This window comes from Phyllobates terribilis, unplaced genomic scaffold (assembly GCF_046119375.1).
Source record: "Phyllobates terribilis strain yellow unplaced genomic scaffold, ASM4611937v1 Scaffold_2__4_contigs__length_985480577, whole genome shotgun sequence".
Lineage (NCBI taxonomy): Eukaryota > Metazoa > Chordata > Amphibia > Anura > Dendrobatidae > Phyllobates > Phyllobates terribilis.
The window spans coordinates 135620891-135765069 of NW_027362762.1; the positions used below are offsets into that span (position 1 = coordinate 135620891).

At 44.9% G+C, this 144179-nt stretch overlaps 2 protein-coding genes across 4 annotated transcripts; one reads left to right on the top strand and one right to left on the bottom strand.

Moving 5' to 3' along the window:
• Positions 1 to 13572: 13572 nt before the first annotated feature.
• CERS5 (ceramide synthase 5) lies at positions 13573 to 85848 on the top strand. 2 transcript variants are annotated; one of them, XM_073662805.1, is made up of 10 exons: positions 13573 to 13931; positions 48865 to 48970; positions 56840 to 56970; positions 62859 to 62916; positions 64602 to 64652; positions 68784 to 68876; positions 73164 to 73292; positions 73756 to 73862; positions 75923 to 76079; positions 85155 to 85848. In XM_073662805.1, the coding sequence occupies exons 1-10, from the start codon at positions 13759 to 13761 to the stop codon at positions 85302 to 85304; spliced, it is 1155 nt and encodes a 384-aa protein (XP_073518906.1). In that variant the 5' UTR covers positions 13573 to 13758; the 3' UTR covers positions 85305 to 85848. The 2 variants fall into 2 exon arrangements, with proteins under 2 accessions (XP_073518906.1, XP_073518912.1); XM_073662811.1 differs by lacking the exon at positions 13573 to 13931 and adding an exon at positions 46776 to 46850.
• Positions 85849 to 113413: 27565 nt separating this feature from the next.
• On the bottom strand, positions 113414 to 118186 carry COX14 (cytochrome c oxidase assembly factor COX14). Of its 2 annotated transcripts, XM_073669869.1 has the most exons (3): positions 118077 to 118115; positions 117298 to 117379; positions 113414 to 113796 (listed from the first exon to the last, which is right to left on the bottom strand). In XM_073669869.1, exon 3 carries the CDS (start codon positions 113787 to 113789, stop codon positions 113613 to 113615), a length of 177 nt encoding a protein of 58 aa, XP_073525970.1. In that variant the 5' UTR covers positions 113790 to 113796; positions 117298 to 117379; positions 118077 to 118115; the 3' UTR covers positions 113414 to 113612. The 2 variants fall into 2 exon arrangements, with proteins under 2 accessions (XP_073525970.1, XP_073525969.1); XM_073669868.1 differs by lacking the exon at positions 117298 to 117379 and having other exon boundaries at positions 118077 to 118186.
• Between the last annotated feature and the right edge of the window lie 25993 nt (positions 118187 to 144179).

Below are 144179 nucleotides of genomic sequence, written 5' to 3' on the forward strand. Positions count from 1 at the left end.
CTAGGTAGGCTGTCAGGTGGTCACGGCAAGTGACAGGCAGGAGCCTCCAGGTAGGCAGACAGGTGGCCACGGCAAGTGACAGGCAGGGGCCTCCAGGTAGGCTGACAGGTAACAGGCAGATGCTTCCAGGTAAGCAGGCGGGCAAAGCCCATAGACAGACTGGCGGACTGAACGAAAGACAGACTGTCGGGCTGGAGAGTAGTCAGGCTGGCGGACTGATAGTCAGGCAGGCGGGCAGGACTAGTAGTCAGGCTAGCAGCGGGACCTGAAGGCTGAAGCAGAGGTAAGTACACTGTGCATCAACTATTGCTCGGGCACCTCCATATTGGAGGAGGTGCTTTAAATATGGGAGGACCTCCGGCAATTGGCCGGGGACTCCTTAGGGCGGTGCGCGTGGCCCCTTTAAGAGGGAGGGAGCGCGTGCCCTAAGCACAGTGCCCGGGAAGCTGCACGCGCCGGCAGAAGCAGGAAGAGGAGCGCTGGAGGATGCCGGGCAGGGAGCGCGGCGGTGAGAGGGACGGCGTTTCTGCCTGGCAGGGGGCAGAGACGCCGATGCTACAGTAACCCCCCCTTTACGCCCCCTATTTTTTAGGCCAGAAAGAAATTTTTCAAGGAGAAGCGGGGCATGAATGTTCTCCCTGGGTTCCCAAGTTCCCTCCTCTGGGCCAGACCCCTTCCAATCCACCAGAAAAAAAGGTTTTCCCTCTTACGCTCTTGGTGGCCAGAATGTTCTCTACCTCAAAAACGTCCTCAGCGGAAACCGGAGCAGGGGGAGTACCTGGATTGTTGGAAAAAGAATTAAACACAACTGGTTTGAGGAGAGATACGTGGAAGGAGTTGGGAATCCATAAAGTGGCCGGGAGTTTTAACTTGTAGACCACTGGGTTGATTTGTTTGAGGACTTCAAATGGACCGATGAACCGAGGACCCAACTTGTAGGAGGGTATTTTGAGCCGAACATGTTTGGAGGAGAGCCAAACCTTGTCTCCCGGACGGAATTGAGGCGGATCTAGACATCTCTTGTCAGCATATCTCTTCATCCGCTCGGAGGACTGAAGAAGTGCGGACCTAGTATTTTCCCAAATGGTGGAAAATTCGCTGACTCCGCGGCAGGGTTGTCCACAGAAGCGGAGACGGGAAACGGAATCCGGGGATGTTGACCATAGACTACAAAGAACGGGGACTTGGAAGTTGATTCGCTCTCATGGTTGTTGTAGGAGAATTCGGCCCATGGTAGGAGGTCCACCCAATCGGTATGGTGAGCATTAACAAAGTGCCGGAGGTAGCTGGTAAGGATCTGGTTGATACGCTCCACTTGGCCATTGGACTGTGGATGGTAAGCGGAGGAGAAATCCAGGGTGACATCCAGCAGCTTACACGTAGCTCTCCAGAAGCGTGAGGTGAACTGAACCCCTCGATCCGACACAATGTGGAGGGGTAGGTCATGGAGACAGAAAATGTGAAGGAAGAAGTCCTTAGCCAGCTCTGATGCAGACGGGAGACCAGGCAGAGGGATGAAGTGGGCCATTTTAGAAAAGCGGTCGGCGACCACCCAAATGACTGTACAGCCGGCAGAAACAGGGAGATCTGTAATAAAGTCCATAGCAATGTGTAGCCAAGGGGCAGCAGGTATGGGAAGAGGCAGGAAGTAACCGGCTGGAAGATGTCTGGGAACTTTGTTGCGGGCACAAGACGAACAGGCCAAGACAAAGTCTACCACATCCTTGCGCAGGGTGGGCCACCAGTAATGCCGGGTAATGAGCAGGAAAGTTTTCTTCTGACCGGCATGGCCGGCTAGTTTAGATGAATGACCCCAGGGAAGAATCTTCTCCCGATCTGGAACTGCTACAAACGTCTTACCGGGTGGGAGACGAGTCAGATCTAAGGGGGCCATACTCATCACTTTGGAGGGGTCGATGATGTGCATAGGCTCCTCCTCTAGATCAGAGGACAGGAAGGATCGGGACAAGGCGTCAGCTTTAACATTCTTGTCCGCCGGGCGGAAATGTAGGATAAAGTCGAAGCGAGCGAAGAACAAAGACCACTGGGCCTGACGCGGATTGAGTCTTTGGGCATTCTGGAGATATGCAAGGTTTTTGTGATCAGTATAGATGATCACTGGGTATAGAACCCCTTCAAGCAGGTAACGCCACTCCTCCAGCGCCAATTTGATGGCTAGCAGTTCTTGGTCTCCTATGGAGTAGTTGCGCTCAGACGAGAAGAGTTTGGAGAAGAAGCCGCAGGTTACCATTCTCCCGGATGAAGATTTTTGGGTGAGCACCGCTCTGGCTTCGCAGGAGGAAGCATCAACCTCCAGGAAGAACTGTTTGTTGCAGTCCGGACGGTGCAGCACTGGGGCAGAGGAGAAGGCTTGCTTTAAGGAAAGGAAGGCCTCCTCAGCTTCGGGCGGCAATACCTTGGGATTTGCTCCCTTACGGGTGAGCGCAGAGATGGGAGTAGTGCGGGAAGAGAAGTGCGGGATGAAGAGACGGTAGTAGTTGGCGAAGCCCAGGAATCGCTGAATCGCCTTCAACCCCTCCCGACGGGGCCATTTTAAGACAGCAGAGAGCTTCTCGGGGTCCATTTGTAGACCTGTCTGGGAGATAATATAACCCAGGAACGGAAGGGAGGTCTTCTCGAAGAGGCATTTCTCAAATTTGGCATAGAGGTGATTCGGCCTGAGCCTAAGCAGGACCTGACGAACATCCCTCCGCTGTGTGGGAAGGTCCGGAGAGAAGACCAAGATGTCATCCAGGTACACCACCACGCAGGAATATAGAAGATCATGGAAGATGTCATTGACTAATTCTTGGAAGACGGCGGGAGCATTGCAGAGACCGACGGGCATTACACGGTATTCATAGTGACCGTCCCGGGTATTGAATGCCGTCTTCCACTCGTCTCCTTGACGGATCCAGACCAGGTTATACGCCCCACGTAGATCCAGCTTGGAAAAGATCCTAGCGCCCTTAAGGCGGTCAAACAACTCGGAGATGAGTGGCAGGGGGTATTTGTTTTTGACCGTGATTTGGTTGAGTCCTCGATAGTCTATACAGGGGCGTAGTGAACCATCCTTCTTCTTGACGAAGAAGAATCCGGCTCCAGCCGGGGAGGTAGATTTCCGGATGAATCCCCTAGCCAGATTCTCCTTTATGTATTCCGACATGGCCCGGGTTTCGGCCGATGACAACGGGTAAATCCGCCCACGGGGTGGAGTGGCACCAGGTACCAGGTCGATCGGGCAATCATATGGCCTATGAGGTGGCAGTGTCTCTGCTTCCTTTTTGTCGAAGACATCTGCATAGGACCAGTAAGGTGCGGGTAAACCGGGTAGATTAGCCGGGGTGAGGGGCGGACGAACCGGGCGGACCGGGACCAGGCAGGTCTTATGGCAATCCTGCCCCCAACGGAGAACTTCACCGGATTGTCAATTCAGCACGGGTTCATGTCTCTGAAGGCAGGGTCGACCTAGCAATAGGGAGTGAGAGAGACCGGAAAGCACATGGAAGGAGATCCTCTCAGAGTGCAGCATTCCCACCTGCAGGGTTATAGGTTCTGTGACGAGCAGGATGGTCACCGGAAGGAGTCCTCCATCCACGGAGGCGACTGCCAATGGTTCAGCCAGAGGTTTGGTGGGAATGTGATATTTCTCTACCAGGGACTGGGAAATGAGCTTCCCAGCAGCTCCGGAATCTAGGTGTGCAATTTCAAAGTATCGGTTCTCTCCCCAGGAGATGGAGACAGACAAAGTCAGGAAAGGAGAGAGTTTACTTTTGCCTAGGACGACCTCTCCGAGCAGTCCTAGATGCTGGCGTTTCCCGGCTTCACCGGGCAGGAACGGATGAAGTGCTCCTTACTGCCACAATAGAAACAGCTCCCCTCGACTCGGCGTGACTCTTGGCGAGATTTGACCATCTTGGTCTGGTCGACCGGCACAGGTTCGGGCGAGCGTGCCCGGGGAGTTGCTAATTGAGAGACAGGTCCCTGGAAAGTAGGAGCAAGACGAGGAAATCTTCGCTCCCGGGTAGTCTCTTTAGCCTGTTCCAGGAAACGGATGTCGATCCGGGTAGCTAGCGACACCAGGTCATCCAGGGTGGTAGGAATGTCCTGGCCGGCTAACTCGTCCTTAATCCGACCGGAAAGGCCCTCGCAAAAGATGGACACCAGGGCCTCGTTGTCCCAGGCAAGCTCAGAAGCGAGGGTACGGAACTGTATGGCATATTGGCCCACGGTGAGACTCCCTTGGCGGATACGAAGCAAAGAGGAGGCAGTGGAGGATTTTCGTCCTGGTTCATCGAAGACTTTCCGGAAAGCAGCGAGGAAAGACAATGGATCGGACACCAGGGGATCCCCTCTCTCCCACAGGGGATTTAGCCATGCCAGTGTTTCTCCAGTGAGGTGAGACATGATGAACACCACCTTAGCCCGGTCGGAGGGAAACTGATGTGCCAAAAGTTCAAAGTGTAGGGTGCACTGGTTTATGAAACCCCGAGCTAGAGCGGGGTTGCTTCCAAAACGAGGAGGTGCAGAAAGCCGGGGACCTGGGTTGGATGCCATGGTATTGGTGGGCAGCGGCGCTGCCGGAGCGGGAGTCGCACGACTCGAGGCGGACACAGGTGGAACAGTCAGTGTGTCCAGGCGGGAGTTGACACTTCGCAGGAAGTTCAAGATGGTTTCCTGTTGGGATCTCTGACGATAAACCTCCTGGTACAGGTCAGAGAGCAAAGGGGCTTGGGGGCCACCGGGTTCCATGGCCCGAGCAAACTGTTACGGATCCGGGTGGTGGAACCTCTGTGCTGAGGTGCAAGGAGGGACCCAGAGGGGCTTAACTAAGTATCAACTCGGATCGACCTAGGTTGTACGGCGGCTAACGACTCCGTGACCAGGGAGGGACCGAGCAGAGAGACCAGGTGCTACTCTGGGGACGACCTTGTAAGAGAGCAGGTGACTCCCACGGGTCAGATGGCTGAGACTGACCGATACTGCAGATGGGCACAGCAGGCAGGCTGACGAGAGATCAGGGTAGATGAACTGGCAGAGACAGCAGGCGACAGGTGGGAGCCTCTAGGTGGGCTGTCAGGTGGTCACGGCAAGTGACGGGTAGGAGCCTCCAGGTAGGCTGACAGGTGGTTACGGCAAGTGACAGGCAGGAGCCTCTAGGTAGGCTGTCAGGTGGTCACGGCAAGTGACGGGCAGAAGCCTTCAGGTAGGCAGACAGGTGGTCATGGCATTTGAGAGGCGGGAGCCTCTAGGTAGGCTGTCAGGTGGTCACGGCAATTGACGGGCAGGAGCCTCCAGGTAGGCAGACAGGTGGTCACGGCAAGTGACAGGCAGGAGCCTCCAGGTAGGCTGACAGGTTGCAGGCAAGTGCTTCCAGGTAAGCAGGCGGGCAAAGCCCATAGACAGACTGGCGGAGTGAACGAAAGACAGACTGTCGAGCTGGAGAGTAATCAGGCTGGCGGACTGATAGTCAGGCAGGTGGGCAGGGCTAGTAGTCAGGCTAGCAGCGGGACCTGAAGGCTGAAGCAGAGGTAAGTACACTGTGCATCAACTATTGCTCGGGCACCTCCATATTGGAGGAGGTGCTTTAAATATGGGAGGACCTCCGACAATTGGCTGGGGACTCCTTAGGGTGGCAGAAGCAGGAAGAGGAGCGCTGGAGGACGCCGGGCAGGGAGCGCGGCGGTGAGAGGGACGGTGTCTCTGCCTGGCAGGGGGCAGAGACGCCGATGCTACATAAGCCTTCTGTCAGTGTATGTCACGCAAGGTGTGGGAAAGACTAAGTGCAACACAAAGGAAAGAGGGGAACCCCAAACACTAGGGAAAGGGGGGGGTGAAGACCCCTAGGCAGATCTAATATCAACCTGCCTACCATATCATCCCTATATAGGTTCCACACCTATTGCAGAGCAGGAACCTAAGCCCTGAATTTCCCTACAGTTTGGCCCTAGATAGGGAGGGGACAGGGTGAGCACTAGTCAAGCCCCACTACAAACTAGAGACAACAAGGTAAACACACAAAGGGGATACACTTAGCTTGAGCAGACACCAGAGAGATAACACCAACTCTTCTCCAAGGGCACTAGAGAACAAACTAGCTGACTGCTAGTGCTCCAAGTGTACACAGAGGTACATAGAACTATCACCGGCGACTTTCTGGAGTTACTGAAACTTTTTAACTACCCAGCAAGGGTGTGTCAATCAGCAGCAGAAGGTGGAGATCGCTGCTGGGTCCTAAAGGACGGGTATAACTATAGAACAGAGATGAGGAAATCAAGAAGGTGTCTGCAATGCCAAGCGCAGTGACCTTCTACAGCCAGCTCCAGAGCGACTGTCTGTCACACCTGACACACCCGTGACAGTGTAACACTAACAGGTCTAATACCCTTTATTACATAAATTTTGCAGGGTATTAAACCAACGATTAGATTATTCAATGTTCACGTTCCACAGAAGGACTAAGTAAAAAAGTAAAAAAAAAAGTTTAAAATAATTGGTAAAAATGTAAGAAAGAAATCATAAACTAAAAAGAAAACAAAAAAGTAATGAAAACATGTTTTACCAATAAAAAGTTAAAATATTTTTATGTAAAAACAAAAATAAGCAAAATAAAGTACTTTGTAATTTGGCATTGCCATATCGAGAACGACCTGAGCTATAAAACTATCACTCTATTTAACCATTACAGTGAACACTGTAAAAAATAAATAAAAAACTCTGCAAAAAAACTGCTGTTTTTTCATCACATTGCCACACAAAAAGTGGAAAAAACAGCCCTCACTTAGCTGTTTATGGAAAAATCAAAAACGTATATCAGAATATGGCGATGCATAAAGAGAAATACTATATAAATGGGGTGTCATTATAATCATACAGACCCAAAGAATAAAGTTGTCTTATCAGTTTTACTGTAATGTGAACATAGTAAAAATATTCACCCCTTTACCACAAGGACTTGTTTTTTGCAGGATGAGTTGTACTTTTTAACGACACCATTGGTTTTACCATATCGTGTACTGGAAAATGGTAAAAAAATTCAAAGTGCGGTGAAATTGCAAAAAAAGTGCAATTCCACAATTGCTTTTTGTTTTGTTTTTTTCACTATATGGTGGAACGTAACTGCCATTATGATTTTTCAGGTCCTTACGAGTTTGCAGGTACCAAACATGTATAGGTTCTTTTTTATTTAAGTGGTGAAAAAAAAATCCAAAGTTTGCAAAAAAAAAAAAGTCGCCATTTTCCGAGACCCGTAGCGTCTCGATTTTTGGGGATCTGGAGTTGGTGAGGGCTTATTCTTTGCGTGCCAAGCTGACGTTTTTATTGATACAATTTTGGTGTAGATACCATGTTTTGATCGCCCGTTATTGCATTTTATTGCAATGTTGCAGTGACCAAAAAAATGTAATTCTGCCGGTTTGATTTTTTTTCTCGCTACGTCGTTTACCAATCGAATTAATTATTTTATATATTGATAGATCGGGCGATTCTGAATGCGGTGATACCAAATATGTGTACAATTGATTTTTTTTATTGTTTTATTTTGAATGGGGCAAAAGGTGGGTGATTTGAAGTTTTATATTTTTGAAAATATTTTAAATATTTTTAAAAACATTTTTTTAAACTTTTTACATGCTTCAATAGTTTCCATGGGAAACTAGTAGCTGCGATCATTCGCTATGAGTGCTGACTGCTGGGCGGTGCTCATAGTATTCCAGCAATGACAACCGCAGGGGTCTCCTGCAGTCCCCGGTTTAACATGCCAACCCATCGGCGACCCGCGATCATGTGACACTTGCACCGATGGGCGGGATTAGTGACACGCTTCCGGCACGTGCATGTTTAACATGTTGACAGCTGCAGGTGGATCGCGATTCCACCTGCGGCTGTTAGGGGCACATGTCAGCTGTACAGATCAGCTGTCATGTGCCCGAAAACAAGCGGGCTCAGCGCCGGAGCCCGCATGGAGTGCAGGGATTCGACCTTGGGCGTACACATACGTCAAAAGGTTGTAGAGGGGTTAAAGTAAAAACAATTTGTGAATTATTTTTTGTTCATTCTGCCTTTCAAAAACTGAGATAGAAAACCATCAAAAAATGTTGATTACAAAATGGTACCAATAAAAACTTGAATTCATCCTGCAAAAAACAGTACCTTTGTTGCTGCTTTAAAATAATCAATAAATACTGTAGCGATGCAAAAAAAAATTTCTTTGTTTTTAGTGCGTAAAATTAACAAAACATAAAAACCTACATATATCTGGCATTGCTGTTATCATATTGATCAGTGGAATAAAGTTGTCTTATCACTTATACCTCACGATAAATAGTGTATAAAATAAAAACAATTATTGAACTTCTGTTGATTTGTTTATTCTGCTTCCCAAAATTTGCAATAAGGCTGAGCATTTCCATTGGTGTACCCCAATGTAAGGTACCTCAAAATTGTACCACTAAACACTTCAACTCAATCCACAAAAAACAAGCACCCACTCAGCTTCGTCATCTTTTAGCGCAAATATATGGGGTTTCCATGATACTAGTAACACAAAGGCTCTGGAAAAGCAACATGGTTCCCTCCCCTCAAAAAATCCAGTTAAATCTGCACTCTCAACCAAATGCCTCCATTCCTGTTCCAAGTTTTGCATTACTGAAGGAATGAGAGCCCAAATAATTTATAGGGTGCATGTCTCTAGAAACCAAAGCTGGGCACAAATAATTGGGCATTAAGCTGACAAAATGGGGTCACTAGAAGGGGGTCTCTGCTGTTCAGGTACCTCAGGGGCTCTGCAAAGGGCTTAAGCAAACTATTTAACTATATCTCTAGATGACTTTATTGGGGGGTGTAGTTTGTAAAATGTGTCAATTTTTGCAGGACCCGCCATGGATCTCTTGACCTGAACTAACAGCCTCAGGTCTCGTGCAGACGATCGTATTTTCAGTCTGAGAGCAGTCCGACAAAACATCGGATCAATGTTATTCTACGGGGCCGCGCACACGACCGATCTTTGACTCGCAGCATGCCCGAGTTTGATCTGGTATTCAGATCGCACTTGGCCGTGTAAATCAATGAGCTATTAGAAACCATCGGACTGCACTTGGATGACTTCTGAGTTCAGTCCAATTTCCGGGCACTGCCGGAATGGAAGAGAAACTTTTTTCTCCATCTTCGCCTCATCCGTGAGAATCAGAGCCAACTATGATGGTATTCTGATCAGAGTTTGATTTGCAAAATTGCCACGATTCTCTTTGATAAGAGAATACCTGGTCGTCTTCCCCTGCCCTTATAGATGCCTATGAGACCGATAGTTTGGGTCAGGAGTTTCGCGACCAGTCTGTGTCTGACCGTTCGTATACGAAGTGTGAAATTCGCACGTCTGAAAGCAGCAACCTTGCATCATCGTTTAGGATGGAAATATTTTGATATTTTATTTTATTTTTCTTGGTGCAGGAACACTTTTTCGTTTGTTTTTTGTGGTCTTCTACACCGGGGAGGTTGGCCCCGTTTTTTCCGTGCATCAGCATATGGATTCCCCATTGCTGCAGTCTACAATGGTGAGCAGATAATTTTTCTATTTTTTTCGTGATGCCAATAATGTCATAAATTGTAGCACTTTTATTTGCACACCGTACCACACAAACATATAAAAATCATCAAGAAATGAAAGAGCCAAAAGTGTTGCCTATAGGCACTAGGACTGAAAATAATTTTAGGTAATAAAACATAATTATGTGCTGTGCCTGAGTCACACCATTTTCTGTCTTATAAGTCCCAGCTACTGCTGATCCCATAGAACACAGCTGTGACATGGAGAGAGCAGCCCTGATTTTCAGGGGCTTGATAAATCCTTATTTTTCATGTTTTCTTTGTTAATGTTTTGAAATGTAATAAAGATACGGATGTAGATGACTTGTATATACAAAATGTGAACACATATATCGGCATCTTGTGTGCGGTCTACACAACGTATAAGACATATTTATCTTTGCCACAGTTTCTAGCGTACAAGCTTTGGTAGAAGTCATCTAGTCCATGACTTGAAAAGTTTGTCCAACTTTTTTTGCTTTTTCAAATGGCCACAAACCAGAGAATGCAATACAATAAGGCTGTGTGTCCACGATGCGTTTTTTAAGCGTTTCCGCAGCGGCAAAAACGCTGCAGAAACGCTTAATAAACACATTGTAGACCTGCCATGTTCCCCAATGATAATCCACATGTGCTGTGCACATGCTGCGGAAATTTCCGCTCTGGATTAACATTGCGGAAAAAAATGCAGCACTACCAATTATTTTGCGGAAGTGCTGCGTTTTCGCCGCCATTGACTTTCATTGGAACGCATGGATTATGCATCACTGCATATGTAGATGCGGAATCCAAACGTTTCAATGTGCGGATGGTACCCGGGTGTGGAGGACAGGAGACTCTCCTCCGGACTCGGGTACCATAGAACCTGTAAAAAAAAGAATAAAATAAAAAATAAATATCATATTTACCTTCTGATGGCCCGCGGTGCGCTTGTCTTCACTTGCCGGCAACTCGCGGTGGACTGAAGGACGTGCGCTGACGTCTAGTCATGTGACGGCAGGTCCTTCAGTGTAGTGTACCGCGAGCTGCCGGCAAGCCAGGACGGAGCGAAGCAAGACACCAGGGGCCGTCAGAAGGTAAGTATAGATTTATTTTTGACCATTCTTTTGGTCACACTATATAAATCCATGCCGTTTGCATGGATTTATATAGTGTGACCAAGTTGTCAAGCACTTTCCAAGTGATGCTAAAATTGCTTGGAAAGCGCTTGACAACCCGCATGCGGAAATGCATGTGAAGAACGCTTCACTTCCGCATGTCCCTGGCAGGAAAATGCATGTACAATCCGCATGCGTTTTTTTCTGCCAGGGAGATGCAGAAACGCTCAGGAAAAAATCCTGAGCATTTCTGCATCGTGGGCACATAGCCTAATAAAACCTACCCACCTTGTAACTCGGTGCCAGTCTGAGCTGAGGCTAATGTCAGAACATCACAACTACAGTATAATTCATAACCACCTGCATGACCACTGGTGAGGTGACAGCGTGGTGGGAAACGTACCATTTATGAATTATTTCAATACAAATATATGTACAAAATATGGATAAAAGTATTGGGACACACATCTTAATCAGTGAATTCAGGTTTCTCATTGAGTCCCATTACCACAAGTGTAAAAAAATCCAGCTCCTTGCTTATATTAACAATTGTGAAAGAATGGTTTGTTCTAGAGATCTCACCGAATTTGAGCGTAGTACTGTAATAGGATGCCACCATTGTAAGTAGTCAGTTCATAAAATTTCTCCTCTCCTAAATATTCCACTATATTCAAATATTAGTGATACTACTGAAAAGTGGAAGTGATTAGGAACTACAGCAACTCAACTACAAAGTGGAGACCAAGTGTTCTTGCTGACTCAATAAGTTCGTAATTCCAAACCTCCTCTGGCATCAACTCTAGCACAAAAACTGTGCACCAGAAGCTTCATGACATGGATTTTCATGGCCGATCCGCTGCGTGAAAGCCTTACATTATCAAGTATAATGCAAAACATCTGATGGGGTGACGTCAAGCTTCCACCACTGGACTCTGGAGTAGTGCAAATATGTTCTGTGGAGTGACGGATCACAATTCTCTATCTGGAGGTCTGATGGATGAGTCTGGATTTGGTGAACATCAGAACATTACTTGTCTGACTGCATTGTGCCTAGGGTTGTTTTCCAGGAGTTGGCCTAGGTCCTTAGTTCCAGTGAATGTAAATTGTAATGCTTTAGCATAATAAGACAGTTTGGACAATTATAGCTTCCATCTTTGTGTGGACAGTTTGGGGAAGGCCCTTTTCTGTTTCAGCATGACTGTGCCCCAGTGCTAAAAAGCAAGGTCCATAAAAGTATGGTTGGGGGAGTTTGGTGTAGTAGAACTTGACTGGCCACAGAGCATAGTCTCAACTGCATCGAACATCTTTGGGATGATCTACAACAGAGATTGTGAGTCCGGCCCTGTCATACAATATTATTGTCTGACCTCACAAATGCCCTTCTTGATGAAAGGGCAAAAATTGCCACAGACAACTACAAAAGCTTGTAGAAAGTCTTTGCAGAACAGTGGAAGCTGTTATAGATGCAAAGGGGAAATCAACTCCACATTAATACCTATGGTATGTGAATGACCTTTCAAAATTGTCAAAAGTTCCTGTAGGTGTAATGTGTAGATGTGCCAATACTTTGGTCCACATAAAGTATATACTGTAGTTACATAGTTTGATAAAAGACATAGGTCCATCGAGTTCAATCTTTTTTAATAAATTATACATTGTCCTATGGTAGATTATTTGTATCCCACATTGCTATTGGTTATTAGAAAAGCATTTACCCTATTATAGGATCTGCTATTACTATTTCTTGCAATAATGCATCCAAAGTCTGGTTGATCTATCTTTAAAGAACCCTTTCCTGTTTATCCCGGATTCACCTTTCCTCCACATGTAAATAATGTCTCCTAGTCCTTTGTTTGGATTGTCTGAGGAGTCTTTTTTTTCTAAGCTAAACAAGCCCGATTATTTTAACCTCCCATTATAAAAGAGACCTTCCATCCCACGTCATAATCTTGTTGCTCGCCTTTCCAATTCCCTATTACAGCTTTCCATTATCCTATTTAGGGCTCGCTCACATGAGCGTATAACACAGCCGAGTGCCCTCTGATGATTTATTGGATAGCAAAAACATGGCCCAATGTTATAGTATGGGGCAGAGCAGATCAGCGATTATTTTCTCATGGTGTGAGGGCTGTGGGCATCCAATATTCAGATCATGCACACCCATACAAGTCTATGGGTGCCTGTGCGAAATCAGAGTGTCATTAGCATATTCTCTCCCATGAAAGAACGTATGCCAGCATGAGCGAGCCCTTAGGCCACGTTCAGGACTTGTTCAGTATTTCACATCAGTATTTGTAATCCAAAACCAGGAGTGGGTGATAAATACAGAAGTGGTGGCGGGTTTCTATTATACTTTTCCTCTGATCGTTGCTCTTCTGATTTTGGCTTACAAATACTGATGAGAAATACTGACTAAATACTGAACGTGTGTATGGGGCCGTAGAATGTTGAGGCCAAAACTAGGAACCATATGCTAGATGTGGCCTTCAAACAATTTATAGAGGGGTAACATTACATTAGTAGTAGGGGTATTTATCTCTCTTTCAAAAGTCGACTATGGTCGCAATGGGCAACATCTTTCTTTTTATCTCCTTTCTAGCAGTTTTGATACATTTATCCAAAAATATACTAAAATGTCATAAATAGTATGGTTACAACATGTTAAAATATGAGATATTAAGAGGTTAAAACAGAAAGAACTATATAGCTGTTTTCCACAATCAGGAGTCTGCCATTACAAATGACAGGGCTGGGGTCTGGGATCGGTCGCTATGGGCAACAGCAGGTTTTCTTTTAGCGGCGTCTATACGTCTCCCAGGCTGTCGCACAAGAAGGACGTCACCCGAGGGAGCACTTTTGGGTGAAGCAATATGGCGGACCATATCCGAGTGTAGCAAAATGCCTCCTGCGGCCATTTGGTGTAGCAAGAGGGCGGCTCCTGTGAGCAGCAGATATTCCGGGCGCGGTCTGCTCGGGGGGCGGGCTCTCGGCGGCAGCATTGTCAGTCCCGCCTGGCAGCACGTCATCCCCGGAGCTGCTGCCTCGGTCCCGTGTGTCTCGGCGGCGGAGCTGCTGGAAGATGTGTGCGCTCTCGGCCTGGTTCTGGAATGAGCGCTTCTGGCTCCCGCAGAACGTCACCTGGGCGGACCTGGCGGACACGGAGAGCGGCGAGCAGTACCCGCGGGCTGGACACCTCCTGTACGCCTTCCCCACGGCGCTGGGGATCTTCGCATTCAGGCTGCTGTTCGAGAGGTGAGAGATGCCGGCACCGGGCACTACAGCTGCCAGCTCCTCCACTAATGACAGCTCCTCCACTGGTGGAAGCTCCACTGGTGTCAGTTCCTCTAGTGACAGCTCCTCCACTGGTGGAAGCTACACTGGTGTCAGCTCCTCTAGTGACAGCTCCTCCACTGGTGTCAGTTCCTCTAGTGACAGCTCCTCCACTGGTGTCAGTTCCTCTGGTGACCGCTCCTCCACTGGTGGAAGCTCCACTGGTGTCAGTTCCTCTGGTGACAGCTCCTCCACTGGTGGAAGCTACACTGGTGTCAGTTCCTCTGGTGACAGCTCCTCCACTGGTGGAAGCTACACTGGTGTCAGTTCCTCTGGTGACAGCTCCTCCACTGGTGGAAGCTACACTGGTGTCAGTTCCTCTGGTGACAGCTCCTCCACTGGTGGAAGCTACACTGGTGTCAGCTCCTCTAGTGACAGCTCCTCCACTGGTGGAAGCTCCACTGTTGTCAGTTCCTCTGGTGACAGTTCCTCTAGTGACAGCTCCTCCACTGGTGGAAGCTACACTGGTGTCAGCTCCTCTAGTGACAGCTCCTCCACTGGTGTCAGTTCCTCTAGTGACAGCTCCTCCACTGGTGTCAGTTCCTCTGGTGACCGCTCCTCCACTGGTGGAAGCTCCACTGGTGTCAGTTCCTCTGGTGACAGCTCCTCCACTGGTGGAAGCTCCACTGTTGTCAGTTCCTCTGGTGACAGCTACTCCACTGGTGTCAGTTCCTCTGGTGACAGCTCCTCCACTGGTGGAAGCTACACTGGTGTCAGCTCCTCTAGTGACAGCTCCTCCACTGGTGGAAGCTCCACTGTTGTCAGTTCCTCTGGTGACAGTTCCTCTGGTGACAGCTCCTCCACTGGTGTCAGTTCCCCTGGTGACAGCTCCTCCACTGGTGGAAGCTCCTCTGGTGACAGCTCCTCCACTGGTGTCAGTTCCTCTGGTGACAGCTCCTCCACTGGTGGAAGCTACACTGGTGTCAGCTCCTCTAGTGACAGCTCCTCCACTGGTGTCAGCTCCTCTAGTGACAGCTCCTCCACTGGTGTCAGCTCCTCTAGTGACAGCTCCTCCACTGGTGTCAGTTCCTCTAGTGACCGCTCCTCCACTGGTGGAAGCTCCACTGGTGTCAGTTCCTCTGGTGACAGCTCCTCCACTGGTGGAAGCTCCACTGGTGACAGCTCCTCCACTGGTGTCAGTTCCTCTGGTGACAGCTCCTCCACTGGTGGAAGCTCCACTGGTGTCAGGTCCTCTGGTGGAAGCTCCACTGGTGTCAGCTCCTCCACTTCTGGAAGCTCCACTGGTGTCAGTTCCTCTGGTGGAAGCTCCACTGGTGTCAGTTCCTCTAGTGACAGCTCCTCCACTGGTGTCAGTTCCTCTAGTGACAGCTCCTCCACTGGTGGAAGCTCCACTGGTGTCAGTTCCTCTAGTGACAGCTCCTCCACTGGTGGAAGCTCCACTGGTGTCAGTTCCTCTAGTGACAGCTGCTCCACTGGTGTCAGTTCCTCTAGTGACAGCTCCTCCACTGGTGGAAGCTCCACTGGTGTCAGTTCCTCTAGTGACAGCTCCTCCACTGGTGTCAGCTCCTCTAGTGTCAGCTCCTCTAGTGTCAGCTCCTGCACTGGTGTCAGCTCCTGCACTGGTGTCAGCTCCTTTAGTGACAGCTCCTCCACTGGTGTCAGTTCCTCTAGTGACAGCTCCTCCACTGGTGTCAGTTCCTCTAGTGACAGCTCCTCCACTGGTGGAAGCTCCACTGGTGTCAGTACCTCTGGTGGCAGCTCCACTGGTGGCAGCTTGTCCACTGGTGGCAGCTCCTTTAGTGACAGCTCCACTAATGGCAGCTCGTCTATTGGTGGCAGCGCCTCCTACCTGATCATTAAAGGGGTGCTCCACTCCTGAGCACATCACTGAGCAGTGCGAGGCTCAGCTGACAGCAGGGCTGTGAGGTCATGGCAGCCGACCTCCTGCCAGCAGCCTCACCTTAGGGCCTCCATTGTCTCCTGCCTGGAGTTGGCCTCACATCTGTCATTCACCTGTGGTCAGAGAGGGTTTGTGTCCTGATGACCATCACTTATCAGGGTCTTCTCTCTGCAGCCATTATTTGACCTCAGGTCTGTACTTCAGCACCAACTGTTGTACAACTACAGCACCCAACGTCTGAAGTAATCTGCCATCTGTCACTCCGTCCTTTGGTGCGGGAGGGTCTTTTCTCTCTAATTGCTGATCCACATCAGTCCTATGATCCCCCGGAGATTCGCCCCCAACGGTGTCTGACGGCAGCTGTTCCTGGTGTACGGCGCAGTGTCCAGGTCTTGTGCTGCACACTACAGGGGAAGTACACGCCATATACCCGTCCTACTAGCAGGACCCCACCTGTACATGTGTCTGGAGCTTGCCCTGAAAAACAAACCCTCCACCATGGAGACTGTTATTACTGCTCCTTCTTTAGGGTAATGGGAGCTGCTGCTTCACAGAGAAGGTTCTCACTAAACCCATCAAGCAGTTGTTCAGTAAAATATTTTATCATCCCAAGGATAGGTGATAGGCTAACTTGTTGATCGGCGGGGGTCTGTCCTTTGGGGCACTTTTATGCCAGCTAGAAGGAGCAGCAGTGCGCATGCACGATCTCCACTCTCTTTATTCCCTGTGGGGCTGCGAGCGCTGCACTCAGCTCTTACTAGCAGCCTTATACAGAATGAATGGAGCGGTCGTGCCTCCGACCTTTTATGCCATCTCATAACATGGATAAATGTTTTTTGCTCTGTTGGTCCCTGCTGAGGGGGCGCCCACCAATTAGTTCTTGCCTTTCCTGCAGATAGGTGATAACTTGTTTTAATTGGACAAACCCTTTAAATGGAGCCTGTCCGCAGGGTTTCCCCATATAAAGTACGGCCACCACCATTAAAGGGATATTCCTGTGTCCAAGATCCTATCCTAATATGTAGTAGGTGTAATAATAATAATAATAATAATTAATAATATAATATTAGCAAATACCTCCAATTAGAAATGTAGTATAGTATTTCTCATTCGCTATGTCTCTTTCCTCATGTGCAGACATCGCAGGACCTTAGGTATCCATGGTTACGACCACTGATAAAGTGACAGCTAGCTAGCTGCTAGTGGTCATAACCGTGGATACCTAAGGTCTTGTATTGCCTGCACATGAAGAAAGAGACATATTAAATCAAAAATACTACACTACATCTACATTTCTAATTGGAGATATTTGCTAATATTATTTTTATTACACCTACTACATATTGGGATATGATCTTGGAGATGAGAATACCCCTTTGAGGCTTCTTTTACAGCATATTAGTAAGCTGTATGTAAGTCCCCAATCCCCTCTGCATAGTATGACAAAGACCTTTTCATTATACTCGCATACGGTGCGGTCCAGTGGGCGTCTGTGGTCTAATTGCCATCCTGCATCATCCAGATAGTGTCCCCCAATTGCGCTCCTGCGCAGGTGCGCTTTGCTCTGCTGAGGACAGACATAGTCCTGAAGTGCGCATGCGTCGGATTTACTTTCAGGTTATCGGCGCTCTTTGACCTTTCCCGGCGTATGCGCACTACGTCACTTTGCTCTGCTCTCGGCAGGATAGCGAAGTACACCTGCACAGGAGTGCCATGGGGCACACTGTGTAGATGATGTAGGATGCGTCATCCACCTGAAGCAGGGAAGGACTACGGTGATCGTAAGAAGTGAGTAGGTGCTGGATCAAGGCCAGAGACACCCCTCAGACCGGACCGCCCCGTAGGGGGTTATAATAAAAGGTATTTTTTGTGCTATGCAGGGGGGATTGGGGGCTTATATTCAGCTTACCAGAATACTGTAAAAAGGCATTAAAGATGGTGGCCATACTTTTATTTTAGGGAAAACCTGGTCCCTTGAAACTGGTTTTTCACCTGAGAGAACTGTTGTCACGGGTGTGTCAGAAGTGACAGACAGTTGTCCTGCAGTTGGTTGCAGGAGATCTTTGTTTGGCATTAGACACCTTCTTAGAGGCTGTCTCTCTAGGACCCAGCGGCTACCTTTCTCTTGCTAATTAATATCCTGGCCTGGGTGTATAAATACCCGCTGTTTGCTAGAGGGAGGTGCCGGCGGTACTCACATTACCTTTTGTGAAGGCTTGGAGCTAGTGCAGTACTTCTTCCTCTCCGGTGCTAAGAGGACGTGTGTTCATCTCCTGAAGTCGACTAAAAGCTAAGCGATCTTCCCTTGTTTGTTCCCCCTTGTTGTCTTTAGTTGTCAGTGGGGATTGACTAGCCCTCATCCCCTCCCTTCCCTAGCCAGGGAAAGACAGAGTGAGGTTCCTGTGCGGTGATTGGTGCAGAACCAACATAGGGACGTTAGAGGAGACAGGGTGATATAGATCAGCTTAGGAGATCTCCACTCCCCCCGTTCCCTAGAGTCTGGGCCCCCTTTTCCCTTCATGTTGCACTTAGTCTTTCCTACACCTTGCGTGACATTTATTCACTCAGCCAAGCATTCATGTGCTCTCTATGGGGAGAGTGGAGTAATTGCATGTCCACAGTCCTACGTCAGACCATTAATATACCACTGATGCACTGTATACAAGTCGTTCGGCGCTTGTTTACTGACCTGTTTTTCATAGACTGACAAACGATGATGTGGAAAGGGATCAGTAATCCGATCGTCCTGTCCCCCTACAACCACACGGTATCGGCAGCACATTCCTTGTTTACACAGAGCTATGTGCTGCCGACAACGATGAATTTTTTGCCAGTATTAATGATCCGATCATCTGATGAGAGGGTGTGTTGCTTGTCTGCCTGATTGCTGGCATGTTTCCCCAATATTCCTGCATAATCGGGAAGGAGCGTTCCCACTATGCGCTCGTCTAAAGCGCCATAAGCTGCTGCCCTGCCTTATTTGCTCGCAGAACAAAAAGATGGGGTGATAGAATTACAGCTGCTTGATCCTAATGGTGTAGGACGCCCATTAGTAGCCTAAACAGCTAATATAAAGGGAGTGTGCCCTGTGCAGGTTACATGGGCGTCAGTGGGTCTCTTCTTCCTTGTCTAATGACTGATGGAAAGGTCACCACTAGAAGCGCCCACACATCGATGAGCGACCTCTGTAAGCTGGTAGCTGTGTCCAGAGCGTGAAACCCCTTGTAAAATATAATTGCTAAAAAATCTAATATATTAGTCATCAGTACTTCCTTGTGTTATGTAACACACAGCCCACATTAGTCAGTTGTGGCTGAAAAATCCACACACAAAAAAGCTTACTTTTGTTTTTTTTTTCATTTATTTATGATGCGGTTGTGTAAAATGCATTTCTTTCTGCCTCTTTTTTTCAGTGTCTTAAGAATTGAGACTTTTGCTTCTTTACCACATGGAAAAACCAGTACCATATCCGGCCTTAGGGCTCTCACACTGCGTATAACACGGCGGCGTGCTGTGTGATGATTTATCGGATAGCACTCAGCCCAATGTTGTTCTATGGGGCAGTGCAGATCTGCGATCATTTTCTCATTCTGATTCGGCATGAGGAAACAATGTCAGCATGCTGCGAATGGCTCCGATATTAGGATCATGCACGCCCATACAAGTCTATGGGTGCGTGTGAAACATCGGACTGCACTCAGATGTCATCTGAGTGCAGTCCGATTACCGCAGGCACAGAGAATATGGAGAAATTAAGTTCTCCATCTTCTTCTCACCTGTGTTGCGATTCTCTCATGCGAGAGATTCGGATCAATCTCTGACCGAATTTGATCCGAGTGTCATTAGAATAATCTGCCCCATTCTCTCGCAATAATCGTCGCTGGTGTGCGCAAACCTTTAGTGTTTTTCCCACTGTAATCAATAGGAAGCTTAATCAGAGAGTATTTGAAATGGATTTTCATCTGCATGCATGTGTATGTTTTCACCACGTGTGGGCATATCTCAGTGTCTACTCCAAAATCCCTCTCCCCATGAAAAAAACTCCACATGACCATACATTTAGTTTATACATCTGTTTCATCAGATTCCAGGACATCGAGAGTCTCTCTCCCCATAGAAGTAAATGGAGCCTTAAATAAAGGATCCGTACAGACTCGACACATCTGTGTTCAGGATCATTATAATAGAGAAAACCTCTTTACACCTTCCCTCATTTACAAACTTATATTTTCCTAAGAGCATTTATTACCTATCCACAGGTTAGGCTATAAATCTCTGAATGGTGCTGATCTTACTGCTGGGGTTATTGAGAGAATGGGGATCCCAGAGACCCTTGTGTGAATGGAGTTGTTTGCATGCTTGATCACCACATTATTCACTTTTTTATGGGACTGATGGAGACAGCAGACTTGTCAGACTCCTGTGAGTGATGGGAGCTGTTGTCCTATATGTGCACAACAGCTTGACTCACATAGGGGTCTTTGGGACCCCTGTTCTAGTAATCATGGACTTCCTAGTGGTCTGACCCCCAGCGATCATACATGGATCACTTACCTGTGCATAGGCAAATGTTTTTTGCCTATAATAATAATAATAATAATAGTTTATTTTTATAGCGCCAACATATTCCGCAGCACTTTACAAATTTTAGGGGGGACTTATACAGAATAAGCATATCTCATATCGAACGGAGTGAGGGCCCTGCTCGCGAGCTTACAGTCTATGAGGAAGTGGGGGAGACACAAAAGGTAAAAAGGACATATATTGTATAATGCAGCCTTGATATACTGAATAGGATAAATAATAATACATGGACTGGTCGCCAGCCAGTATGTGTGCAGTCCTGACAGAGGCTTTTATGTGCATGGTTGGTTTGAACCCGAAGTTGAAGAAGATTTTAATATGGGGGAAAGCTGGGATGGACAGAGTGTGTTTAGGCGATACGCCAGTCTAAAGAAATGTGTTTTTAGGGTTCGCTTGAAACTGTGGGTATTGGGAATTAATCGAACTGTCCTGGGTAGTGCATTCCAGAGAATTGGCGCAGCACGCGAGAAATCTTGGAGACGGGAGTGGGAAGTTCGGATTATGGAGGATTTTAGTTTCAAGTCATTTGCAGAACGGAGGGCACGTGTAGGGTGGTAGACTGAGACAAGGGAGGAGATGTAGGGGGGTACTGAAGCATGGAGCGCTTTGTGGGTAAGCGTGATAAGTTTAAAACGAACTCTATATTGGATGGGCAACCAATGCAATGACTGGCACAGGGAAGAGGCATCTGAGTAGCGGTTGGCGAGGAATATGATCCTGGCTGCTGCGTTCAGGACGGATTGGAGAGGGGAGAGTTTAGTAAGAGGGAGACCGATTAGTAGAGCGTTGCAATAGTCAAGACGAGAATGAATAAGAGCGACAGTAAGAGTTTTTGCCGAGTCAAATGTGAGAAAAGTCCTGATTCTTGAGATGTTTTTGAGGTGTAGATGACATGAACGAGCGAGTGATTTGATGTGAGGAGTGAAAGAAAGATCTGAATCAAAAATGACCCCAAGACAGCGGGCTTGTAGCTGGGGAGTAATGGTTGAGCCACAAACGGAGATGGCAATATCGGGCACAGGTAGATTAATGGAGGGAGGAAAGACGAGTAGTTCAGTTTTTGACAGATTCAGTTTTAGGTAGAGGGAGGACATAATGTTAGACACAGCAGAAAGACAATCACTGGTCTTTTGTAATAATGCAGGGGTGATGTCCGGAGCAGAGGTGTATAATTGGGTGTCATCAGCATAGAGATGGTACTGAAAACCGAATCTACTGATTGTTTGTCCAATAGGAGCGGTGTATAAGGAGAAAAGAAGGGGGCCTAGGACTGATCCTTGAGGAACCCCGACAGTAAGAGGAAGTAGGGAGGAGGAGGAGCCGGCAAAAGACACAGAGAAGGAGCGGTCAGAGAGATAAGAGGAGAACCAGGAGAGAACCGTGTCCTTGAGGCCAATAGTGCGGAGCATAGTGAGGAGGAGCTGGTGATCCACAGTGTCAAATGCTGCAGAGAGATCCAGGAGAATCAGCAGGGAGTAGTGACCATTAGATTTAGCTGTTAGTAGATCATTAGAGACTTTAGTGAGGGCAGTTTCAGTAGAATGTAAAGAGCGGAAACCAGATTGTAAAGGGTCAAGAAGAGAGTTGTCTGAGAGATAGCGGATTAGACGGGAGTGGACCAGGCGTTCCAGGAGTTTAGAGATAAAGGGAAGATTGGAAACAGGTCTGTAGTTGGCCGTGCAGTTCTGGTCGAGGGATGGTTTTTTTAAGTAATGGTTGTATGCTGGCGTGTTTAAAAGAAGAGGGAAAGATACCAGATGAGAGGGAAAGGTTGAAAATTTTAGTTAGGTGAGAGGTGACAGCTGGAGCAAGGGACTGAAGGAGATGTGAGGGAATAGGGTCGCTGGTGCAGGTGGTAGGGCGAGAAGATGCAAGGAGCCTGATCACTTCATCTTCCGTGACTGGTTCGAAGTCAGAAAATGAGCAAGATACAATGTGGCGGGGGGGAGCATGCATAACATTTGGGGATTGGGAGAAAATTTCCTGTCGGATATGGTCAATTTTTTCTTTGAAATAGTTAGCCAGATCGTCAGCGCTGAGGTCGGTGGTCGGGGCCTGTGCTGTTTGATTGAGGAGAGAATGAAACGTGTCAAAGAGTCGTTTAGGATTATTGGAAAGTGAGATGATGAGGTTGTTAAAGTAGGTTTGTTTGGAGAGGTGAAGGGCAGAGTTATATGTTTTCAGCATAAATTTATAGTGGAGGAAATCTTCGGGCAGATTTGATTTTCTCCACCTTTAATGGAATCTGTCACCAGGTCTTTGCCACCTAATCTGAGAGCAGCATAACATAGCGGCAGAGATCCGGATTCCAGTGATGTAACTTTGTGGACTGCTTGCTGTAGTTTTGATAAAATCACAGCTTTATCAGCAGGAGATTATCACTAGAGGACTAGTAAATCTGCTGCCATTTAGTCCTCTGTATTCATGAGCTCTGTATAACCCAAACACACCAAGGATTGGCATCTTTCTGCCTATGTACACTGGTGTGGGCGGGGTTATACAGAGCTCAGCATTCAGAGAGCTGCTAGATCTGCAGCAGAGAAAACAGGGATTTTATCAAACAGATGATGTAGCAAAACCTAGTGATAGATTCCCTTTAAGCAGGTGCCCCCCACTATAAGTTATCAGTATCACATTGCTGAAGGCCCAACACCTGGCAGCCCACCAGCTCCAGCCACTGTCATAGCTGGTAACAGCTGAACCATGGATATGCTTTGTGTCGCCCCACTACTAATTTATCCTAAGAATAGGGTCTCAATCTCATAATGGAAACCCCTTTAATAAACACAACTGCTGAAGTAGATGCAGACAAAACCTCTTGTTTCTCGGCACCTATTTGTCAGCCATTGTTACAGTGTACTAGACTCTGTGAGTTCATGCACCCTTCTATTGCTGTGTCTGTATGGGGACGGGGGTTTAAACCCCTGTTTTGCCCTGAAGTTGCGTCTGGAATCGCCTATACCCATGCTCTGTGCTCCCTGCTCGCCTCCGGTTATTGCACTGGCAGCTGCTGTTACCATAGTGTCTGTGGACGGTACAAAGGTTGGCTTCTTAGACATAAATGTTGTTGTCTTCGTTTGGTTAGTCCAGATTTATTTTTTGGCAATAGAGCGCAGACCTCTTACTACGAAGTCTTGTGACCTGAGGAACGTTACCACTAAAAATCTTCTTGGTCTTGTTTGTACGTGGAGTATGATGGCGTAACAGAATGACAGGCAGGACGCAGAGAACGTGTAGTGAATTATCAGTGTAGAATCCTCCCCAAATATTCCCCACAGAAGTATGGTAATGTGAGGCCATTAAGTCCCCATACACTTTCTGCAGACAAGCCGTGGACACAATGGCATCCTGCTAATTAAAAAAAAAAGGCAGCAAGCTCCATGCAACATGTGCAGATTTTGGAGTGGGTATCTGGTCGCTCCACACACCGCATGGCCCCGGCATTAGGTAAAATCTAGTGCTAGTAGTCCTACGTCCCCTGTATATATGAAGGTAGTGCTCTCCTCACCCCTGATGGTGGTAATGAGCCGGCTGCTGTGTATATTTGCGTACATGGCAGCCTGTCAGTCATCATGGGCAGGGAGCGCCCTCATTACAGCTACATTTCCACTGTTTTCTTTTCTCTCAATATTTGTGCCGTTTTGGGTAATAACGAGAAGCCATGTGTAGCTTTATATCCTGCTCATAGTAAAGGCAGCGAATTCAGCTGACAGATCCACTTATCGTAAATGGCGTACACCGGTGATTATTGTGGGGAAAGCGCCACCGGCTATGACATAAAGGCCTACATACGCTTCCACCATTTTCAAACAATGGTGGTCTCCTGACCCTGTTCTGCCCGGTGAGGCTCTTGCAGCGTCCAGGCAATGATCGAATTGAAAGGTGGCATTAATTTCACCAAACTATAGCAGTTTCCATTCAATTCTATGAAAATCAAACAGCCAAAGATGAATGTAGTGCTTACTGCACCCGGCTTGGGTTGGGATTGGGGAATCGGAGGTGGACCCCACCTATTATACAGTTGTGACACACCCTGTGGATGTACCCTGTCCACTTGGACTGGCCTACAGGAGAATCCTCCGGTGGGCCCCTATGCAAGAGTGGCCACCACCCTCTTATAAGAGCAGTATTTTACTTGGCACTATGTACAGACAAAGGCAGCATCTTATTCATGTAACAATCTACCCGGGTCATTGTTATATACATTTGTGATTGATGATAATGTTACATTTGCATGTAGCTGAACAGTGGGGCCCTGGAGTTGGTTACTGGTGGGCCCTTGGCACCCCAGCCTGACACTGTGTGAGACCATTCAGGGGACGCTTCTGACTTGGCAGCCGGTGTGCTGTGTGTTGCTAACCGCATTGGGTTGCTTGGCATTGATCCATCCTGATCATGGTCATAAAAGAGACTTTGTTTCATAAGCAACCTTCAGGCACTCCCTCCACAAAAAGTGATACAGAAAGTGTCCAAGGTTAAATGCCTAATACATGTTAAAGGAGTTTTCCACTCTTGATTTAACCTCTCCCCCCACCCATCCCCAATGCAGTTTGCGGTCAGTGTCCCCCGCTGGTCTTGGCACTTTTTGGTACAGATGTGACTGCTGCAGCCTCGGTGCTGATGATTGGTGTGTGACCCAGGCAGTCCTGGAGGAGGTGCATCAGGAGGACCGGTTATGTAATTGCATTTTATTTTAGTGCATTCTGCTTGTTTCTTAAAGGGGAGAGTAAAATAATTGGTGGTGGAAAGCCCCATTTAAAGAAAAAAAATGCCTATTTACACTTCTAGCTGAACTTAGAATTCTAAGTATTTTTTGTCACTATTTTTAATCTCCTAAATGATCTGTTACAGGAAACTGATATAAATGACGTCCACATATTTTAGGTCCTAAGTTTTGTGGATAAAACGTATCAGCAAAGTGCTAATTTTACCAGTGTGCCATGCAATGTTTCAAAATGGCTTTTGCAATATGACATTTGTCAAGAAATGGAGGTTTTAGATTTGTGTGTATGTGTATATATATATATATATATATATATATATATATATATATATATATATATATATATATATATATAATATCTCCTAGTACTTCAAGACCTTGGTAAATGTAGTATTGTGGAGGGTATCTGATGGCTGGGTCAATCACTGGATGTCCAGAGTATGGGACTTGGGAGACCCCTATTTGAATGGAGCGGTGGTGTTATATGTGAGCTGCCGCTTAATTGTTACTCTGTGCTGGAGATGGCTGAGCGCTGTACTTGGCTAACTCCAGCAGTCCTATAAGCAATCAATGAAGTGGTAGCATGCTTGCTCAGTCATTATTCCATTTAAATAGACCTTTTTATTAAACTTTTCATGTTGAACTGGACACACAGTATAGTTGTGGTTGCAGAGCAGAATAATGTATAATATATATATATATATATATATATATATATATATATTTTAGAATTCACCTCTATGCGGAGGTATTAACAAAATATTTGGCACTTAGTAAGTTAATTTTCTTTAAATCCAAGTGGGCGTTTTCATTGGAAGTGTACTTCTTCCCCCTGTATGACATTGACCAATCATAAGCAGGCAGCAGCACTCCGGGAAACAACACACATCCACCATAGCTTAGAACAGGCTACTCTTGTGTGAGATGTAATGACAGCCCTGATCTCGCTGCAGAGCGATTTACAAGTTGCTGTGCATTGTCATTACGAAAACCTTTTGGAGTTTTCATCGCCTGACAGTCCCTGTAGGGGTGTGGGCAGTACAGCTGAGTTTCACTGTGTCACAGTACAAACTCTTCCATTAACTCTGCTTTCATAGTGCTGCCACCTCTGCTGTACCGTTTCCCCCTCCCCAATTGGACAGCCAGAAGATGAAAGATTATAGGTGTCATGACAATCAGGTCTGCTGTGCTCACAGCAACTTGTATTCACTCTGCAGAGAAATCAAAGATCGGATTATATGTCTCACAGTGAGAAACCTGCTCTAAGCTATTGTTCCTCTTCCTTTTGTGTTGCTGCTTGCTTATGATTGGTCAACATCATTCAGGGAGAAATACAGGACCCCAGTGAAAAAATGTCTGGTAACACCCATTAGGACCTAATGAAAATTAACTCATTAGCGTCCAAATACTTTAATAGCCCCACAACGGGGAGGCAAAATTAAAATAACAAAAACAAAAAAATACCATGTTTTATTCTGCTCTGCAACTTCTATTACATTGTCCAGTTTATGAAAAATTTGGTAAGTCCTCAAAGTGGGGCCCTTCAAAGCTCAATACTTGGGAGCAACGGGACCCTCAGCGATAAGGTGTCCTGTAAATGTGATAAGTTATCTTTATGGTAACTCCTTTATGCCTTGTAGTCCTAGCATAGGCCTTTTCCAGTTCAGAACTGGTTTCATTGGTGTTTTGTTAAAGCATTTCAAGACAAGGATCCATTTTGGTCTTTCGCCTCACCCCATGTGCTTCACTTTTCAGTCCGTCCCAATAATCTGTAGGTGTGAATGCACCTTTAGACCTGAATTGTGTCTTGGATTATTTACTTTGCTGCACTGATAAGCGGAGTGCTCTCTTCAGGTCCTGTTCACATAACATAACTTTACACTACAATCTCTGCAATGCAGGGAAATGGAGCATGTAAACACCTTTGTGTCTCTCGTCTGCTCAGGATTTACTGATAAGCCATGTCATAAGACTGAAGTTACATAAGGCAACATTTACAGGTGATCAACGAAATCCCTCGCTGGGCTACATGTAACGCACAGGTACTACAGTCCTTAAGATGGACATTTATATACGGTTTTACTGTTCTTCTCACATTTTGGATTTTAATGATGGCCACTATATTGTCAGTCAGGTCTATGGGGGCTGCCATAATTTCTCAATGTTGGAGAAACGTGCACCAAACTTGTAAGTGACGTTGCCCATACATATGCTATAGCTGACTCCTATCGGCTATGACCTAACCCAGCCTAGTCAATAGCAGTCTACCCTGAGAGGGGCAGGGAAAGGCACTACTGCTGGCTTTTAAGGCTCTACTCACAAGAGTTTTTACCACTGTGAGTTAAAATGGTAGCGAAAACAGAGATTTTTGTAATTACTTACGACCTGAGCCTACGTGGGCACGGCTTCTATCAAGATGGTGGTTCGTATTTGCTGGTGTTATTGTGCCGGCTGGAGCTTTCTTTGATTGTGTATCCTTTGATGACACGAGCAATCATTAGCACTGATGGATTAGTTACCGTGAGATATTCTTGTCAGGGATTTGGTTGCAATCCCTGGGCTTAAATTGCATCCTCTGCCTCCGAGAGACCTCTTGTCATCCAACACAAACCCCAATTAAAATCAGCGGTGATAAGCTATGGCCAGAAAACGCCGATCAGGGTGTTGAATTCATCTACTGAGCATGTGTGGTGCCGAATGTCCAACATTAGGGAGGGGTACGGCCCTAAAGACGAAAATGGCACGATAAAAAATTCCAAGCGTTTCCATGTTCTATCAAGTTTGGTTACTTATATACACACAAACTTGTTTAACCCTTTTCTGATGGGGCCTATTTTTATTTTATTGCTCATGAAATAGCCACTTTGGGGCTTGTTTTTAGTTGGGTGCAAAGGTGACAAAAATTGCAATATCAGTGTTTTATGGGTTTCGTTTTAAAGGAAACCTGTCATCAGGATTTAGCCCTATAAAGTAAAGGCATGGCCATAGTGGCGCTGTGATGCTGATTAATCCCATACCTGATGTGAAGGGATCCGCTCAGTGGTTATTTAATACTCACCTTATGAAGTTTACAGAAGATGACGTCTGCTGTGCTTTGGGGCGTGACGTGACGTGGGGGCAGAGTTGTTTTTTTTTTTCTCCTCCCCACCCCCACCTGTCTCGTCTGTTTCTTCTGCAGGTCACTAGGCTGAGATCTCAAACTGTGCATGCGCTGCCTCCGGCGCCATTTTATTGAAGTCCTGCACACAGGACGCCGACTCCCACGGCGCACGAGGCGCCCACACGATGATGGCGGTGGTGGTGCTGAATTTTTATAAGGAAACAGGTCAGTGAATAATCGGTGACCTGCAGAAGAAGCAGGAGGCTGGTGAGGGGGCAGAGAAGGAGAAGAAGACCCTGCCCCCACGTACGGCCCCGAAACACACAAGACGTCATCTTCTGAAAACTTCATAAGGTGAGTATTAAACAACTACAGATCGGATCCCTTCACATCAGGTATCAGATTAATCAGCATCACGGCGCCGTTTTAGCCATGGCTTTACTTTATAGGGCTAAATTCTGATGACAGGTTTCCTTTAACTGCGTCCATTATTCGGAAGCAATGACTTGGTAACATGAATTTTCAAAAAAAAAAAAAAAGTTTCAGTTTATTGTTTTCTGAAATGAAGAACTGCATTTTAAGAAATCTCATGTTGATCCCGCTATACATATTTGTGGCATAAATTGGCCAATGTTGTAGATTTCTGTATGTCAGTTTATCCTGTGTATTTCACCCTTTTACAGTGCCCCCTATTTTCACAACAATATCTTTGCTGTGGGCGGTCCGCAGTAGATACGCTCTGTGAGAACATGCATTTCGGTTTCCCCCTCCAGCTAGACTGGCAGGCCCTCCAGTAATGACTAGGCAGGTGACAAAGACAAATGGCGCATGACTTGTAAGTGTTAACTGTATTTATTATAATAATTTAATATTATTGTGATCGGTTTTTGGCTCTGCTCAATGGTTGGGCCGACTCCGGACCATTATCTGGCTATTAGTCAGGGTGCGAATGGCTGGTTACCGGAGACCAGCTTGATAAGCCGGAGCAGGCAGTGCCGGCCGGCCGCTTGTTATGTCATCACCCTGTGAATTTGCATGTACTAGACTTACCGATGGGTAATTGATACGCTGCCATGTGCAAGCGGAGACTCTGCTGTCTGTGTGAAAGGTTTCCTGTCTGTCAATCAGCCAGACGACCTGGTTCTTCACATAAGTCCTCCATATTTTCGTCTATAAAGCGGTCCGTGTGTGCAATGGACGGCACACTGACTAATATTAACGCTAATACCATGGTTCATTTTACGGACCAGAATAGTGCATGTAATAAAAGGCAGCTACTACACCCGCTCTCGTTGCAAACAGAGGGTCGTCCCCTCCCCCACTCCTCTCAGGTGTAATTCCAGCTGTTTGTTTTTTTGCCTTTTGATTTTTCTCTACCTGTAGAACTATTTTTGTGTATGTATAGATATAGATATTATACATACTCACACTTTACAAATTTTAGGGGGGACTTATACAGACAATACAGAATAGGCATATCAAAAGGAGTGAGGGCCCTGCTCGCAAGCTTACAGTCTATGAGGAAATGGGGGAGACACAAAAGGTTGAATGTACATATACACTGTGTGCAGAATTATTAGGCAAATGAGTATTTTGATCACATGATACTTTTTATACATGTTGTCCTACTCCAAGCTGCATAGACTTGAGAGCCAACTACCAATTAAGTAAATCTGGTGATGTGCATCTCTGTAATGAGGAGGGGTGCTGACTAATGACATCAACGCCCTATATAAGGTGTGCTTAATTATTAGGCAACTTCCTTTCCTTTGGCAAAATGGGTCAGAAGAGATATTTGACGGGCTCTGAAAAGTCCAAAATTGTGAGATGTCTTGCAGAGGGATGCAGCAGTCTTGAAATTTCCAAACTTTTGAAGCGTGATCACTGAACAATCAAGCGTTTCATGGCAAATAGCCAACAGGGTCGCAAGAAGCGTGTTGGCCAAAAAAGGCGCAAAATAACTGCCCATGAATTGAGGAAAATCAAGCGTGAAGCTGCCAAGATGCCATTCGCCACCAGTTTTGCCATATTTCAGAGCTGCAATGTTACTGGAGTATCAAAAAACACAAGGTGTGCGATACTCAGGGACATGGCCAAGGTAAGGAAGGCTGAAAAACGACCACCTTTGAACAAGAAACAGAAGATAAAACGTCAAGAATGGGCCAAGAAATATCTTAAGACTGATTTTTCAAAGGTTTTATGGACTGATGAAATGAGAGTGACTCTTGATGGGCCAGAGGCTGGATCAGTAAAGGGCAGAGAGCTCCACTTCGACTCAAACGCCAGCAAGGTGGAGGTGGGGTACTGGTATGGGCTGGTATCATCAAAGATGAACTTGTGGGACCTTTTCGGGTTGAGGGTGGAGTGAAGCTCAACTCCCAGACCTACTGCCAGTTTCTGGAAGACAACTTCTTCAAGCAGTGGTACAGGAACAAGTTGGAATCGTTCAAGAAAAACATGATTTTCATGCTGGACAATGCTCCATCACATGCATCCAACTACTCCACAGCGTGGCTGGCCAGTAAAGGTCTAAAAGAGGATAAAATAATGACATGGCCCCCTTGTTCACCTGATCTGAACCCCATAGAGAACCTGTGGTCCATCATAAAATGTGAGATCTACAGGGAGGGAAAACAGTACACCTCTGGGAACAGTGTCTGGGAGGCTGTGGTGGCTGCTGCACGCAATGTTGATCGAAAACAGATCAAGCAACTGACAGAATCTATGGATGGAAGGCTGTTGAGTGTCATCATAAAGAAAGGTGGCTATATTGATCGCTAATTTTTTTTGTTTTTGGTTTTTGCATGTCAGAAATGTTTATTTCTAAATTTTGTGCACTGATATTGGTGTACCTGGTGAAAATAAACAAGTGAGATGGGATTATATTTGGTTTTTATTAAGTTGCCTAATAATTCGGCACAGTAATAGTTACCTGCACAAACAGATATCCTCCTAAGATAGCCAAATCTAAAAAAAAAAAACCACTCCAACTTCCAAAAATATTAAGCTTGGATATTTGAGTCTTTTGGGTTGATTGAGAACATAGTTGTTGATCAATAATAAAAATAATCCTCTAAAATACAACTTGCCTAATAATTCTGCACACAGTGTATTGTATAATGCAGCCTTGATATACTAAATAGGATAAATAATATTACATGGACTGGTCGCCTGCCAGTATGTGTACAGTCCAGACCGAGGCTATTAAGTGCATGGTTGGTATGAACCTGAAATTGAAGAAGATTTTAATATGAGGGAAAACTGGGATGGACAGATAGTGTGTGGAGGCGATACGCCAGTTTAAAGAAATGGGTTTTTAGGGTCCGCTTGAAACTGTGGGTATTGGGAATTAATTGAACTGTCCTGGGTAGTGCATTCCAAAGAATTGGCGCAGCACGCGAGAATTCTTGGAGACGGTAGTGGGAAGTTCGGATTATGGAGGATTTTAGTTTTAAGTCATTGGCAGAACGGAGGGCACGTGTAGGGTGGTAGACTGAGACAAGGGAGGAGATGTAGGGGGGTACTGAAGCATGGAGCGCTTTGTGGGTAAGCGTGATAAGTTTAAAACGAACTCTATATTGGATGGGCAACCAATGCAATGACTGGCACAGGGAAGAGGCATCGGTGTAGCGGTTGGCGAGGAATATGATCCTGGCTGCTGCTTTAAGGATGGATTGGAGAGGGGAGAGTTTAGTAAGAGGGAGCCCGATAAGTAGAGAGTTGCAGTAGTCCAGACGAGAATGAATAAGAGCTACAGTAAGCGTTTTTGCCGAGTCAAAGGTTAGAAAAGTCTTGATTCTTGAGATGTTTTTGAGGTGTAGATGACATGAGCGAGTGATTTGATGTGAGGAGTGAAGGAAAGATCTGAATCAAAAATGACACCAAGACAACGGACTTGTTGCTGGGGAGTAATGGTTGAGCCACAAATGGAAATGGCAATATCTGGCACAGGTAGGTTAGTGGAGGGAGGAAAGACGAGTAGTTCAGTTTTAGACAGAGGGAGGACATAATGTTAGACACAGCAGAAAGACAATCACTGGTCTTTTGTAGTAATGCAGGGGTTATCTTTGGAGCAGAGGTGTATAATTGGGTGTCATCAGCATAGAGATTGTACTGAAAACCGAATCTGCTGATTGTTTGTCCAATGGGAAGTGGTGTATAAGGAGAAAAGAAGGGGGCCTAGGACTGATCCTTGAGGAATCCCTACAGTAAGGGGAAGAAGAGAGGAGGAGGAGCCGGCGAAAGTCAGAGAGATAGGAGGAGAGAACAGTGTCCTTGAGGCCAATAGAGCGGAGCATAGTGAGGAGGAGCTGGGGATCCACAGTGTCGATTTACACCCATCGATTTAGACCTTTTAACTAAGTATTTTTGTAAATACCTTCTGCTGCCATATGTGCCTGGGAGCGGCGCTATCGCTGACCAGTCAGTCTGCGTTACGTAACCCCAGCTGCAGCCGCCGCTGATGTCACATCAACTTCCGGATTTCCTTGATTTCCCCCAGACATGACCCAATTGCACGCACCCCCGACTGACTGGTCAGTGAGCAGCGTTTCATTTTGGTGCGTTTTTGATGCGTTTTCTCAATGTTTTTTTTTCACCACCCATTACTTCCTATAGGTGAAAGAAGTGACATGTTCTATTTTCCAAAAACCCAACCAAGGCGCAAAATACGCAAAAAAAAAAACAAACCTTGATGTGTAAAAAGAGAATTCTGGTTTCTCATAGACTTTGCTGGTACTGCAAACAGTAGCTGAAAATTTGCATAAAAATCTGCATCAAAAAACGCTGAAAAACACAATGTGTGTGAACATAGCCTAAAAGTACAAAACCAAACATAAAGCTAGGAAATGAAAGGGATGTGCACAGAAGATGCAAATATCCACCAAGCGCATTGGTATTTTGGTAGGTTGGTCAGAGCAGACAGTGTGTGCTGTTTGTTGCACTCCATCAGGAATGATTCCCGGAGGCTTTTAACACAAGGCTTTCACTATGGCTCAAAGACGGACACATGGATGTGAAATTTCATCTTCTGACGCTGAGAGCGAGGTGAGGCTTACAGGAAATGCAGTGAAATATTAAGGAAAGGTTTCCGTGTGCGTCTGTTCTGATTTAGTAGTGGTTACGGGCTGTGGTTAGATAATGACATCTCAATGAAATGCGTGTAGGTGGTCTTGTATCCGAGCCAGGTTACCTGCGATACTGGCTTGTAATAAATAGGTTGATATTCAGCCTTGTTTAGTGTGTAGCTTCTAATGAAATCTTCATTTAGGGTATGTTCACACGTTGCATTTTTTTCAACAAAACAGGATTTTTATTGCATCAGCAAAGTGAATGAAGTTTCTGAAATATTAATAATTATTATTATAGAGCCATTTATTCCATGGCGCTTTACATGTGAAAAGGGGTATATATGATAAAAACAAATACAATAATCATGAATAGTGATGAGTGAGCACTAAAATGCTTGGGTTGAGCACATTGGAATACTTGGGTGCTCGACCCGAGCAATGAGCCCAATGTAAGTCTATGGGAAACTCGAGCATTTTTCAGGCGGCTCCCCCCCCCCCCCCCCCCCCCGGAGGTCTGCAGAGGGACTAAAAATTGCCCAAATTGATGGGAACAGTGCTCAAATGACATGGGAACAGCATGGGGAAGACCCCTGGAAGCATTTCTGACTCACAGGTCACTGCTTTCAGCAATGTTGTCAGAGTATTTTGCCACTTTTACGGACTCACAATAAAACATACAAAAACGAAACCAAATTGGATTTTCCTGGGAAATATGTTAAGGATCATCCTTTCCAGGATAATGACTTGTATATAAGGCAAAATAAATAGCCAAAAACAAAAATACTCCTCCACGCCTTGGGCTGTGTTCACACGTAGCGTTTTGATGCGTTTTTGCATTGCTTTCAACCAAGGCAAATGCATTCACTGGGAAATGTCATTTTAACATTTTACAACCTTATCTGGGCATGTGGTGTGGGACACATCATCAGACACATGCATACAGTGCTGAAAAGACATGGGAACAGCATTGGGGAAGACCTCTGGAAGCATTTATGACTCCCAGGTCACTGCCTAAAAGTGTGCCCATCATAAGTGATCCTTGGCACATGCTTTGCAGACTTGCAACAATCACTGTCCTTGTCCCAGTGCAGCGTTCAGTTGTCCCTACCCCATTCCTTGAAATGCAAGCGCAAGTATGCTGGCAGCCCGTCTCACATCAACTCGCACTTGTCGGTGGTGCTTTGACACAAACACATCTTTCTTTGTGCATTTAATTTCATGACTACAGAGTTCGGCAATGGCCTGATCTGCAATGCGGTTTGAGAAATAACATGCATAAGCACGTCCGATCCACATTAAAAAAGCGGCCATAGAGTGTCCGGGAACCTTCCTCCACACTTTTCTTAGCCAGGGCTGCTTCTTGGCAGGGTTGGACGGACTCGCCAGAAAACCGGAGACCCCTCCGGTTGGCCCTTGCTTCTCCTTCAGGAGAGTTTATAGTGCCAAGGTGAGGCCATGATGATGATGATGATAGAGACCAACATCTGCTTAGTTTTCTGTTACTTGGAATGCAAGCGCAAGTATGCAGCCAGCCAGCCACCCACCCACCCACAGGCCGCAATACTAAACTGCCAGATTTCTGGGCAGCTGCTTGCACTTGAAATGTGGCCTTTTAGGCTCGTGGAGGCAGAATCTTTTCACAACCTCATGCCTCGTGTTCATACTCTGTCCCCAGCTGTCACTATTTCTCCCGATGTCTCAGTCTTCTACAAGCGCGGGTCCCTGAACATTAGTGCTGGTACTTTTCTGTGGGAATTTGCTTGCCTCCTACCAGCCTGGAATATTTCCAGTAAACTATGGTACGATGCCATGGTATTAGCACTGCCCCCAGTACCCGTAGCGAAGCCATCCCCAATTTCCTTCTCAGGAATTTAATTTGGTAGACTGGCTGCCCAAATACATTTTCTCACAAAGGAGCTGAAGATAGGGTGGCAGTAGGTGCAAGTTTCTCCAGCCTGTTAGATATTAGAGGGTGAACGGCAGCACATTGGATCAGTGGTTAGCACTGAAGGCTTGCAGCGCTGGGATCCTGGGTTCAAATCCCAGCAAGGACAACATCTGCAAGGATTTTGTATGCTCTCCCCATGATTGCGTGGGTTTCTACCTCAGTAAAAAAGCAGCCATAGAGTGTCCGGGAACCTTCCCACACACTTTTCTTAGCCAGGACTGCTTCTCGGCAGGGTTGGACGGTCCCACCAGAGAGTCCTCTGGTGTGCCCTGGCTTCCTGGAGAGTTCATGATAGCTCTAACTTTGCTGCTGCAATGGGGCTCTTGAGCGGGGAGGGATAAAGGTGAGCCCTCAGAATCAAATCCTCTGGTGGGCACAATGTCTTTCAATCTGAAACAGCTTCTCAGTGGGAGTTGTATTTCGCCACAGCCATATTCTTTAGCTCAGTAAAAGGACTGGCATAGAGGGAAACCGTATCTACTCCAGCTGTCATTTATCTGTCACCAGGTTCCTCCCATTGTCACACATGACCATGATTGGCTGTATGTTCAGCGGTGAGAGCCACAGATCAGGTTGCTGTGTTACAGCTTTCAACAACTGTGCAGCGCTGGGCGGTTTGTTACCTAAGCATTAAGCATGTTATCTTCAGCACAGCCTGTTGCCGCTTGGCCTAGGCAGTGCTGCAGTGCTGTCAGCTTGTGACTGATGTGGTCATTTCGGAGATGGAGGAGGAGGTGCAGGAGCTGAACAATGTGATTACATTGAGGTTAAATTGGTGAAGCTGTTTTTTATACTAAAGAATGATCCTATTGTTTTTGGGTTTTTTTTACGTTATTTTTTTAAGACTAACGCATTCACCGGGAGATGTCATTTTAACATTTTAGTACCTTATCTGGCTATGTGGTGTAGGACACATCATCAGACACATCCTGTTTCATTTATGATGGAGGGACTCTGAAAGTCACAAAGCCTATTTTTATAGGGCCATCAGGCGGCCCTTGCTATTGTTAGAGAGCCATCAGCCGGCTATGCTTTGTTGTTCCCATTATTAACAAGTGGGTCTCCTATACGGTTATTGCGTATGCAGTGACTGCAAGGGCTGCCAAAAATTTGAACGCAATCCAATACCCTTTTGAAGAGACATAGAGGAGGGTCTCAGTGAAAAAAATGTTCCCATTATAAAGGAGCCGGTCTCCTATAGTGGTAATGCCCATGCTGTGACTGCAAGGGCTACCAAAATTTGGGAAAAACCCCAGTAAGAATTTAGTGACACATAGAGCAGGGCCACAGTAACGACAAATTCCCATTAGAAAGAGGGTCTCCCATAGTGTTGGCCTATGTAGTGATTGCAAGGGCTGCCAAAAATTGGGAGGCACTCCAATGCCCCTTGGAAGAGACTTAGAGGGTCTCATAAAAAAAATGTTCCCATTAGAAAGGAGCTGGTCTCCTGGGTCTCCTATACTTGTTATGCCCATGCACTAAGTATATGGGCTGACCATGTATACCCCCCAGGGGTAAATGTTTAACATACTGTATAATTATTATTATTTTTTTTTTTACGGGCATCATAAACACCCTTTTAAAAAAATTATGTGGGTGTTGCATCACGGACCGCGGTCACCCTGGTGATATGGTGGTGGAGGAGGACAAGAGCAAATAGCCAAAATCAGGTAACGTATACGCATGTGTGGGTGTGAAGAGGTGCATTGGAATACACTGGATTTGAGTTTGTTGCGCTGCTATCATTCGGTGGTGTTGAGAAGTCTGGCCCAATCCAGCCCTGTTCATTTTTATAAGAGTCAGCCTGTCAGCATTTTCAGTTGACAGGCGGATGTGCTTATCCGTTATAATTCCACCAGCGGCACTAAAAACCCGCTCTGATAAAACGCTGGCAGCAGGGCAGCCCAGGACCTCCAAGGCATAGAGAGCCAGTTCATTCCACGTATCCAGCTTGGATACCCAATAATTATAAGGCACAGAAGAATCACGGAGGACGTTGGTACGGTCAGCAAGGTACTCTCCCAGTATCTTCCCAAACTTTGCACTCCTTGTGAGAGTACCCCACACCTCAGGGCCTGTGCGATGGCAGGGTCTGAGAAAACTGTCCCAGATCTTTGACAGTGTTCCCCTGCCTCTGCTGGATTGCATTTGTGTCTCTCTCGCCTGTACTCCTTGGTTGTCCAACGAACTGTGACCTCTGCCGCCAGCGTTTTCAGATGGGAATTTTTTTTAATAGTTCTGCAACAAGGGCCTTCTGGTACTGCCCCATATTTGTAGACCTGTCTGCCTCATGAATAAGAGATACATAAAGTTCTCCTTGTAGCGTGGGTCTAGAAGTGTCACCAACCAGTAATAACTGTCACCCAAAATTGAGAACGCGAGGGTCATGGGTAGTGTTGAGTGATACCTTCCGATATCGGGAAATATCGGATCGGATTGGATCGGACCGATACCCAAAAAGTATCGGATATCGCCGATTCCGATACCGGAAACCAATGCAAGTCAATGGGACACAAATATCGGAATAAAAATAAGCCCTTTCTTTCCTTGTAGGTTAATTCTACATGAAGGAAAACGGCGCCATTTCTGGGGCGGCTGACGGCTGGTGTTTCTAGCCTGGGAGGGGGCCAATATTCATGGCACCCTTCCTGGGCTATTAATATCAGCCCCCAGCTGTCTGCCTAGCCTTTGCTAGCTATTAAAATAGGGGGGACCCAACGTCATTTTTTGGTGGGGGTCCCCCATTTTAATAGCTAGTAAAGGCTAGGTATTCAGCTGGGGGCTGATATTAGTAGCCTGGGAAGCTCCGTGGGTATTACCCCCTTCCCAGGCTTCAAACATCTGCCCCAGCCGTCTGCTTAACCTTTGCTAGAGCCTAAAATTACGGGGAACCCCACGCCAATTTTTTTTTTAAATAAATCCTTTATTTTAACACTAAATGACAAGTACAGTAATCAACACTGTCACTGTACTTATTATATATGTGACTGACCTGTTTCTATCTATCTAATCTATGTGTGATGCTCTATTCTTTCTGTTATAAATTGTCGGGTACAGATGCTGAATTGCCGGACGGCTTTTTTAAAGAGACGGTGCATGAAAACACTATTATTTTTTTTTTAATAAATCCTTTAACACTAAATGACAAGTACAGTAAGCTGAGCGCTGCCATCCAGCTTGTCATCCTTCAGAGACATTGCAGAGCGCAGGCATTATGGGAACTTCTGATTCCGGTATTCGATATTCTAAAAGTATCGGAACTCCGATACCCCGAATATCGGTCGATACCCGATATTTCAGTATCGGAATGCTCAACACTAGTCATGGGAAAGGTAGCTTAACATACACTCAGCCATGCGTGCCAGACTACTAACAGGTAAGACTTCCGTGTCCTCACCAAGAGGATGACTGACCATGCTCTCCTCCTCCTCCTCCTCTGTCCTCTGGCCATCCACTCTGAACAAAGGGTATGACAGTTGTGTGCAGGTAGTACCGTCTATAGCGCATGAAACTAGCTCCTGTTCTTCCTCCTCCTCTTCCTCATTGTCACCCAATCCACGTTGGGATGAGATGAGGCTGGGCTGTGTGTAATCACCCTGTATGGTTCCTTGCTCCATCTCATCGTGCTCTGCCTGCAATGCATCCTCTTTGATTGTGAGCAGAGAGCGTTTCAGAAGACAGAGAAGCGGGATGGTGACGCTAATTATGATGTCATCGCCGCTCACCATCTTGGTGGAGTCCTCAAAGTTTTGGAGGATGGTACAGATGTCTGACATCCATGTCCACTCCTGAGGTCTTATATGTGGAGTCTGAACTGAATACCGACTGCCTTGTTGATGCTGGTAGTCAACAACTGCCCTCTTCTGCTCACAAATCCTTCCCAACATCTGCAGTGTAGAGTTCCAACGCGTGGGCACAGTGTAGAGTTCCAACGCGTGGGCACAGTGTAGAGTTCCAACGCGTGGGCAAGTTCAGTGTAGAGTTCCAAAGCGTGGGCACATCAGCCGGAAGCTGCAAACTCTGAAACACGGCAAGGGCGGCGGAAGCTGTAGGTGACTTTCTAAAATGGGCACACAGGTGGTGTACTTTAACAAGCAGATCCGGCAGCTCCTGGTAGGATTTGAGAAACCGCTGAACCACGAGGTTGAGCACATGGGCCAGGCATGGTACGTGTGTGAGCTCGCCTTGCCTCAGAGCCGCCACCAGGTTCCGGCCAATGTCACACACGACCATGCCTGGCTATAGGTTCAGCGGTGTGAGCCACAGATCTGCCTGCTCTTTCAGAGCTGTCCACAACTCTTCAGCATTGTGCGGTTTGTCATCTAGGCATATTAGCTTCAGCACAGCCTGTTGCTGCTTGGCCGAGGCAGTGCTTCCAGCTTGTGACTGATGTGGTCATTTCAGAGATGGAAGCTGAAGAGTAGGAGGTGGTGCAGGAGCTGTAGTCTGTGGGGACAACCCTGATTGACCTAGGGCCTGCAATCCTTGGTGTCGGGAGGACGTGTTCCGTCCCAAGGTCCGACTGGGTCCTGGCTTCCACTGTGTTAACCCAGTGTGCCGTCAGCAAGATGTACTGTCCCTGCCCACAAGCACTTTTCCACGTGTCCGTGGTTAGGTGGACTTTCCCGGTAACTGCGTTGTTGAGGGCACGGCTAATGTTTTGGGACACGTGCTTGTGTAATGCGGGGACTGCCCACCGGGAGAAATAGTGGCAGCTGGGGACCGAGTACCGAGGGACGGCCTCCACCATCAGTTTGCGGAATGCTTCCGTCTCCACCAGCCTAAAAGGCAACATTTCGAGCGCAAGCAGTCGTGAAATGTGGGAATTTTAGTAGTGTGGCCTGTGGGGCGTTGGCTGCGTATTTTCTCTTGCCTTCCAAGGTCTAGGGTATGGACAACTGAACGCTGTGCTGGGACGTGGACGTGCTTCCTGATGCTGCTACTTCAGAGTGTGCAACGACAGGTGCAGGGCAGGAGGCATCTTCGCATGCACCATGGACAGGGGATTGCTTTGCATGCAAAATAGCAGAAAAAGCAATGGTGCCACCCGCAGACACTGTTCCTGGACCCTGGGTTTTGGCCCACAAAGTCGGGTGCTTTGCTGCCATGTGCCTGATCATGCTGGTGGTGGTCAGGCTGGTAGTTTTGCCACCCCTGCTAATGCTGGCCTGGCAGGTGGTACAAATGGCCTTTTTGGGGTTATTGGCAGAGTCTTTAAAAAACAACCAGACTCGGGAAGACCTAACAGTTGTACTGGCAACTTCCTTTGTGTTGGTGTTATGGGGAACGGTTGCCTGCCTTCTTTCTGCGGCCACCACACTGCTTCTTCCTGCCTGTTGGGGTGCTCTGCCTCCCTCCCCCTGTGTTCTGCTGTCCTCGCTCTGCATGTCCTCCTTCCAGGTTGGGTCAGTTACTATATCATCCACCACCTCGTCTTCCACTTCCGCACTCTGGTCCTCCTCCTGACTTTCTGGCAATTGTCTCATCAACGTCCACCTCTTGTGACACTTTCCCACCGTCGCCTTCGTGTGATCGTGGCTGCTCAAATATTTGGGCATGGCTACATGTGATCTCCTTTTGCCCCGCTTCAAGAGGACCGGGCGAGAGGCCCGAATCTATAAATGGAAAAGTGAACAGCTCTTCAGAGTGTCCAAGTGTGGGATCAGTTATTTCTGGGCACTCGGCATGGTGGGAGGAAGGAGGTTCAGGGTGAGGAATATGCGGTTCAGACTCACAGCTACTGAGACTTGAAATGATATCGATGGTCCAGATGGATGGAGTGGAGGATGGCTGGTTGATGGACACCCCATGCAAACACTGCTACGGCGCTAACAAGGAGGAGGTGGAGTAATGTTTTGGGCTGGAATCATGGGGAGAGAGATTGTCGGCCCTTTTAGGATCCCTGAAGGGGTAAAGATGAACTCCATAATGTATGTTGAGTTTCTCAAACAGCACTTCCTTCCATGGTTCAAGAAGAAGAACCGTGTATTCCGCAGCAAGATCATTTTCATGCATGATAATGCCCCGTCTCATGCTGCACATAACACATCTGTATCTCTGGCTGCTATGGGCATAAAAGGGGACAAACTTATGGTGTGGCACCCATGCTCCCCTGACCTCAACCCCATATTTCTGCAGATGGATTAGTCCTCAGAAGGACTGTTTGTTGAGATGGATATGTGTCTCTAATATAGTTTGGTATACCTACACTAACTAGAAACAAGCAAATCTCTCCCTAGCTCAGCAGCAGCTCTCCCTACACTGTCTGATTCCGGAGTGACTGTGACGAGCATGGCGACGCCAGGTCTGATATAGACCTGATGACACCGTGCGGCCAGCCAATCACTGTAATGCCACAACCAACATGGCTTCGGCATTACAGTGAGTGGCAGGCAATCCCTGCATGTTCATTGGCTCTCTAAAGAGCGCCAAACATGCAGAGAGGGGACCCGAGCTCCCGCTGAATAACCCCGGAAATACTCGGCGAGCTCTGAGCATCTCGAGCAGTGAGATGCTCGGGTGAGTACAGAGCAGTAGCGAGCATGCTCGCTCATCACTAATCATGAACAATACTAGTTACTGACTGGTACAGGAGGAGAGAGGACCCTGCCCGTGAGGGCTCACAATCTACAAGAAATCTCATGCAACATGCTTTTTACTTTTTCTTTGTCTGAATGTCAGTCCTTTCAGTATTTTTGCCACTTTTTTCATCCATTCTAATAAATGGGGGGAAAAAAAAGTTTTTTTTTTTTTTTATATAGTGTTTTTTTTTTTTTTTTTTTTTCTTTGCAGCATTTTTCCTGCCAAGAGATGTGTGCGCGTGTGCTGTGCGTATGAGTAGTGTGAAGACTACTCAGACAACACAGGGTGAGGGTAAAACAGCGAGGCAATATTTTATTGAACCGCAAAACAGGACAATAAACACATAGAATAGTCCCAGCATATATCCAAGATGGTACAACATTACAGTCTCACCCTTTCTGCTCCGCCCACCTGGGATAGAACAGCTGCAACTTTGCGACTTCCAGGGCCAACTACCTCAACCAGTGGCCCTCCACTTCTGGCGGGCCCCCACAGAGAATGTAGTGGCAAGCTTAGGAAGCTAGCAGTGCATCAAGGTACAAGGCCAGGAGCCCCGAGGGTTCCACCCTGGCCTCTACAAGAGTTTTCATGGGGCCAGATGACCAGCTGGTCCCAATCTGGCTTCTCCGAATGTCTCCATGGGTTCCAGGAGACCAGAGGGTCCCACCTGGCAACCCCAAACAACATATCCATTGGGCCAGGTGACTTTATCGTCCCAACCTGGTCTCTCCAAATGTATCCATGGGCTCTCTGATGGTCAATGGAGCAGATCCGTATCTTTCCAGTCAGGGCTATCTGTGTCTCTTTGGGTAAAGCCATACTACCAAGCTTATGGTGTGAAGAGACTGATCCTTGACTCTCCCTGTAAAGTCTCTTTCCAATTTCTGTCCCAAGTCTCTCTGCTACAGAAGCACATGTCTTTTTTAAGTACACATCCACAGATTGGGGGGGAAGGGCAGCCTCATGTCTCATTGTTTGAACATTTAATGAATTTGCTTAGTTTGTCCTCCTGTCTTGTGAGTCAATAAGCCACAGGGTCCACAAAGGTTAATCAACATAATTAGCAAACATTCATTGTTCCACAGACCAATAGACATCAACACAAAGACATCTCTTGGATAAAGGTTATAAGCTGTATCGTCACAAGTAACTTTGTAATTTTTCCTTCTATATCCATACCGGAAAAACACTTGTCACACACTGATGGTAAAAACATCACACACGAGTGACACGACATATGCACCGGTTTTTCGCATACGTTTTCTATACGTACGTGTGAAGGGGGTCTTAGATGGTAAATAAAGGAAAGCAGCTTTTGGTAACAGATCCAGTTACACAGGTAAAAGATCAGGAGCCAGACAGAAGAGGCCCTGATGCAAGAACACTATACGGGCCCTTTGCAGTCCACTAACTCATCATTCTGCACAATCCCACCTGCTTTGGAGGTGGACCTGGCCCCTTTAGCTCCTGGGCCCCTCTGTGGCTGCATAGGTTGCACCAGTGGTATGTCTGCTGCAGTAAGAGATGCCTGGTCCTCCCCCTATAAAGTTACTCTCTCCTTTTCTATTTTGCTACTGATCTAAGGGTTACAATTTCTCGTTGTGGAGAGAGACTTATAGGCCATGTAATGCTCCCCTGGGAATTTAAATATGGAAGAACCCTCTTAAGAAAAAGAGAACAGGAGATCTAGCGCCACCTATTGGAATTTGCAGTCCTTAAATTAAATATCGACCCATTAAAGAGCCTTGTTACGTGACTTGGGATAAGAAGCCACATCATAGACTCCATTTGCAGACACGTGTACTGATGAGGGGCTTGGCTTCTAATCTGAAGTCCTGTGGCAAGCCCATTTTTTAAAGATCGATATTGACTTTTAAGATTGCTACATCAATGCTTTGCATATTGAATATTCCTGCAAAGCTTTCCTTGTGAGGTAGACAGTTCTTCATGTGTGTTTTTGTCCTGCAGTTTTGGCATTTGTCCCACCAGACGTGAACTGATGAAAGGATTTTTGGATGAAAGGGCTTTCCATGGCCTATCGTACACATTAGCTGAATGTCGGCCAAACGCACATGTCTCGGCGAGACAGGATGGTGGCGTATTGTGAACGCATGACTCCTTTTGGTTTTTAAGGTGTATGGCCACCTTCTTGTATGTGAGAAGTTTGATGTGGGAGGCCATGGTTTAAAAACCTTATGTAATTATGCACAAAAAAAAAAATAGTTCTTTCAATACAAGAGTCTTCAAAACTGAGACTAATAATGTTCCTTTACCTTTGAAAGTTACTCCTCCTGACCCCCAACCACGCTGCTGCCCCTGGTCTTTGATTGTAACGGTGACATCATGATTTACAGGCATGAACGCTGCAGCCAGTCACAAGGCTCAGCGACGATGCCTATTTAAATGGCACAATTGCTATATATATATACCTAACTTCTACCTATATGGGGTCACACTCTGGCGCAGGGCTCAGATGTGGAGTATCAGTTGGCATTTGGAGTGCAAGGTTTGCTAGATTGATTTTAATTCACAATATTGCATTAGTATAGCGGAAACCCCTCCCTCCAGATATAACCCCATATTGAAAAGTAAGGGCAGTGGTTGTGTACCATTTTTGAACCCAAACGTGTTTTGAAGAAATTAGGCTGTGTGCACACGTTGCAGATTTGTTGTGTTTTTGCTATGCAGATTGGCTAGCAAAACCTGAAGCAATCCTGATGCCAGCAAGGTGAATGAGAAACCTGAAGTCTCATGCACATGTTGGTTATTTTTGACTTGAAGATTTTGTGCAGAAAATAATCTGTCAATTCTCGGTGCATTTTTGTCTACGTTTTTCACCACTGTCTTCACTCAATTCAGCCAAAATGCACCAAAAAAGTGCATTATTGCAGCTCCGTTTTTACTGCCAAGAAATTGAGAAATGATGCAGAAATGTTACTCAATGTGTGCACAGACCTTATGTTGTGCAGATGATCCCAAAATAAGAAAACTTCAAATATTTGTTTTTTTTCCCTCCCTCAAATCTTTTTTCTTTTTTACATTGGTTGTATGGCAGAAGTGACAACTTTATTCTGTGTCAGTACAATTAATGAGATTCCAAGTTTATAGTTGTATTTGTGTTTTCCAATGTTTGCACAATAAAAATGCTTGGTTAAAAAAAAAAAAATCGCCATATTCTGGGAGACCTAACTGGTTTATTTTTCTGATTGTTTTGCCTTATTTTTGGCAGGGCAAGTTTTTAGTTTTCATTTAATTTTGGGGTATATATGACCTGATTAACTATTTTTTTTTTTTTCTTGGTCACTGGATTGCATGAGGGTTTATAAATTTTTTTATTAACTTTGCTGATGATACACACCTGTTCTTACACATGGAGATCACACATAATCACCTGCCACCCTTCCAATGATTAATATCAACTTAAAGGAGTTATTCACTACTCGGACAACCCCTTCCGTCCCTAGGTTTCCCCCTTGTGAAATAACATCTATACTCCACTGCGTTGCCGGCGCCATTCCTGCTGCTCTCACTTCCTCAGGATTTGTGATTCGTCCGTAGGAGAGCTAGAGCTGATTGGCCACAGGGATCACGTGACATTAACAATCAGCTCCGGCTCTCCTACTGACGAATCGCATACATCCTGTATTTGACAACCCCTTTAAGGAACGGGGGCATTTTAGCAAGCTGTTTCTTAGTCTAGATCACAGGGATAGAGGTAATCTAGAGCTCTCATTTTGAAGCTAGTATTCACTGCTGTACTCGCAACCCAGCCTTTGAGATGACGCAGGTTAAAGTGAGTCTGACACCTGCAACTCTCGATTTAACCGGTACTTTGGGCCAAATTGCGACTACAGCCGTGAATCTCTGCTTCAAAGTCAGCCCTTGATCTGCTCTGTAGCTGAGGTATGGCAATTTGTCCCAGATGTATTTCATGTGTTCTTGGCCACAAAAATCCCACCCTGCAAGGACGTATGTGAGAAGTCCTTGGCCGGGGAAGGGTTAAGATTGCAGTAGTATTGCAGTTTTACAGTAAACTACTTGCAAGAATGTTCACCGTGAATCTTTTCTAAACCTATAGAGAAAAGAGAAACTTTGGCACAAATCCATTTTATACTCTTAACCATTTTCAGTATTAACAGTGTGAACTTTTAAAGCACTTAACTTAATTGCAGGAAAACATACATAATTTAGCTGAGTACTTAGCATGTATGCTGATATGTGAAGCTTGTGATTGGAAATGGGTCTGTGCGCCTTATAGTGACCGGGCTAATTGTATAGAAAGGATCTTTCACCAGGTTGTTCCTGTTAAACTGGCCACACCATAGAATAATGGCTGCAGAGCTGAGTAAGACACAGTTTTTAATTTGTCTTCTCCGTTGTGGCGATATTGGGTTATAATTAATGTTAAGTTGAACTAGGTGTTACTGAGATTTGTCTCTGGGGGCGTTTTCTTCTTCCACCTGCATGATGTTGACCAATCATAAGCAGGAAGCATCCTGCAGGGGAGGAAAGAACACGCCCTCCTCTCTGATCTCTGCAGCTATTGTATAGCGATACGGCAAAGCTGACAAAAGTGCCATCCGCTCTCATTCCCTTCCCCACTAACTGCTGTGATTTGAGATCTGAAAGTGTTTGTCATGATGTCATTCTGCATCTACTGTGTAAAGATACAGCAGAGCTGAGTTTGGTATGATTTCAAACCCTTTCTGATCTCAGTGATGCTATCTCCTCTTATCTTTCCTCCTCACTATCTGCAGTTAGATGAGATGTGGAAGTGTTTGTACTAGTGATACATAACTGGCTCAGCTGTATCTCTACACAGCTGCAGAGAGGAGGGCGTGTTCTTTTCTCCCCTACACAATGCTTGCTGCTTATGATTGATCATCCTTATGCAGGGAAGAAGTACATGCCCTCAGAGACAAATCTGACAGAGACCCCTGACGAAGCACCAATAAAACGCACATTGGGTTGTTGGTGAGTGAGCATCAATATACTATGTTTGGAATCTGTCATGTTGATAACATTTATAGATAGAGAGATAGTTACCGTTCAAAAGTTTGGGGTCACCCAGACAATTTTGTGTTTTCCATGAAAACTCATACTTTTATTTATCAAATGAGTTGCAAAATTATTAGAAAATATAGTCCAGACATTGTCAAGGTTAGAAATAATGATTTTTATGTGAAATAATAATTTTCTCCTTCAAACTTTGCTTTTGTCAAAGAATGCCCCCTTTGCAGCAATTACAGCATTGCAGACCTTTGGCATTCTAGCTGTTAATTTGCTGAGGCAATCTTGAGAAATTTCACCCCCATGCCTCCTGAAGCCCCTCCCACAAGTTGGATTGGCTTGATGGGCACTTTTTGCGTACCATACTGTCAAGCTGCTCCCACAACAGCTCAATGGGGTTGAGATCTGGTGACTGCGCTGGCCACTCCATTACAGATAGAATACCAGCTGCCTGCTTCTTCCCTAAATAGTTCATGCATAATTTGGAGGTGTGCTTTGGGTCATTGTCCTGTTGTAAGATGAAATTGGCTCCAATCAAGCGTTGTCCACAGGGTATGGCATGGCGTTGCAAAATGGAGTGATAGCCTTCCTTATTCAAAATCCCATTTACCTTGTACAAATCTCCCACTTTACCAGCACCAAAGCATCCCCAGACCATCACATTACCTCCACCATGCTTGACAGATGGCATCAGGCACACTTCCAGCATCTTTTCAGTTGTTCTGTGTCTCACAAATGTTCTTCTGTGTGATCCAAACACCTCAAACTTTGATTCGTCTGTCCATAAAACTTTTTTCCAATCTTTCTCTGCCCAATGTCTGTGTTCTTATGCCCATATTAATCTTTTCCTTTTATTAGCCAGTCTTAGATATGTCTTTTTCTTTGCCACTTTGCCCTGAAGGCCAGCATCCCGGAGTCGCCTCTTCACTGTAGACGTTGACACTGGCGTTTTGCGTGTACTATTTAATGAAGCTGCCAGTTGAGGAGCTGTGAGGCGTCGATTTCTCAAACTAGAGACTCTAAAGTACTTGTCTTGTTGCTCAGTTGTGCAGCGGGGCCTCCCACTTCTCTTTCTACTCTGGTTAGAGCCTGTTTGTGCTCTCCTCTGAAGGGAGTAGTACACACCGTTGTAGGAAATCTTCAGTTTCTTGGCAAGTTCTCGCATGGAATAGCCTTCATTTCTAAGAACAAGAATAGACTGTCGAGTTTTACATGAAAGTTCTCTTTTTCTGGCCATTTTGCGAGTTTCATAGAACAAACAAATATAATGCTCCAGATTCTCAACTAGCTCAGAGGAAGGTCAATTTTATAGCTTCTCAAATCAGCCAAACCGTTTTCAGCTGGGCTAACATACTTGTGTAAGGGTTTTCTAGGGTTTTCTAAACATCCATTAGCCTTCTTACACAGTTAGCAAACACAATGTACCATTAAAACACTGGAGTGGTGGTTGTTGGAAATGGGCCTCTATACACCTATGTAGATATTGCAATAAAAACAAGATGTTTGCAGCTAGAATAGTCATTTACCACATTAACAATGTATAGTGTATTTCTGATTCATTTAATGTTGGCTTCATTGAAAAAAATGTGCTTTTATTTAAAAAATAATGACCTTTCTATATACCTGGCTATATATCAGGGTGTCTTCTACTTCTTTGCCTCTTCACTATTCCTAGATATTTGACTTTTCAGGATTTTTCTTATTCTTAAATAGCGTCTTGGTGCTCCCCCCTCAATTTTGCCTGTGATGTTGGCTTTTTACCCCCTTTTTATAATCAAATTTTTCAAGTTTTCAAGCTAATATCTCAACAAGGGAGAGGAGACATTAAAAAATAAAAACTGTTTTGTTCAGTTCTGCAGCCTCTATTTCATGATGTGGCCTGTTTGACAAATGTTAAACTGGAGAAGGATCCTTTTTTAAGGATTCATAATTATTATGGTGATATCGGTTTATGACTAGTTATTTATGTCTCTTCCAGGTTTATTGCAAATCCATGTGCACTACGACTGGGTCTCCAGGGCACTGGACCCCGAAAAGCTCAGCCCAATGCCATCCTAGAAAAAGTCTTCATATCCATCACAAAGGTCAGTGACTCCATCTAGCTCCATGACCAGCTTCTTTCAGCATGCTCCATTGCTTTAAGGGGACTGGATATCTCCAAAAAATGATAATTTCTTGCAGATATTGGGTTAATCTGCAGGTAAATATAGTTAAAACCCTGTGTCACCGGCTGACTTGGAGTGCCGGCTACATTGAGAAAACTAATGTTTTAACCAGAATTTAATCTCCATGTTCCGGCTCTTTCTGAGTCACCAGAGCGCTGCAGAGCGACTACGTTGAAGCTGACTTACACTGACCACTTACTGTGCACACAGGCTGTAGGCAGGCGGTCACTCATAGTACCGGGGCATGATTACAGCCACGCTCCCAGTATACTGGACGGTGACATAATCGCTCCCCTGCACTGCCCGGGTGACTTGGAAAGAGCCGCTACACAGAGATTACACCGTGGGTAAAACTTAATTTTCTTTGCTTAGCTGCACTTCAAGTCAGCTGGCTACACAGGATAGTAATGCTATTGCCTGAAGATTAATCCTATATCAGCAGGTAAATGGCAGGTTTGGTGATGTCAGGTTCCTTTTTAATCCTCTCTGATGAGTCAAATGTTGAGATAAAGATAGAGATATAAATGTCAGCACAGAATGACTGTTCAAACGAAGCATAGGCCCTCAGTGGACCCTTGGTGTGGCCAAACAGTTCAGTGCTCCTTCCCACCTAATTATTTTCCATCTTTCTCCACCCTTCTCTGGCTCTTTAAAGCCAGAGCTGTCAATCAAAATAGAGAGAGGTAAAAAAATGTAGATGGGCAGGTGCACTGAACTGTTTGGCAACACCAGGGGTGCACTGAGTTCCTGTGCTTGGTTTGAACAGTCCATCTGTGCAGACAGGCCCCCTTTAAAAGGTTTTCACTTTTTGGCAAGTTATCATCTATCCACAGGATTTGCTGATTGCTGGGGTCTGACCACTAGGACCCCCACTACCACAATAACAAGACTTTGTAATGCCTGGTTAAAATGGAGTGGTGGTTGCATGTGCATGCCACCGCTCCATATATTGTTTGTGGGACTGTCTGATAGATCAGTGCTGATCTCGGCTCTTTCTGGTTGTCTGACAATGAATGTAGACTGTGTTGCAGATCCTAGTTCTTGGTGTTCTGGAGCCAAAATCTCTGTATCTCTGGGTGTCCCAGCAGTTGCAGCATATCTCGTGATTTTGTGAATAAACCTTCAATGTAATGTAGCATATTTTATTTTTCATGTTAAAACACCAACATATTCTGCTGTGCCGTACAGATCATTTCCTTCACCCTGTGGGACTCTTGATATCTTCTCTATCTTGGGCACAAAGATTAGGGCTATTGCGCATATTTCCATTGCTTGGCAGCCCATGCCCTGGCCAGATTCAAACCCATTGTCTCGCTGCTGCAGCTTGATCGCGCCACCCATATGTGTTGTGGGTACAGATTGCATAAGTTGTTTGGAGACTGACTGGAACTTATTCCTTTTATATGAATGAGTTAGAAGATTGCCAAGCTCAAAATCAGCATAAAGGGATGTAGAGAACCTGACTTATAATAAATTACTTACTTCAATAAATTACTCCTGTACATGTCTTTACCCGCAGACTGCTGGGAAGCTGATGCATAGAGTGCCACATGCCATTAATTAATCCTCGTTTTCTAATTATTACACATGTCTAAAAGGTTTGTTTAAAATGTAACTCCTTACAGTAACTACTTTACGAGCAGGAATACCTGTACAGTGCCGCTGCGCTCCCTCTGCAGAGCAAAAGATGGCAACACACGGCCCATCAGGGTTTCCAAAAACTGTTCTCTCCTCTGACTGCTTTATAAACGCTCTGGATCTAGGCACCTTATTGCTGGGTGGGTTAGATGACGGAGGGGTCAGTTGGTCAACGTCTCCAATATGTTCACATGGCGTCTTTTTCCGGCAGTCAAAATCTGTAAACCTGAAGGGTCTAGTGTGTTTTTTTTTTTTTTTTTGCTAACCTCCTGAATATTTTTTTTTTTGTCTTGTGTTTTCCTTTTTTTTTTCTTTTGAAAGCCATAATTTAAGGAAGAAAAAAATAGTGATTTTTGAAGCAAGTGCCTTATGCAAGCCATACACTTTAGACAAAGTTCGACCTTACAATTTTTAAATTTTGACAGTGTTTGATGGTGACATCCAGACTGTCCCCCAATATCTAGTTCAGGGATGATTTGACCACATGTGTTTATTGGAGACGTGGCTAACCCCGCTCTTATGTATATGGCCAGAATTATCCTTGTGACATGGCCACCTTGACTGTAAATCACCTGAGAAGTGAAGACTATAGCCAGCCATATTAGTGAGGTATAAGCAGCTCCCAGACACCTTATTTCTGGTCATGTGGAAAAGCAAATTGGCAGAGACTTGGAACTGCTTCTATGTTGACCACATACATATTAGATCTTGTGTTTAGGGTCTGCGCCAAATTGGTAAGTTGTCACTTTAGGCTACCACCCATAGTACAGGAGCAAAGTTATTGATTGCTGGAGGTTTAACCATTCGGCTTTCACTAAATCTGAGAACAGAGCAAATCTTGAATTGAGCGGAGGTCAAGCTTGTGCACCTTCACCTTCAAGCTTGTGCACCTTCACCTTCAAGCTTGTGCACCCTTCACCTTCAAGCTTGTGCACCCTTCACCTTCAAGCTTGTGCACCCTTCACCTTCAAGCTTGTGCACCCTTCACCTTCAAGCTTGTGCACCCTTCACCTTCAAGCTTGTGCACCCTTCACCTTCAAGCTTGTGCACCCTTCACCTTCAAGCTTGTGCACCCTTCACCTTCAAGCTTGTGCACCCTTCACCTTCAAGCTTGTGCACCCTTCACCTTCAAGCTTGTGCACCCTTCACCTTCAAGCTTGTGCACCCTTCACCTTCAAGCTTGTGCACCCTTCACCTTCAAGCTTGTGCACCCTTCACCTTCAAGCTTGTGCACCCTTCACCTTCAAGCTTGTGCACCCTTCACCTTCAAGCTTGTGCACCCTTCACCTTCAAGCTTGTGCACCCTTCACCTTCAAGCTTGTGCACCCTTCACCTTCAAGCTTGTGCACCCTTCACCTTCAAGCTTGTGCACCCTTCACCTTCAAGCTTGTGCACCCTTCACCTTCAAGCTTGTGCACCCTTCACCTTCAAGCTTGTGCACCCTTCACCTTCAAGCTTGTGCACCCTTCACCTTCAAGCTTGTGCACCCTTCACCTTCAAGCTTGTGCACCCTTCACCTTCAAGCTTGTGCACCCTTCACCTTCAAGCCGGTGCTGGCTGAGCTCTGGTGCTCTGTTGACTCTGAAAGTCCCCTTTAGTCGGACCCCCAGTAATTAATAACTTACCAAACCTCCTAACCTAATGGTGGTATTCTAAGGTGATAGCTTCTCAACGTGGCACAAACCCTTTATGATGGGATTACTGCCCATGTGTGTTCCATAGGTCAGACTGGTTATGAGGACAGAGTTCGCTTTCCTAGATGAGTGTCCTGTGAGACGTTGGCACATGGGTGTGAAATGATAGAAAGGTATCAGGGAGACACTCTCCCACTTGGACCTGTCTGGCAATAAGACTTGTTATCGACTTGCTTTGCACCTTGTACTCTCTCATGTGGGTAAGGGGTGGATGCATTGACTTGTGCTGCTTGTTTTCCTCTCCACTTCTTTCCCCACATTGTTTTTTTCTAGCTCTTTTAAATAGAGCTTTCCATAATCTGTGTTTTATTGATACTGAAATCTAAAGGTACAGTGGTGTTTCTTATTCTTTTGCTTGTGTGTCACACTTCAATGTGTCAGATCACAAAACAAATGTAAATATTAGACAGAGATCACACAAGTAATCACAAAATGCAGGAAGGGGGCAAACACTTTTTCACACCACTGTATGTGCACATAACGTGTTTTTATGATAAAGATGCTTCATGAAAATGCTGGCATGTTTATTATTGTGTCTTCCCCAATGTATTTTTAGCATTTTCTTTCTTTTCTGTTTTTTGTGTGCAATTTTTTTTGACTACTGACTTCTTTTAATCATTTTCTCAGAATTTTTTGTGCTTCCTGAAGCTGTTAAAAGCTCAACAGCAAGTACTTCTTAAATAGAATATGCTCATTCTTTTGAGCTTCTAGTTTGTTTTTTTAAGGCAGTTTTCCGAGTAGATCCACCTGAAAGACGTCCTTGAAGTCTGCAGGTTTTTTTTTTTTTTTTTGCAGCTATAATAGTCAAATAATGCGTAACTATTAGAACAATGATTGGTTTAGACTTCTGTGTTTTTAAAGGTTTTTTTTTCATCATAAATGGGTAAAATTGCAAATGACTTGTATAAACAAACTTTATAATTTACTAATTTAAAATGTCTCTGTTCTTGAATGGATGGATTTTTAATTTTATAGTTCATGGCTCATTGCCTGGGTTATTGGCATCTCCGACAGTCTCGAATGTTTCTGGTTTTCTAGGCATGGATCGCATCGCTTACGTGCTGTTTGCTATGCAGCGTGCAAGCGCAGCTTCTTTGATCCAGCTAACACCTGTTCCCGACGTTGCCGAAAGTTCCCGCTGTCTGTAGCAGTGGAAGGCGCACAGTTGGGACAAGTGGTGTGACCATATCGCTGGTCTGGACCGTCAATCTTTAGGAGCGCACTGCCCCCTGGCAAGCAAGAAGCAGGGGAGCAGTGCGCTCCTGAATAAAGATTAGACAACCCCGTTACAGGTTTAGTGGTGGCCCCATGCAGCAGGAGCGGCGCACATTTGGTAGTTAAATGGCCACATTTTTACTTACGAAACTGTAAATGTTACCGGGAATCTATGGATGACTGATGCGATGCGTCTGTCACCCATAGATTCATCCATGCGATTTGTTGGTATTGCTACCCAGTGTATATGACTGAAGGCTTTACTGAGATGTGAACAAGGCCTTAGTCATTTATCTGACCCCCGTGTCAGTACGTTACCTGTGGATATAGCTTTGCTTACATGAAAACAGCGCTGTAAATGGAATTACCGTGAACAACTCCATTCATCTCTGGATAATTCCCTTCTCATTATACATACGGCCTGTAGACAGAGTAAACACGAGCATTCTGTATACCGCTGCCGTATATTGGAGCAGTCGGTGTCATATTCATAGGTATAGTCAGACGGGCAGATGTGCTCATTGTCATGCATCAGATAAATCCCGAGGCTTTGTCCAGCAGTGAATAGGACTGTGTAACACAATAACAGCGGGATGTGATTGATCTTTCTGGACTGGTTAATACTTCAATAATGGGTTATCCCGTAAGTGTGATCTTCCTGACCAATGTGGACCCCTTACCCTCAGAAGCCCAGGAAGTGAGAAGTTCCCCCATACACATTAGACTGGTGTCTCCTGAACCTGCCGATAGAGAGTTCGGCTGACTGTCTAATATGTACGGGTGCTCAGGACGACTGATTGTTGGGGTTGATGCAATTTGGCCAAGTCCAATTTCGGACTGCTGATGGCATTGTTCTCCCAGAGGTAAGCTGACAGCCGACGTGTCAAATGGCGGCTTTCTCATAGTGCTCAGCCGATCAAGCGCTCCTGTGTATGGAAGTCCATCTAACGTGTATGGCCAGCCTGTGGGATGGCTGTCTGCTAAATAAACGATCACTCCAGACTCTTAATAGCAGAAAGTATAGTAAAACCAAAAACACAAACACGACTCGCCCGCTAATCTTGTCTAATCCAGCAGCAGCAATGCTCTGGTGATCACTGCCGGTCTTTCTTTCCCTTGAGCGATGATCTGCATTGCATGTTGGCATCACCGCTGAGGCCAGTGATTGGTAAGACTGACCACGGTGGCACGTCAGCAGTATAGTATTTTTATTTTATTTTTTTTTCCTTTCCCTCTAGTTTAAAAAAAAAAAAAAAAAAAGAATTAAAAAAAAGAATAAATAAAAATGAAACACTCTATAGAATGTAATCATTTATTGTTTTCTTGGGGACAAATACTTTTTCTGACCCTAGCAGTTCACATGACCTCTGTCCGCTTCGCTATTATTTACATTTTGCGACTCTTTCCCTGGTATGTTTTGAAGCCCACATTATCTTGCATGCTTTATGCTGTATGAATTAATTCAATTGGTTGCATAAGAATTAGTGATGAGCGAGTATGCCTCATTGACCCTTGCAGCGAGCACGCGCGACTGCTCACTGAGTATTTTGGCGTGCTCGGCATTTCATTCATTTTCGATGCACCTGCAAGTGTTCGCCAGGCTGTCGAAAATTAATGAAACGCCGAGCACGCGAAAATACTCGGTGAGCAGCCGAGCGTGCTCGCCGAAAGGGTTAATGAGGCATATTCAATCATCACTAATAAGAATATATGTAATAATGTGTTTTTGTTTTCTTGTTTGTTTGTTTTTAAGGACCTTTCACCAAAGTTTTTTCTTTTTATATAAATTTTGCCACTGTTGTAGAGATATTACAAATAATAGTATTCGGCACCTAATGAGTTAACTTTTTATTTTTTTGAAGTCCAAGTTGGTGTAATCAAACAGTTTTCACCGAATGAGTGTACTACTTCTCACTGTATGATGCTGACCAATCATAAGCAGAAACAACACACACATGAGAGAAAAACACGCCCCCCACCATAGCTCAGAGCAGGTTTCTCGGTGTATGAGATGTAATGATGCAGCCCTGATCTCCTGGTCTAACCTCCTGCAGGAGTCTGCAGTGTGAGCACAGCAGGGTCTCATTACATCTCACACAGGAGTAAGTCCAGAACAGCCTGGTTACTCTTGTGTTAGATGTAATGACTGTCCAGATCTCACTGCAGAGTGATTACAAGTAGCTTGAGCACAGCAGAAATAAGTGTGATGACTGACATTCTGTAATCAGGAGAGCTGATAGGAGGGTTTGCAATGTGACACAGGTAAACTCCGCTACACTGACTCCTGCAGGAGGTTATACCAGGAGATCAGAGCTGAAAAATCTGATCTAAGCTGGAGCCATGTTCTTCCTTCCTTTTGAATGGTTGTCTGATTAATATCTCTGCAACAAAGAGGCAAAGTTGGGGGGAAAAAAATAATTCTGGTCTGCAGCCACAACCACTTACTGTGCTCAGTTCAGCATGAAAAATTTGGTGAAAGATCCTCTTTAATTACTGTTACTTTATAATTAGCATGCTAGTAACATGGTAAAAAAAAGCCTACAAAGGTGTATTGATGCTTAACTTTTAAAAGGTTTGTCCAGCGTTGAAATTTTTCTTGCCAAAGGTCTGAAGGTAGATAAGAAATTGAAATGATATTCGTTTTACTGATCTCCCACCTAACCCCTCCACTCTTCTCAATAATATGCTGCCCCGGTCCCCGCCATTTCACTAAGCGAATCATTGGCAGTTCCGAGACATTTGCCAAAAATTAACAAATTCCCAAGTAAATCCTTTTTAAATGCATTTCCTGGTTTAAAGTAAAAAAAAAAAATACAAAAAAATTTTGTCTTTAAGGTGAGTTTATAGTAAAAAAAAAAAAAAAAAAAAAATTAATAAAATTGTGCTTTCATTACCCTTCCCTGGTTCAGCCCTGAGACTCTTCCAGTGACCCAACCTTTTAGTCTACAGTGCTAACGTCCTGGTGACATCACTGCAGTCAATCACTTGTCATCTACATTGACAGAGCTGCTAAACTTAGTGTCGTCAGCTGCTGCAGCCAAACAGGCCCCTGAGCAGCAGTGGAGACTCTGCCCTGGACCCAGGGAGGGCAGGTAAAATATAAAGTTTTTTTTGTTTTGGGCCTCTGAGGTGGCATGTAATTATACACTGTTGCACAAGCTTTGAATTAAAACATGCTTGAAAAGTATTATAGGAGGTATATAACCCTGTTATTCTAATGCTGCTCTTGAATATTCCCCAGTGTCCCGATGGGAAGCACCTGGAGGGGCTATCAAAACAGCTGGACTGGGACGCACGTAAAATTCAGAGGTGGTTCAGACAGAGGCGGAATCAGGATAAGCCAAGCTTAGTGACCAAATTTTCAGAGAGCATGTAAGTAAAAAATACTGTCAAATCATACATTGTACTGCCACCTATGTCCTTATCTATATTCATCCGTTTTGTAGGCGTACACATGAAAAAAACTAAATTGTGTGTAACTCTAGGAAAAATTGAAAATCTTTCCCAAGGCCTGATTTTAGTCTGTTATTGGCAATATGCAAGAAAACATGTGAATGCATCCTCCCCTTCAGGATATATTTACATGGTGCAGTCAGATCACTGTTTTTGCTACGGTAATACAGGCGCTTTATTGCACGTATGGTACAACCACAATGCTGGACGTCTGGTGGACAACTGAACATGGATTACAGGCCTAAGCAAACTAAATTAAATTGAAGGAAAAAGGTGAAATGTTAATATATAAATATACATTCATGCATTCATAAAATGGGTGGAAGAATATTGGTGATGTATTCAATACTTATAAGTACATTTTTAAAGGATCTATTGACATGAAATTCTCACCAGATATCGGTAACAACCCATCCTATCCACACTGGCAGAGAAATCAAACCATAGATGTCCATCAATTAAGTTGTGTAATGATGAGAATTGACACAGGGAAAAAGTATTAAACACATGAAGAAACAGAGGTGCAAAAAGTCATGGAAAGTCATGTCACCAGCTAAAATGTATCCATAATTAGAAAGCAATGTTGCTACTTAGTGAAAAATATTATCAGTTGGTTCAACTGATGGCCTCTAAAAAAGTGTCTAATTACCAAGGTGCCACACAAGAAACATCTCATGATGGGTAAAACCAGTGAGCTGTCTCAAGACCTTCACAACCTTATTGTTGCAAAATATACTAATGGCATGGACAGAAGAATTTCTAAACTACTGAAGGTTCCAGTGAGCACTGTTTCGGCCACAATCCAGAAGTTGAAAGAACATCTCACCATAAACCAGCCACAACCAGGTGCTCCCTGCAAGATTTCAGACAGAGGAGTGAAAAGAATTATCAAGAGTTGTCCAAGAGCCAAGGACCACCTGTGGAGAGCTACAGAAAGCCCTGGAATCAGCAGGTTCAATTGTTTCAAAGAAAACTATAAGTAATGCACTCATCTTCCATGGCCTGTATGCACGCTCACCACAGAATTCTCCATTGCTGGACATAAACACACTTGAACATGCTTTTTAGTTTGCTCAACAACATTTAGACAGGACTGTGAAATACTGGGAGAATATCAATTGAACTCTTTGGATGCCATAATACACACCATGTTTGGAGGCTAAAAGGCACTGCATATCACCCCAAAAACGCCATACCAACAGTCAAGTTTAGTGGTGGGAACATCATAGTGTGGGGCTGTTTTTTCCGCATACAGCACTGCAAATTTCATATGATTTTGAAGGAAGGATGAATGACAAATGTACCGAGACATTCTTGATAAAAATCTGATGACTTCAACTAGGATGATGAAGATGAAACGAGGCTGGACATTTCAGCAAGACAATGATGCCAAACACACAGCCAATGAAACTCTCAAATGGTTTCAGAGAGCGAAAATAAAGCTGCTAGAATGGTCCAGCCAATCACCTGACCTGAATCCAATAGCTCAGAGTTCATAGAAGGAGCCCACGGGACCTTCAGGTTTTGAAGAGTGTTTGTGTGGATGGATGGGACAAAATCACTCCTGAGCAATGCCTGTGAATAGTTTCTTCATACAGGAGGCGTCATGAAGCTGTCATCACCAGCACATATTTTTGTACGAAGTATTAAATTTCAGCAAGCGTGTTCAGTACTTTTTTCCCTGTCGTTTCTCATTATTATACATAACTTAGAGGTTGTACACTGCTATACAGAATGCCTATATCGATTCTAGCAGTGGAAATACGCTTTTCTTGTAAATGCCATCTGTTGTGATTGTTGCCTGTGAGCGACGTTATTGCTGACAGCTCAGCAGGCATCACGTGACTCCTGGCTGCAGCCGGCTCTGACATCCACTGATGTCACGGCAAGTTCCGGCTGCAGCCGGGCGTGACCCAGTGACGCGCCCCCCCCTTGATTGATGGGCTGTTGGCGGGGTTTCACGGCACGTCACAGCCCAGCATTCAGCGCGCGCCTTCCCAATGAATGCAGAGGAGAGGGAAAGCGGGTGGTGGATGCTGGGCTGTGACATGCCGTGAAACCCTGCCAGCAGCCCATCACTGGGTCACGTGATGCCTGCTGAGCAGTCAGCCATAGCGCCGCTCACAGGCAACAATCACAGGCAACAATCACAACAGAGGGTAATTCCAAAAAAAACCTTATTTCCACCATTTGAATCGATATGGGAATTCTATATAGTAGTGGACAACCTCTTTTAATTTATGGACACCTATGGTTTGATTTCTTTGCCTGTGTGGATTGGATGGATTGTTTACTGTCATCACGTGAGGATTTCCTGTCAATAGCCTCTTTAGAAATATATTTACTTAGAAAATTGGTGACACATTCAATACTTATTTCACCTGCTATATATACAGTGGCATGTAAAAGTTTAGGCACCCTTGATCAAAATTACTGTTATTGTGAACAGTTAAGCAAGTTGAAGATGAAATGATCTAAAAGGCCAAAATTTAAAGATTACACATTTTCTTTTGTGTTTTAGGCAAAAAAAAAAAATTTCATTTATATTTTAAGAATTACAAAAAGGAAAATGGGCCTATGCAAATGTTTGGGCATCCTGCATGGTTAGTACCTGGTAACACCCCCTTCTGAAAGTATCACAGCTTGTAAATACATTTTGTAGCCAGACAAGAGCCTTTCAATTCTTGTATGAGGGGTTTTAATCCATTCTTCCAGTTCTGTGAGATTCCCAGATTGTCTTGTATGCACTGGTATTTTGAGGTCTAGTCACAGATTTTCAATGATGTTCAGATTAGGGGACTATAAGGGCCATTGTAAAACCTTCAGCTTGGGCCTTTTCGGGTAGTCTATTGTGGATTTTGACGTGTTTAGGATCATTGTTCATTTGTGGAACCCATCCTCTTTTCAACTTCAGCTTTTTTTTTTTTTTACAGATAGTGTTATGTTTGTATCAAGAATTTGTTGAAATTTCATTGAATCCTTTCTTCCCTCTACACGTGAAATGTTCCCCATGCCATTGGCTGCAACACAACCTCGAAGCATGATTGATCCAGCTCCATGCTTAATGGTTGGCAAGGTGTTCTTTTCCTGAAATTCTGTGCCCTTTTTTCTCCACACATATCTTTGTGGCCAAAGAGTTTTATTTTAACCTCATCAGTCCACAGGACTTGTTTCCAAAATGCATTAGGCTTGTATAGATGTTCTTTTCATACTTCGGACGCTGAATTTTAAGATAAGGATGCAGGAGAGGTCTTCTTCTGATGACTCTTCCACGAAGGCCATCTTTGTGCAGGTGTCTCTGGTGTACAGTAGAATAAAGAACCACAATTCCAGAGTCTGCTAAATCTTTTTGAAGGTCTTTTGCAGTCAATCGGTGGTTCTGATTTGCCTCTAGCAATCCTATGAGCAGCTCTCACTATTTTGCTTGGTCTTCCAGACCTTATCTTGACCTCCACTGTTCCTGTTAACTGTCATTTCCTAATTACATTTTGAACTGTGGAAACGGCGTCTTGAAAACTCTTTTCTATCCTCTTATAGCCTTCTCCTGCTTTGTGCGCCTCCACCATTTTTCATTTTCAGAGTGCTAGACAGCTGTTTAGAAGAACCCATGGCTGCTGGTTAGAGGGGGCTGGATTTTTATAAAGATGGGAAATTTGCATCACTTGGCCTTTCCTAATGATAGTGAACAAGCCATAACCCTAACAGGCTAATTAAGGTCTGAAACATTGGTCAAAGCTATCTGAGCACACACATATCCAATGGTGCTCAAACTTTTTTGCATCGGCCCATTTTCCTTTTTGTAATTTTTAAAATGTAAAAGATGACTACATATTTTTTTGCCTAAAAGACAAAGGAAATGTGTCATTTTTAATTTTAGGCTTTTTATAGATCATTTAATCTTCAACTTGCTTTACTGTTCACAATAACAGTCATTTTGACCAAAGGTGCCCAAACTTTTACATGCCACTGTAATATATATTCTAAAAAAAAAAAACAATTGGGACTGATGCGCCCATCGTGTCCCTTTTCCACTTCCTTTTTTAGTTGTTTCTGGACACTTGCATTGTGGGGTTGCTAGGTGTGGCGTGTTTTATCACGATCAGGTGTGGCCATTCTTTGCTAAATTTTTCTTTCTAACTGAATAATCTTGGGATATTCTTAGATTATGCAATGCAAACTTCACAAGCACTTAAAGGGGTACTCCAGGGAGACAAAGTTTTTTTAATCGACATGCCTTAATAAACTATAAAGCTAACATCCACCGTATTGCTTGTGTTTCTGACAGTACTTACAATTCATTGTGATGGTGCATCTGCTCCTCGGTGCTCCCCCTCTCTTCTGGGACGTTTCGTGACAGATCAGGGGGCATGACCTGCTCTTGGCTGCTAGTAACAGCCAGGCCCCTGATAACAGCATAATCTTCCATGCAGTCTGAGATCAGGGGTCATAGTCGGACTCTGCCAAGTGGCTTCATTCTATCTGAGCTCTGTCGCCTTCTGCGGATCTATGCCTGCTTATTTCACAGCTTCTTGATTAGTCATTTCTCCTTCCATGTTCCTGGACTTGTCATAAAGATGCTGAAAGTACAGGCAACAATCATTTGCAGAACAAGCCATGATGGTGCATAATGTGTACTGTTATGTGTCAGGCTGGGAGCAGAGGCAGAGCGCTGATCCACACGTCGGTGCAGTGCAGCATAAGCTGTAGCAGTGTATTATGCACTGACGTGTGGATCAGCGCTCTGCCTCTGCTCCCAACCTGACACATGACAGTACACATTATGCACCATCATGGCTTGTTCTGCAGCTGTTTGTAGCCTGTATTTGCTGCTTCTTTATGACATGTTCAGGAGCGTGGCGGATTCTATGACTGTAATAAAGTAGCTGTGAAATTAGCAGGCATGGATCCTGAATGGAGGGGTGAGGAGGACGACAGGCGGAACTCAGACCGACTGCAGCTTTGCAGAGGCTGGCCATGCCCCCTGACCTCGGACAGCATGGAGGGAGATGTTATCAGGGGACTGACTGTTACTAGAAGCCAGGAGCAGGCCATGCCCCCTGACCTCGGACAGCATGGAGGGAGATGTTATCAGGGGACTGACTGTTACTAGAAGCCAGGAGCAGGCCATGCCCCCTGACCTCGGACAGCATGGAGGGAGATGTTATCAGGGGACTGACTGTTACTAGAAGCCAGGAGCAGGCCATGCCCCCTGACCTCGGACAGCATGGAGGGAGATGTTATCAGGGGACTGACTGTTACTAGAAGCCAGGAGCAGGCCATGCCCCCTGACCTCGGACAGCATGGAGGGAGATGTTATCAGGGGACTGACTGTTACTAGAAGCCAGGAGCAGGCCATGCCCCCTGACCTCGGACAGCATGGAGGGAGATGTTATCAGGGGACTGACTGTTACTAGAAGCCAGGAGCAGGCCATGCCCCCTGACCTCGGACAGCATGGAGGGAGATGTTATCAGGGGACTGACTGTTACTAGAAGCCAGGAGCAGGCCATGCCCCCTGATCTGTGATGTTACATCCCAGAAGGGAGGACGAGCACCAGTGAGCAGATCTACTCTCATATTCAATAGTGGGTACAGTCAAGATTACTAACCATACCATTGATGTTATCTTTATGGTTTTATGAAGGCATTTCCATCTCCACGGAGTACCCCTTTAATATACAGTCAATGAATGGGGCAATTAAAAGACTAGAAAACCTGGTGGTGGTTTTCTTTCAGTGTATTTTCACAATGGGATAAGCCATGGAGCCTGGTCTGATTTTTGACCAGCTCGCCTTCTCTCTCTTTCTAGGTGGAGGTTTCTATTTTACCTATATATCTTTTCCTATGGAGTATGGTTTCTCTGGACGGTAAGTAGTCTTCCTGCACATTAGTCACAACTAGTCTCCGAGAACATGGATTATACAATAAACAGTCAGAAAACCGTTGCCAAGTTACAGAAGTACGCTTTCCGAATGTGTCGGCTGACACGAGGTTTCTGAGATCCACACAGTTTTGACAGTGAATGGAAATTGGCAATATTTTCTTGGTTTGATAGAACAAGCTAAACAATGTGTAATCCTCTGCCTGGCACAATCGCCTTCTAACTGGAAGCAATGGACGGTATTTTTTCTGTTCACTCACATTTGCCAAGTTCAAAGTGCAGATGCTTCCTGTCTGCTAATTAAACATTATATTCAGTTGTATGCGGTGTGTCCTCCACCAGCTGTTAACTCTTTACATCCACATGTGGGTGCGTAAAGCAAGGTTTTATGTACTAAGCAAAAGGTTGCTCTAGAATACCATAGTCTATAGTATCACCATATATCAAAGTTGTCATATAAAGTGACCGCTAAGATATGCTATTGCTTTATGATTGGAGAAGGTGGGGGTGTGACACCTGGGAACTTCACCAATACTGATTTTAAAGCACAAAACCTGCTTGTCACCAGAAACCACCCCTCGCTCCGTCTCTGCTGCTCAGACTGTCAGTGTATTATCAATCAATTGGTGACCTTTGTGGTTGGGTCATTGTTGGTCTTGTATTGGGGTGGGGATTGATTTCGGTGGCTTTTAGTTTGAGACAACACAGCAAATTTGTGTCACGCAAGGTGTGGGAAACACTAAGTGCAACACAAAGGGAAGAGGGGGAAGAAGCCCAAACACTAGGGAAAGGGGGAGCGGAGACCCCTAGGCAGATCTAATATCACCCTGCCGTCCCTATACAGGTTTCACACCTATCTCCGAGCAGGACCCGAAACCCTGTATGTCCCTAGAGCTTGGCCCTAGATAGGTAGGGGGGGGGGGGGTGAGCACTGGTCAGGCCCCACTTCAAACTAAAGACAACAAGGTAGACAAACAAAGGGGATAAACTTTGCTTGAGCAGACACCAGATGGGAAACGCCAACTGTCCTCCAAGTTCACCAGAGAAGAAGTCTGCCAACAGCTAGTGCTCCAAGCATGCACAAAGGTACATAGAAGTATCACCAGCAATTGCCTGGAGCAAACAGAGTTTTTAACTCCCATGCAAGGGTGTGTCAAACAGCAGCAGGAGAGAGGTCGCCTCTGGGTCTTAAAGGCAGAAGGATTAAGAAGGTGTTTGCAATGCCAAGCGCAGTGACCTTCTACAGCCAGATCCAGAGCGACAGTCTATTACACCTGACACACCCATGACACTTTGTCCGTGACATGTGCCGTGCATCCAATACATTGCTGGGCTGTGCATCATATCGTGATGTAATGCAGGTGAATGGAGTCTAATTGTGACCTATAGGGTATGCGATAAGCAAATTGCAAAAAGTTGGCATTAATTGGATTTTTTGCAACTTGCGTTTTTTATATTTGTTACTTTGCGGGTCACAATACAGCACCATATGTCTGCAATATGTAGTGGCATAGTGATTTTTAGGCCTGTGTCGCTGCCGAATTCACCATACAGGACACTCCTAAACATTTGTTGCTTTTTTGAGAGAGGAACCACTCTTGTGAATTTATTTTGTACTCATGGCTGTGTGCATCACAATGATTTTGTATATATATTTTTTTCTTTTTGCAGTCACCCTGGTTCTGGGATACTCGACAATGCTGGTACAACTACCCCTATCAGGTAGAGAATGCTGCACCTTTATATGATAGTCAGGTCGTAAGCAAGCAAAGCTGATTTTTATTTTTTCCCATTACTAAAGCAAGACAATGTTCCTGTAGTTATACTGTACACTGCTTGCAATGCAATAAATTCTTTCTTGCTCCCCCTGATGCCCCATTTATTACAATGGAGCATTGTACGACTGATGGCATACCGGTGCCTGCTGCAGTCGGGTTACACAGCGGCAGGTGAATACGGACATGTCTGCTTTCCCATTCCTGCTCTCACCAGTCCTATTAATACTGCAGTGTGACAGATCCGCCATGTCCTTGGAGGCTTCGGATTCTCCTTCATGTGTCCATCAAAAGTTGAAAGAAAAAAAAAAGACCTGGCGTTGTACTGGGTTTATGTAACAAAAGAATAATATTGGAAGACTTTATTTGCATCGGCATCATCATTTCCAATTTTAACCACAGCGGTGTCATACGAACGCCATAGATGCTAATGAGGTCCATCAGGTTCTGTGTAGCGTCTATCATTTTGATTATAGAAGAAATGGCACCGCAGATGCCCACATCGCCCAAAATGTAAAATTCTGTTATAAATTTGTTTCGATTTCATCCAATTTCCAAGATGTCTAACATGAGAATGAGAACCCTCTAATTTGTGTGCAGATTCTGATACAACTTAACCCCTTAAGGACCCTGGGATTTGCCGGATTTGCATTTTCGTTTTTTGCTCCCCTTGTTCCCAGAGCCATAGCGTTTTTATTTTTTTGGTCAATATAGCCGAGAGAGGGCTTATTTTTTGCGGGACGAGTTGTACTTTTGAACAACATTACTGGTTTTACCATATCGTGTGCTGGAAAACAGGAAAAAAAATTCCCAGTGCAGTGAAATTGCAAAAAAAAAAGTGCAATACCACAGTCTTTTTTTTTTTGTTACTTTTTTTTTTTACCACGTTCATTGAATGCTAAAATTGACCTGCTATTATTATTCTCCAGGTCATTACGAGTTCGTAGATACCAAACATGTATAGGTTATTTTTTATTTAAGTGGTGAAAAAAAAATCCAAAGTTTGCTTTAAAAAAAAAAAGAAAACAAAAAAAAAAAGCGCCATATCCCAAGACTCGTAGCGTCTCAACTTTTCAGGATCTGGGGCCAGGTGAGGGCGTATTTTTTGCGTACCATGCTGAAGTTTTTATTGATACCATTTTGGGGTAGATCCGATGTTTTGATTGCCCATTATTGCATTTTATTGCAATGTTGCGGCAACCAAAAAACCTAATTCTGGCGTTCAGAATTTTTTTCTCGTTACGCCGTTTACCGTTCGGATTAATTCTTTTTTTATATTGATAGATCGGGCGATTCTGAACGCGGCGATACCAATTATGTATACGTGGGAGGTTTTTATTTTATTTTGAATGGGACGAAAGGGGGGTGATTTAAACTTTTTTTTAATTTTTTTTTATATTTTTAAAAACTGTTTTTTTTACTCTTTTTGCTTGCTTCTATAGTCTCCATATCAGACTAGAAGCAGCAACTGTATGATTGCCTCTGCTACTTAGAGGTGATGAGCAGATCACCTCTATGTAGCATAAATTCTCCTGTGCTATGAGCGGCGACCATAGCGATCATTACATGACAACATGACAGACCCAGGGTTGTCATACCCACCCATCAGTGACCCGCGATCATGTGACGGGGTCACCGATGGGCGGGGTAAGTGACGCGCTTCCGACTCAGTGCTGTTAAATGCCGCTGTCAGAGATTGACAGCGGCATTTAACTGGTTAACAGCCGCGAGTGGATCGTGATTCCACCCGCGACTGTTGCGGGCACATGTCAGCTGTATAAATCAGCTGACATGTGCCCGCAACAGCCACGGGCTCAGCGCCAGAGCACTCACTGAACCGGGGGTGATGACCTGGTGCGTACTATTACGCCCCAGGCTTTAAAGGGGTTAAAGCTGTTTTCTACACTGTAGACCATCACAGTTGAGAATCGTCTCAACCCTTCTGGCGCAGTCAGACGGCCTTATAAATCTGAACTTGGTTTATGGACTGGCCGGCGGCTCTACCGACCCTAGCGCACCAGCTTCATGGATTTCTATGCAGCTGTCACACTTGGGTTGGCCAGTCCGTGCACTGCGTCCAGATCTCATTCTAATGGCCGTCTGACTGCTCCCTTAGACTGGTTTATTGCACAGTTTCACACAAGCGTAATATGGGAACCTTTATGCACCCCTAACGGCTAAAATAACAGCTTATTATAGGGATGTACACTGTGTTCCAAATTATTATGCAAATAATATTTTCTCAGATTTTCCCAAATTACCTATATGAATTGCAGTCATTGTAATTTTCCAGTCAAATAACTATTAGCGTACAATTGAAAGGTTTTTGTACAAACTACCTATGATAACAGTATATTTAAAAAAAAATAAAAAACTCAAACTGCACTCAAAATGCATGTTCCAAATTATTATGCACAGCAGAGTTTTCAACCTTTTCATTTTAATAAAGAACAAAAAAATGGTCATTTTTGAAATTATAAGCATTAGCAGGTTATTACAAACTGAAATCAAACAGTTTTCAACTCAAAACTTTATTCTAGGTGATGTTACATTTGCACATAGGACCGCTTGTTCGAAAGGAGCTTCTGAACTCTCTCATCCATTGAATTTGTCAGGTTTTGGATGGTTTCTGCTTTAATTGTTTTGCATGAGGACAGAATACCCTCCCAGAGCTGTTGCTTAGATGTGAACTGCCTCCCGCCATCATAGACACTCCTTTTGATGATGCTCCAGAGGTTCTCAATGGGGTTGAGGTCAGGGGAGCATGGGGGTCACACCATAAGTTTGTCCCCTTTTATGCCCATAGCAGCCAGAGATGCAGATGTGTTATGTGCAGCATGAGACTTGGCAGCAATGTAGTGCAGCAAACCATTGCGATAAAGGAGAAATGTGCTCCTGTTGGATTTGGCTAATAGAGGATGACCTAGCCTGGACATAAGTGGTCCCCGTTCTCAGATGTAAGCTGGACCATACGTGTTTGTCTCTGGATGTACATAAGAATTTTCCTTTTCATTACCAGCAAACAGATATTGATATCAAAGTGTGTTAGAAAAGAGTACTAATATTAATAACCAAATGATGCCGCTTTACTTCCAGAAAATAGTTTGTGTGCAAGTCCTTAGTAAGTTTCTGTCTGTACCAGGGGTGGGATTCCATTTTTTTTTTTAAACAGGTTCCCTGTTTGTTAGGAAACCATGGCCATTTAAAAAGCCGCACCCATTTTGCTAGCCACGCCCATTTTCACACACTTGCCTCAACCACAAAATACAAGCAACTAAAAGTAAAAGCACCTTCCTCCTCTTACCCCACCTGTACCTTCATTTATTGTTCATTGCCTCCTGTCCAGCCCCCGTTGTTCCTGTCACTCACTTCTTATTATAGTGTATATTATTAAAGGATTTTCTACAAATTTTTAGAATTAATACTAAAGGAACCTGCTCAAATAGAGAAAGACCACCACCTGTCAATCTGTCACCTCAACTGCCTGCGTCACCAAATCTCTGGCCTCAGCAGTCACAGGCCAAATAGGTGCAAAATACCACTACACCAGGCCCTATATTACCACCACATAGTAACTGAATAATACCATGTACAGGGGATAAATACTGCCTCACCATGACAAGACCATATATTACCAACACATATGAGGGACAAATACCGTCACACCTTGGCCAGACCACATATTACCACCACATAGTGACCGACAAATACCGGCACACCATGACGAGACCACATATCACTACCATGGTGATTGAACACTACAATACTGATAATAAGAACCAGCCGGTGTCTTTCTGTACTACAATACATTTCAATTAAATGTGTGTCTTCTGACGGGGACACAGAACTGAATCAGGGAACCAGCTGCAATTTGAACAGTCTGTTTCCCTGAACCGGTGAAAATCTGCTACATCCCACTATTGGTCCGTACAGCCAGGAGTCTGTTGCTTTCACAAGCCCTGGGTAGTAGAGTATAGACCCTTTTTATGATTCAGTGAGATCAGATCAGATCCTGATCCTGGCCTTCATATGTTTCTCAGAATTATAACTTTACTTTTTTTGTCCATTTCCTCAACAGCCGCTCACGCAGGGTCTGTACTATTATTATATTCAAGAGCTGGCGTTTTATTGGTCCTTAATGTTCTCCCAATTCACAGACATCAAGCGCAAGGTAAGTAGTCTCCGAGAATAAGGCAGTATGTGGGAATATGATGCTGCCTGGATGTATAAAATAACCTGTTCTTATCAAGGCTAACGGAATAGAGCTTGGAAACCTACAGTAGAAGTAGATTCATTAATGAAGATCGGCTCCATGTACATTGTGTCCAAGCCTTACATTTGTCATATATGCTAGGAAGCCACATGTGAACATAAAGCTCCATTCATCCATCGGAGACCAAAAGAGTGTCCTGTTGGCCTCCGTCGGGGGGTATACATTATGTAGCAGACTGCAGGGTTGTTGTGTGGCTTTTTTTAAGATCTTTGAATACTCTGTGGTCCCATGGATTAAGTTCCTCAGTAGAACAAAGCGGCAGAAGAAATAAGAAATGAGCTTTAGGTGACTGATACCAGTAACACGTGGCGGGAGTTCATTCACCTTCTGAAAAATAGTATGGCCACTGCTAGCTTAGTGATTCTGTGCAGTAAATAATGGGGGCAACTATAGAAGCAGATACTGTTGTTAATGGGTTATGGCAGCCAGAATAAATGTATAGGACAACCTATTGCCCATCACTTCCTCTACCCAACCTCTGTATCCTGATGAATCCCTATGCATTCGGCTAGCAGAAATGTTCTGCTAGGTGCTATGCTCCAACCACAGGCACCTTGAATCGGAGCCTGGCCACATGATTGAAGCCGGGTAGGTTTTTGTTTTTATTTTATTTTTTCTCAAACACTCCTGCGTTTCAGAGAAAATCTTCCGAAGAGACAGCAAGGAACTATGGGGTGTGAAGTGACCAGTCTGGCGCTGACCCAGACAGCTTCGTCCTCCATTTGGAGACACCTGTCAATCAGCGTGGTGTGAGGAGAAGGTGGCGGAGAGGTGCTGGACTAGCGTAGTCTTTTCCTATGATACTCACCCGGGTCTTTAAACGGTTTCCTCTGAAACTCCAAAGTGTTTAGAGAAAACCATGCCTGGCTGCAATCCTACTGACGGGCTCTGATTCTTGCTGCCTGCGGTTTTGGACAGGTTCCCATTTTAAATATTTACCAAAATATCGGCCTCCTGCCATGAGGTGGTGCAGTATATGTACAGAGCCTTCTGTAGTATTCATTGTTATTATGGGAGAACCTCCTATCTTGTGTTTGGGGAACCTTTAGGGTCGCGTTTACTTAGCACACTTACAAGCCGCACATATAGTCTGCAAAGAGATCTTATCCAGTGTATGAGCAATCCAGCATGGATGACGGATGATGTAGCTGTGTGGCAGGCGGACGGTCCCTCTGCAAACACTGCGTATCCTGCCTCGTGCCAGAACAGGACAGTTTTCGGCAGTCTTGTGACTACATTTCCTGTACTCGCTGGTGCTAAGTGAAGCTCATAGGACACAACCACATTCTTTCTTCATATCTTGCCCTCGTGTCTCAATAACTCAAGTCAACCAACTTCTTATTATGAAAAAAGAATCCTGATGACCGTTCTGCACATTGTGAATTCACTCAACAAAGCCATTTCTTTTGTTGATATAGATGAGAATGGAAATGATCCTTCACCCCTGGACTGCGATCATGGAGATTGGCTCTTGGAAATTATTTTTTTTCCATAGTATTTAAAAATGCTTTATTTATAAGGGGGCGATTTCTGCTCTTGGGAACCCCCCTCTGCTATTCAGAGAGTGGAGCTGCTGCTAACAGCACTATGTTCTTATGACAGATCCCTTTAAGTGCAGGTTTTCAGTCAATAAACATGTAACCAGTACACCAGCAATGTCTGGTAGTTGGGGGTCAGACCACTGGACCTCGTACAGTCATGACCGGACACTAAAAATGTGGTGGCACGTGGAATCTAGAACCCTTTAAACCAGCATAGAGGGAATTATAAGTTTGTAATGTCGAAAAGTCGCAAAATTTGGTGCACAAGGGGTTGTCCTGTCCTCTTATAAAAATCTGCTTTCTATATGTGACTGCAGACTTCTGAATCCTTACAGCGCCTGCACCATACGCTGTTCGCTGTCACCAGTGAGCGTTGGCGGTCACATGCCTACATGCTCGACCTCGCTCAATACAAGTGAATGGAGCGAGACCTGACACAGTCTAGTTGGAATGTGTCTGGAAGTTTGCAATTCGCATACTTGCTATCATATGGCTGTTTGCGACACTGGAGAATACTGACTGTGTGCGGTGGGCGCGCTGTAAGGATTCAGAAGTCTGCAGTTGGATTAATTGATTGGTCTTCTGCTAAAAGTATGCAAAAAACTTACTTAATTAAGCAAAAAAAAATGGGGCTTTTTGTCCATATTGTGTCAGCTGGTTCTTTTTTTTCCCATAGACTAAGTTTCATTTTCTGGTGCATGGACAACCCAAAGATGCCTCTCTTACCACTTTGGCACAGTTTACTCCAGTATGCCTTTTGGTTTAAGACCGGCATATGAAACACTCAATGCTATGGAAATTAGCGCTCACAGAATGAAACATGCGCTCACAAGTACCACCTAGGGAAGGTAATTGCCCTCTAAGTCAGTGTCCCACCCTTTAATGAGCCTTGCAGTATGGCCACCTATAGGGTAGCTACCTCCCCTAGGTGGTCTGCGAGAGCATTAATTTGTATATTTTTATCCCATTGAGCATTGCTTGTAAGACCCCAACTAAACTGGTCTCTTAATGGAGAACCAGTGCTTCCTCCACACTCCTTTTAATGGTATCACTGTAAGGGCTCGTGCAGACAACCGTATAACTCGGATGAGTGTTATCTGCCGTTTTGCCTGATAGAATAACATGGGGACGAGTGCTATGGGGCTGTGCACATGTCCGTGGTTTTGTTTTTGTTTTTTCCCCATTGGTCCGAGGAAAAATTGCAGCATGCACTATTTTTTTTTCTCCGAGGATCTGATGGCACTTTCCCATTCAACTCTATGGGTCCATGGAAAAAATGGTTAGTTTGATCAGAGTTGTTCATTTCTCCACCACCAAGAAAATGAGTCCAGCTATCCTGATCAGACTCTGATTAGCATAATCTGACCGATTTTTTTTCTCAAATGTGGTGAAAACGGTCATCTGGGCCTGCCCTAACGCTTCACTTTATCAATTGGAGTGGTGTGAAAAACCTGCAGGTATGAAGGTGTATGAGACAATTCCCATGCTCCGCTACTAGTTCTCCAAGTTTGGCTAGGAACTGGTTTCCTCAAAAACCACTGAATAATCCAAGACACCGGAATTCTCCTCAGAAGCCTACTTTATTGATCATGTCATATATCAGGCAGGAAAACTGCAATGTTTCTGCCTCAAATGGCCTTTATCAAGGCAGAGCAGAACAACATTATACAAACACTTAACATGTGGAGCGATTTCTCAGAAGCAATGACGGACCACTCCTCCTTAATCACCTCGGTGCCTCCTTCGTCCGACTTAAAATTCTAAATAATGCAGTGATAGAATTAATTTTATTGACTGAGGTGATGTGAGCCATTGATGGAGTAGTCTATATAATCCCCATATAGATGACTCTGTTGGTAAAATACCTTCATACACAAATTTCTCGGTGGTCTTGGAGACCACAGCTGTATTGCGTGTCCCTATAAATAACGGGATCACTCGACACCTCTGATCCGCAGGACATAAGAAACGTGCCGATATGGCGATCATGTGGGGCCCATACATATTTACGTCGGCACGGATTATTAATCCCAGCCCTTTTAACGATGTTCCAATCATGTGATCACATAAATCACCACTTCTTCCTTTCACGGGATCCAATCTCCGCCATAATCTATGCTCATGCTAGCAATATAGTTAAGGCTCACGCCCAGCATACCCCAGCCAGTCAACCATCAGAGCCTCTCCCATAAATATTATATCTGTTGGGATTATTTAAGATTTGGGTTACTGCAGGTATGTTAGATTGATTCTCCCACCTTGCAGGATCGGTTTGTGGCAGTCTGTAATCTGTCACTCTGACAAGCATACGCAGAGTGCGGCCATTGGAAACTCTACGCAGAGGTTTCCGGTAGATGCGGCACCATGCAGGACTGTGACTCTCCGGCACTTTTGGGTTGTGTAGCCCATTCTGTGCAGTTCTGTGTGGCCAGTGTAACGCAGCAGAGGTCGGCGTCTTCCTTTTCTTCACACTTGTTGCTTCGGACAGTAACGTTTTTGCTATGTCTGATTCCATGACCCAAGGTGAAGTGGCGATCCCTCTACCATAACCCCACATCTGCTGTATCACTAGATGGAAATAAAGTCTCATATTGTATGGAAATATGTCTTACATGTCTAATCTTGTTTATTTCTTAATTGACAGGACTTCTTAATTATGTTTGTTCATCACTTGGCCACTGTTGGCCTCATATCGTTTTCCTATGTCAATAACATGGTCCGTGTGGGGACCCTGGTGCTGTGCCTGCACGATGCTTCGGATTTCTTGCTGGAGGTAGGAATAATAAACTTGTTTTCATAGTAAAACTGCATGCAAAGTGTATAATGCTGTGTAAATGCGTCTGCTAATGGGCTTCTTCATAACAGCCGCATACAGATGATTGTTTTCTGTTCTGGGAATTAGCTGAAGAATGGTCAGGTCACACTTTTCATGACTCATGAAGCGGTTAAAAGAACATCAGAAAGACGGAACATGTGCACTGCAATGTCCAAACGACTTGCTGTGCATACGTTCATTATTTTGGGCTTTTTTTGTTTTACTGCTTCTTCAGGTGGGTATCAGGCGGAAAGATCTCGTGGGCACATACCCTTAGAGCTGCAAGACCAGAGCCAGGCCATGGGAAAGATTAGTGCTGGTTCCTAAAAATGATTTATATTTCCTTTCCTACACTATTAATGCTATCTGCTACGCTCCTTAATACTTCCAGTACCTGATACTATTTCTTCTTTCCTAAAAGGCAGCAAAGATGTCAAATTATGCAAAGTACCAGAGAATATGTGATGGCTTCTTCTTGATGTTTGGGCTCATGTTTGTTACCACACGACTTGTAGTTTTTCCAACATGGTAAGTTTTAAAAAAATTCATACAAAGCCCATGATTTTCTCCGACTCAAAGGGGTTGTAGTCTATGGTTAGTGAACATAAGCATCAAAACTTCTAAGTCCAGGTAAGGGTGATGTGTCCAACATGGGACTAGCAGCCATAGCAATTCTGAAAACAAACAAATTGTGCCAGGACATTATTTATAACATGATTAAAATATAGAATTTTATTAGGTATGGATATACAAATTCCAGAAACTTAGAGACACAGACAACCCAGTGGGTGAGTAACCTATTTATATTATGGGAACCCCGATAGTTTTAAGATTCTATGTTGTAAGGTGACAAATCTGACTTATTTTCTTCTACTACATATATATTATACATCTCCAGTGTAGCTAGTCATCCAGTCACCATGTGATTTCACTAAAAAGCATCAAAAAGATAAATAGTAAATCCCACAAACACATATAATAGTATATCACATTACTAAGTACATCAAATGTAGAGAGTCATTATTTACAGAGATGCAGATACCCAAATATATCAATTGCAGAGTACACCTGGCACCCGACGCGCGTTTCACAGTTGCTATCTACATTTGATGTACTTAGTAATGTGATATACTATTGTATCTGTGTTTGTGGGATTTACGATTTATCTTTTTGATGCTTATTAGTGTAATTACATGCTGATTGAATAACTGGCTACATTGGAGATATTCTTATACTAAATACATGTTATACACGTCCGCTTTGTCACCTCACAAAATTGCATTTTAAAACTGAGGGTTCCCACAATATAAATGGGTTACTGGCTTGTCTGTGTGTCTGTAAGTTTTTGGAATTTTTGTATGTTTTTATATCTATACCTAATAAAATTCTTACTCGTCACAAATATTGTCCTGGCACAATTCTTTTGTTTTCGATATTTCTAGGGTTAGTGAACAGTGGTTTTTCTTTTATAGTAGTACCACTTTCTGTTAGACACTTGATAGGTGGTACCAGATAGGATAGATTGACTTCCCCATTAATTGCCAGAACAGGGGACTTGTCTCCCAGTCTCCAATGGCTCCAAGACCTCTGGAAGGAGGTGGTGAACTGAATGGCCAGTTATTCGGTGCCCTTCTGATTTTTTTTTTTCCTAAAGTAAGCTGAGCGCTGGCTCATCTTTGGGTATCTTAAATGTCACATGTGGGCTCATTTATGACCTGCTGCTTCATTCAACACCTAGTCCTTTGAGTCGTCTGAGGGGGATCCCCGTGTTGGAACATACACTTATCTAACAGTTATTAACTATCGATTTGAATGGGTAATAAAGGGGTATTTAGCCCAAACAAAGATTTTAATGGGAAAGGAGGAAGAAAATCTTCCCTATAGGCCATGTATTCTCTTAGCACAGTGCTGTGTGGCGGGACCATAGTCCACAGCTGTCAATCACACTGCAACAGTCGCACCCATATTATTATCCTCCCATAGCGGAGGCCAATGGTGTGACAATATTCTGTTGCTCCACGTGTTCTTTACTGTAATATACCTCCTCCCCGTGTTTGTGTGGGTTTCCTCCGGGTTCTCCGGTTTCCTCCCACACTCCAAAGATTTACTGATAGGGAATGTAGATTGTGAGCCCCAATGGGGAGTGATGATAATGTCTATAAAGTGGTATGGCATTAATGGTGCTATATAAGTGAGTAAAATAATAGTAATACCTGACACTACGGGACTATCTGGGATAAAAAAATATCCGGACCTCCATGATTTGAAAATGGTTAAAAAAAAAAAAAAGTATCTTCTCTGTATGAGCCTGCGCTGCAGAGCGAAAAACAATAACCATGTAATTGGGATTTGTCAGACACCCAGGGAATAGTCGTGGGTTGCTTCTCCAGAGACATTATCCAGCGTGTTGTTTCATTGTCTTACGGGGGCGTTATATAAAAAAATAATAATAACTAAATGTCCTCATGTTGTGTTTTTGGATGCAGCGATAATTCACTTCTGGAAACCTTCTTTCTTGATGCACAAGTTCCAGTGAGCTTTTCGATGCCATTATCTTGCCGCTCATTAATGACTTGTGGTGTTTGCAGGATCCTGAACACAACGTTGTTCGAGAGCTGGGAGCTGATCGGACCGTATCCCTCGTGGTGGTTGTTTAATGGCCTCCTGTTAATCCTACAAGTTCTGCATGTCATTTGGTCTTACCTCATAATTCGGATAGCGTACAAGTCTCTGACAAAGGGAAAGGTAGGTTGGATGCAGATGTTCTCTGGGGACGGGGGTAATAGGACTCTTCTTTCTTCTCCTGCTGGCTGTACCTTCTGTTACTCTCTCCTTTCTGTAATCTGATGGGACTACTGCTTATCTACTGCCCTCTGTCCTGACAAGGTGACCTGTTAGGAGGAGAGCTTCCGATGTCTTTGCACTCCCTGCCTCACTCTTTCTCTCCCTCGTTTTTCTCTGTGTCAGGTTGGAACTGGAAAATGTCACCCTTTGCCTGTAAGTTTTCTCTGTGCCTTTTCCACTTTCCTGCCTGCTTTTCCTTCACATCCTGCATGTTCTTTATCACATAACACCACAGCCCAAATTCATGAAGGTGACCTGGCATTGTGATCGTGGCTGTATACTTCCTGATGAATCTGGGCTCCCGACTTCAGTAACATGGGTGGATTATCCTGCAGACGCTCTGTGGGTCCTCTGCAGACCGTGTGCTGCTGTGCCAGTCCCGTCTCCATAGCGTGAGAGCAGGTGTTCCCAGTGTTTGATCTCCAGGACCACGGACCCCAAGAAATACCTTGTAGGACTGCATCTGGAATATGGCATCCAGTTTTTGACTCCACTTTTTTTTTTCATAAAAAAGTATATAGGAAAAGTGGATATGGTTCAGAGGCAGATTATTAAAGGAGGAAGCCTCTATTATAATGAGAGGTTAGATTTTTTTTTTTTTCTGGAGTGGATAAAACCAAGCCGTAGAAGTGATCTCATATAAATCTATATTTGGTTAATACAAAGACCTGCCATTTGATCCATATTTTTTTTTCTAAAGACTTTTTTATAAAATACCAAGACATTTACTGTGTGGTGAAAAAGGTGATTTAGATATAACTCCAGGAAAGGGTTCTTTTCAGTTAGAGCAGTCAAAATTATAGAATGCTCTAGTAGAAGAGGTAATAATGGCAGATATTGTCAGCTTTCAGAAATGGGCTAGATTCCTGTCTATTAACAGGTTAAAAATGTAGAAATAATGACTCTGAATTTGTTTAGCAAGGTTTAGCTAATCAGACCTGTGTCCTTTTTCTAACTATGCATGGAAAGTGCGCCTGATAATCCATCCATGTGATCCGGTCATTTCACCTTGTCATCAAATTTCATGCTTACAAACTAAACTTTAATACTTCATCCCCTTCCAGAGCGATACTTTTTAATAAAGCAGACCGTCAAATGCATTATCCCCATGAGTGCAAAAAGTGGACACCGCTATTTTGACACTGCCACATTACAATTTTTTTTTTTTACTTTTATACTACATGTGCTTTGAAGTTGAAACCGCATTAATCGCACGGTTAACAAACTGAATGGATTTTTCCTTAAAACGGTGTATAGGTGCAGGATGAATGGTCACTGTCCTTATCACTGTATTTGCATGTAGAGATAACAGGACATAAGTGTAGACTCAGAATAAACCACTTATATAAAATAGAAACTACCGCACTCCTGGAGTGGTGGTGGTGCCCAGGTAGGGTTACAAGCCCGTATAGATACAGAAAAACAACCTGGCACTCAGAAGACTCATGGGTTCTTTTAGTGATTTTTAATAAAGTAATGTAGTAAATAACAAATAAACAGACGTTTCGGTCACAATAGACCTTAATCGGTGTACTACAAAAGCAAAAAAATATAATAGTGAGTACCACATAGAAATATGCAATTCATATAACATAGGTTTGACAGAATGAGATCAAAATTCAATTGGTCATGGATAATGTACATACAGAAAATACAACATCGGGAAAAAAATAATAATATAGTAGAGGATCTGGGGAAAGGGGATGGGAAGGAGAACTAGGTTAGGAGGGAAAGGGAAAAATAAAAAGTGACATACCGGTTTTATTAAAGGCGTGATGCATTTGGGCCGCTGTCTGTAGAAATTTGTAAACTAAGGGAACACATATAAAAAATTTTTTTAAATAAAGAGGTCTAGAACAATGTAAGATGTGTGATGACACTTGGTGTAATCGGTGGCTATGAGGTTAGAATAAACCACTGACAGCTGAATGTGTTACAGCATTTCTCGTGCTGCACTTTAGGCTTTGTGCCCACGATGCGTTTTTTAAGCGTTTCCGCAGCGGCAAAAAACGCTGCAGAGACTCTTAAAAAAACGCATGGTAGAAGGTCTGCCATGTTCCCCAATGATAATCCGCATGTGCTGTGCACATGTTGCGGAAATTTCCGCTGCGGATTATCATTGCGGAAAAAACCGCAGCACTACCAATTATTTTGCGGAAGTTCTGCATTTTCGCCGCCATTGACTTGCATTGAAACGCATGGATTACGCATCACTGCATCTGTACATGCGGAATCCATGCGGTTCAATGTGCGGATGGTACCCGGGTGTGGAGGACAGGAGACTCTCCTCCGGACCCGGGTACCATAGAACCTGTAAAAAAAAAAAAAAGAATGAAATAAAAAATAAATATTATATTTACCTTCTGACGGCCCCCGCTGCGCTTGTCCTCCCATGCCGGCAGATCACGGTGGACTGAAGGACCTGCGCTGACGTCCTAGTCATGTGACGGCAGGTCCTTCAGTGCAGTGTACCGCGATCTGCCGGCAGCCAGGACGGAGCGAAGCAAGACACCGGGGGCCATCAGAAGGTAAGTATAGATTCATTTTTTTATTTTTTACCATTCTTTCGGTCACCCTATATAAACCCATGCCGGTTGCATGGATTTATATAGTGTGACCAAGTTGTCAAGCACTTTTCCAAGTGATGCTAAAATAGCTTGAAAAGCGCTTGACAACCCGCATGCGGAAATGCATGTGAAGAACGCTTCACTTCCGCATGTCCCTGGCAGGAAAAACGCATGTACAATCCGCATGTACAATCCGCATGCTTTTTTTTCTGCCAGGGAGATGCAGAAACGCTCAGGAAAAATCCGGAGCATTTCTGCATGGTGGGCACATAGCCTTATAGTTTTACTAATGCTACAAGCGAATAGAAGAAACTTTTGTAATATATCTGATCAACAAAATCTGAGTCTGTTTCCATTTAATTATTCTTCTCACTTCTGCCTCCTGAGCTCATAAAATCTAAAAATGTGTCCTGCTAAGGATCTTCCAGGTCATTGGGATTAGATTGAAGTTTATTTTGGCCAGCACGGTGGCTCAGTGGTTAGCACTGCAGCCTGTCAGCGCTGGGGTCCTGGATTCAAATCCCAAGGACAACATCTGCAAAGAGTTTTGTATGGTTTACCCGTGTTTGCTTGAGTTTCCTCCCACACTGCAAAGCCCTACTGATAGAGAATTTAGATTATGAGCTCCAGTGGGGACACTGATGTCTGTAAAGTGCCGAGGAATTAATATTGCTATAGAAGTGAGTAAAATTAAATTTTTTGCGGGTGGCAGTTGTGTAGCAGAATAAATGAGATGCACAGACTTTTGCTGCTGCTTTCTTGTAAGTGTTTATCCCATCCCAGTGCTGGTATCACATCTACACTGCCTAGTAGTACTGTATAATATTGTGTCCTCACCCCACCTCGACACTATTCCTTATTCACCAATTTATTAGAAAGAAAAGTACACAGGCAGGTCCGATGTCCACCGAATCCGACGTAGTCCAGAGCGCAGAGTAACCAGGAACGTCTGAAGATCGGTGACATCAGTGCTCTTCAGACGTTCCTGGTCACTCTGCGCTCTGGACTATGTCTGATTCAATGGACTACGGTGGACCTGCGTAGGAAATTTTTCTAATTTGTGAACGAGGGATGGTGTTGGTGGAGGGGGTGGTGTTTATTTGATTTAAAGTATTTGTGTGTGTGTGTATTTTTCGTAATGGGTGTGTCTGATAGACACCCCTCCATTACTGTCACTAAGGCTTGATGTCAACTGTGTTTTTGGACACTACATAGCTGACATCATCCCCAAGCACCATTACCTGAATTGTCATCGCACCAGGACAATCGGGAAGAGCCAAGACGAAGCGCCAGAATTTGCGAATCTAATGTGGTGCGCCACTTCTGGAGCGGCCGCAGGATTTTTATTTTTTTTTTAGGCTAGGAAAGGGGTCCAATAACCATGGACCTTTCCAGCCGGATAATATCCTCCCTCAGCTGTCTGCTTTACCTTTGCTGGTTACAAAGAAAAAAAAAAAAAAAAAGAGGAGTGGGGTGAGGGAGACACCACATCATCTTTTTTATTTATTTAATCATAAAAAGCTGTCCGATCAGCTCCATTGGGTGCAATTTTATAATATGTCGGGGGGAGGGTAGGGTTGTGCAATTATGTCTATCTATATCTATTATCCATCTCTACAGCATACATTGCTGTCCAAAAACACATCCAAAACTCTGCAAAAACATGCGTTTTTGCCACTGCGTTTGTCCTGCTAAGAGATGCGGAAATGGTGCTAACATTTCTGCATCCAAATACTCGGTGTGCATATAGCCTTACTGTCCATGGTGAACCTTGCCTGAGTGCCGCTCTGGTGTTGAGTATCAGGTAATTCTTGCTGGTTGAGTTTTGTCCGTCTACATACAGATAGATGACTAAATGCATTCTATTGACTTATCATTGGAATCCCCTTCATGGCCACGTAATAAGTTATGTACGTAATCTTACCCTTCCCTTTTTAAAAATGAGGAACTGGAAAAGTGTTACCATAAAATAACCATCACTTTGGTCATAAATATGGTGCTAAGGGGATTTCCAAAATTAGAAAATAAAAATCTGTTTATTTTCCTAAAACTGTGCCTGGTCATGTTTATGGGTATGTTTGGTTTTGCTGCTCATCTTGCGTGAAAGTGGCTTTACTGTAATACCAGGCACAGACAAGTGTGGTGCTGTCTTCTAAACCGAAATAACCCCTTCAATAATACTGTACAAAGCACAGTGCACCATAAAAATAATGTCCATGTGAAGGGGTGTGTTGTCACAAATGTGTACTGTATACAAAATGTAATTCTCCCCTAGAATGCAGTGCTTGGATCTAAACTATGCATTACGTAATGCCGAATATGGTTGTGTATTGCGGGCAAAATGCACATAGCCATGCTGTGTGCATCTGTCTCTAAAACTTGTTACTAGGGCAACTTGTGGTGACTTCAATTAGTCATATATTGACTAAAATATAAGATATTAAAGTTTTTATTATGTACTCAGTACCGTTCTATACATTTATTCTAGCTGATCGACTTTAAAGGATCACTCCCAGTTTATTTATTTTCTATAGCTTAACAACAAGCTGATTATTTTTCACTCTGCACTTATACATAATATACTTGCATCCATGCAGTTGAGCCTCCATCTTGATTTCTGGCATTATAATCCTTATCTTCCTATATACTTTGCTTTAAATTATGTGAGCAGCTAGAGCCTATACCATATGTCTGCTGTGATGACTGTAATTATCCTTTTATATTCTCCTAAACTAGCAAATACATAATAATTTTACAGTCAGGGAGGCTGAACTGTGATAATCTTCTATGTTTAGAGTTGTGTGACAGGAGCTGTGTAATCATAATCATTCACTGTGATAGGATTGTCTGTTTTCTTTCTGTGGAGAAGTTCCTAAGTACAGTCCATGCAGTTTCATCATGCAGGCAGTCCTGATGACTGAGATGGTGACCCACTTCAGAAAATCAAAAGCATGTAATTCCCATGGGTTCACCATGAATGAGATCAAGTGACTTAACTGGGAAGTATTGCATGAATTTCCAGATAGAAACATCTGAATTATATATATTTACATTGTTTTTTTAATTCTTCCTGTCATTAGTCCCTCAGACAAACCGTGGAGTGCTATTTTACAGATGACCAAATGTAATCATGGTGAATGGTTAAAGGGTTATTCTCAAGTTGTTTCTTAAGGATAGCACAGATTTGCGAAATGCTCATGTCTTGGTTTCTAGGAGGATTGGCTCTCTACCTCAAGTGACTGTTTTGGTCCGCAGCAGAACTATAGTATTAATAGCACAAGTTCTGCTATAACATTCAGCTCTCAGTGGAGTCTACACTGCTATCACTGTATTTGCATATAGAGTTAACAAGGCATTTGAATACACCACAGCTCCAAACAGGAACTGTGAGAGACATGGTGCTGGGGATTGTGACTCTACTGGATTAATAACAGCTTGGTCAGGGTCTGGGAGGGAGGTGAGCAGGTAACTGCTGTATAGAAATCAATACACTGCAGAGAGCTGACTTGTATGATAAGAGTTAACCCCTCTCCTGGAATGTAGCTACTGTGCACGCTTAACCTGGACAGGCTCTAGTGGTCTAGCTCCATGGAAACCAGCTATACACTATGTAATTTTTGGTCTGATAATGGAGACCAAATGTAATTAATATTTTTTCCAGATTTACTTTGCACTGATAAAACAGCTTTATGATAGTTGGTCACTTTCTAATAATTTTCACAACTGTGCTGGAAGCAGCATTATACATCACCTACTTATATACTATTAGATCTGCTACAATATCTTCATTTGTAAAGAGCTGTTCCGTTTAGAGATAGTATTCTGGAGAAACCTGAGGATATTAAAGTCCTAAACATGGCTGCTAAAGAAGAGGCGTGTAACTTCAACCCTTTTCACTTTTGTCGTTCTACTGATTGGCGATTTGCTGATTTTAAAGACGTCTTCTCTTGAAGTGTTGCCCACGTGTTCTTTTCTGAAAGACTACAGAAGCAAGGTCCGAACAGGACTCTGTAGTTTGACACTTTTCCCATATATGTGCCCTCTTGATATATACTCATTTAAAGATTTTTCTGTATTTTTATGACTATGAAAATTGTACATTCACACTGAAGGCATCAAAACTATGAATTAACACATGTGGAATTATATACTTAACAAAAAAGTGTGAAACAACTGAAAATATGTCTTTATATTCTAGGTTCTTCAAAGTAGGCACCTTTTGCTTTGATGACTGCTTTGCACACTCTTGGCATTCTCTTGATGAGCTTCAAGAGGTAGTCACCGGAAATGGTTTTCACTTCACAGGTGTGCCCTGTCAGGTTTAAGAAGTGGGATTTCTTGCCTTATAAATGGGGTTGGGACCATCAGTTGTGTTGTGCAGAAGTCTGGTGGATACACAGCTGATAGTCCTACTGAATAGACTGTTGGCTGCTTTTTTCTTTCCATAATACAAATTCTAAGTAAAGAAAAACGAGTGGCCATCATTACTTTAAGAAATGAAGGTCAGTCAGTCCGAAAAATTGGGCAAACTTTGAAAGTGTCCCCAAGTGCAGTTGCAAAAACCATCAAGCGCTACAAAGAAACTGGCTTACATGAGGTCCGCCCCAGGAAAGGAAGACCAAGAGTCACCTCTGCTTCTGAGGATAAGTTTATCCGAGTCACCAACCTCCGAAATCGCAGGTTAACAGCAGCTCAGATTAGAGACCAGGTCAATACCACACAGAGTTCTAGCAGCAGACACATCGCTACAACAACTGTTAAGAGGAGACTTTGTGCAGCAGGCCTTCATGGTAAAATAGCTGATAGGAAACCACTGCTAAGGACAGGCAACAAGCAGAAGAGACTTGTTTGGGCTAAAGAACACAAGGAATGGACATTAGACCAGTGGAAATCTGTGCTTTGGTCTGATGAGTCCAAATTTGAGATCTTTGGTTCCAACCACCGTGTCTTTGTGCGACACAGAAAAGGTGAATGGATGGACTCTACATGCCTGGTTCCCACCGTGAAGCATGGAGGAGGAGGTGTGATGGTGTGGGGGTGCTTTGCTGGTGACACTGTTGGGGATTTATTCAAAATTGAAGGCATACTGAACCAGCATGGCTACCACAGCATCTTGCAGCGGCATGCTATTCCATCCGGTTTGCGTTTAGTTGGACCATCATTTATTTTTCAACAGGACAATGACCCCAAACACACCTCCAGGCTGTGTAAGGGCTATTTGACCAAGAAGGAGAGTGATGGGGTGCTACGCCAGGTGACCTGGCCTCCACAGTCACCAGACCTGAACCCAATCGAGATGGTTTGGGGTTAGCTGGACCGCAGAGTGAAGGCAAAAGGGCCAACAAGTGCTAAGCATCTCTGGGAAATCCTTCAAGATTGTTGGAAGACCATTTCCGGTGACTACCTCTTGAAGCTCATCAAGAGAATGCCAAGAGTGTGCAAAGCAGTCATCAAAGCAAAAGGTGCCTACTTTGAAGAACCTAGAATATAAGACATATTTTCAGTTGTTTCACACTTTTTTGTTACGTATATAATTCCACATGTGTTAATTCATAGTTTTGATACCTTCAATGTGAATGTACAATTTTCATAGTCAAGAAAATACAGAAATTTCTTTAAATGAGAAGGTGTGTCCAAACTTTTGGTCTGTAGTGTAAATACACACACATTATATGTACAATGCTTAGGTGTGCATTTACATTGTGGCCTTTTAGCAAACAAAACTGTAAATAAACAGTAATGGTACATGTAAATTACATGGGGTACTTGGTTTAACATTATTTTGATAAAAAAAAAAAAAAAAATAGATGGGGACAGAACAGGACCCAGACCCCACTGTTCAGACACATGCCTGTGGACAAGCTATATAAACAAAATGACCAGAAAAAAGGGAGCCATGCCATTGTTTGCATAAAGTACAAAAAACTAAACCAAAACCTAAAAAATTGAGCCAGAGCATATGTTGGTATAAGTGCAATGTATTTTTTTGTAGCACAGATATTCTATTTCCACATCTCTGCCAATAGGGCGTGCCGAGGGGTGCGGGATACTTTGCAGTACAGACAGTAAACTGTGGCTGCACCGTTGAGCTCCAGAACGGCTGATTATAGGACCACAAGCATGGCTGGGCTTATAGAAGGTGGCTTTTCCCTGCTCTTTGGAGGGGGGGGGGCAGAATTTTGCCATTTGTCCCACTGATACCAGAGCACTAATGCGTCCTGTATTGGCTTCTAACCATGCCTAGTATTATGTGGTATCGCTGATGTGAAGAGAACACTTTTTTCTCTGTAGTTGTACGATGACCTCTTAATACCACTAATGCTGATTCATTTTCTTACCGCTTTGTAAGGTGTATAAACAATTACCTTGGTTATTCCCTATTAATATGATTTTTTGTTTTTCTTGCTAGGCATTGAAAGATGAACGTAGTGATATAGAAAGCAGCTCAGAAGAGGAGGACACGGCACTAAATGGCACAAAATCAGTCCATAACACATCCAGCAATGGGGCCAACAGGGTGAATGGCCATGCTTCAGGTGGCCAGTGGTCTGAAGAATAAGTGAATGGACAGCCCAGCAACATAGAAATATGTTCCCTTTTCTAAAAGACATGTCCTAAGACTCAGCCTAAATCATTTCTCACAACGGTCCTGAACTGAGCCGCCCCTGGAGGGTGAAGCACATTCTGCACCAGACAGCCAGATTGCATCCCAGTTATTACTTGACAGTTGGCTCCATGGATCTGGATTCGCACGCGCTGGCTGCTATATATTTTGTTCAATCTGCACCTTTTTATAAACTGTGTGCTCAATACTCCCCTCCCCCACCATTCATCCACTTGGGAAGAGACGGCCGTTCACAAGCTGTGGTTGTGCTTATTGGGCCAATGTTACACTTGGCTGATTGGCGCTTGTCGATCACCGGGCCCCGGAGTTCACCGTGGATGAGACTACCCTCCGAGCTCAAATAGCTGTGCCAGGTACAAAGGGGTGGCAACCCCTTCACAAGCAGTGTGTGGAAAGTGATCAGGAGTGTGCGCCTTAATGTTCTATTTTATATCATTGTTTACTTCAGTCTGTGAAAAAAAATAAAACAAAAAATGCACATTTTTATTTATTTTTTCTTTTAAAAAAGGTTCTTCGGTTTAGAATTCCCATTTTTATATAATCTAGTAGGGAAATCTTGCAATTTTTCACACCAGCCACTGAGTCTATACTGCCTAAAAAAAACAAAACAATAGAAATAAATAATTACATTTTTGAAAACAAAAAACACAACACACAAACAAGATTTAAACAATATGGGCATTATCCAATAAGTCCCTAAATAGAAGAGGGCCCCTGTTACAAAGTGTCTTGCTCTGGAGGACCTGGAAAGCTTTGGCAATCTAATGTTTTGCATTAAATGTATAGACTTTATACAGCCATATTTGTGAGCCCTTATACTGTGGTTTTTATTGCAATAGGTAACACTGCCTCACTTCTGTGTTAAAACCTCTCGTTCCTATTTAGAAGTGAAAACCTTTTGTTCAGTTACAGGTTTTTTGGGGGGTTTATAGTATTGAAGGCCTTACCTTCTCACTCAGCTGTGTGATTTAATGGAAACCTGTCCCGTCCTAGTTGCTATGTACACTGCCCCCATAGCTTTGTTAGTGATGCAATGTCCATCACTAACAATCTGTTTTCATGAAAATCTGTGACCGTATAATGTTATATCGTTTTCTATACTTTGTCCTACCTGCTTGTATTCAGTCATAGGGGTGTGATTCTCAGATTGTCATGGGCGGCGCCGCGTTCAGTTAGTGCTGGCGTCGCCCATGACATTTGAATACTGCTCCTGGCAAGCGCTAGGTTTGAGGGGCGCTTGTGCATTTGCACACGTCGGTCCGGCGCGTGCGCACTGAGGCTGTGTGATTTAGCAGCTTCAGTGCGCATGCGCTGTTATCTGTGGCTCCCGGCGCGGGGTGCAACAGAGCTAGAGAGACTAGAAGAGTCACAAAGGCAGAGAAGTGGACGTCCTTTGGTCACATCCCACACTGATGACCACTGCATTGTGAACAATGCCCTCCAGAACCGGATGATGAATGGCCCACAGCTCCAGGCACATTGAAGGGAGGTGAGAGGCACCTAAGTGTCACGTCAGACCTTACGAAACTGTTTACATCAGCGTGGTCTGCGTGCTAGAGGACCTGTAAGGTACCTGACCCACCACCAGGCACAGGTGTCAGTGTTACATGGGCCAGGGAGCATCTACACTGGATGAGGGACCAGTTTGCCTCAGTGCTCTTCACTGATGAAAATCGATTCACGCTGAGCAGAAATGATGGTCGCCAAGTAGTGTGTTATGCATCAGCCTCTGTTGTCACCAGACGAGCCTGTGGTGGTGGTGGTGGTGGTGTTAGTGTGGGCCGGTGTGTGTAGTCAATACAGAACTGCCCTGAACTTTGTGAATGGTACAGTGACGAGCCCCTATTACTTGAATAACATCATTAATCCACTCATTGTGCCTCTGCACGAACAACACTGGCCTAATTTCATTTTCATGGACGACAATGCTCCAGCTCATTGAGGTCACATCATTAGGGAACGGCTGCTGGAGACTGTGGTACCTCAAATGGAGTGGCCTGCACTTTCTCCAGACCTAAATCCCATAGAAAACCTCTGGGACCAGCTGAGTTGCCGTGTAGAGGCTCGTAACTCTGTACCCCAGAACCTCAATGACCCGAGGGCCGCGCTTCAAGACTAGTGGGATGTCATGCCTCAGCAGACAATAACTCCACTTGTGAACAGCAGGAAACGTTGTCAAACTGTAATTGATGCTCAAGGCCACATGACAAGTTATTGAGACATTGACATTTTTTTTGTGGGGGGGAGGGGTATACTCACCACAGTTGTTGGCTTTTGTTTCAATAAATCGTTTGAGATAATGAGTTACCTTGAACTTTTTTACGTTTTCCATAAATTTCGCCCGAAAGCCAAATATCCCTAACTTTTGTGAGAGTAGTTTTATAGCACTGTGTACTTAAAATTGCTCAATTTGCCCTTCTACCCAGTTCATTCTTCACTTTTTGCTATATGTATAAACATGAAATTTCTTTTCTCTTCATTTATCATTCATCTTTTCAACTCCTGACCCACTTCTCCCTCCTCCCCCTGCCAGGGACTTTTTGGAGTGACTCATGACTTGTACAGGGACAATTGACCTCCTGTAAAATATACACCGACCCAAAACAGTAACTGACCACCATATCTTATCTATGGCCACAGTTTTGGACAACTGGACCCCTATTGTACTTTATTTGAGCTTAGACCTTTATGTAGCCCAATGGTTGTCCTAGATGGGTTCAGTAGAGGGCTGTTGGTCTGACTGGATCGATCAGCAGTGATCAGTCTGGTTCTATGGTGAAATATAGTTGGTATGCATTACCAGCTGTGGGTGATGGGGTATAATGCATTAGGCATAGAGCCCTGCCAAGAACGTGATCTCCGCAGTCATATGCTCCATCATACCTTCCAGGAACATTGGAGTCTGCACTGAAGTGTTTCCCAAAATTCTGTTTCTTCAGGAAGTGCTGAATACAGAAAACTTCTGATCAGCGCTGGATGCTTTATTCCTCGCTGTTTATCTCCTGGCACATCCACAAGGAACAGAGAGGCTGCAGCACAGGACCATAACCTGCAGCGAGGCTGCTGCCATTTATACCCAGTGCTGCTCTCTGATTGGTGGGAATCCAAGTTTTATCATGTAGCACTCATTGACCTTTAATTCAAAGCCAGCCTTCTGATTGGTGGAGGCCAATGTCTGCTATTTTTTGCACAATTCTTTTATTCTTAATGATGCTTCTCTCTTATTGGTGGGAATACACTTGGCTATAACAAAATGTTTAAAATTAATATCAGAGGTTATTCAACATATTTCATGCATACGGTCACCAGTGCTGCCCTTTCATTGGTGTAGATTGGCAAGTCAGCTGCACAACGTGACAATCTGTACGGCAGCTTCTCTCTCCTGAATAGCCTGACAGTCAGTATAGTAGCCACCATTCTGTGCTCTCTGTACACCTTAAGAATGAGAAAACCTGTTTGTAAAATAACTTAAAGGGGCTGTCCACTACTCAGGAAACTCCCCTTAAAGGAATTGTCCACTACTTTTTGATTGATGCCCTATCCATAGCATAGGGCATCAATGTATGATCGGCCGGGGTCCCGCACTCGGCACCCCTGCCGATTAGCTGTTAGCGGTGCCAGCAGCGGCAGCCGCCGGTCGGAAGTCCTTACCTGCGGCACTTGTTACTACACATCCGCCTCCTATTCAATTTAATGGGAGGCGGATGTGCAGTACCCTGTGGCGGCCACTACAGATGGACGGCCAAGGCCCGCAGGTAAGCACTTGCGGCCGGGCAGGGCCGGCGTCACCACCCGGCGCACCCGGGCAAGTGCCGGGGCCCTGGACAGAAAGGGGGGCCCACTCATCTGGGTTGCTTGCTAATCTATCGCAGTGTCATGTGTGAGTGGCGCTGCGGTACTGCCCGCAGCGTCCTTGGTTACCGCCGGACGGCAGTTCCTCTTCTGGACAGCGGGGGGCCCGCACTCACCTCGGTTGCTATGTGAGCGCTGCCCGCCACGTCCTGGGTTACCGCCGGCAGGCAGATGCTTCCTCTCTCCTCCGGCTAGAGTGCTCAGCGCTGCAGACATCCAGCCAGATGGTGGCAGTGCTGTGCACCATCTACTCTTACCGCAGCTGCACTGCCTTCTGACTGGGTCCCTCCTCCGAGCTCGTGCTCCTCGGAAACCAAGAGCCAGCCACAGCCAGCACACACTGCCACCGACTGCAGGTAACTCTTTCTGTGCACATCTTACCCTTATCAATGTCTTTCTATCTATAGATACATGATGTCACAGTGATAGTCACATGCATCATCATGGATCTATAAATAGAAAGACATAACTTCACTATACTATATATCTATCTAAGCACAGCAGCACACACAATACTACTAAGCACAGCAGCACACACACTGCTACTAAGCACAGCAGCACACACACTGCTACTAAGCACAGCAGCACACACACTGCTACTAAGCACAGCAGCACACACACTGCTACTAAGCACAGCAGCACACACAATACTACTAAGCACAGCAGCACACACACTGCTACTAAGCACAGCAGCACACACACTGCTACTAAGCACAGCAGCGCACACACACTGCTACTAAGCACAGCAGCGCACACACACTGCTACTAAGCACAGCAGCGCACACACACTGCTACTAAGCACAGCAGCGCACACACTGCTACTAAGCACAGCAGCGCACACACTGCTACTAAGCACAGCAGCGCACACACTGCTACTAAGCACAGCAGCGCACACACTGCTACTAAGCACAGCAGCGCACACACTGCTACTAAGCACAGCAGCGCACACACTGCTACTAAGCACAGCAGCGCACACACTGCTACTAAGCACAGCAGCGCACACACTGCTACTAAGCACAGCAGCGCACACACTGCTACTAAGCACAGCAGCGCACACACTGCTACTAAGCACAGCAGCGCACACACTGCTACTAAGCACAGCAGCGCACACACTGCTACTAAGCACAGCAGCGCACACACTGCTACTAAGCACAGCAGCGCACACACTGCTACTAAGCACAGCAGCGCACACACTGCTACTAAGCACAGCAGCGCACACACTGCTACTAAGCACAGCAGCGCACACACTGCTACTAAGCACAGCAGCGCACACACTGCTACTAAGCACAGCAGCGCACACACTGCTACTAAGCACAGCAGCGCACACACTGCTACTAAGCACAGCAGCGCACACACTGCTACTAAGCACAGCAGCGCACACACTGCTACTAAGCACAGCAGCGCACACACTGCTACTAAGCACAGCAGCGCACACACTGCTACTAAGCACAGCAGCGCACACACTGCTACTAAGCACAGCAGCGCACACACTGCTACTAAGCACAGCAGCGCACACACTGCTACTAAGCACAGCAGCGCACACACTGCTACTAAGCACAGCAGCGCACACACTGCTACTAAGCACAGCAGCGCACACACTGCTACTAAGCACAGCAGCGCACACACTGCTACTAAGCACAGCAGCGCACACACTGCTACTAAGCACAGCAGCGCACACACTGCTACTAAGCACAGCAGCGCACACACTGCTACTAAGCACAGCAGCGCACACACTGCTACTAAGCACAGCAGCGCACACACTGCTACTAAGCACAGCAGCGCACACACTGCTACTAAGCACAGCAGCGCACACACTGCTACTAAGCACAGCAGCGCACACACTGCTACTAAGCACAGCAGCGCACACACTGCTACTAAGCACAGCAGCGCACACACTGCTACTAAGCACAGCAGCGCACACACTGCTACTAAGCACAGCAGCGCACACACTGCTACTAAGCACAGCAGCGCACACACTGCTACTAAGCACAGCAGCGCACACACTGCTACTAAGCACAGCAGCGCACACACTGCTACTAAGCACAGCAGCGCACACACTGCTACTAAGCACAGCAGCGCACACACTGCTACTAAGCACAGCAGCGCACACACTGCTACTAAGCACAGCAGCGCACACACTGCTACTAAGCACAGCAGCGCACACACTGCTACTAAGCACAGCAGCGCACACACTGCTACTAAGCACAGCAGCGCACACACTGCTACTAAGCACAGCAGCGCACACACTGCTACTAAGCACAGCAGCGCACACACTGCTACTAAGCACAGCAGCGCACACACTGCTACTAAGCACAGCAGCGCACACACACTGCTACTAAGCACAGCAGCGCACACACACTGCTACTAAGCACAGCAGCGCACACACACTGCTACTAAGCACAGCAGCGCACACACACTGCTACTAAGCACAGCAGCGCACACACACTGCGTACTAAGCACAGCAGCACACACTGCGCTACTAAGCACAGCAGCACACACTGCGCTACTAAGCACAGCAGCACACACTGCGCTACTAAGCACAGCAGCACACACTGCGCTACTAAGCACAGCAGCACACACTGCGCTACTAAGCACAGCAGCACACACTGCGCTACTAAGCACAGCAGCACACACTGCGCTACTAAGCACAGCAGCACACACTGCGCTACTAAGCACAGCAGCACACACTGCGCTACTAAGCACAGCAGCACACACTGCGCTACTAAGCACAGCAGCGCACACACTGCTACTAAGCACAGCAGCGCACACACTGCTACTAAGCACAGCAGCGCACACACTGCTACTAAGCACAGCAGCGCACACACTGCTACTAAGCACAGCAGCGCACACACTGCTACTAAGCACAGCAGCGCACACACTGCTACTAAGCACAGCAGCGCACACACTGCTACTAAGCACAGCAGCACACACTGCTACTAAGCACAGCAGCACACACACTGCTACTAAGCACAGCAGCACACACACTGCTACTAAGCACAGCAGCGCACACACTGCTACTAAGCACAGCAGCGCACACACTGCTACTAAGCACAGCAGCGCACACACTGCTACTAAGCACAGCAGCGCACACACACTGCTACTAAGCACAGCAGCGCACACACACTGCTACTAAGCACAGCAGCGCACACACACTGCTACTAAGCACAGCAGCGCACACACACTGCTACTAAGCACAGCAGCGCACACACACTGCGCTACTAAGCACAGCAGCGCACACACACTGCGCTACTAAGCACAGCAGCACACACTGCGCTACTAAGCACAGCAGCACACACTGCGCTACTAAGCACAGCAGCACACACTGCGCTACTAAGCACAGCAGCACACACTGCGCTACTAAGCACAGCAGCACACACTGCGCTACTAAGCACAGCAGCACACACTGCGCTACTAAGCACAGCAGCACACACTGCGCTACTAAGCACAGCAGCACACACTGCGCTACTAAGCACAGCAGCACACACTGCGCTACTAAGCACAGCAGCACACACTGCGCTACTAAGCACAGCAGCACACACTGCGCTACTAAGCACAGCAGCACACACTGCGCTACTAAGCACAGCAGCACACACTGCGCTACTAAGCACAGCAGCACACACTGCGCTACTAAGCACAGCAGCACACACTGCGCTACTAAGCACAGCAGCACACACTGCGCTACTAAGCACAGCAGCACACACTGCGCTACTAAGCACAGCAGCACACACTGCGCTACTAAGCACAGCAGCACACACTGCGCTACTAAGCACAGCAGCACACACTGCGCTACTAAGCACAGCAGCACACACTGCGCTACTAAGCACAGCAGCACACACTGCGCTACTAAGCACAGCAGCACACACTGCGCTACTAAGCACAGCAGCACACACTGCGCTACTAAGCACAGCAGCACACACTGCGCTACTAAGCACAGCAGCACACACTGCGCTACTAAGCACAGCAGCACACACTGCGCTACTAAGCACAGCAGCACACACTGCGCTACTAAGCACAGCAGCACACACTGCGCTACTAAGCACAGCAGCACACACTGCGCTACTAAGCACAGCAGCACACACTGCGCTACTAAGCACAGCAGCACACACTGCGCTACTAAGCACAGCAGCACACACTGCGCTACTAAGCACAGCAGCACACACTGCGCTACTAAGCACAGCAGCACACACTGCGCTACTAAGCACAGCAGCACACACTGCGCTACTAAGCACAGCAGCACACACTGCGCTACTAAGCACAGCAGCACACACTGCGCTACTAAGCACAGCAGCACACACTGCGCTACTAAGCACAGCAGCACACACTGCGCTACTAAGCACAGCAGCACACACTGCGCTACTAAGCACAGCAGCACACACTGCGCTACTAAGCACAGCAGCACACACTGCGCTACTAAGCACAGCAGCACACACTGCGCTACTAAGCACAGCAGCACACACTGCGCTACTAAGCACAGCAGCACACACTGCGCTACTAAGCACAGCAGCACACACTGCGCTACTAAGCACAGCAGCACACACTGCGCTACTAAGCACAGCAGCACACACTGCGCTACTAAGCACAGCAGCACACACTGCGCTACTAAGCACAGCAGCACACACACTGCTACTAAGCACAGCAGCACACACACTGCTACTAAGCACAGCAGCACACACACTGCTACTAAGCACAGCACTGTCTGCAGTATCTTAGGAAATCCTGTCTGACTGTGTGGAATAGCAGAGAAGGAAGGGGCAGCAGGCAGGGCAGAGGTAGGCATGCCGCATGATGGTGCCTGGCTGCTCTGCAGCTGCTATAGGAGGGGACTGGAGGGCTATACTTAATGGTCTGACTCTGACCCACCATCACCAACATCCCTACCCGTTCCATTCCTTCTCTGCCATTTCTCACAGACAGCGCTTCCTGTTTATACTGCAGTGTGCTGACAGGAGGAGCAATGGCAGTAATTTACCAATTGACAGTCTCCACATAGTGGAAATGGAATGGCACCAGTGGGTCATGGTCAGACTGTGCCAGAAGAAGGGACCGGCCAGTGCAGCCACACATAGATACGCACACGGCACACCATTAAGTATAGCCCTCCAGTCCCCTCCTAGGCATGCCTAGTCTGTCTGCTCTGCAGCTACTATAGGAGGGGACTGGAGGGCTATACTTAATGGTGTGCCGTGTGCGTATCTATGTGTGGCTGCTGCATGGGGCATTATGTGGGGGGGGGGGGACAGCCTTCATGGGGCATTATATGGGGGGGAGTGACATCCTGCATGGGACATTGTGTGTGTCCGGGGGACAGCCTGCATGGGGCATTATATGGGGGGAGTGACATCCTGCTTGGGGCATTATGTGGGGGAGGGAAGTGACATCCTGCATGGGACATTGTGTGTGTCGGGGGCACAGCCTGCATGGAGCTCTATATGGGGGCCAGTATCCTGTATGGAGCGTTATATGAGGGCCAGTATTCTGTATGGAGCATTATATGGGGGCCATAATACTGTATGGAGGACTATACTGTCCGGTGTGCACTATGCGCTGCAAGGATTAACTGGTTTCTGAGCTTTTGTAGAATTTACTATAATTATCGCTCATATAATGTAAGAAGTGAAATCTGTGGCATTGTATATGTATATGTGTATATATATATATATATATATATATATATATATATATATATATATATATTATATATATATAATAATATCTATATTACTCTGCGGTATCTGTGCATCATGAATTGTGGTATGTGTTAAAGGGGCCCACTGAGACTCTTTCGCCCAGGGCCCACAAAAACCTGGAGCCGGCCCTGCGGCCGGGGGCCACAGCTGCCGGCATCTATAGCAGCTCATCAGTGGGGGTGCCGGGTGTCTGACACCGGCTGATCATACATTAGGGCATCAATCAAAAAGTAGTGGACAACTTCTTTAAAGGGACTCAATTTGAACAGCCATTCTGTGCTAAAGTGCAGGCGCTCGGTGCTCTGCTGCATGGCGGGGCCAATCATTTATATACACCTGCTCAGCTGCTTGTTTTCCCTCTATCTCTGCCTCTATGAAGTCAGAGCTGTCAATCAAAGAGGGGGATGGAGATCGATGGAAAACAAGCTGGTGGGCAGGTGTATTTAATGATTGGCTCCGTCTTGAAGAGGTGGGACTTAGCACAGAATGACTGTTCAAACTGACAGTCCCTTTAAATATTGTAGTCCCCAGTGTATAATAAAATTAACCACCCATCCCCCGCACTGCTGCCCTTTTAGTGGTCTGCACCAGCGCTCCTGTGGCATGACAGTTGGCTCTCCCTTATGCCTTGTTTCGTTCACACTTTTCTTCAGATGTCCAAGGGAAGTGTGAGAACTGCGGCCCATTAGCGGCCGCTGATTAGATGCAACTCTCACATGGCACAATAATGTCACGTGAGCGCTGGGCTACCAGTTGCTGACATCACAGGACCTATGCCAGTGTGGGAAGTGAGCATGTTTATATTTTTTTTACACTGGTGAATATAGTATTTAAGAAGTGGTGGGCAGCCCCTTTAATTTGGCACAATGTCTCCAAGGAAACAGGTTTGTACCATCGCAGTCATGCGATAGAAGCTGCTCCCTGCAGTGACCACCTGGTGGCGATGTTAGTTCACATACCAACCACACTGTATATTCGTAAGGGACTATGTGTCTGATTCACACAGACACTAGACAACTACATTGAAAAGTATTCAACCCTGCCCGTAAATGTATAAACTTTCTGCTGTTTACAATAAACCAAAATATCTCACCGCAACTAATATAACAAGTGCTGTCTCAAAATTCACTGTGAATTGTCACTTTTGAAGACTATGGCAGCCTCAGCATGATTAATCCCCTTACTGGCTTCTTTAGTACAGGAGAGAGGGTGGAAAGCAATTCACAGGACTCGGTCCAGTGGCCAGAGCCGTCATCTATGGCCATTGGGCAGGAGCCCAGAGATCTGCCTCCTACCGTCCAGCAGCTGCAGCTCTTCTTTTTATTATCCGGGTTGGGGAGATGTCACACCGCAATAATCATCTTGTGCCGAGCTAGCAAATCAAGAGAGGAGCCAGGGATGCTGTGATGTATGAGGCAGTTCACAGGGCTCCTGACTGATGGCCACAGACCACTGACCTGGCCCCGAATCCATTCCCAACCTCCTCTTGTCTTTTGTACTTGGTAGAGCACCTTTGGCTGTTATGACCTGCTGCAGACATGATGTGTAACCAGACGCCAGCTTCTGGCAGCATCCCCGATGTTGCATTTTGTCTTGACCAATGTTGACTTGTTCTGTTACTCATATTGAGTTATTTACATTGTGCTTGCTTCATTGGATTATTGAAACCGGCAGAAAGATTCTTAATTTTGTTATTAAACCTAATGGGCAATGGGGATTGAATAATTTCGATTGCAGTTGTATACCCGAATGGTTGTATTTTTTTTATTTTTTATAAGGCTTATCGACAGATTTGATTTTAGAGTCATAACTAGTGTTGAGCGATACCTTCCGATATCAGGAAATATCGTATCGGATTGGATCGGGCCGATACCCAAAAAGTATCGGATATCGCCGATTCCGATACCGGAAACCAATGCAAGTCAATGGGACACAAATATCGGAATGAAAATAAACCCTTTCTTTCCTTGTAGGTTAATTCTACATGAAGTAAAACAACTAAGAATAATGTAGAATGACATGAAAAGCCGGCAATTCATCAGCGGCATTCACCGGTACCCGACAATTTACAACAGAAAGAATAGAGCTTCACACATAGATTAGATAGATAGAAACATGTCAGTCACATATATATGAAGTACAGTGACAGTGTTGCTTACTGTACTTGTCATTTAGTGTAAAGGATTTATTAAAAAAAATATTAGTGTTTTCGTGCACCGTCTCTTTAAAAAAGCCGGCCGGCAATTCAGCATCTGTACCCGACAATTTATAACAGACAGAATAGAGCTTCACACATAGATTAGATAGATAGAAACATGTCAGTCACATATATAAGAAGTACAGTGACAGTGTTGCTTACAGAACTTGTCATTTAGTGTAAAGGATTTATTTAAAAAAATAATAGTGTTTTCATGCACCGTCTCTTTAAGAAAGCCGGCCGGCAATTCAGCATCTGTACCCGACAATTTAGAATAGAAGGAATAGAGAATCACACATAGATTAGATAGATAGAAACATGTCAGTCACATATATATGAAGTACAGTGACAGTGTTGATTACTGTACTTGTCATTTAGTGTTAAAATAAAGGATTTATTTAAAAAAAAATTGGCGTGGGGTTCCCCTTAATTTTAGGCTCTAGCGGAGGTTAAGCAGACAGCTGGGGCAAATGTTTGAAGCCTGGGAAGGGGGTAATACCCACGGAGCTTCCCAGGCTACTAATATCAGCCCCCAGCTGAATACCTAGCCTTTACTAGCTATTAAAATGGGGGACCCCCCCAAAAAAATGACGTGGGGTCCCCCCTAATTTAATAGCTAGCACAGGCTAGGCAGACAGCTGGGGGCTGATATTAATAGCCCAGGAAGGGTGCCATGAATATTGGCCCCCTCCCAGGCTAGAAACACCAGCCGTCAGCCGCCCCAGAAATGGCGCATCCATAGGATGCGCCAATTCTGGCACTTAGCCTCGCTCTTCCACGCTGCCCTGGTGCGGTGGCAGGGGGTAATAGGGTTGGGGTTGATGTCAGCTTATAATGCCAGCTGACATCAAGCCCAGGTTAGTAATGGAGAGGCGTCTATAAGACACCCCCATTACTAACCCCATAGTCAAAGTTAAAAGAAAACACAAACACCCAGAGTAAAGTCCTTTAATTGAAATAAAGACACAATTCTTTATTGTTCTAAATTAAACCATACTTACCATCACGCCCATTCCAGCTGAAGCCAACGATCTCCTGCAATAAAAGAAAAATAATAAAGCAACCTCATCCTTACCTTTCGATGGTTCCCAGGACAGCTCCAGCTCTGCTACATCGAGATGACAGGCTGGACCGCAGCAGAAAGCTGCCATCCAGCCTGTCATCCCGCAGACACTGAGAAGCGCAGGCATGCTTGCGCTCCTCAGTGTCTCTCTGTGACGTCATCCAGATGAGCCGAGTTCATGTCCAATGAACTCAGCTCACCTCATGCACGTCACTGACAGCGTGGGAAAATTCTCCTGCACTCAGCGCTTCAGCGTGAGAATTCTCCCACGCTGTCAGTGACATACATGAGGTGAGGTCATGTCCAATGAACTCAGCTCACCTCATGCACGTCACTGACAGCGTGGGAAAATTCTCACGCTGAAGTGCTGAGTGCAGGAGAATTTTCCCACGCTGTCAGTGACGTACATGAAGTGAGCGGAGTTCATTGGACATGACCTCGGCTCATCTGGATGCCGTCACAGCCAGACACTGAGGAGTGGAAGTATGCCTGCGCTTCTCAGTGTCTGCGGGATGACAGGATGGATGGCAGCGTTCTGCTGCGGTCCAGCCTGTCATCTCGATGTAGCAGAGCTGAAGCTGTCATGGGAACCATGGAAAGGTAAGGATGAGGTTGCTTTATTATTTTACTTTTATTGCAGGAGATCGTTGGCTTCAGCTGGAATGGGCGTGACTGTAAGTATGGTTTAATTTAGAACAATAAAGAATTGTGTCTTTATTTCAATTAAAGGACTTTTTTCTGGGTGTTGTGTTTTTTTAAATACTTTACTAGAAATTCATGGTGGTCATGTCTAATATTGGCGTGACCCCATGAATTTTGGGCTTAGGGCCAGCTGATAATGCCAAGCTGGCCTTAACCCCTTTATTACCCAGTGAGCCACCGCACCAGGGCCCTGGATGAGTTGGGTACAGCGCCAGAAGATGGCGCTTCTATGAACGCGCCATTTTCTGGGGCGGCTGCGGACTGCAATTTGCAGCGGGGGTGGCCCAGAAAGCTTGGGTCTCCCTGCGCTGCGGATTCCAGCCCCCAGCTGCCTAGTTGTATCTGGCTGGGCACAAAAATAGGGCGAAGCCCCACGCATTTTTTTTTAAAATTATTTCATGAAATTCATGGAATAATTAAGAAAAAAAGGGCTTCCCTATATTGTTGTGTCCAACCAGGTACAAATAGGCAGCTGGTGGTTGGGGGCAGCCCATTCCTGCCTGCTGTACCTGGCTGGACACAAATATAGTGCGAAGCCCCACGTCAATTTTTTTTTAATTATTTCATGAAATAATTTTTTTAAAAAAGGGCTTCCCTATATTGTTGTGTCCGGCCAGGTACAAATAGGCAGCTGGTGGTTGGGGGCAGCCTGTTCCTGCCTGCTGTACCTGGCTGGACACAAATATAGGGCGAAGCCCCACGTCAATTTTTTTTAAAATAAGTCCTTTATTTTAACACTAAATGACATTTGAGGAGTTAATAAAGATGCAGTCCCTAAATTATTATTTATTTTTTAATTAATTTTTCCCAAAACTTTTGACGTGGGCTTCGCCATATTTTTGTATGCCAGCCAGGTACAGCATCCAGCTTCTATGAACGCGCCATTTTCCGGGGTGGCTGCGCACTGCAATTTTCAGCGGGGGGAGGGGGGGGGGCAGAAAGCTTGGGCCTCCCTGCGCTGCAGATTCCATCCCCCAGCTGCCTAGTTGTACCTGGCTGGACACAAAAATAGGGAGAAGCTTCACGTATTTTTTTTTTTTAATTATTTCATGAAATTCATGAAATAATTAAGAAAAAAAGGGCTTCCCTATATTGTTGTGTCCAACCAGGTACAAATAGGCAGCTGGTGGTTGGGGGCAGCCCGTTCCTGCCTGCTGTACCTGGCTGGACACAAATATAGTGCGAAGCCCCACGTCAATTTTTTTTAAATCATTTCAGGAAATTCATGAAATAATTTAAAAAAATTGATGTGGGGCTTCGCCCTATATTTGTGTCCAGTCAGGTACAGCAGGCAGGAACGGGCTGCCCCCAACCACCAGCAGCCTATTTGTACCTAGCCGGACACAACAATATAGGGAAGCCCTTTTTTTCTGAATTATTCCATGAATTTCATGAATTTAAAAAAAAAAAAACGTGGAGCTTCGCCCTATTTTTGTGTCCAGCCAGGTACAACTAGGCAGCTGGGGGCTGGAATCTGCAGCGCAGGGAGGCCCAAGCTTTCTGGGCCCCACCCGCTGCAAATTGCAGTCCGCAGCCGCCCCGGAAAATGGCGCGTTCATAGAAGCGCCATCTTCTGGCGCTGTACCCAACTCATCCAGGGCCCTGATGCGGTGGCTCACTGGGTAATAAAGGGGTTAAGGCCAGCTTGGCATTATCAGCTGGCCCTAAGCCCGAAATTCATGGGGTCACGCCAATATTAGACATGACCACCATGAATTTCTAGTAAAGTATTTAAAAAAAACACAAACACCCAGAAAAAAGTCCTTTAATTGAAATAAACACACAATTCTTTATTGTTCTAAATTAAACCATACTTACCATCACGCCCATTCCAGCTGAAGCCAACGATCTCCTGCAATAAAAGAAAAATAATAAAGCAACCTCATCCTTACCTTTCCATGGCTCCCACGACGGCTCCAGCTCTGCTACATCGAGATGACAGGCTGGACCGCAGCAGAACGCTGCCATCCAGCCTGTCATCCCGCAGACACTGAGAAGCGCAGGCATACTTCCACTCCTCAGTGTCTGGCTGTGACGGCATCCAGATGAGCCGACAATGAACTCGGCTCACCTCATGTACGTCACTGACAGCGTGGGAGAATTCTCCTGCACTCAGCGCTTCAGCGTGAGAATTTTCCCACGCTGTCAGTGACGTGCATGAGGTGAGGTCATGTCCCATGAACTCGGCGCACCTCATGCACGTCACTGACAGCGTGGGAGAATTCTCACGCTGAAGCGCTGAGTGCAGGAGAATTTTCCCACGCTGTCAGTGACGTGCATGAGGTGAGCTGAGTTCATTGGACATGACCTCGGCTCATCTGGATGACGTCACAGAAAGACACTGAGGAGCGCAAGCATGCCTGCGCTTCTCAGTGTCCGCGGGATGACAGGCTGGATGGCAGCGTTCTGCTGCGGTCCAGCCTGTCATCTCGATGTAGCAGAGCTGAAGCTGTCCTGGGAACCATGGAAAGGTAAGGATGAGGTTGCTTTATTATTTTACTTTTATTGCAGGAGATCGTTGGCTTCAGCTGGAATGGGTGTGGCGGTAAGTATGGTTTAATTTAGAACAATAAAGAATTGTGTCTTTATTTCAATTAAAGGACTTTTTTCTGGGTGTTTGTGTTTTTTTTAAATACTTTACTAGAAATTCATGGCGGTCATGTCTAATATTGGCGTGACCCCATGAATTTCGGGCTTAGGGCCAGCTGATAATGCCAAGCTGGCCTTAACCCCTTTATTACCCAGTGAGCCACCGCACCAGGGCCCTGGATGAGTTGGGTACAGCGCCAGAAGATGGCGCTTCTATGAACGCGCCATTTTCCGGGGCGGCTGCGGACTGCAATTTGCAGCGGGTGGGACCCAGAAAGCTTGGGTCTCCCTGCGCTGCAGATTCCAGCCCCCAGCTGCCTAGTTGTACCTGGCTGGACACAAAAATAGGGCGAAGCGCCACACATTTTTTTTTTTAATTATTTCATGAAATTCATGGAATAATTAAGAAAAAAAGGGCTTCCCTATATTGTTGTGTCCGGCTAGGTACAAATAGGCAGCTGGTGGTTGGGGGCAGCCCGTTCCTGCCTGCTGTACCTGGCTGGACACAATTATAGGGCGAAGCCCCACATAATTTTTTTTTAATTATTTCATGAATTTCCTGAAATAATTAAAAAAAAATTGACGTGGGGCTTCACACTATATTTGTGTCCAGCCAGGTACAGCAGGCAGGAACGGGCTGCCCCCAACCACCAGCTGCCTATTTGTACCTAGCCGGACACAACAATATAGGGAAGCCCTTTTTTTCTTAATTATTCCATGAATTTCATGAAATAATTAAAAAAAAAAAAACGTGGAGCTTCTCCCTATTTTTGTGTCCAGCCAGGTACAACTAGGCAGCTGGGGGATGGAATCTGCAGCGCAGGGAGGCCCAAGCTTTTTGCCCTCCCCCCCCCCCGCTGAAAATTGCAGTCCGCGGCCGCCCCGGAAAATGGCGCGTTCATAGAAGCTGGATGCTGTACCTGGCTGGCATACAAAAATATGGCGAAGCCCACGTCAAAAGTTTTGGGAAAAATTTATTAAAAAATAAATAATAATTTAGGGACTGCATCTTTATTAAGTCCTCACATGTCATTTAGTGTTAAAATAAAGGATTTATTTAAAAAAAAAATGGCGTGGGATCCCCCATAATTTTAGTCTCTAGCGGAGGTTAAGCAGACGGCTGGGGCAGATGTTTGAAGCCTGGGAAGGGGGTAAAACCCACGGAGCTTCCCAGGCTACTAATATCAGCCCCCAGCTGAATACCTAGCCTTTACTAGCTATTAAAATGGGGGACCCCCCAAAAAAAAATGACGTGGGGTCCCCTCTATTTTAATAGCTAGCAAAGGCTAGGCAGACAGCTGGGGGCTGATATTAATAGCCCAGGAAGGGAGCCATGAATATTGGCCCCCTCCCAGGCTAGAAACACCAGCCGTCAGCCGCCCCAGAAATGGCGCATCCATAGGATGCGCCAATTCTGGCACTTAGCCTCGCTCTTCCACGCTGCCCTGGTGCGGTGGCAGGGGGTAATAGTGGTGGGGTTCATGTCAGCGCCAGCTGCCATGAAGCCCAGGTTAGTAATGATGGCCGTCTATATGACACCCCCATTACTAACCTACAAAGTGTTAAAAAGAAAAAACACACTACACCCAGAAAAAAATAATTTATTTGAAATAAAACACCATTTTATTTAATTCTTAGTTTACTAAAAAAAAAATAGTTACCTGTCCACGTTCCTGCGCTGATCTCCCATGCACAGCTGTCACATCTGGAGATGGTGACAGCTGTGCATGGCTGCTGTAAGCTCACGCTGCCGGGAACACGTCCGCTCCCGGCAGCGGGAGCCACTGACTGAGGTCACCGGAGTGCATTCAGGCAGCGCAGCTCCGGAGACCTCCTTTACGGCAGTGCTGTACCGTGGGAATTTCTCACGATACAGCAGTGCCGTAAAGGAGCTAACCGGAGCAGCGCTGCCTGAACTCCGGTGAACCCTTACGGCCCCGTCATTCTAGCGGCGGCAGCGGTTCAGAGCGGTCACATTCTATGTGGCTGCTCTGAACTGGAGATCTTCGTGGGACACTCGTGGACTGCTACGGAGGGGTAAGGATAAGGTTGTGGTTTATTATTTTATATTTTATTACAGGAGATCGATGGCTTCGGGGAATTAGGTGTCTAGGTGAGTATAGGTGTAGTTTTTTATTTTTTACTTTATTTTAGGTGGCGATCGGCGGGGACAGGTAATGTATGAACTAATTTCTTTTAGGTAACCACTGGCCACCAATGACATGTATTTAACATTTATTGGGGACACAGTAGGGCAATTTAAATAGCAGGATCAGGCTGATGGGAACTACTGCTCCCATCGAGCTGATCCTGCTGGCAGGAGTGGACGGGGGACAGACATAGGCCGATGGGAGTAGTAGTGTCACATCGGCCTATGTCTGCCCGCACACACACCCGCACACACACCCGCACACACACACCCCGCACACACACCCGCACACACACCCCGCACACACACACACACCCCGCACACACACACACACCCCGCACACACACACACCCCGCACACACACACACACCCCGCACACACACACACCCCGCACACACACACCCCGCACACACTAATCATGACGGGTCCGGGAGGTGAGGCTGACCTGTGCGGCCGTGGGAAAGTTCATGTGAGTTCATGCAGTGAAGCATGAACTCACATGAACCCTCTAAGGGCACCGCGGCTACTTCAAATGAACAGCTGATCGGCATCACCTGATACCTCAGCTGTTCATTTGAAATAACCGGCGGGAAAGCGCAGCACAGAACGGGAAAGCCGGCGGTGAAGTCTTTTCACTGCCGGCTTCCCCGCCCGGGTCCTTCGCTCCTTGGTGCTGCGCTCCCCGCCCGGTCCTAATTTACGATCGGGATGGGAGGTGGCGAGGGGAGCGGAGGATCGGGGTGGGAGGCTGCGGGGAAGCAGTATGGGGCTGCGTGATTGTTTAAAAGCCGGCGGCTTTTTACCGCGCGCCGGCTTTTAAACAATCAGGAGAATTCTCCCACGCTGGGATGGCATTCTGATGACAAGCTGGATCGCAGCTGAGCTCTGCCATCCTGCTTGTCATCCTTCAGAGACACTGCAGAGCGCAGGCATTATGGGAACTTCCGATTCCGGTATTCGATATTATAAAAGTATCGGAATTAAGTATCGGAATTCCGATACAGTGAATATCGGCCGATACCCGATATTTCAGTATCGGAATGCTCAACACTAGTCATAACCCGAATGCAAAATTTGTAAGCAGCCTTCCAGAATACTGGCCCTTATGCCAGACAGACCTTTGTGTTTCTCAGGGCCAAGATAGCCGGTTACGGCCCCGATTGTTACGGTCCTATCTACAAGACTAAGGAACCAAGTTTTGGCTGCAATTATTCGAATGAACATATATAACATAATATATACAGTACAGACCAAAAGTTTGGACACACCTTCTCATTTAACCCCTTAAGCCCCGAGGGTGGTTTGCACGTTAATGACCGGGCCAATTTTTACAATTCTGACCACTGTCACTTTATGAGGTAATTACTCTGGAACGCTTCAACGGATCCCCCTGATTCTGAGACTGTTTTTTCGTGACATATTGTACTTCATGATTGTGGTAAAATTTCTTCGATATCACTTGCGTTTATTTGTGAAAAAAACGGAAATTTGGCGAAAATTTTGCAATTTTCAAAATTTGAATTTTTATGCCCTTAAATCAGAGAGATATGTCACACAAAAGAGTTAATATATAACATTTCCCACATGTCTGCTTTACATCAGCACAATTTTGGAACCAAAATTTTTTTTTGTCAGGGAGCTATAAGGGTTAAAAGTTGACCAGCGATTTCTCATTTTTCCAACAAAATTTACAAAACCATTTTTTTTCGGGACCACATCACATTTGAAGTCACTTTGAGAGGTCTTTATGACAGAAAATACCCAAAAGTGACACCATTCTAAAAACTGCACCCCTCAAGGTGCTCAAAACCACATTCAAAAACTTTATTAACCCTTCAGGTGCTACACAGGAATTTTTTGAATGTGGAAGAAAAAAATTAACATTTAACTTTTTTCACAAAAATGTTACTTTAGACCCAATTTTTTTTATTTTCACAGGGGTAACAAGAAAAAATGGACCCCAAAATTTGTTGTGCAATTTCCCCTGGGCACGCAGATACCCAATATTTGGGGAAAAAACACTGTTTGGGCGCGCGGCAGGGCTCGGAAGGGAAGGATCGCCATTTGACTTTTTGATTGTAAAATTTGCTTGAATAATTAGCGGACGCCATGTTGTGTTTGGAGAGCCACTGTGTGCCCAAACATTGGAGCTCCCCCACAAGTGACCCCATTTTGGAAACTAGACCCCCCAAGGCACCTATCTAGATGCATAGTGAGCACTTGGAACCCCCAGGTGCTTCACAAATTGATTCGTAAAAATGAAAAAGTGAAAAAAAAAAAAGACTTTTTCATTTTTATGAATCAATTTGTGAAGCACCTGGGGGTTCCAAGTGCTCACTATGCATCTAGATAGGTGCCTTGGGGGGTCTAGTTTCCAAAATAGGGTCACTTGTGGGGGAGCTCCAATGTTTGGGCACACAGGGACTCTCCAAATGCAACATGGTATCCGCTAACAAATTGAATGGAAAATCGGCTCAAATTGTTAGTGGACACCATGTTGCGCTTGGAGAGCCCCTGTGTGCCCAAACTTTGGAGCTCCCCCACAAGTGACCCCATTTTGGAAACTAGACCCCCCAAGGCACCTATCTAGATGCATAGTGAGCACTTGGAACCCCCAGGTGCTTCACAAATTGATTCGTAAAAATGAAAAAGTGAAAAAAAAACACTTTTTCATTTTTATGAATCAATTTGTGAAGCACCTGGGGGTTCCAAGTGCTCACTATGCATCTAGATAGGTGCCTTGGGGGGTCTAGTTTCCAAAATGGGGTCACTTGTGGGGGAGCTCCAATGTTTGGGCACACAGGGACTCTTCAAATGCAACATGGCGTCCGCTAACAATTTGAGACGATTTTCCATTCAATTTGTTAGTGGACACCATGTCGCATTTGGAGAGCCCGTGATGTGCCTAAACAGTGGAGCTCCCCCATAAGTGACCCCATTTTGGAAACTATACCCCCCAAGGATTTTATTAAGGTGTATAGTGAACATTTTGAACCCAGAGGTACGACACAGAATTTGTTTACATTAGGTCATCATATTGAATAAGTTGTCATTAGTCTTGAGCGCAAGTGCTCGCTACTTGAGTTTGCATCGGGTACTCAGGTATGCACCATGTACAGCGTGTGCTCGAGTGACATGCTCGAGTCCCTGCTCCGCATGTTTCACGGTTATTAGACACCCAAAAAAAAACATGCGGGGATCGCTCGTGCATGGCAGGCAATCCCCGTAAAGTTTTTTTGGCCGCGAAGCATATGGGGCAGAGACTCGAGCATGTCACTCAAATACTCACGATACTCAATGCATACCAGAGCACCCGATGCAAACTCAAGTAGCGAGCACTTGCGCTCAACACTAGTCGCCATATCGTCATCATTTTTTTTTTTTTTTTTTTTTTTTAACTTTTGAAAAAAATCACAACCCTAGCACAACCCTAGCCCCAAACCCTGCCCTAACCCTAGCCCAATCCTAACCCAAGAGTTTATTTTTGATGCCGTTCCTTGTGCGGTATAAGTGATTAGATGACTTTATTCTTCGGGTCGGTGTGATTACAGCAATACCAGAATCATATGGGGTTTTTATGACTGACCGCTGTCACACACTAAAAGACGCATTTTTTGTAAAATCTAGTTTTTGCATCGCCATATTTTGAGAGCTATAATTTTTCCAGATTTTGGCAGACAGTCATGTGACGGCTCGTTTTTTGCGGGATGACTTGACGTGGTTATTGGTGCCATTTTCAGGCACGTGACATTTTTTGATCGCTTTCTATTCAGATTTTTGGGAGGCAGAATAAACAAAAACCAACAATTCAAGAATTGTTTTTTTTTTTTTTTTTATTCTGTTCCGCGTGTGGTAAAATTGATAAGGTAGCTTTATTCTTTGGCTCAGTACGTTTACAGCGGTACCATATTTATATCGTTTTTCTATGTTTTGCACTTTTACATAATAAAAGCAATTTTATAGAAAAAAATATTTTTAAGCATCGCTTTATTCTGAGAGCTATAAGTTTTTTATTTTTCGGATGATGGAGCTGTATCGCGGCTTGTTTTTTACGGGACGAGATGACGTTTTCAGCGGTACCATTTTTATTTATATTTGTCTTTTTGATCGCGTGTTATTCCATTTTTTGTTTGGCGGTATGGTGATAAAGCATTGTTTTTTGCTTCGGTTTTTTTTATTATTTTTTTACCGTGTTCACTGAAGGGGTTAACTAGTGGGACAGTTTTATAGGTCAGGTTGTTCCGGACGCGGCGATACCAAATATGTGTACTATTGTTTTTTTTATAATATTTATTGATGGGTACATTATATTTTTATTTTTGGTGGATTATTTTTTTTAATATTTTTGTAATTTTTTTTTTTTCACTTTCTGGAAGCTTATATAGTTTATTACTTTGTCCCACTCTGGGACTTTCACTTTTTTTTTCTCTGATCGCCTGCATGGCACAGGAATGCAGCACCATCCCTGTGCCATGCAGGCTGTCAGCGCCGGACTGGGAGAAGATTGTTTGGAGATGCACTGCGCATGTCCAAACAATCTTCCTGCTGTCTGGTGACCCGGATGTTGTCATGACGACATCGGGTCATCATGGCAAAACCTGGGAAGCCTTTGCAGACAGCGCTGGAAGCCGGAAGAGGAGGTGAGTATCTGCGATCACCTCCCCTTGCCCCTGCAATGCTGCGATCGACTTCGATCGCAGCATTGCAGGGGTTAATGTGCTGGGAGCGGTGCAGGACCGCTCCCTGCACATAGTATCGGGTGTCAGCTGTGACAATCAGCTGACACCCGGCGGCGATCGCGCCCGCACAGCCTGTGTGTGCGCGCGCGCGATCGCCATGACATACTAATACGGGTCTGGCTCTTAAGTCCCAGGGCACAGACGCGTATTAGTACGTCAGATGTTGTTAAGGGGTTAAAGATTTTTCTGTCTTTTCATGACTGAAAATTGTACAGTCACACTGAAGGCATCAAAACTATGAATTAACACATGTGGAATTATATACTTAACAAAAAAGTGTGAAACAACTGAAAATATGTCTTATATTCTAGGTTCTTCAAAGTAGCCACCTTTTGCTTTGACTGCTTTGCACACTCTTGGCATTCTCTTGATGAGCTTCAAGAGGTAGTCACCGGAAATGGTTTTCACTTCACAGGTGTGCCCGGTCAGGTTTAATAAGTGGGATTTCTTGCCTTATAAATGGGGTTGGGACCATCAGTTGTGTTGTGCAGAAGTCAGGTGGATACACAGTTTATAGTCCTACTGAATAGACTGTTAGCTGCTTTTTTCTTGCCATAATACAAATTCTAAGTAAAGAAAAACAAGTGGCCATCATTACTTTAAGAAATGAAGGTCAGTCAGTCTGAAAAATTGGGAAAACTTTGAAAGTGTCCCCAAGTGCAGTTGCAAAAACCATCAAGCGCTACAAAGAAACTGGCTCACATGAGGACTGCCCCAGGAACGGAAGACCAAGAGTCACCTCTGCTTCTGAGGATAAGTTTATCCGAGTCAACCTGCGATTTCTGAGGCTGGTAACAGCAGCTCAGATTAGAGACCAGGTCAATGCCACACACAGTTCTAGCAGCAGACATCTCTTCAACAACTGTTAAGAGGAGACTTTGTGCAGCAGGCCTTCATGGTAAAATAGCTTCTAGGAAACCACTGCTAAGGACAGGCACCAAGCAGAACAGACTTGTTTGGGCTAAAGAACACAAGGAATGGACATTAGACCAATGGAAATCTGTGCTTTGGTCTGATGAGTCCAAATTTGAGATCTTTGGTTCCAACCACCGTGTCTTTCTGCGATGCAGAAAAGGTGAACAGATGGACTCTACATGCTGGTTCCCACCGTGAAGCATGGAGGAGGAGGTGTGATGGTGTGGGGGTGCTTTGCTGGTGACACTGTTGGGGATTTATTCAAAATTGAAGGCATACTGAACCAGCATGGCTACCACAGCATCTTGCAGCGGCATGCTATTCAATCCGGTTTGCGTTTAGTTGGACCATCATTTATTTTTCAACAGGACAATGACCCCAAGCACACCTCCAGGCTGTGTAAGGGCTCTTTGACCAAGAAGGAGAGTGATGGGGTGCTACACCAGATGACCTGGCCTCCACAGTCACCAGTCCTGAACCCAATCGAGATGGTTTGGGGTGAGCTGGACCACAGAGTGAAGGCAAAAGGGCCAACAAGTGATAAGCATCTCTGGGAACTCCTTCAAGATTGTTGGAAGACCATTTCCAGTGACTACCTCTTGAAGCTCATCAAGAGAATGCCAAGAGTGTGCAAAGCAGTCATCAAAGAAAAAGGTGGCTACTTTGAAGAACCTAGAATATAAGACATTTTCAGTTGTTTCCCACTTTTTTGTTACGTATATAATTCCACATGTGTTAATTCATAGTTTTGATGCCTTCAGTGTGAATGTACAATTTTCATAGTCATGAAAATACAGAAAAATCTTTAAATGAGAAGGTGTGTCCAAACTTTTGGTCTGTAGTGTGTGTGTGTGTGTGTGTGTGTGTGTGTGTGTGTGTGTGTATGTATGTATATATATATAAAAATTAAAACGTGGTCTGATCACCCAGCTGTAAAATACCTTAATTTAAAGTGACAGCTGACAAGCAGAACTGGACACATCCTCCACCCCTCGTCTATAGTTCTATGTAAATAAAAGCTTCATCAGGTCCAATAAGGTTGTTTAACTTAATACACTGCTCAAAAAAATAAAGGGAACACTTAAACAACAGAATATAACTCCAAGTAAATCAAACTTCTGTGAAATCAAACTGTCCACTTAGGAAGCAACACTGATTGACAATCAATTTCACATGCTGTTGTGCAAATGGCATAGACAATAGATGGAAATTATTGGCAATTATCAAGACACCCTCAATAAAGGACTGGTTCTGCAGGTGGGGACCACAGACCACATCTCAGTACCAATGCTTTCTGGCTGATGTTTTGGTCACTTTTGAATGTTGGTTGTGCTTTCACACTCGTGGTAGCATGAGACGGACTCTACAACCCACAGAAGTTGCTCAGGTAGTGTTGCTCATCCAGGATGGCACATCAATGCGAGCTGTGGCAAGAAGGTTTGCGGTGTCTGTCAGTGTAGTGTCCAGAGGCTGGAAGCACTACCAGGAGACAGGCCAGTACACCAGGAGACGTGGAGGGGGCCGTAAGAGGGCAACAACCCAGCAGCAGGACCGCTACCTCCGCCTTTGTGCAAGGAGGAGCACTGCCAGAACCCTGCAAAATGACCTCTAGCAGGCCACAAATGTGCACGTGTCTGCACAAACGGTAAGAAACCGACTCCATGAGGGTGGTATGAGGGCCCGAAGGCCACAGATAGGGGTGGTGCTCACAGCCCAACACCGTGCAGGACGCTTGGCATTTGCCACAGAACACCAGGATTGGCAAAGTCACCACTGGCGCCCTGTGCTCTTCACATATGAAAGCAGGTTCACACTGAGCACGTGACAGATGTGACAGAGTCTGGAGACGCCGTGGAGAGCGATCTGCTGCCTGCAACATCCTTCAGCATGACCGGTTTGGCAGTGGGTCAGTAATGGTGTGGGGTGGCCTTTCTTTGGAGGGCCGCACAGCCCTCCATGTGCTCGCCAGAGGTAGCCTGACTGCCATTAGGTACCGAGATGAGATCCTCAGACCCCTTGTGAGACCATATGCTGGTGCGGTTGGCCCTAGGTTCCTCCTAATGCAGGACAATGCCAAACCTCATATGGCTGGAGTGTGTCAGCAGTTCCTGCAAGATGAAAGCATTGAAGCTATGGACTGGCCCGCCCGTTCCCCAGACCTGAATCCGATTGAGCACATCTGGGACATCATGTCTCGCTCCATCCAACAACATCACGTTGCACCACAGACTGTCCAGGAGTTGGAGGATGCTTTAGTCCAGGTCTGGGAGGAGATCCCACAGGAGACCATTCGCAACCTCATCAGGAGCATGCCCAGGCATTGTAGGGAGGTCATACAGGCACGTGGAGGCCACACACAATACTGAGCCTCATTTTGACTTGTTTTAAGGACATTACATCAAAGTTGGATCAGCCTGTAGTGTCTTTTTCCACTTTAATTTTGGGGGGTGACTCCAAATCCAGGCCTCCATTGGTTAATCAATTTGATTTCCATTGATGATTTTTGTGTGATTTTGTTGTCAGCACATTCAACTTTGTACAGAACAAAGTATTCAATGAGAATATTTAATTCATTCAGATCTAGGATGTGTTATTTCAGTGTTCCCTTTATTTTTTTGAGCAGTGTATTTAATTCCTAGCCACTTTCAGGATCCCAGTTTGCCACCGGTGGGTAAAAACTGGTCACAATTGGAACGTAAGTACAACCTTATCAAGTCAAAGCAATCCTCTGTGAGCTAAATATATAGTGGCACAACTTTGCTACAATGTAATTAAATATATAAAGCCAAGAATCTGCTCTATAAATGGGTTATTCCCATCTCATAACGTGATGACATACTGGTAGGGTCACCGCCAGGGCACAGAGACGGGAGCCATATACCTTTGTACACAGTAAGCCCCTGATGGTTTAGCACGTTGTAGTTCTAAATACTATAGGCATTCTTGCAATATATATTCTTCCAGAATATGGTTTCTTTTTTAAATAAGCCATAAATTACATTCCTGCTGCACTCTGCTGATGGAAAGCAGCAAGTGTTGGGGCAGAGTAGGAGAGTCCATCTGCTCGTCACCCAACCGGATGCCCAGGTGTCATAAAGGTGCCATACTGCCTAGAAGATGTGCACCATGTTGGGTAGTTTGGATAACACTACAGATCACTACACCAGTGTTAGTAAAAGTGTCTTATTAAGACTGTAGTAGCCTAGCCATAGTTAATATGTCCTTCTTGTGAAAAATACAAACTTCCGAGGTCTCACAGCTACATGCACTGTATGGAACGTGTATGAACTGTTCTAAAAAGTGCCCAGCCTGGTACTGTCTCTACGTCATGTTCTGCCCCTGAAAGTTTGTGAAACTTGCAGGGTTGTGGAATCTGAGTCGTGGTCCATTTTGGTGGAGTCAGAATCGGTATAAAATGGATCGACTCCAACTCCTAAAATATATAATAAATTGGGTACAGTAGTTAAATGCAGTTTGTGGGGAATATTTTTTTCATAAGAATTTGGGAAAGTTCTGAAATGTCCTATAAATGTCTGTCCTATTCCTGATCTAAGGGTCTAGATGAATCTGTGCTACAGTAAATTTATCACTTAAACATGAGCCATGTATGAGGGAGTCGGTGTCATGGAAATTGAGGAGTCGGAGGTTTGGCTTAAAGACTCCACAGTCCTGGAAACTTGTGTCATGTCCCTCAGAAGCACTTTGCTATTATTTCTCTAATTCTGTGTTAAATGGAAACGAAGCTTAGTTGTAAAAAGCTGCAGGGAGTCTGCATGAGTCTATCAAGACGACGCAAGTGGCTGTCACAAACATTAGATCACATAATCTTCATAGAACACAAACATTTTAAGACAAATTTCTTGAGAAATATCCCAAGCCTGTGATGTGCTATTTCTGTCACCAAACCGCTGCAGCCAAAGACCAGCATCAGTGAGAAGGTGATTGAGGAACAAGATATCATTGCTCAGATCACCGAAGTGACAGATTCTGGGGCTGAGACAGGCGAGTAATTGTTACTGCATATTTCATTTTTTTAAAGACTTTCCTGTGGTCTACTTTTTATTCTCCATTGAATGACCCCTTTAAGGACGATTGTAAATCTACAGTAGTACTGAATCCATGGCACAAAATGATCTCCTTTTAGCTGAAATATGACTATATAGAAATTTATTTGTACAGAAAAAAAAGTTTCACATAAAAAAAAAAAAAGTAATTTACAGCCCGGTAATGTAAGAATGGCTCCACTGCACACTGGATGCTCAGGGTGATGCCTGGTAATGAGGATGGACGGGGTATTACTTCACGAAACCCAGCATCTCCTGCGGTGGACAGAACGGAGCTCAGCTCTTTCAGTCTTTCATAATGGATTCAGTCTGGTTCTCTGCTGCCATCGCCAGTTGTTCCCTCCGCTTGAAGTACCGATACGCCCGGACACTGCAGAGGTAGCCACCATACAGCGTCAGCAGCATCATGGACCCAGAAAACACCTTATAACCAAGGTCTGCCAGGCGTCTGGAGGAAGCCATCCTTATCCTGAAAGGGACAGAGAAAATGGGGCCTTCAGCTCCGCTATGCTACAAGGATACAACGTGAACAGTTCAGCAGTGAGACTTACAGGGACTGTCCCACAATTACAACTTGCCAACTATTCAGATAACACACCCTATGCGTCTCATTGTTGGGGGGTCTCACCCTTGGGACTCTGTTTTTTGTTTCTTGTAGAGAAAGAATGTGTGGCCGCCACTCTATTCAAACAGGTGACATAGGACCGGTATCCATTTCTAAACCCTGGTTCTGTGGCACAAAGAGAAGATGGCCAAAATTCCCGACCATGTTTTCACTGACCATAGAGCTCGTCAAGAACCCCGTTCTTCAGACAGATGTAGGTCCTATTAGTGAGATGCTCATCTACTATACATATTGTGGATATGGCAGAAATATAAACCTATAGAGACTAAGAGGGAGCAATATGATCCAAAATATAAAAAAATATATATCAAAATTTATCAAATATGAAATTTATCAATCCATAAAAACATTGGGACACCTATTGTCAATAAAATCAGTACATAGTAAGTAGTAAATAGCAAAGATACAGAAACAAAGAAACAGTGCACCCTACAGCAGATTCATGTGTCATGGCAAGTGCTCTATACATAGATATTTAAGGGCCACATACAGTGGTGGCCAAAAGTATTTGGCACCCCTGCAATTCTGTCAGATAATACTCAGTTTCTTCCTGAAAATGATTGTAATCACAAATTCTTTGGTCTTATTGTCTTCATTTAATTTGCTTGCAAGGAAAAAACCACAAAAGAGAATGAAGCAAAAATCAAATCATTGATCATGTCACACAAAACTCCAAAAATGGGCCGGACAAAAGTATTGGCACCCTCAGCCTAAGGCTATGTGCACACGATGCAGAAATGAAGCATAAAATTTCTGCATCATTTCTGCATCTCCCTGGCAGAAAAAACGCATGCAGATTGTGCATGCGTTTTTCCTGCGGAATACATGCGGATTCACATGCGTTTCCGCATGTGGATTGACAAGCGCTTTCCAGGAGATTTTAGCATCACTTGGAAAGTGCTTGACAACTAGGTCACACTATATAAATCCATGCAAACAGCATGGATTTATATAGTGTGACCAGAGAGAGTGTATATACTTACCTCCGATGGCCCGCGCTGTCCTGCTCAATCCGTTCTCCCGGCAACTTTGAATTGAAAGACGTGCCGACGTCAGCGTCACGTGACCCGTCACATGACTCTGACGTCAGCGCAGGTCCTACAACTCACTGAAAAGTGCCGGGAACCAAGCAGGAGCGCAGCACGGGCCGACATAAGGTAAGTATACATTTATTTTTTACTTTATTCTTGTTTTACAGCTTTTTTAATGGTACCTGGGTGTGGATGAGACTCTCCTCTCCTCCACACCCGGGTACCATCCGCACATTAGAACGCGCCAATAGCGCAAGTACAAATGCAGTCTTGCGGAATTGGCGCGTTCTAATGCAAGTCAATGGCGGCGAAAACGCCGCGTTTACGCAAAATTGACATGCTGCGGATTTTTGAGCGCAGCGTTTACGCTGCGGAAAAATCCGCATCATGGGCACAGCACATGCGGATTTCAATTGGGGAACATTGCTGCCCTTCTACCATGCGTTTTTAATGCGTTTCCGCAACTGCAAAAATGCCGCAGAAACGCATTAAATACGCATCGTGTGAACTCAGCCTAATACTTGGTTGCACAACCTTTAGCCAAAATAACTGCAAACAACCACTTCCAGTAACCATCAATGAGTTTCTTACAATGCTCTGCTGGAATTGTAGACCATTCTTCTTTGGCAAACTGCTCCAGGTCCCTGATATTTGAAGGGTGCCTTCTCCAAACTGCCATTTTGAGATCTCTCCACAGGTGTTCTATGGGATTCAGGTCTGGACTCATTGCTGGCCACCTTAGAAGTCTCCAGTGCTTTCTCTCAAACCATTTTATAGTGCTTTTGGAAGTGTGTTTTGGGTCATTGTCCTGCTGGAAGACCCATGACCTCTGAGGGAGACCCAGCTTTCTCACACTGGGCCCTACATTATGCTGCAAAATTTGTTGGTAGTCTTCAGACTTCATTATGCCATGCACACGGTCAAGCAGTCCAGTGCCAGAGGCAGCAAAGCAACCCCAAACCATCGGGGAACCTCCGCCATGTTTGACTGTAGGGACCGTGATCTTTTTTTTGAATGCCTCTTTTTTTTTTTCTGTACACTCTATGTTGATGCTTTTTCCCAAAAAGCTCTACTTTTGTCGCATCTGACCAGAGAACATTCTTCCAAAATGTTTTAGGCTTTCTCAGGTAAGTTTTGGCAAACTCCAGCCTGGCTTTTTTATGTCTCGGGGTAAGAAGTGGGGTCTTCCTGGGTATCCTACCATACAGTCCCTTTTCATTCAGACGCCGACGGATAGTACGGGTTGACACTGTTGTAACCTCGGACTGCAGGGCAGCTTGAACTTGTTTGGATGTTAGTCGAGGTTCTTTATCCACCATCCGCACAATCTTGCGTTGAAATCTCTTGTCAATTTTTCTTTTCTGTCCACATCTAGGGAGGTTAGCCACAGTGCCATGGGCTTTAAACTTCTTGATGACACTGCACACGGAAGACACAGGAACATTCAGGTCTTTGGAGATGGACTTGTAGCCTTGAGATTGCTCATGCTTCCTCACAATTTGGTTTCTCAAGTCCTCAGACAGTTCTTTGGTCTTCTTTCTTTTCTCCATGCTCAATGTGGTACACACAAGGACACAGGACAGAGGTTGAGTCAACTTTAATCCATGTTAACTGGCTGCAAGTGTGATTTAGTTATTGCCAACACCTGTTAGGTGCCACAGGTAAGTTACAGGTGCTGTTAATTACACAAATTAGAGAAGCATCACATGATTTTTCAAACAGTGCCAATACTTTTGTCCACCCCCTTTTTTAGGTTTGGTGTGGAATTATATCCAATTTGGCTTTAGGACAATTCTTTTTGTGTTTTTTCATTGAAGACAAATTAAATGAAGATAATAATACCAAAGAATTTGTGATTGCAATCATTTTCAGGAAGAAACTGAGTATTATCTGACAGAATTGCAGGGGTGCCAATACTTTTGGCCACCACTGTATAACAGCTGGTCAATTTAAGGAGCACTGAATATTTATATGTTGACCTGCCATATAAATATATCAAGTATGAATAAACATACACATGAAATAGCAAGAATTCATTTTATTATAATAGTCTCAATGTATAAATCCCTCACCCCAATAATACCTCATATATAGCAGGTGATTATAAAACCTATAGCAGTCTAGTAACCCTGTGGGTAGAAATTACCTGTGGGCATAGTGTAAAGGACGGGCTGCTGCACACCTCGACGCACAGGTCACCACCGCCTGTGGTCTCCTCACTGTTATTGTTATGTATTGATGAATTTCATATTTAATACATTTTGATATTGTGGATCGTATTGCTCCTTCTTAGTCTCCATAGGTTTATACTTACTCATATGAAGGGATCTTTGATTTAACTTTATTGAGGATTTGTGTTTCTATGGATTTGCCCTAAATGTACAAGATCAGAATACCTGTTTAAGCAAACAAAAACATTACAGGTTAGAACTGTGATGGACAATACACAGCCACATCTGCCAAGCACAGGGTCCGCATCCATGACCCCCGCCGCTCCTAGATACTTTTCCTGGTATTCCCTGACGGTCTACGCACTTCCTATTCTGGCCGGATGACACAAAGTGATTGCTACACTAGATGAGCCGATCTCATTCCTCCTGGATCTCTCCCGACTTGGATGGAACGTGCCCGATTAGCTACAGCAATCGCCTGACACCATTGAAGCCAAGAGACCAGTGGGGGACACCGGTAGTACAGTCAGGGAGGATGTCTAATAGTAGTGGACACCCCACGCATAGGTCAGCTAGCCATAGGAGAGGTGTCACCTCACTGCCCCAGAGGACACGGTTCTGCAGAGCCCAATGTGAATGGAGCAGGTCTGGGACCACTGCCCCCTTCATTCACTGGCAGAGTACGGCTGACACTCATCATAGGTGATGAGCGGAGGAACCCTACTGTGCCCTGCACAGAGTGTGGGAACCCGGCCTTACAGCACAGGGGGAGACAGGAGAGAGCGCCCCAGGCCTGCACCATGCGGAGGCCTCATGTACGTGCTGTGCAGCCAGCAGGCTCTATGGTCGGTGCTCTGCCTCCACCCCGAGGACAGGAGCGCTGCCCCCTAGAAGACCCACATAACACAACACACGACTTTACCTATGACTTTCAGCCTCGCTCTGACGTCATTTCCAGCAGGAAACACGTGATTCCGCCGACTAACCATAGAGAGGAGCCCTTCTATCGGGAGCCATTATCTATGGTAAGAGGAGAGCTGCGGCTGTGAGAGCACGTGACTAGACTTCACCAATCAGCATGAAGCACTCTATGTGCGGTAAGCGGGCAGCCTAGGAGCACACACAGTCAGGCTATGTGCCAACGAAGCAGAAACGAAGCAGAAAATTTCTGCATCATTTCTGCATCTCCCTGGCAGAAAAAACGCATGCAGATTGTGCATGCGTTTTTCCTGCAGAATACATGCGGATCCACATGCGGGTTCACATGCGTTTCCGCATGCAGATTGAGGCTATGTGCCCACGTTGCATTTATGAAGCAGAAAATTTCTGCTGCATAAATGCAAGTCCTCTCCCGGAAAAACGCATGCGGAATTCCGCACGCGTTTATCGCGCATTTTTCGCGCGTTTTCCACATGCGGAATTGCCTTGCGTTTTTTATGCATTGGACTAAGGCAATTCCGCTTGCGGAAACGCAAAATTAAATGACATGCTGCGGATTTTTGAACGCGGCATAAACGCTGCGGAAAAATCCGCAGCATGTGCATAGAAGTTGCGGAATCCCATTGGGGACCATGGGGTGCGGATATACATACGTTTTTCAAGCGTTTACGCTGCGGAAATTCCGCAGCATATACGCCTGAAAAATGCTACGTGGGCACACAGCCTGACAAGCGCTTTCCAGGCGATAGCATCACTTGGAATGTGCTTGACAACTAGGTCACACTATATAAATCCATGCAGACAGCATGGATTTATATAGTGTGAACCGTAAAAATGAAAACAAATAAAGCTATACTCACCCCCGATGCCCCGGCGTGGCTGCAGCGCTCGTTCCTGTCTGGTTCCCGGCTGCCGGCATATCGCGAGACAGAGCGGTGAAGGGCCTGCGGTCACATGACTGTGACGTCACCGCAGGTCCTCAAGCGATGCCGGCATTCAGAGAGAAGCCGCCGGACAGGTGAATATAAACTTTATTTGTTATTTTATTCTTTTTTTACAGGTAGAATGGTACCCAGGTCTGGATGAGAGTCTCCTCTCCTCCAGAACTGGGTACCATCCGCACATAGAGGCCGCTTGTAGAAATGTACAGTCGCGGTTTCTATGCGTGTCAATGGCGGGAGTTCCGCTGCGCTTCCGCAAAATTAAATGACATGCTGCGGATTTTTGTACGCAGCATAAACGCTGCGGAAAAATCCGCAGCATGTGCATAGAACATGCGGAATCCCCTTGGGGACCATGGGGTGCGGATTACCTAGCGTTTAACAAGCGTTTACGCTGCAGAAATTCCGCAGCATAAACGCTTGAAAAACGCTACGTGGGCACGCAGCCTTAGGCCATGTGCCCACAATGCAGAAATGAAGCAGAAAATTTCTGCAGCATTTCTGCATCTCCCTGGCAGAAAAAACGCATGCAGATTGTGCATGCGTTTTTCCTGCAGAATACATGCGGATTCACATGCGTTTCCGCATGCAGATTGACAAGCGCTTTCCAGGCGATAGCATCACTTGGAAAGTGCTTGACAACTAGGTCACACTATATAAATCCATGCAAACAGCATGGATTTATACAGTGTGAACCGTAAAAATTAAAACAAATAAAGCTATACTCACCCCCGAGGCCCCGGTGTGTGCTGCAGCGCTCGTTCCTGTCTGGTTCCCGGCGGCCGGCATATCGCGAGACAGAGCGGTGAAGGGCCTGCGGTCACATGACTGTGACGTCACCGCAGGTCCTCAAGCGATGCCGGCATTCAGAGAGAAGACGCCGGACAGGTGAATATAACTTTATTTGTTATTTTATTCTTTTTTTACAGGTAGAATGGTACCCAGGTCTGGATGAGAGTCTCCTCTCCTCCAGAACTGGGTACCATCCGCACATAGAGGCCGCTTGTAGAAATGTACAGTCGCGGTTTCTATGCGTTTCAATGCAAGTCAATGGCGGGAGTTCCGCTGCGCTACCGCAAAATTAAATGACATGCTGCGGATTTTTGAACGCAGCATAAACGCTGCGGAAAAATCCGCAGCATGTGCATAGAACACGCGGAATCCCCTTGGGGACCATGGGGTGCGGATTACCTAGCGTTTAACAAGCGTTTACGCTGCGGAAATTCCGCAGCATAAACGCTTGAAAAACGCTACGTGGGCACTCAGCCTCAGTCACACACAGTCAGTCAGTCACATACAGTCAGTCAGTCAGTCACACACAGTCAGTCACACACAGTCAGTCAGTCACACACTGTCAGTCACACACTGTCAGTCACACACTGTCAGTCACATACAGTCAGTCACACACAGTCAGTCACATACAGTCAGTCACACACAGTCAGTCACACACTGTCAGTCAGTCACATACAGTCAGTCACATACAGTCAGTCGCACACACACAGTCAGTCGCACACACACAGTCAGTCGCACACACAGTCAGTCGCACACACAGTCAGTCGCACACACACAGTCAGTCACACACACACAGTCAGTCACACACACAGTCAGTCACACTGTCAGTCAGTCACACTGTCAGTCAGTCACACAGTCAGTCACAGTCAGTCAGTCACACACAGTCAGTCAGCCACACAGTCAGTCAGCCACACAGTCAGTCAGTCAGCCACACTGTCAGTCAGCCACACTGTCAGTCAGTCACACTGTCAGTCACACACAGTCAGTCAGTCACACTGTCAGTCAGCCACACTGTCAGTCAGTCACACACAGTCAGTCAGTCACACACAGTCAGTCACACACAGTCACTGCTGTTTTTTTTCCCTTCTGACAACGGGACGTTTTTCTCCATTCCCCTTTGTGCACATGGAGTTTTTTGTGGCGTCTTCTAGCAAGTTCAGTCCAAAAACACCTGAATAACATTTACAGAAAACACTTATAGACATGTTAACAAATGCAAACTAAAAATGTGTCAGAAAAACATTAAAAAATTATTTTTTGAAGCATTTTTTGCTTGAAAACCTCATTGATTGTAAACACCTCCATGTACACAGAGCCTAAGGGTATGTTCACACACTGCTGCTCTTCTGCAGTGTTTCTTTCTGCACTAAAAATGCAATACGCGTGATTTTATTTGTGTTTCCGTTGCGTTTTTTTATGCGTTCATTTCAATGGGTGAAGAGCGCTGAAAGACTTACCAGGCTGCGGTTTATAAAAACTCAAAACACCGCAGTGCAAAATGTGAGGAAAAAATGCATAGTGTGAATGAGATTTTAGGAATCTCATTCATTTTGCTGGTACTGTAAAACGCTTTGTTTTTAATGCAGGGAAACACAAAACAAAATGCAGCTTGTGAACATGCCCGTAAACTTTCATCATATGCAGTTTTTTTGGAATATTTTTACTTGTACAATTTAGCATGATTTAAAAGGAATCTGTCAGCAGGTTTTTGCCATCTCATCTGAGAGCAGCGTAATGTAGGAAGAGAGACCCTGGTTCCAGTGATGTGTCACTTAGTTTACTGGGCTCAGCAGTTGTGACACAATGTAGCAGAGCTCAAAAAGCTGCCTCCATCCACACCACAGCTTTCTGTGTACATTGTATGTGATAGTAGCAGTGAGTCACTATACTTAATTCTGCTCAATATTGATACAATTATTATTAATCCAAAATAAATATAAATAGTATGTTAATGAGCAGAATGAATTTCAGCCTATTGGCTCAGCCCTCTGTAAGAGGAAAAACTGTCCGACATCTAAATCCGCACCCCAAAACACCTTATATGGGGGTCCCTGGGTGAATGCATGCTGTTGTGTTTCTGTTGCTTACACCTTCAGGTTACGTTCTGACACAATTTGCAAAATTCTGACCCCTTTAACTTCCCAATGAAGAAAACAGACGGATTTGCGTCTTGTTTACTGAGGTTAGGACATTTATACAAAGGGTAGCAAGAACAATGGTTGGCTTTTTCTTCTGCATTACGTGACAGTGGTTTGTGCATACCGGTTTTGTACGGCGGCACATTACTTGTGAGAGACATTACAGATTCATAACCGGTTACGCTGGAGGCCTCCATCTTCACATGGTCAATCTGTTACGCTGTGCCCACTGCACCCTAGCTGCACTCTTGTGAACGGTGTAAAGGAGGCCTCACTAGCTACCACATTACGGACCTGCCACAGCCCGGCTAACCCCGTATTCTTTCACTGCTGATCTCCAGGTCTGGCCAACACGAAGACTTGCTTTAAATCTTCCTGCTTAGGTGCCCCACCTTGCCTGCTATGAGGGAAAACTTCCACCACTTTAGATTGCTTGCTGAATAACTTGCTGCCTTGCTGGTCTGTTATTTCACACCCAGTGATCACAGAACTCTCTGAAGGTCTCCTTTCTTCCTCTCCAGCTTTCTCTCAACTCTAGTGATTTGTTGGTCGCGAATGATATCAGTTAGAGCTACTAATTTCTCTGAATGGCTCCCACTGGGCGTAAAATTTCAGTGTTCCGCTGTCATAACTCCGCCCACTCGAACCACACTCCGCCCACTCTTCAATTTTATTGGTTAATTGCGAAGTGGGTGGAGTTTCAGACGTGGGTGGGTGAAGCTTCGGCGGCATCTACTTACTGTGTTTTCTCTGCTGCAGATCTAGCAGTTCTTTGAATGCTGAGCTCTGTATAACCCCGTCCACACCACTGATTGGCCTGCTTTCTACATAACCAGAAAGCAGTCAATCAGTGGTGGGGGTGGGGTTATACCGAGCTCTTGAATATTGAAGACTTCATGGCAGCAGGTTTACTAGTCCGGTAGTGATAATCTCCTGCTGATAAAACAGTAATTTTCTAAGAACTACAGCAAGCAATCCAGTGACACATCACTGGAATCAGGGTCTCCGTCTACATACAATGCTACTCTCAATTTAGGTGGGAAAAAAAACATAATTTGCTGCCAGAGGACGATCAGGAAGAGCACCACCACAGAATGGATTTATGATGCAGCGCTCATTCATATCCGTGGATTGTCGGTGACTGCAGGGCATAACAGCTGTCCAGAGGCAAGAGCAAGACTTGCTCTTTGTAACCACACTGACCACGAGGATCACCAACAAAGGACACCCCTATATTCCCTAGTATTCTTCAAGAGAACATAAAAAAATATTTTGATGTTTTTTTTTAGCTGGAGACCCTTCATAATTCAGACCACAAATTCTCATCCATTGGCAACAGACTTGTCTCTAATCACCCGTCTCGCAATCAGCAGAATTACCCTCTAAGATTATGTTTCCACAGTGATTATTTGGTGAGTTCTTGACGCTGTAGATTTTCTGCAGCATTTCATGCTTCAATTAGCTTCATTAGTTTACTTGTATTTTTTTTTTGTTGCATTTTTGAGTGTTTATTTTATGTGTTTGTAATGCATTTTTTTTTCATTTTCGCTTTTGTTTCTTTCTGTATATCGTGTTTTAATAAATTTACTATTTTGTAAAAAGAAGGGGTGGTTGGAGCTTACCACTCTTATAAGATTAGCATCCATGGGAGGCAAAACCGATGGGTGCCATGTCTCCAGCTGGTGTGGCACAGCAACAATAGAAGGAAGAAAGAAGGGAGAGCGGCACTTCCAGCAGTGCAATAAAAACAAGGATTTTATTTAGCAAACCATAAAAAAGACATACAAGGTTATAAGACTGACGCATTTCTGGCATCTAAGACGCCCTTAATCAACTCTGATATAAACTTCCTGTCTGCTGAGCTTTGATAAAGCTTTATTGATAATGTTGTGTGGATTACATCCATTTTTGCTGCAGAAACGTAATAGAAACATATATGCATTTTTATATGCTGATTTTTTGCATCTCATTTAAGTCTCTGAGGAAAACCCATACATAAAACACATATTAACCCCAGGAGAAAGTGACATGCTGCAGATTTCAAAAACTCAATGCATTTCAAATTCTTTAGTGTTAAAATAGGCCCAGAGATTTCCATACGTGTTAGAAGCAAAAACATGCCGTGATTAAGACAGTCGTCTGAAACGCGTTTGGATAATTGTTGTGACTTCCTTTCTCTATTTTTGCACAATAAAGTATGGCTTTTAAAAGAAGATTCTAATGCTGGATCAGTGATTTTTGCTTCTGCCTACCTCTCACCACATTACATGTCTCCGTGCATGGATCTTCGTATGGGTGAGCTGACTTTTTTTTTGCTTTTCTTCATTATGTACGTCATCCACTTTGCTGTAACTGTAATAAGCTGTAATATGTTTTTATTGCATGAAAATGTGCAGCAGAACTTAACCTAAATTAGTGTGTCTCAAACTCAGATGCAGCAGCTGGTTGTGAGGTGAGAATAGGGAGACAGTTATCATAGAAGTGATCATATGCTGCACAGTCTTTCCTGGGGAGGGTGAGGAAAGTACAGGTTTTTTTTTTAAAAACAAACAAACATGTAACCGGGGGACAGGGGTTTTTGAAACCAGGAAACTCCTTTAACGCTTACAACCTCTGCTGCTTCACTGCAACTCAAACTATGAAATCAGTCAGTAAGGATTTAGGGCACTTTTTACTTGGTGATATTTTGCATCAGTATTTGTTACCAGATGCCAGAAATGGATCCAAAACACAGAAGAGGTGAAAGTGATTCAGTTATTATTTTTCTCTGTGTTTGTTCCCCTCTGATTTTTATCTTACAAATACTGATGTAAATTACTACCCAAAATACTCACAGTGTGAATGAGGTGAGGAAGCTGCTTGTAATACTAGTCCTTATTCTGAGGATGAGTGCACACTTGCAGGTGCTGTGCTGTAATGCTTGTCTTCTCTGCTCAGTAATACTCCCCAGAGCAGGTGCAACCCCTGGGGCAAAACTGCAACCGGCAGTTGTCCAGACATATGACTCATTGATATGTGATGGACCTCGACTTCCAAACAAAATGAATCAGACTGAAGCACACAAAATAAATACACAAAGCATTGCAAATAAGTGTCAAACGTTCTCAACTTTATTTAAATTCACATGACACCAAAAATGGCACAACCCCCGACTCACAAAGAGTCACCCTCCAGCACTCAGGAGAGGAAAACCCCCTGTGGAGGAAACCTCTAGGGAACCATGGCTGGAAGGCTGCCCTTCCCTTGGGCTTAGAGAGTTAGTGCCGATATATAACAGATGTAACTGCAGAATTTTACAATTTGTACATTTTTCCAGATTTACAGAGAATGACATAACAAATATAGACTATAAATGTAATAAACTGAATGTGGGAGAGATCTGGCTGCGATATCTGTCACCTCATTGATTGCTAGAACGAATTTTGTTGATCTGATTGCCCAGGTGGATTTAACATTTATTCCTTAAAGATCCAGGTCCAAGTCTCAAGAAGTTGGACACTTGGTTAAAAGGATTGTTCATTATGGATAAACCCTGATAGGATAAATATCCCCTCTCAATTTATCACCCATTAAAGTCATAGATCCGTACATGAACTCCCAAAGGAGAGCAGCTCTTTATAGAGGGCAACAGAAGGGGATCTGTTATGATCTGCAACAAAACTAAGGAAAGAAAGGAAAGCTGTCCCTACAGTAAGACTAAGCTGAATCCCTACGATGTAGCGGGCTGCCTGTTCCTTGTGAACAGACCCGCCTTCGTCCTCGGCTAGTCTGAACGGAGACCTATAGAATTAAGGGAGAAGTCCCTAAAAGAACTAAGGACTGGGACAAAAATGGGACACCTCCTAAACAGAAGTTGTTGCAGAGCAAAAAGGACAAACTGACAAAAAGTACTAACGGTCCCAGAGGATCAGAACTGACAGAGATAGGCACCGAAGCACCTGGCTAGAGAGACAGTCAAAACAACACTGAAGTCCAGCAAAGCCAGAAGGGCGGAGCTGGAATATATAGGCAGCTGGTCACATGACTGCAAAACACAAGATAGCAAAAACTAACAGGAGGGTTCTAACAGTACCCCCTATTCTATGAGGATCCTCCGGATCCTCCAGGCCCAGGCCTATCTGGAAACCTCCTGTGGAAAGCTTTAACAAGCCTAGGAGCAGAGACATCATCCGTCCTTACCCAGGAGTTGTCTTCGGGACCGAAACCCTTCCAGGAGACAAGATACTGTAATTTCCCTCTATGCCATCTAGAATTCAAAATACAAGAAATTTCATATTCGCCGTCTACCATCACAGGGGGAACTGTGACAGTGGCGTCCCTATTAGATACGTCAGCCTTTTTCAACAAGGAAACATGAAACACAGGATTAATCTTCCAGGAAATAGGGACATCCAACCTAACAGCAGACGGGTTAACAACCTGAAGCACTTTAAATGGACCCACAAACTTAGGACCCAGTTTTTTAGAGGGAATCCTCAAACGCAGGTTCTTCGAGGACAACCAAGCCATGTCACCCACAGTAAACAAAACCTCTTTACGTTTTCTGTCAAAATACTTCTTGGACTTCTTGTTAGCCTCTTGCAGGTTACAACGTACATTAGTCCAAACTCTCTCCAAATCACCGGAAAAATTCTCCTCCGGCACCACCGACCCCAATTTGGAGAACGAACCAAAAGACGGATGTCTCCCAGTACAACACAAAAAAGGAGAACACCCAGCAGAGGAGGATGTATGATTGTTAAGAGCAAATTCTGTGAGAGGCAGAAACTCAGACCACACCTCTTGATTGTCCGCCACAAAACAACGCAAAAACCGTTCTACATCCTGGTTCTTTCAGTCTGTCCATTCGATTCAGGATGATAACCAGATGAAAATGACAAATGGACTCCCAACCTGTCACAAAAAGCACGCCAAAAGCGAGCCACAAACTGAGGTCCTCTATCAGAAACAATATCCGTGGGAACGCCATGGAGCTTGACAATCTTCTTAACAAACGCCTTAGAGAGTGTCTTGGCGCAGGGCAACTTAACGAATGGAACCAAATGACTCATCTTACTAAAACGGTCCACGACCACCCAGATGACAGTAAAACCCTCGGACACCGGAAGATCAGTAATAAAATCCATAGTGAGATGCGTCCAAGGCACACTAGGAACCTCCAGAGGGCAAAGCAACCCCGCAGCAGGAGTATGTGAAGCCTTTGACCTAGCACACACAGTACACTGACGCACCCACTTGATGACTTCCTTCTGCCATCCAGGCCACCAAAAACTGCGACTGATAAGTCTCTTAGTCTCCAAAACTCCTGGATGACCTGCCAACAGAGATTCATGACACTCCACAAACAAATCTCTCCTAAAGGCTCTAGGCACGAACAACCTCCCATGGGGAGTGTTAGATGGAGCATCATCTTGAGCATTCAGAATCATATTCTCCAAAACGGAGTCCAAAGCCGCCACCACAACTCCTTTCTGCAAAATGCTCTCCTCCTCCTCGGAACTGACCGTAGGAGTGAAGCTGCGAGATAAAGCATCGGCTTTAACATTCTTAGTACCAGGGATATAGGTAACAGAAAAATGAAACCGAGAAAAAAAAAAGTACCCACCTAGCTTGACGGGCTTTCAAGCGCTTGGCAGCTTCCAGATAGATCAAATTCTTATGATCTGTGAAAACCTGAATAGGAAATCTAGCGCCTTCCAAAAAATGACGCCAATGTTCAAACGCAAGTTTAATAGCCAGCAACTCCCGATTTCCAACATCATAATTCAGTTTGGTTTCCGAAATTTTTTTCGAAAAGAAGGCACAAGGATGTACTCCACCTTTGTTCTCCTGAGACAAAACTGCTCCGACCCCCACCGATGAAGCATCGACCTCGACCAATAAAGGCTTGGTCTCATCAGGCTGCATAAGGATAGGGGCAGAACTGAACCTCTCTTTGAGATACTCAAACGCTTCAATGGCCTCAGTAGTCCACTGGGCCGTATTCGCACCTTTCCTGGTGAGATCGGTTAGAGGTTTAACAATTACAGAAAAATTCTTAATGAATTTCCTGTAATAATTGGCAAAACCCAAAAATCTCTGTATAGATTTCAAACCAATAGGCCTAGGCCATTCCTGCACAGCCTGAACCTTCACAGGGTCCATCTCAAAGCCCTCGCTGGAGACAATTTAGCCCAAAAAACTAATTTTCTGCACAGCGAACTCACATTTCTCCAGCTTAGCAAAGAGTGAATTGTCACTCAATAACTGCAAAACTTCACGTACACTCTGCCAATGGGACTCGAGATCTGGTGAATAAATCAAAATGTCATCCAAATACACAACCACATTCTTACCAATCAAAGGTCTCAGGATGTCATTAATAAGGTTCTGAAAAAACTGCAGGTGCATTGGTAAGACCGAAAGGCATCACCAGATTCTCAAAATAACCTACCGGTGTGTTAAAAGCAGTTTTCCATTCATCACCCTCCTTCACACGTAACAAATTGTATGCCCCCCGGAGATCAATCTTGGAAAACCACTTGGCTCCCACTAACTGGTTAAACAAGTCAGGAATTAACGGCAATGGGTAGGAATTGCGTACGGTAATCTTATTAATTTCACGAAAATCCAAACATGGACGTAAACCGCCGTCCTTTTTTTTAACAAAGAAGAATCCAACTGCCACAGGTGACTTAGAAGGTCTAATGTGACCAGCAGTCAAGCTAGTCTGTATGTACTTCTCCAAGGCCTTTCTTTCAGGGATAGTCAGATTAAACAAGCGACTTTTGGGAAGAGTAGCACCCGGAACAAACTCAATGGCGCAATCATAATCCCTATGAGGAGGTAAAACTTGTGACTCCTCCTCCGAAAAAACCCTCCAAAAATCTTGAATAGGTACAGGTAATTCACCTTTTTCCACAGCCGCAATGCGACCATTACAACATTTATCATAGCACTTCCAACTCCAAGACTTAATCACATTAGTAGGCCAGTCCAGTAAAGGTTTGTGCAGTCTTAACCAAAGCAATCCTAGAACAACTGGAGAGGGCAAATTATCCAAAACAACCAAGTCCAAAATTTCTTGGTGATCTCCATTGATAGTGAGAGGAAATGCTGCAGTCTTGTGAGTAATACATTTCAAAGGAGTGTTATCAATTGCAACCACAGAAATAGGTGATGACAAAGGTTTGGATTTCAATTTAATGTTTTCCAAAAACCCTTTATCAATCACATTAAGTGTTAAACCACAATCCACAAATACCTGAAATTCAATCAAATCTCCTTGCAGAGTAGTACTCCCAGAAAGAAATACTCCTGCAGAGCGTAAACAAGCTATACGGGCGTAACTGACCTTTTTTTTTTCTTTACTTAAATGACGCTCACAATACTTAATCAAATGGTCATTTTTACCACAATAAAGACACAAACCTTCGGCGAATCTCCAATCTCTTTCCTGAGAGCGGAGTGACATCGCCCCAAGCCCCATTGGTTCTCCGCTGTCAGAGCAGATTTTCTGGGAACTAGGACCTGAAGTTGCAGGAGTCTTTACATCATTAACCCTGGACCTCAGTCTCCTGTCCACACAAACAGCTAACTGCATAGCTTCCTGCAGAGTCTCAGGTGCAGGGAATGCAATTAGCAAATCCTTAACCCTTTCACTCAGACCAGCAAGAAATAAACATTTCAACGCAGAATCATTCCATTTAACTTGTGAAGCCCACCTTTTAAACTGTGTGCAATAAATTTCAACATCATCTGACCCCTGATTCAAACGTCTAAGTTCTGATTCAGCAGATGAGATTCGATCAGGATCGTCATATAATAGCCCCATAGCAGAAAAAAATTCTTCAACAGAACTTAAACACGGATCATTAGGTTGGAGAGAAAAGGTCCAATCCTGTGGTTCTTTGTGCAAAAGTGACATAATAAAACCAATGCGCTGTGATTCATTCCCAGAGGATCTTGGTCTCAAACGAAAATATAACAAACAAGCATTTTTAAAGGAAAAAAAAATCTTGCTGTTTACCATAAAAAACATCAGGCAGTCCTACCTTCGGTTCCACAAAATGCGCTCCAGGACAGCTACTCACGTGTTGCTGAAGCTCGGCCACCTCCAGAGACAATTCCTGCAGGCGTTGAGCCAAATCCTAGACGGAAACCATACCGATCCCCGAATTTCTTTCCTATTAGTTTTTTTTTTGGGCTGGACTTCCTGTTATGATCTGCAACAAAACTAAGGAAAGAAAGGAAAGCTGTCCCTACAGTAAGACTAAGCTGAATCCCTACGATGAAGCGAGCTGCCTGTTCCTTGTGAACAGACCCGCCTTCGTCCTTGGCTAGTCTGAACGGTGACCTATAGAATTAAGGGAGGGGTCCCTAAAAGAACTAAGGACTGGGACAAAAATGGGACACCTCCTAAACAGAAGTTGTTGCAGAGCAAAAAGGACAAACTGACAAAAAGTACTAACGGTCCCAGAGGACCAAGCAAATTAGACAGAGAAAGGCACCGAAGCACCTGGCTAGAGAGACAGTCAAAACAACACTGAAGTCCAGCAAAGCCAGAAGGGCGGAGCTGGAATATATAGGCAGCTGGTCACATGACCGCAAAACACAAGATAGCAAAAACTAACAGGAGGGTTCTAACAGGACCCTGTGCTGGGGACCCGCCTCTGTTACCTTCCCATGCCCTGGGGTGTCTAAAACAGACAACCCCCTTTCCCTGCTAGAACCTCCAAATTACAGCAAGGTCGGCACATTACGTGGGGTGGTCAAGCTCAAGGTCCTCAGGCGCATCAATAATGGCGCTGATCATAACAGCGCGACCTTCTTTCATGGAATCTTCTTTATGACAGTTGTTTATGACCTCATAACAGTTGTCATGGTTACTACAGGGGCTATTACTGATGCAGGGCACAAGTATTAACCCTTTCATCATTGGTAATTTGCTGTATCACTTGGTTTACTGAGTGCAGCCGTTCTGACACAAGCATAGTTTTTAGATTTAGCAATGCAGCAGAGCTGAGAACGCTAACCCCACCCACACCACAGCTAACCCCGCCCACACCAGGCTCTCCTGCACATAGCTATAGACAGTAAGGTGCTTATCACAGAAGGGGGTGGAGTCGACCAGGGCTCACAAGACCAGCCAGTCACAGCAATGTTCATCACAAGGTGATTAAAGCTTCAGTCTAAGTAAACAACAGCACTCAGTCGGACATGTGACACATCATTGAGTTGAGTGTTTTAACCCCTACCTCATGCTGTCCTCAGAATACAGAGCAAAAACCTGCTGACAGATTCCCTTTAATGCTTACATCTCTGCCGCTTACTGCTGCCCCCACTGCCCAAACAGACTATTAGGTGTCTCATATGGGGCATAGGGAAGCAAGTATTAAGGAGATGATAATTACCTTCATAGAGGGGTTATTATGATCATTCATAGATTGCTTTCATAGGTTTGAAATCTCATTAGCAGAAAACTTCACATGGTGATTAAAGAGAAACAACAAAGCGGATTTATTCACCAAAGATATCAATGTAATCAGTATTACCGCCCCATTACAGCCTTGTCTTTACTTGCTGACCGGTTCTCTATAAGGTACATTTACCTTGGGTGTCCACAGCTGTTAAAGGGGTTTTTCACCCCAAAGGAAACTTTCAGCATCAGTACAGCTTCCAGAATAACTGACAGTGTGCATTATATACAATGTCAGGATTCGGCGCTGCTCATCAGTTGGATCGGTTGTCACTGCAGGAATGTGATTTGCCCTATATTGTGGTCGTGTTCTGACGAGATTTTCATCTACTTTACTCAGCAGAACATTAAGAGAAGATGATGAGAATCTATTCAGCTCGTAACTGCTCAAATCCCATACTTACAGTTACATGACAAACTGTGGAAAGCCGTTATAACCGCTGCAGTCAGTCAGTGTAAATGCACCTTCCTCCTGTTCAAGATAATTGCTGAAGTCAGTATCTACTGTCATGGCCAAAAGTATTGAGAATGAGACAAATAGTAATTTTTCCAAAGTTTACTGCTTCATTTTTTGTAATGGCAATTTGCATATACTCCTGAATGTCAAAGAGTGATCAGCTTAACAGCAATTACTGTACTTACAAAGTCAATATTTGCCCAGAAAATGAACTTTAACCCCCAAAATTTCAACATCATTGCAGTCCTGCCTTAAAAGGAGCAGCTAACATCGTTTTAGTGATTGATCCATTAACACAGGTGTGGGTGTTGATGAGGACAGGGCTGGCGATCAATCAGTCATGATTAAGTAAGAATGACATCACTGGATACTTTAAAAGGAGGCTGGTTCTTGCTATCATTGTTTCTCTTCAGTTAACCATGGTTATCTCTAAAGAAACACGTGCAGCCTTCATTGCACTGCACAAAAATGGCCTAACAGGGAAGAGTATCGCAGCTACAAAGATTGCACCTCAGTCAACAATCTATCGCATCATCAAGAACTTCAAGGAGAGAGCTTCCATTGTTGTCAAAAAGGCTCCAGGGCGTCCAAGAAAGACCAGCAAGCGCCAGGGCCGTATCTTAAAACTGTTTCAGCTGCGGGATCGGACTACCAGCAGTGCTGAGCTTGCTCAGGAATGGCAGCAGGCTGCTGTGAGTGCTTCTGCACGCACTGTGAGGCGGAGACTCTTTGAGCAAGGGCTGGTTTCAAGGAGGGCAGCAAAGAAGCCACTTCTCTCCAGAAAAAACATCAGGGACCGACTGATATTCTGCAAAAGGTACAGGGAGTGGACTGCTGAGGACTGGGGCAAAGTCATTTTCTCTGATGAATCCCCTTTTCGATTGTTTGGGACATCTGGAAAACAGCTTATTCGGAGAAGAAGAGGTGAGCGCTACCACCAGTCTTGTCTCATGCCAACTGTAAAGCATCCTGAAACCATTCATGTGTGGGGTTGCTTCTCAGCCAAGGGAATCCGCTCACTCACAGTCTTGCCTAAAAACACAGCCATGAATAAAGAATGGTACCAGAATGTCCTCCAAGAGCAACTTCTCCCAACCGTCCAAGAGCAGTGTGGCGCCCAACAATGCCTTTTCCAGCATGATGGAGCACCTTGCCATAAAGCAAAGGTGATAACTAAATGGCTCATGGAACAAAACATAGAGATTTTGGGTCCATGGCCTGGAAACTCCCCAGATCTTTATCCCATTGAGAACTTGTGGTCAATCATCAAGAGACGGGTGGACAAACAAAAACCAATAAAATTCTGGCAAAATGCAAGCATTGATTATGCAAGAATGGACAGCTATCAGTCAGGATTTGGTCCAAAAGTTGATTGAGAGCATGCCAGGGAGAATTACAGAGGTCTTGAAGAAGAAGGGGCAACACTGCAAATATTGACTTGCTGCATTAACTCATTCTAACTGTCAATATAACCTATAGGTTCTCATAATATGATTGCAATTATATTTCTGTATGTGATATAAACATCAGACAAACACTAATAAAAACCAGAGGCCAGCAGATCATGTGAAAATATAATTTTGGTGTCATTCTCAAAACTTTTGGCCATGACTGTAGTAAAGATAACAGCCCATAGTCTGCAATGGTTACTGGTAATGAAATGGTGGGGTGTGTGCACACGATAAGTATTTGCTGCAGACATTTCTGCACCAAAAACGTGTATCTGCGCAGGAAAAACGCTTGGCAGGAAAATAGCTTTGATATTGCTGCAATTTTTCTGAGATTTTTTTCCCGTTCTTTAGAATGGGGGAAAAACGCTGCAAAAATGTTGAAAGAATTGACGCTGCAGACATGAAACTGCTCCAAATCTGCAAGGAAAAAATAAGCTGCTTTCCCATCAGATTTCAGGCATCTCATTCCCTTTTCTGGTACTATCAAACATAGCGTTTTTGGGATCATGGCACTCTATATTACAAATGTGTCTGTCCCTCCAGTTGAAAGAAATTAACATTTTCCTGGAGGGAAATTTATATTCTACATTATGTCAATTCAGTGTTGTCTGTCGATGACAAAGTGCAGTTTACAGCAATTTTTATTTAAAAAATGTGATATATATCCAAATAAGCCATAACCCACAAGTGCACAAAATATTTCACATTTACCACACATCGGGTAGGCCTGTGTGCTCTCAAATGCCAGGGCTGAGCTTCAGTTCCAGTCCGGCCCTACAGTTAACCCTATCACCCCTAACTAACAGGAACTGCAGCCTTCAGGAGTGTAAAACATGCAATAAATACAATTTTTACACAATAAAACAACAAGGGTCTTCAGAGGGGGTGTTAGCCATCTTCTACCCCTTTACATCTCCACAACAGTCATACTCTCTCATGTGGCCCCTCAGGAAAATTAATTGCCCACCACTGATCTAACCCCTTAGATATTGCAGCCAATATCCACTATGGTGTTATTAATTTCTTCACTTTTCTATTACGTTTCCTTGTAAATCTGGCCGTATGGTTGATAAATGAAGCTATACTGCCACCATGTGGTCACTGTCAAGAACAGCTCATAGTATTTGTAACACATAAGTAACATAGCAGGAAGCCAACATTGAGTTTCCCCAATCAGTACTGCTGTGAAGAACCAACTGTGAGGTAATACTAAGATGTCTTAAAGCTGACATTGATATCCAAATATTAACCCTCCCCCAGAACTACAAAATAAAACCTTTCGTGATGTAATAGTCATACTGATTGTGATGTCATAAAGCTGATTTTAATTTCCACCAATCAGAGAGAAGCACTGGATATATATAGCAGCAGCCTCTCTTCTCTTGGCTCTGTCTGGGTCATTGTCTTATGCAGCAGCCTCTATGTTTTTTGCAATCATGTCAGGAAAGGAAATCACTGAAAAATGCCAGAGCCACGGCATGGCTAAACCAGGGGAGGAGTCCTGAGGAGATAATTTGCATATTCCCACTGCATTTTGGGGTAAGTGAAGAGTCTCCGTGAGCTCAAAGAACACTGGATTTTGGCTGTTGGAGCTGAAAAGAGGACATCGGTAAACCGATTTTGAAGCTTTTTTTTTTTTAAGCTTTTTTCACTGTTTTCAGAACATTAACAATAAGAACATGGAAGAGTCCAGGAGCCATTTGGTGAGCTGCATATCCTGCTACATGTTCACAGACTTGCCAGTGGAAAAGCCAAACTTCACATGCCAGAAATGCAAGCTTGTGTCCCTGTTGGAGGAAAAGTTGCGAAATCTAGAAGAGAGGTTAACTACCTTGAAAATCATTAAGGAAGGTGAAGAGTTCTTAGACAGAGCAGAATTATCTCTTCATGATTCAGAAAGAGAAGAAATTCGAACTGCACCTGACGAAACAGAGGAATGGAAGCATATGACCCACAGAAGCAGGAGGATCGAGAGGCAGTCAGCACCCATACTGCTCAGGAACCAGTACCAGGCTCTCACGCAGGAGAACCATGAAGAAATACAGCAAAATAAGACTTTGCCAGCAATGAATAACCTTGTAAGCCCTCAGAATCCTCCTGGATGGAGAAAGAAGAATGTTGTGAAGAAAAAACAGAGAGTGGTGGTTATGGGGGATTCCCTGTTAAGAGGAACAGAGGCCGCTATCTGCAGACCAGACATAACCTCAAGAGAAATGTGCTGTCTTCCAGGAGCAAAAATTAAAGATGTGTCTGACAGGATATCAAGACTCTTCAGACCTACAGATCACTACCCATTCCTGCTAATACATGTGGGGACAAATGACACCGCAAGAAAGGACCTGGAAACCATCTGCAGTGACTTTGAAGACTTAGGCAAGAAAGTGAAAGAATTGGGAGCGCAGGTGGTCTTCTCATCCATCCTCCCAGTGGATGGCCATGGAGCAATGAGGTGGAATAAGATTCTACAGGTGAACAACTGGCTACGTCGATGGTGCCGTCAACAAGGATTTGGATTTCTGGATCACAGAATGAATTACCTATACGATGGACTACTTGCTAGAGATGGGGTGCACCTTACGAAGACTGGAAAACATGTATTTGGAAGTCGCCTTGCTACACTCATCAGAAGAGCTTTAAACTAGAACAATGTGGGAAGGGAAGCAAAAGGCCAGAAAAAGCCATACAGCTGACAAATACTATTGAGATCTCTGCTACTGGAAGTGGAAAAGAAGAACAAAGACAAAACAATTTAAATAATAAAAATATGGGAGGAAGAGAAACCAATCACAAACTAAAATGTTTTTATACAAATGCACAAAGCATGGGCAACAAACAAGGAGAATTGGAACTACTAATGCAGGAAAAGGAATATGATGTCATTGGAATCACTGAAACTTGGTGGGACGATACACATGATTGGAATAAAAGGCTAAAAGGATACAACTTATTTGCAAGAAACAGACTTGATAAACGAGGAGGAGGTGTTGCATTGTATGTTAGAAAAGCGTATATCTGCACAGAGATTGAAGCTTCAGAGACTGGGAGTTCTGTGGAAACTGTTTGGGTAAGAATACAAGGAGAGAACAACGGAAAGGACACCATTGTAGGCATTTACTACAGGCCACCTGGGCAAGCTGAAGATATGGATGAACTCTTTATGTATCAAATGACCAAGTTCTCCAAAAAATATGACTTAGTGGTCATGGGAGATTTCAACTATCCAGACATTTGTTGGGAATCTCTCTCAAGTAAAACTAACAGGTCAAGCAAATTCTTATCCTCTCTTGCTGACAACTTTATCTTCCAAAAGGTAGGGGAGAAAACAAGGGGATCTGCTACTTTGGATCTAATCCTTATAAACAGGGAGGAAATGGTTGAGGAGGTAAAGGTGGCTGGGACCCTAGGAGGCAGCGATCATGCTATTATAGAATTTTGGATAACTAGAGGAGGAAGACATGTGAAGACTCAAACTTCAAGGTTAGATTTTAGAAAGGCAGATTTTAAGAGACTCAGAAAGAGAATAGGAGGGATCCAATGGCTGGATGTCCTTAAGGACAAAAATGTCCAGGAAGGATGGGAAATTTTTAAAAATGAGATTCTCAAAGCACAATCGTTAACAATCCCGAAAAGTAGGAAGAATGGGAAGCATTTAAGGAAACCAGGATGGATGAACACAGAACTTAAACACATGCTAAAAAGAAAGAAAGAAATGTTTATTAAATGGAAAGAGGGAGGCATATCTAAAGAAGATTATAATGCAGTCTGCAGATCCTGTAGGGCACGTATCAGGTTAGCTAAAGCTGACAATGAATTAAGGCTTGCAAGAGATGTCAAAAGCAATAAAAAAGGATTTTGGGGGTATGTCAAAAGTAAAAGAAAAGTCAAAGATGCTATAGGATTTTTACAGGATGAAAATGGAGAAATGGTAAGAGAGGATGTTGAGAAGGCCGAACTTTTTAATTCCTATTTTGCATCTGTTTTCTCTCAGAAAGAAAATGTAACATCGACTGATCTTCACTGTCCTTTTAAAGGAATAGAGGAATCCAAGTTATCTGTAAACCGAAAGATTGTGAGGGAATATTTAGCTAACATAAATGAGTTCAAGTCTCCAGGTCCAGATGAATTACACCCCAGAGTACTGAAGGAGATCGTAGAAGAAATTTTAGAACCACTCTCCATAATCTTTGAAAATTCTTGGAGAACAGGAGAAGTCCCAGAAGACTGGAGAAGAGCAAATGTTGTTCCTATCTTCAAAAAGGGGAAGAAGGTGGACCCAGGGAACTATAGGCCGGTGAGTCTGACTTCTATACCAGGAAAGATCTTTGAACAAATTATTAAACAACATGTATGTAAGTACATGGATAAGAATGAAGTAATTAACCAGAGTCAGCATGGGTTTGTAACTAACAAGTCATGTCAGACTAACTTAATTTCCTTCTATGACAGAATCACTGACTGGGTGGATCAGGGAAATGCTGTAGATATAGTATATCTTGACTTCAGCAAAGCATTTGACAAAGTATCTCACACCATCCTTATTGAAAAAATGACCAAGTATGCAATGGACCAGGCAACTGTTAGGTGGATTCATAACTGGCTTAGTGATCGGACTCAAAGGGTGGTTGTAAATGGCTTCACATCCAGCTGGATGAATGTCTCAAGTGGGGTACCACAGGGCTCCGTCCTGGGACCTGTATTGTTCAACATCTTTATCAATGATTTAGATGAAGGAATTGAGGGTAAGCTGATTAAATTTGCTGATGACACAAAGCTAGGAGGGATAGCTAATACTAGAGAAGAGAGAGAGAGGATTCGAAAAGACCTAAATAAACTGGAGCAGTGGGCAGCAACCAACAGAATGGTTTTTAACAGGGAAAAATGCAAAGTACTACATCTGGGCAATAAAAATGAAAAAAGCATATACAGAATGGGAGGAATAGAGCTAAGCAACAGTACATGTGAAAAAGACTTAGGTATACTAATAGATCATAGACTGAACATGAGTCAACAGTGTGATGCAGCAGCAAAAAAGGCAAATACAATTCTGGGATGTATTAACAGAAGCATACAGTCTAGATCACGTGAAGTCATTATCGGTCTTTACTCCTCTTTGGTCAGACCTCATCTGGAATACTGTGTACAGTTTTGGGCACCACATTTTAAAAAAGACATAGACAAACTGGAGCAAGTTCAGAGAAGAGCGACCAGAATGGTGACTGGTCTGCAAACCATGTCCTATGAGGAACGGTTGCAGGATTTGGGAATGTTTAGCTTGCAAAAAAGAAGACTGAGAGGAGACTTAATAGCTGTCTACAAATATGTCAAGGGCTGTCACATTGTAGAAGGATCATCTTTATTCTCATTTGCACAAGGAAAGACTAGAAGCAATGGGATGAAACTAAATGGGAGGAGACACAGATTAGATATTAGAAAAACTTTTTGACAGTTAGGGTGATTAATGAGTGGAACAGGCTGCCACGAGAGGTGGTGAGTTCCCCTTCAATGGACGTCTTCAAACAGAGGCTGGACAGACATCTGTCTGAGATGATCTAGTGAATCCTGCTTTGAGCAGGGGGTTGGACCAGATGACCCAGGAGGTCCCTTCCAACTCTACCATTCTATGATTCTAAGTTCTGTTCTTGGCTGGTGTCAGAATAGACCACACATTCTGGCCAGTCACCTGCAGCTGGCATTGCTTACAGGTGTGGAACTGGACCAACTGGTAAAAAATGTCACTGAAGCCCGAGAAAGTGTGGTGCCCCAGGTCTAGATTGTATGGAAGTTCTGCAAATTTCCAAGCAAGCCCCATATTTTCATAGCTTTTATTGCAAACTGCTTCTACTTCTCCATTTCAGAGACTGGGCCACATTCTCAATATAATAGTCCTACCACTGAGACCAACACCCATCCGTCAGGTTATTATAGCATATCCTGTGGATGTGTCATAGATGTGTGAGATTGGACAACCGCTGAAAGACATTGTCTCATCTTACTTATAATAATTAGAGATGAGTGGATCTGACAAAATTTGCCAAATTGTCTGGATTTTACTGGGAAATTCGATTCAAGGCAAAGTTATTTTGCATGAATTGAATGTTCCACTACAGACACCAGTGCAAAATAAATGTAAGAGGTAAAAAAACAAAACCCTGACGTTGCCGGTCCTGGCACCCATGCTGCCTGCATTTTGGCTTTCTGTGCCTCTTCAATCCACTGTAGTGCTTCCCAATATATGTGCTCCCCAATGCTGTTAACCCTTCCAATGTTTCCAAACATTTCCAGAGCGAACATAATGGTAACTTGAAAGACTTTCAATTTTACTTTTTGGAAAGGGTTAATTGCTCTGTTAGAGGGGGAGATCACAGAAGAGCTTTACTGAATCGTGAGGCATATTGGATACTAATGTTAAACACTAGTGTTGAGCGAACATGCTCGACACTGCTTGGTACTCGCCCGAGCATCACGCTACTCGGGATGTTCGGCGAGCACCGAGCATTTCCGGGTTACTCGGGCGGGAGCTCGGGTCTCCTCCCTGCATGTTAGGCGCTCTTTACAGAGCCAATGAACATGCAGGGATTGCCAGCCAGTCACTGTAATGCTGCAGCCATGTTGGTTGTGGGCATTACAGTGATTGGCTGGCCGCACAGCATCACCTCGAGTATTTAAAACCGGGCGCCGCCATCTTGGACACAGTCGCTCTGGATTAGACAGTGTAGGGACAGCGCTGCTGATTTAGGGAGAGATATAAACTGCGAAATAGTTAGTGTAGGGTCTGTAAAGGCTGCCAGAACAAACAAACAGTCCTTTTCAGGACTAATATCCATCCCAGATACCAGGCAGGCAGGCTGTATAGGAGACACAGTGGTTATACCAGCAAACGCTGCATTACAGTCCTGTGTGCTCCTGTTGCTGAAATTGCTGGACTTAGCACCAGGTGTCGGGGGCCAGGAAAAATCCTTTTTTTTTCATCTAAATCCTCCTTTTTTTTTCCTCCTTCACACTGTACAAATACCCGTCTTATTAACCTTTTGGTGTCCCCCCCCCCCCAAAAAAAAAAGCGTGTCTCTGATTTTTCAGACACAAATATAACTGTTGAAAATAGTCTGGTGTAGGCTAGAGAAACAAAAGCGTTGTTTTGCACTTCCACGGTTCAAACCTCTGTATTATCCATTTTGGGCCATTTGTATCTAAAAAAAAAACAGTTTGAGTGTGTCGCTCACTGTTCAGCCGCAAATCTATATATTTAAAAAAGTCTGGTATACCCCAGTAAACAATAACTGTGGTTTTGCCATCCCACGGTAAAAAATCTCTATTATTCAGGTTTTGGTATATTTTCCGTAAAGAAAAACAGTAGTGTCTCCTGACTGTTGTGACACAAAAATATATCTGTTGAAAATAGTCTTGTGTAGGCCCGACATCCCAGTGTGGTTTCGCAGTTCCACGGGTCAAATCGCTGTACTATCCAGTTTTGGGCCTTTGGTATCTAAAAAAAAAAGCAGTTTGAGTGTGTCGCTCACTGTTCAGCCGCAAATATCTCTATTTAAAAAAGTGTGGTATACCCCAGTAAACAATAACTGTGGTTTTGCCATCCCACGGTAAAAAATCTCTATTATTCAGCTTTTGGTAGTTTTTTCCGTAAAGAAAAACAGTAGTGTCTCCTGACTGTTGTGACACAAAAATATATCTGTTGAAAATAGTCTTGTGTAGGCCCGACATCCCAGTGTGGTTTCGCAGTTCCACGGGTCAAATCGCTGTACTATCCAGTTTTGTTGGGCCTTTGGTATCTAAAAAAAAAAGCAGTTTGAGTGTGTCGCTCACTGTTCAGACACAAATATCTCTATTTAAAAAAGTGTGGTATACCCCAGTAACCAATAACTGTGGTTTTCCTCTTCCACGGTTCTAATCTACTCTTTATTACCCTTTTTCCATTGATAGTGCAAGTGTAAGCTATTTTACTTCATTTACAATGGGCAAGGCGCGTGGCAAGGGACGTGGAAGTGGACGTTCTGGTGATGGTTCGTGCAGAGGACGGGGCCGTGGCCAAGGTGAAATGTGCCACAACCAACAGCCACATCTTCTCGCTCCCACTTCTTGACCGAATTGCTAGGGAAGCACAGAACAACACCAGTATTGAGAACTGATCAGTGTGAACAGGTTATTAATTGGATAGCAGATAATACTTCCAGTTACCTGGGCACCACCACCTCCGGTCTGTCTTCCACACGGTCAACTCTTACTAGCCGTGAGTCTCGACCGCATACTCCTCCTCACCCTGATGCTCCTTCCTCCCACCATGCCGAGTGTCGTCAGACAGCAAGTGATCCCACACTTGGACACTCTGAAGAGCTGTTCACTGGTCCATTTCCATATTTGGGCCCCTCGCCTGATACGCTTGAAGTGGTGGAAGAGGAGATCCCATGTTGCGATGCCCAAATATTTGAACAGCCACGGCCACAGGAAGTCGACGTTGGCAATCTGTCACAAGAGGTGGACGATGACGAGACACAATTGCCAGGAAGTGAGGAGGAGGATCGTGGTGCGCAAGTGGAAGAGGAGGAGGTGGTGGATGATCTAGTAACTGACCCAACGTGGAAGGAGGACATGCAGAGTGAGGCCAGCAGCACACAGGAGGAGGGAGGCAGAGTACCCCAACAGGCAGGAAGAAGCAGTGTGGTGGCCGCAGACAGAAGGCAGGCAACCGCTCCCCGTAACACCAACACGAGGGACGTTGCCAGTACAAACGGTAGGTCTTCCAGAGTCTGGAATTTTTTTAAAGACTCTGCTGATAACCCCAAAAAGGCCATATGTTCCACCTGCCATGCCAGCATCAGCAGGGGTGACAAAACTACCAGCCTGACCACCACCAGCATGATCAGGCACATGGCAGCAAAGCACCCGACTTTGTGGGGCGAAACCCAGGGTCCACGACCAGTGTCAGCGGGTGTCACCACTGCTTCTTCCATTGTTGTGCGTGCAATAGAACCCCCTGTTGTGTGTGCAAGGCAATCCCCTGCCCATACTGCATGTAAAGATGCCCCCTCCTCTCCGTCTTCACTTGTTATGGCAGTTTCTCAAGAAACAGCATCAACGTCCACGTCCATGTCCCACCGCAGCGTTCAATTGCCCATATCCCAGACCTTTGAACGAAAGCGTAAATTCGCAGCTAACGCCCCACAGGCCACAGTCCTAAATTCGCACATTTCACGACTGCTTGCATTGGAAATGCTGCCTTTTAGGCTGGTGGAGACGGTATCCTTCCGCAATCTTATGGCGGTGGCCGTCCCTCGGTACTCGGTCCCCAGCCGACACTATTTTGCCCAGTGTGCCATCCCCGCACTACACAAGCACGTGTCCCAAAGCATCTGCCGTGCCCTCAACAACGCAGTTACTGGGAGAGTCCACCTGACAACGGACACGTGGACAAGTGCTTGTGGCCAGGGACGGTACATCTCTCTGACGGCACACTGGGTAAACATAGTGGAAGCCGGGACCCAGTCGGACCTTGGGACGGAACACATCCTCCCCACACCGAGGATTGCGGGCCCTATGTCAGTCAGAGTTGCCCCCACAGTGTACAGCTCCTGCGCATCCTCCTCCTCCTCCTCCTCATGTTCAGCCTCCATCTCAGATATCACCACATCAGTTACAAGCTGGAAGCATTGCAGTACTGCCTCCGCCAAGCTGCAACAGGCTGTGCTGAAGCTCATAAGCTTAGGTGATAAACCTCACACTGCTTGTGAGTTGTGGACAGCTGTGAAAGAGCAGGCAGATCTGTGGCTGAGACCGCTGAACCTACATCCCGGCATGGTCGTGTGTGACAATGGCCGTAACCTGGTGGCGGCTCTGAGGCGAGGTGAGATCACACACGTACCATGCCTGGCTCATGTGCTTAACCTCGTGGTTCAGTGGTTTCTTAAATCGTACCCCGAGTTGCCAGATCTGCTCGTGAAAGTACGCCGCCTGTCAGCTCATTTTCGCAAGTCGGCTACAGCTTCCGCCACCCATGCTGTGTTTATTGCAGCGTTTGCAGCTTCCGGCACACCGACTGGTGTGTGATGTCCCCACACGTTGGAACTCTACCTGTTATGATCTGCTTCAGGCACTAAGGAAAGACAGGAGAACTGTCCCTACAATAGAACTAAACTAGATCCCTACGATGTAACGGGGAACCTGATCCTGCGATCAGACCCGCTAAAGTCCTCGGCTAGTCTGAACGAAGACCTATAGATGTGAGGGAGGGATCCCTACAAGAACTAGGGACTGGGATAAGTTGGACACCTCCTAGCAGAAATAGTAGCAGTCAAAGACAAACACACAACAAAAAGCATAGAGGTCAGAAGACCTAGCAAAACTAACAGAGAACGGCAACAGAGCACCAAGCTAGCTCAAGAGTAGTAAATACAATGAAGTCCAGCAAGACCAGGAGGGCGGAGCCGGATTAAATAGGCAAAAATGGTCATGTGACCAGCAAACTAAAAAAAAACTAACAGGAGAGTTCTAACAGTACCCCCTCTTCTAAGAGGATCCTCCGGATCCCCTAGGCCCAGGCTTATCAGGAAACCTCCTGTGAAACGCTCTGACAAGTCTGGAAGCAGAAACATCATCCGCCCTCACCCATGAGTTATCCTCAGGTCCGAAACCCTTCCAAGCGACGAGATACTGCAAACTCCCTCTATACCGTCTAGAATTTAGGATGCGGGAAATTTCATATTCCCCGTCCTCCACCACCGGAGGAACAGTGGCAGAGGCGTCACCATCAGACACATCAGCTTTTTTCAACAGAGAAACATGAAACACCAGGTTAATCTTCCAGGACGTAGGAACCTCCAACCTAACAGCAGATTGGTTAA

Excerpts from the sequence above, each read along its gene's own strand:
- COX14 (XM_073669868.1), bottom strand. The coding sequence starts at position 113,789 with ATGGCTTCCTCCAGACGCCTGGCAGACCTTGGTTATAAGGTGTTTTCT.
- CERS5 (XM_073662805.1), top strand. The coding sequence starts at position 13,759 with ATGTGTGCGCTCTCGGCCTGGTTCTGGAATGAGCGCTTCTGGCTCCCG. Across the intron at positions 13,932-48,864 it reads TTCAGGCTGCTGTTCGAGAG|GTTTATTGCAAATCCATGTG; the intron begins GTGAGAGATGCC and ends TGTCTCTTCCAG. Across the intron at positions 56,971-62,858 it reads ACCAAATTTTCAGAGAGCAT|GTGGAGGTTTCTATTTTACC; the intron begins GTAAGTAAAAAA and ends CTCTCTTTCTAG.